General features: G+C 49.1%; 3 protein-coding genes, 4 non-coding genes and 1 pseudogene across 7 annotated transcripts; 6 read left to right on the top strand and 2 right to left on the bottom strand.

The window, feature by feature from the left end:
* Positions 1-9222: 9222 nt before the first annotated feature.
* TRNAI-AAU (transfer RNA isoleucine (anticodon AAU)) lies at positions 9223-9296 on the top strand. The gene has a single exon. It is a non-coding gene; the product is annotated as a tRNA-Ile (tRNA).
* A 423-nt stretch (positions 9297-9719) lies between these two features.
* LOC136119484 (U6 spliceosomal RNA) lies at positions 9720-9826 on the bottom strand. Its single transcript, XR_010655485.1, has one exon. It is a non-coding gene; the product is annotated as a U6 spliceosomal RNA (small nuclear RNA).
* A 4445-nt stretch (positions 9827-14271) lies between these two features.
* Positions 14272-33147, top strand: ZNF839 (zinc finger protein 839). Its single transcript, XM_065870967.1, has 9 exons — positions 14272-14574; positions 19461-20345; positions 22822-23055; positions 25177-25269; positions 28086-28226; positions 28383-28512; positions 29312-30089; positions 30837-30901; positions 33125-33147. Exons 1-9 carry the CDS (start codon positions 14272-14274, stop codon positions 33145-33147), a joined length of 2652 nt encoding a protein of 883 aa, XP_065727039.1.
* Positions 33148-34111: 964 nt separating this feature from the next.
* CINP (cyclin dependent kinase 2 interacting protein) lies at positions 34112-44621 on the bottom strand. Its single transcript, XM_065870964.1, has 4 exons — positions 44413-44621; positions 41020-41149; positions 35247-35376; positions 34112-34314 (listed from the first exon to the last, which is right to left on the bottom strand). Exons 1-4 carry the CDS (start codon positions 44619-44621, stop codon positions 34112-34114), a joined length of 672 nt encoding a protein of 223 aa, XP_065727036.1.
* On the top strand, positions 41897-42012 carry LOC136119666 (U5 spliceosomal RNA). The gene has a single exon (XR_010655634.1). It is a non-coding gene; the product is annotated as a U5 spliceosomal RNA (small nuclear RNA).
* Positions 44622-62893: 18272 nt separating the features above from the next.
* Positions 62894-139495, top strand: TECPR2 (tectonin beta-propeller repeat containing 2). Its single transcript, XM_065871905.1, has 19 exons — positions 62894-63112; positions 70009-70137; positions 70507-70638; positions 74739-74896; positions 82326-82638; positions 84983-85115; positions 88028-88333; positions 89252-90225; positions 92244-92427; positions 94528-94701; positions 98039-98219; positions 99415-99556; positions 103280-103520; positions 104196-104285; positions 105844-106077; positions 114110-114258; positions 138371-138512; positions 138874-139023; positions 139344-139495. The coding sequence occupies exons 1-19, from the start codon at positions 62894-62896 to the stop codon at positions 139493-139495; spliced, it is 4203 nt and encodes a 1400-aa protein (XP_065727977.1).
* On the top strand, positions 81128-81469 carry LOC136119322 (mitochondrial import inner membrane translocase subunit TIM14 pseudogene; annotated as a pseudogene).
* LOC136119633 (small nucleolar RNA SNORA70) lies at positions 100797-100931 on the top strand. The gene has a single exon (XR_010655606.1). It is a non-coding gene; the product is annotated as a small nucleolar RNA SNORA70 (small nucleolar RNA).
* Positions 139496-141127: the final 1632 nt, after the last annotated feature.

Genomic DNA, 141127 nt, shown 5'->3' with positions numbered 1-141127 from the left:
CACTACCAAATGCAAAATAGATAGCTAGCGGGAAGCAGCTGCATAGCACAGGGTGATCAGCTCAGTACTTTGCAACCACCTAGAGGAGTGGGATAAGGAGGGTGGGATGGAGACGCAGAGGGAGGGGATATGGGGATATACATATGCATATAGCTGATTCACTTTGTTATACAGCAGAAACTAACACAACATTGTAAAGCAATTATACTCCAATAAAGATGTTAAAGGAAAAAAGAAAAAAAAATAAAGCTAATCATGAGGAAATTATCAGACAAATCCAAATTGTGGGACATTCTGCAAAACACATGGCCTGGATTCTGGAAAGATGTTGCCATCAAAGACACAAAAGGCAAGACACTGTGCCAGCTAAAGGACACCAAAAAGATATGGCAACAAAGTGCAATTTGTGATTTTTGACTGGGATCCTGGAAAAAATAAAAACACCTGTAATGGATATTATTGGGATAACTGGGAAAATGTGAGATATAGACTGCATATTCCATAACAGCATTGTATCAACATGTTATTTGTACTGTGATTATGTAGGAGAATGTTCTTCTTAGGGGATACTTGCTGAATTATTAGTGGTGAAATGTAATGACATCTACAACTACTCTCAAAAGGTTCCGCGAAAATAAATACACAATTGAGAGAGACAGAAAGAAAATGCCAGAGCACAGGTGAGATGGCACACAAACATAAGGCAAAATGGTGCACCTAGGTGAAGCGTGTATAAATATGCAGCGTACTCTTCTTGCAACCTTTCTGTAGATTCGAAATTTTTCAAAATAAATAGTTGGGAAGGAAAAAAGGAATACCGTAAAAAATATGTGTATATAAGTCCACACTTTATGCTGGTATATGCCATATACCAACTACCAACTGACAATTAGAATGCAATGCAAATTAAACATTATAACTGCACCTCACATAATTTAATCTTTTCACAGCAAGAGAGGTCGGAATTTTTCTGCACCTCTGGCTCACAAGCGTAAATGACAATTATATCTGTAAAGTAATGTAAAAAAAAAGAAGACCATTCTAGTTGTTACACTTGGATTGTCCATAATCCACAAATCGAAGCACAGGTAAATGTCTTACCCCTACCTCATTTCACAACTTCCCAGTACACTCTTTCACTAAAAAGTTGCTTCAAAATTTCTATAAGGAAGTTCCGATAAAAACACTACTGCTTGACCCAAAAATAATAATAAAAGAAAATATACACAGCCCAGCTTTCCTCTCAATTGTCCACTAAAACAATGTCAATAAAAGGCAGGTAGCCACACAGTAACCGCTCACTACATTACTGCCGAATGTTCAAGAAAAGAATCTCGGGTTCAATCCAGCCTTTTAAAAAATTTAAAAAAAATTTTTTTTTTCAGTCATCTCCCCAAACTCTAACATAACCTTGCATCAAAATAAGTCTCATCTGGACTCGGGTCGGCGCTGTGGGACCCCTCACGGCCCCCAGAGCAGCCCCGAACCCCTCGGGCTACCCCAGCAGGCTGGGGTTTCGAACAGCCCAGGGAGGTTTGGGGTCCCCACCCTCGGTGCCTCCCACCGCCCTCTGAGCGGCTGCGGAAGCCGGCCCCCGTCCCGCCGCCACTCTCCGTCTCGTCCCGCCCCTCCCCAGCCCCACTCAACTCTTCATCATGGATGCGGAAGCCGGCGACAACCCCTTGCCGATAGAGGAAGGAGAAGAAAGGGACAGAAAGGGTGGCCCTTGGCTTCCACTCCTTTGAGGCAGGGTCCCGAACTAGGACCTCCACGGTGGTCCCTAGATGGAGAGCGTTAGGATCCGGCCGCCATGTTGTATTCCTGTCACCCTAGCAACCGTCTGGCCATGAACTCCTCGAGGCCGTTAGCCCGCGCGTGCGCAAAACGCCCTGTCCGCGCCCGCCAGGCCTACGTGTACGCGTGCGCACTGCGGCCCGCCTCCTCCCTCTAGTTGCTAAGCAATCCCCGGCAGCTTCAGGCAGTTCCCTGCCTAAATTATTGTGTAGACGGCCTTCCCCGGGATCGCTCACCGCAGCGGTCCTGAGAATTTAGCGATTTGGGACCTAATGCCTGGACAACAGCCTTGAGCTTTAACTGGGCTGGGACACACTAAATAATTGTCAGTTGATACCTGTTCTTTGCAGGTATTGTTCTCATCTTACTATTGAACATCCACTAACTTTAATATAAAATAGGTAATACATTCACATGATTCAAGATTCAAAAATAACAAAAACAGAGCCAACAAAGTGGAAATCCTCCCTCCCACCCCTCTGTCCGAAGTTCCTCTCCCCATAGGGTAGATCTCCCCAAAGATCTCATGTTATATGAGATCTTTTATTCTTTTATTCCCTTTTTCTTACACCAACGGTAGCATAGTATAGACTCTGCTCTGTTTTGTTTTTTTACTTGACCCTTTAACTTGGAGATTTTCCCCTACCAGTACCCAAAGAGCTTTATTATTTTATTTAATGGCTATACTAGTTCATGGTTGTACCATCCCTTATTTAACTTGTCCCCTACTGATGGTCATCTAGATTGCTTCTTTTTTTTAAATTTATTAATTTAAATTTCATTTATCTTTGGCTGTGTTGGGTCTTTGTTGCTGCGCACAGGCTTTCTCTAGTTGCGGACAGTGGGGGCTACTCTTCCTTGTGGTGCACGGGCTTCTCATTGCAGTGGCTTCTCTGGTTGCGGAGCATGGGCTCTAGGCGCACGGGCTTTAGTAGATGTGGCATCCAGGCTCAGTAGTTGTGGCTCGCTGGCTTAGCTGCTCCGTGGCATGTGGGATCCTCCCTGACCAGGGCTCGAACCCGTATCCCCGGCATTGGCAGGCAGACTCTTAACCATTGCGCCACCAGGGGAGCCCTAGGTTGTTTTTAATAGCCTGATCTTTCAAACACTGCTGCAGTGACCAGCTCTGAATATGCAACATTTCCTATACGTTTACATGTACCCATAGGAGAAATTCCTAAAGTGGAGCTGCTGAGTCAATGCATATCTACCTTGATTTTTTTTTTTACTTCTTGTGAGTCAAGGGCTTCCCTGGTGGCGCAGTGGATAAGAATCTGCCCGCCAGTGCAGGGCACACGGGTTCAATCCCTGGTCCGGGAAGATCCCACATGCTGTGGAGCAACTAAGCCATGCTCCACAACTACTGAGCTTGTGCTCTGGAGCCAGCAAGCCACAACTACTGAGCCCGTGTGCCACAACTACTAAAGCTCGCGTGCCTAGGGCCCGTGCTCCACAACAAGGGAAGCCACCAGAATGAGAAGCCCATGCACTGCAACTAAGAGTAGCCCCCGCTCGCCGCAACTAGAGAAAGCCTGCGTGCAGCAACGAAGACCCAACACAGCCAAAAATAAATAAGTAAAAATAAAAATTATAAAAAAAAAAGGTGAGTCAAAATTCACATAATGTAGAATCAACCATTTTGAAGTGTGACATTTAGTACATCCACAATGTTGTGGAACGATCACCTTTATCTAGCTCCAAAACACTTTCATCACCCCAAAATGAAACCCTACACCCATTAATCAGTCTCAAAAACATGATGCTGAGTGAAAGAAGCCAGACACTAAAGGCCACCCTATTGCATGATTTCATTTACAGGATATTCCCAGACTAGACAAATCCATAGAGACAGAAAGTAGATTAATGGCTGCCAGGGGCTGGGGGAATGGGTGTGAATGCTAACAGGTACGGGGTTTCTTTTTGTGGTGTTGACAATGTTCTGGAATTAGATAGTGGTGATAGTTGCACAACTTTGTAAGTCTACTAAAAGCCGCTGAATTGTACATATCAAATAGTTAGAATGGTATGTTATGTGAATTTTATCAAGTAAATTGAAAAAAACAAAGGGTGGTTATTGCTGGTATTATTATTGTTGATGGTACTATCTTTGTTGGCTCTGAAAAGCCACATCTAATCTCTCCAGATCACTGGAATTTGACTTCTCTCTTCTTACCTCCTTGTGGTCTTTCCCCTTATGTGGGGACTTGTCTTCAAGTCACATTTATCTTTCTCTCACTGTCTCTTTCATGTTCCTTTCTGCCACCCAGGTAGGTTCTAAGCTCCTTGGGCAGCCCACCCACCTGTCTTTCATCTCTTCTGGAGGCAGAGCCAGTTTCTGGATATTCATTGAATACTTGTTAAACAGGCGAATGCAGTTAGCAGGTGAGCCCCTGCCTCATCGATTCCAATGTGCATTTTCTGTTCACCTTCACTGTGGACAAGTAGTAGTGAAATCCTAAAGAAGACCAGGTGGGTCCTGATTCTGAGGAGGTGTTAGAGCAAGGCGCCCCCTGTAAGTAGACGCAGCGTTGGTGTGCCTCCCCAGGTGAGCAGGGGCTAGTGGACTTCAGCCCTCAAGGGCCACGCAGACTGTACCCTGGTCCACAACCTGCACTTCGTACCTGGAGGCCCTGGGAGAGGGAGCGTGGAAGGGCCTCCGGAACGGAAGATCAAAGGATACAAACAGGGACCTTAGCAGGAAGACAAAAAGGGAATTGGTGCGAGATTTTGCCCAGAGCAGTGGTTTTCAATCTTTAGCCTCCACCGAAATCACCTGCCTTCAGGTGACTCTGGATTCTGCAGGGCCCCACACCCAAAGCTTCTGAGTCTGTCATTCTGGGGTGGGGTTTGAAATTTCCCGTCTCTAACAGAATCCCAGGTGACGCTGCTGCTAAACTTTTTTTTTTTTTTTTGCCGCACTGAGTGGCTTGCGAGATCTTAGTTCCTCGACCAGGGATTGAACCTGGGCCGCGGCAGTGAAAGCGCTAAGTCCTAATCCCTGGACCACCAAGGAATTCCCAGCCTTATTCTTTCTTTAATTCTAAATAGACTAGGAAATGTTACTTCGAAAAGCAATTGCTGAAGAAGGTCTCTCCCTATAGTTTATAGACAGAGGGGTCAGCCTCCTCGGGTTTCAGCTGTGTGGCCTGGTTAGTCTGCTTCCTTAGACCACTCATGCCCTAAATGACAAAAGAAAGTGGCAGATGAGAAATAACAGGCTGTGAGCTCCTCCAGGGAGGGCCCCGCCCTGAGCCCCTTGCCCGCCCAGCGCACACAGTGCCAGCAGCCAGGCATATATTACGTGCTCAAAAGATGCTTGTGAAATGGAGCCAGCCTGCATCCTAGGAGCTCTGCTTTTAAAACTCTGCCTGAACACTACCTAATTATAGCCACTTGCACTTTTGACTCATTCTAAAACTGTTCCTCAGACAGTTCATCCTGTATCCTAGCATTAGCTTCTCCCTAATTCCCAATGTCAAGAGATTCAGCCATTAGGCTATGATTAGCAGACAATCTGTTTCTGCTGAGCATCTTAATTACGTTCAGACCAGGAAATGGGCAGAAGTTAGAAAGAAAAATTAGGAAGGACAGAAATTTCAAACATGTTAACCTTGGTAAGGTGGGTAAAATGCAAATCTACCTACAGATATTAGAAATTAGATTCATTTTAGAAAATAATAGGGGGTTCCCTGGTGGCCTACTGGTTAGGATTCTGGGCTTTCACTGATGAGGCCCGGGTTCAATCCCTGGTCGGGGAACTGAGATCCCCCAAGCCACGCCACACAGCCAAAATAATAGTAATAATAATAATAAATGTATCTCAGAGGAAACTAAGCATGAGCCAGAATATGAAATAAGAGCAAGGAGAACATTAGACGTTCAAATTAACACGAAGAATCGTGGTTAACCAAACACTATGAATGAGATTGTGGTCTAGTGTGGATGCAAAAGAGGCCCAATGTCAGGCTAGAATCAACCCAGAAGGTCTGACCTCTGAAGAATGGTGTTCCAGAAAAAGAAAAGAGAGCATATGAAGTGAAGGAGACGCTCAAGTCTCCTTCAGGAGTATTCTTCATCAGAAATGTTGCCAGGATGAAAGGACATGTTTCCAACTTGAAAAGTCCCATGGGATGCTCAGCACAATGAATTTCACATTCATTCGACAGATACTTATTGAATACGTGCTACGTGCCTGGCACTGTTGTAGGAAGTTGGGATCCATGCATGGAGGCAGAGATCAGACTGATGCTTCTACAAGCGGAGGGACATCAAAGATGCCAGCAAAGCACCAGAAGCTGGGGAAGCGGCATGGACCAGATTCTACCCCAAGGACACCTTGATCTTTGGACTTCTGGCCTCCAAAACTGTGAGAGAATAATTCTGTTGTTTAATTCACCCAGTTCGTGGTATTTTACTATAGTAGCTCTAGGAAACGACTACAGTGTGCCTTTATTTTCATACCAAAGGATCCAACTTATAAGCAGAATGACAAGTTTTATAAGTTGAATTTAAAGCAAATGACTATTTAAAATCCAAGGTAGCGGCATGAGCCAAAGTCCCACCCTCAGACATTTGAAAACCCGAGTAATAATACTCAATACCGTTTAATTCTGATCGTGTATGTTTGCGTTTTCCTAACTCACAGAATGAAAATTAGGGCTTGTTTGTCTTGGAAGTCCTGTAAGATGGAGTGAGGATAGCTGGACCAGTTCAGAGACTTTTGGAGAATAGCGGTGGGTAAAGGCCCAGCCCTCCGTCAGCACCGGGCTCCGAGGAGCCCGGGCGCCCAGGTGCGGAGCTGGCTACGTAGATCTAGGGTGCCCCCTGCCGTCTATATTCAGTCACTGTGTCTCCCCAACCTCGGGTCTTGGCCTTGGAATATAGACTTGGCCAGGAGCGCCCGGCCTACTCAGGACACGCGGCTGGAACACCAGGAAGGAGGGTGATGGTGGCAGAGGGAGTGGGGGAAAGGAGCTGGTTAGGTGGGGACTTTCAAACGGCTGTTACTGTGGCTGCGGGATGGACGGATACGGTACAGGATGCCCAGTTGAAGTTGAATTCCTGATCAACAACTAACAAGTATGTCCCAAATATTGCATGGGACATACTTACTATGCTAAATTAGTTGCTAAATCTGGCAACCCTATCGGGGCTGGGCCAGAAGGGGAAGGTGTGAACAGAATAAAATAACTTTATCTGACTTGCTTTTTTGTTGTTGTTTTTGATGTGGACCATTTTAAAAGTCTTTATTGAATTTGTTACAATATTGCTTTTGTTTTATGTTTTGCTTTTTGGCCCCAAGGCATGTGGGATCTTAGCTCCCTGAACCTGCACCCACTGCACTGGACGGTGAAGTCTTAACCACTGGACCACCAGGGGAAGTCCCTATCTGACCTTGCTTTAAAGTGTAAGATAATTTTGGAATTAGCTATTTCATCCATTTTGTAACTGAGCACAACCCTATGGGGCCTTCCCGGAACAGACCCCTCCCCCATATCTTCTGCTCCAGCCCCTCACCTGGCCTTTAAAAATGCTTTGCTGAAACCCATCCCATCGGGGAGTTGGGGTATTTTGAGCACTCACACTCCTGAATTCCTTGCTTGGTGCCCTACAGTAAACGCTGCACTTTCCTTCACCACAACTGGGGGTCAGTAGATGGGCTTCACAGTGAAGGGGCGAGGGGACCCAAGTTTGGTTCGGTAACAATCTGATTCCTATTTATTAAACACATATTATTGCAGACAGAGTGCTAGGCTCTGGGCATTCAGCTGTAAACAAAATGGACAGGATGGCTGCCGTCACGGGCAGCTCACTCTACCGCCTTGGCCGACATTTATCTGTCCCAGTCAAGTGTCCCAGTCTCCAGGAACCTGCTCAGTCCTCCACCACCAGCACAGTTTACTTACAGCACAGCACCTAAACCTCTCCACTCACTCTAACACCTGTCTTTGCTAAACTGAGCTCGTGAGGACAGGATTCGGCCTGTTTTGCTCACAGCTGATTCCCTGGGGTTAGGGCATTGCCAGGGTGAACGAGTATGTCTTGACCGAGGGGCTCTTTGTCCGCACTTGGTTCTCCAGCCTTCCTGGTGGTGGGGTGAGCTACTTCACATCTTTTCAGTTAAATCTCTTCTGTTAAGATTAGCTAGAGTCTGCTTCTGCTGCTCGCAACAGGGAACCTTGATGAGACATCTGCCGTGGGAGATGGTTACAGTTTTTTGGAGTAATCAGACCAGAGCCGTGGACAGTGTGAAAAGCTGGTGTTTCTCTCCTGTACTTCTGGAGCGTCTGCCCCAGCAGCACAGGCGGCTAGGGCCTCTCAGAGACCAAGAGACCCCTGGGACATACAGGTGGGGGAATGGACATCTTTGAGTTTTGTCTTTACAGCATTTTTTCTCCTTTTTTTTTTTTTGCATACAGACCCTATCCCTTTGCAGTGGCTGTCATATTGCCCATTCTGCCCCTATTTTATGATTTATTCATGTGCTGTATAGCAAGAGAGGACAAAATGACAACAATTTCCAGACATTCCAGAAGGAGGGGGAAGGAAGAACTATGCCTTACCTACTTGAAGCAACACTGGGGAACCATTATAAAATGACATTTTCAATTACTGAACGATATGCTTATAATAGAATATTAAGTACAAAAAGCAACATAAAAATTATATTCTCAGGGTTTCCCTGGTGGCGCAGTGGTTGCGAGTCCGCCTGCCGAGGAAGGGCACACGGGTTCGTTCCCCGATCCCACATGCCGCGAAGCGGCTGGCCCCGTGAGCCATGGCCGCTGAGCCTGCACGTCCGGAGCCTGTGCTCCGCAACGGGAGAGTCCACGACAGAGAGAAGCCCGCGTACCGCAAAAAAAAAAAAGATTATATTCTTTTTAACAAGGTTGAATTGAATCATATATATATATATAATTAAAAAAAAATTTTTTTTTAATACACCGTACAGTGAAAAAAGATTGGCCAGAAGGATGCCAAGTCTCCAGTAGCCGTTGTTTCGGGGCGGTGGGGAATTCGGTGGTTCTTTTGTCCTTTATCATCTGGTTTTCTGCATTTTCCAAGCTGTATTTAGCCTCGCCAAATGCTCTTGATACACGAAGTTTCCATGCTGCAAGGATTCTCAGAGATGAATAAAAATTGCACCGAGTTGCAATATTGGAAAATCCTGCTCCCGAGTTAAGTTTTAAGATCAGCTTGCATTTCCCCTGCGAAAGCCTCCGATTCGCTGTAAGAAGTCACTTCCCTTCTCCTTAAAGGCCCCGGGTCTCTGTTGTTTCATCTGGCCAATGGGGATGACGACAGCCCTCCGCGGGAGCCGGCTGGGAGTCAGCACGGCTGACTCCGCCTAGAGGCGCTTGGCCAGCTCACGGCCTGGAGCAGGCGGAGAAATGTCATAAGTATGCCGGCGGCGTTGGTGCGCTCAGTGGCCGGTTAGCTCAGTTGGTTAGAGCGTGGTGCTAATAACGCCAAGGTCGCGGGTTCGATCCCCGTACGGGCCACAGGTGCCGGTTTCCTTTTCCCTCCCCCACGTTATGGGATTGTTTTACAACTGTATCTGGCTTTGAAAAATATGCCTTTTGAGTGCTGTGAGCCGCGTGCAAACAGGAGGGAGTCGCGGAATCATTCTGGACTCGGCCCGGAAGTTGGGGCAGGCTACCGGGTGGGGAGGGAGGGCAGGATCCCGCGCGGGCTCGGGCTTTGACTAGTTACCCCAAGTCCCCGCGCGTTGCAAGCCTGCAGCCCACTTTGGGTCCTTTTTTAGGATGCTCTCAGTTGCCACCGCCGGTTGCTACCTAATGCAGAACTTCTGAGGGTCCTCGTGGGGAGACCTCAGTTTTCTGGAGTTCTTAGAATTGAAAATCCAGGGTTGGAATTCATTCATTCCACACATCTTTTTTTTTTTTTTGCTGTTGTTTTGTTTTTTGAATATGGAACGCTTCAAGAATTTGAGTGTCATCCTTGCGCGAGGGCCATGCTAATCTTCTCCGTATCCTTCCTATTTTAGTATATGTGCTGCCAAAGAGAGCACCATTCCACACATGTTAATGGAGAGCCTACTGCATGCCCGGCACCCTAGTCTAGGCAGGGAGCAGTAAATGAGAGACACAAATTCCAACCCACATGCAGACAGTGACCAGCCAATGACTGCCATGTTTTTAGTGAGGCCCTTCTGGTTGTGGAAGTGTAAGCAGATTGGGCAGGTGGGAGAAAGAGAACCAGGCATGGCTTTCTTGACATGAGAGAAGCCCTTTCAGGCCTAAGTCATTTTGTAATCTAAGCCTGGCCACAATGCTTGCCCTTGAACAGGTCTCAGTAACAACGATCTTAAGGGAACGAAAGAACAAACTGTTATTGGGCTAGAGAAGTAACAATACCAAAGATAATAAATCAGTTGTAAAGACTCCTAGTTCTGTTTCAGTGGTAAAGATTAGCCGGAAGCACTTTCTTGAGCTGTTTTGCAGAATTTAAACTTTCTTCACCAGATCTACTGGAACCTAAAGATTCATGATGTTGACCTTTTCTGACCCTCGTGATTTCAATCAACAACTCTGCCCCAATTCTAGGCTGAATTCTCCTCTGCTCAAGCCCCTTCATGAATATGCATATACCACCCAGGACCCTTCATGAATATGCATATACAACCCAGGACCCTTCATGAATATACATATACCACCCAAGCCCCTTCCGCAATTTTGCTGTTTGGATTGACACCGCTTTGGGAGAGCTCCCTGGTGTTCTCCTTACTCTCTGCAAGTAATACATCCTTCCTTCTCTCAATTTTTGGCTTGGTTGTCTTTTGGCTCCACACCCACCAAGAGGCGAACCCAGTTTTGGGGTAACAGAAGCATCTGGAAACCCGGAAACCCCGGTAAGTGCCCTCTCCACCCATCCCCTCCCCTGTTAAGATAATACTATATAAGCCCCACATTCTAACTGCCTCTTGGAGTCACATTTTTCTGTGAATTCCTGTAGGTACATGAATAAAAATACATTATTAAAAAGAGACTCCCCCTCTTGCTGTTTTTTTGTTTTTCAGAGAGCTCTTAGACTTCACGTTTCTTCCTCCTGGTTCTGCATTATGTAGCCAGAGGGTCAGCTGGATGAATTTCTCACTCGTAGTCCAAGTCAGGCATTTTTAGTTTAACCAAGTCTAGCTTTTTAGGGTGAATGCCATATTATATCAGGGTCCAACTGTAACCGAAAGTGGGGTCTGGCTGCTCGCTGCTCAAAAGCCAATAAAGAGGCAAGGTTGGTGGAAAGGAAAGTTTGCTTTATTTCAGACGCCGACAGTGAGGGGAAGGCGGGTGGCGGGGAGTGAGGCTGGACTCCTGTCCAAAGGCCAACTCCCCACCACTGACAGCCAGTGGGCAAGAGCTTTTATAGACAGGGAGGGGGCTACATGCAGAAACGGCACAGTCAGCCGTGACAGTCATCTTGCAGCTGGTCGTGAGGTGGTCTCATCAGCCTCATCTTGATTGTTTCAGGTACAGTTAATCTTCAGGTCCAGGGTCGGTTTGTTCCCATTTCTTTGAGGCCAATTCTCGGAGTTGTGGCAGCTTATGTCATGGCTACGGTCTGGTCATCATGGAGCTACTTTCTTCCACCTGGTGGGGATTTCAGTACCTACAAGACAGCTCCCAGGATACGGCTCAGAATACTATGTATAGCCCTTGAGGAGGAACTAAAGCTCCTTGACTTTGCTTTCTGACTAAACTATTATTGTTTTGTCCTGTTTGACTGTTTTCCTTTCATTCTTTTCTCAAATAGTTCTTAAGCTCTGACTTAAATCTGTAACGGCTCAAGGCTTAAAGCCACAGACCACAGGCTTAAAGCCGTTGGCGAGTGCTCAGTGTGTACTAAAAGTGCCCATTAATTGCCAGCTATGGGACCGTTGTTATTATGAACAGTTAGAAGGAGAACCTAGGGCTGCTGACCTCTAGAATAGACACCTGTACACTGGTTGCATTTCACACCTTGGATGTGTGTTACAGGCACCCTGTTAGATGCGGGGACCTTGCAGAGCAGGAGCCAGCCGAGGTTGCTGCCCTCAGAGCCCGTACTTTCCTAAACAAGGGCTTGAAGGGGTCCGGAATACACCTCTGTGGCATAAAAATTATTTTGAGCAGAAGCCATTTGAGTTCCTGAAAAGCCTCATCTGCCTAAAGTAGAGCCTTCCAAAAGAACTCAGAGGAATTCAATTGTCATAAATCCCCAGGAAACAATCAGGCAAGACTGACTTTTATCACTGGAGAGGAGAAGCTGGCATCACCTAGACAGGCATTGTCTTAAAACTATCTTATCTCCCATCTACTCTAGGTAAGAGCCTATTTATCTTTCCTAAGTTGTTTTTTGTCCAGTAAGTGCCCTCTCCACCCATCCCCTCCCCTGTTAAGATAATACTATATAAGCCCCACATTCTAACTGCCTCTTGGAGTCACATTTTTCTGTGAATTCCTGTAGGTACATGAATAAAAATACATTATTAAAATGGTCTTTTTTCATGTTAATCTGTCTTTTGTCAGTTTAATTCACACTCCCCCAGAGACTGAACCTAAGAGGACAGAGGAAAAGTTTTTCCTCCCTTCCAGGCTCAAAAAGATAAATGGGATACTGTGTTCTAGATGAGGGGCAGTTCTTGGCTTAGGGATCAGAGAGGATCTTTCTGACATCTGAGGATGGAAGGATGAAAAGATCTTTCTTTCAAAAGTTTAAAAAAAAAAAGAAGAAAGAAAGAAAGGAAGGAAGAAAAGAAAAGAAAAGAGAAAGACAGACAGAAAGAAAGAAAACAAAAGGATTAAGAAATTGAAACAGGGACTTCCCTGGTGGTCCAGGGGCTAAGACTCTGCGCTCCAAATGCAGGGGGCTCCCGGTTCGATCCCTGGTAGGGGAAACAGATCCCACTTGCTGCAACTTAAAGATCCCGCATGCCTCAAGGAAGATCCTGCACGCTGCAACAAAGATCGTAGATCCTGAGTGCCGCAACTAAGACCCGGCGCAGCCAAATACATAAATATTGAGGGGAAAAAAAAAAAAAAGAAAGAAAGAAATTGAAACAAATTCCACAAATCTAATCTCCCCTCTGGCCAATCCTTAGTGAGGCTACTAATGATAGACACTGCAGGGAGCATAGAGAACGCAAGAGTATTGACTATGATGACGATGCGATGGTGGTCCTGTGGAGAGAAAAATGATCAGCAAGTTCACTGGAAACTTCTCAGACACCAGCCTGGCCCCCAGCTGCCCCCACCATGAGCATCATGGCATTCATCATATCATACAGCAAATGCTGGTTTTGTCTTCCTTCTTCCAGCCTAGACTGTATACAGAGGGCAGCGATGATGACTCACCCAACAAGCGCTTAGTGTTTGTTGACCAATGGCTCTACTGCCCCCTTGAGACAGGTGCAGCACTAGCGGCTACAAGACAAGCGGAATCAGGACAGTAAAAGGAGGGGAGATTGGGAAAGGATGGGCCGAAGAAGTGGGGGCGGTAGAGCTGCGGACTGAGCTGTGAAGAGGGGTGGGGCTGTTCATTCGCTCGTTTGTTCATGCATTCATATTCGTCCATCATTCATTGCCTGAGCGTGCACCGCTGGACACTGAATGAGTAAAACTACACCCTCGAGGTGCGCCCCGCCTGGGTGAGTGGGTAGGGAGGAGGGGGCCGGCATGGAAACAATTTCGGGGTTGGGGAGCACACTTGTTAAAAATGCACACTTTGAGGGACTTCCCTGGTGGCGCAGTGGTTAAGAATACTCCTGCCAAGGCAGGGGACACGGGCTCCAGCTCTGGTCCGGGAAGATCCCACATGCCGCGGAGCAACTAAGCCCGTGCGCCACAACTACTGAGGCCGCGAGCCGCAACTACTGAAGTCCGTGCGCCTAGAGCTCGTGCTCTGAAGAGAAGCCACCGCAATGAGAAGCCCGCGCACGGCAACGAAGAACAGCCCCCCACACACCACAACTAGAGAAAGCCTGCGTGCGGCAAAGACCCAACACAGTCAAAACTAAATAAATAAAATAAAATAAATTTATATATAAAAATTCACACTTTGAACCACCTCTCGGCTATATTAAATCGGAAGGTCTGGAGGTGGGGCCTAGGAGTCTAGGTCCAGGCAGGGTCTTCACGTGACGTTGAGAACATTTGGCCAGGGTGATGTTAGGGCCGGGGCTCTGGAACCTCGAGGACCTTTGCCTGAGAGTTCCCGGACAGCTCCTGGAGGAGGTGATATGTGAACGATAAATACGTCTACGACAAGCCATAAGAAAATTCGGCCGGGTCCTGTTGTTGGTGAAGCGGTGGCAGAACCGGCCCGGCTCACGCCCCGCCTACCGATCTGCTCGGTCAGGTGCATTCGCCTTCCGAGGTGTCTTGGCCTGCGGGGCACTCGTAGCTGCCCCCTTTCCCAGGTGACGCACATTTGAGCGGTCGGCGCTCAGTGACTGGGGTTCGAGTCCCCGCGTCGGCCGTTATGGCGGACGCGGAGCCTGAGGCTGAGGACGGCAGTGAGGATGGCGGCGGCGGCGACGGCGGCGGCGGCCGGGCTCCCGCAGGCCAGAGAGGCAGCGCCGCGCGCGTGGCCCCGCTGGGCCCCGAGCAGCTGCGGCGGGTCCTGGAGCAGGTGACGAAGGCGCAGCCACCCGCGAAGCCGCCGCCGCCGCCCTTCGTGCTGCAGGACGCGGCGCGGCGGCTGCGGGACGCGGCCCAGCAGGCCGCCCTGCAGCGGGGCCCCGGGGCCGAGCCCCCGCGCCCGCGGCGCCTGCTACCGCCGCAGGTGAGGCGCCGGGAGGGACCTCCGGGGAAACTGAGGCCCGGAGTGGGACGAGGTCTCGCGGCGGGCGGGCCGGAGCCCGCGCCCGCGCTTCCCCTCTTAGGCCTTAGAGCTGCCCAGCCCGAGAGACCGGTGTCCGCCCGCGTTACAATTCAGGGCGTCCCCACACTCAGCTCCACGGGGACCGCAGGCCACCCGCACCTGTCACCGCCCCAGCGTTTTCAACTCCTCCCCCGCTCCGGGCTCTCGGAGCCTGTGCCCATGGCGGCCCCCGCCCGGGACCCAGCCCTGCTCGGGGCTCCTCCGTGCCGCCTGGCTCCTCTCGCAGGCCTTCGTCCGTTCATTCCGCCTTGATCGCTCACGGTGTTCCGGGCCCTGCCCGAGGCGCAGCGTCAACCACAGCCCTGAAGGATGTGAGGCGTGTTGTGGGCCCGACACGGGGGCTGCTGGAGAGTGAGCAGTCCTTAGGCCTGACACCGGAGTGGAGACCAGAATGGGTTAGAAGGACATTAAGAGGAGAATTTTCCATGTGGAAGGTGCTGCAAGTGGCACGGACGAGACTCGGGACAGAATTAAGTACATTACAGTAACTTGGTGCAGGGCTTGTGGCAGTGCCTGTGTTTGTAACCCCAGTTACAAATGGCCCAGCACGTGCCCGACATTCGCTTAATGAGTGAGACACGTGAAAGCACTCTGTGTACTAGCCAACATCCCTTCTCAGCGGCGCTGTTTTCCCGTCACACAGCTCTTGGCTGCTAGGGAAGCTGGATCTAGAACGTGGTCTTCCGAGCCCAGAGGGTCCGGTGTAGCACCTGAAGCCTGAGGTCCTTCCCATTACGTGTAAAGTCATCCCCTTTCAGCACTGGGCTTCTAAAGGACAATGCTTCTCACTTCAAAATTGCCATAGATTTTTCTTCCACTAGAATAAATAGGTAGAGAATAGAATCAGCAATCTTCACGGGGTTTCACTTACGGTTTTTTTTTTTTTTTTTGCGGTACGCGGGCCTCTCACTGTTGTGGCCTCTCCCATTGCGGAGCACAGGCTCCGGACGCGCAGGCCTAGTGGCCATGGCTCACGGGCCCGGCCGCTTCACGGCATGTGGGATCCCCCCGGACCCGGGGCACGAACCCGCGTCCCCTGCATCGGCAGACGGACTCTCAACCACTGCGCCACCAGGGAAGCCCCGGTTTTGTTTTTGACTGAGTGATTTTGACAGTTTAGGGTCATACCCAGTTGGTCATCAAGACTGGAAAGGTTGTCTCACTAAAGTTTGGGAAGACAAGTATGACTCTGCTCAAATGCCATACTTCTTAGAGGTGTGACCTTGGGTAGCGCGACCTCTTTGGGCTTTAGTTTCCTTATTTGTAGGAGGTTTGGCTCCTTGGGTGAGCTTTCCAGCTCGTACTCTGCTGTTGAAACAGGTGCCTCTCACATAAGCCCTGACAGCAGGTCTGTGGAGTCAGAAGGGTGCCAGTGGCTCATTTGCTGGCCTCTGCTCCGTGCCTGGCACTGGGCTGAGCCGCTTGGTTCTCAGCAGCCACACGGAAGTGCTTTTATCTGCGTTTTACAGATGAAGAACTAGCTCAGAGGGGTTGAGTGATTTTTGCCCGGGGTCCCCTAGGTGTGGCTACTCTCCAGGGCCTGTTGAATGTGGCTACAGCTTTTTGGGTTTGGTAGCTTAGGAAAGAGTCCAAAAATGACGTATTCCAGAAGATGAAAGCAAACTTAGGTAGCATGGTCGTGTTCGGTAGCTAATCTAGTTGGAATGCTATAAATTCTACCTGCATTCACGACGATGTAATTTTGCAGTCTGTTCAGCTAATATTCTTTGCCCACCCGCCCCCCCCCCCCCACAAGCTGTGCCATGGAGGCCACAAAAACAAATCAGATGTGTACCTTGCCCCTAGGGAGGTTATGATGTTACCAGGCAGGTAAAACATGACTCAGGGTAACTTCTGATCGAGGCCAGAAAGCTAGAGGTACGATAAAGAACTAAATGCATTGAGAGAAAGGGAGAGGTTATTTCTGGCTGAGGGGATCAGAAGAGGTGGCATCTGAACTAGATCTGCAGGGTGGGTCCAAGTTGAAAATACAGGAGAGGAGAGGCAGTGCTGGAGGTGGGGCAGGTGTGCCTTTGGAGATCCCAGGCCTTGTGGTTCTCTGTCGGGGGTGGTGTGGATTAGAAGGCACAGACCAAGTGGACACACTCCCACAGGTCAGCCCCTATCCCTCCCATCCTTCCCATTCCTGCCCCACAGAAACATTTCCAGTTTCCTACCACACAACGTGCCCTTTTTCATGCATCCCTGCATTCACACGTTTTTCCTTACACCTAGGATAGGTGTTCCATCTGGGAAAAATTCTACTCAGCTTTCAAGGCCCCCCGCAGAGGTCACCGCTTCTGGGAAGCCTACCAGGCCTGAACTGTTCTGCCCCTCTTACTGCACCTGTTGCACCTTGGTGTTGCTTTCCTATCGGTGTTCCTTAGGAAACCTAGTCTGCCTTCAGAATCATCAGTGGAGCTTTGAAAGTACAGATTTTGAGGCAGGATATCCTGAGTCAGCAAGTTTGTAGGTGACTGAGGTGGGGCAGGGGAAACACCCCCTCCCCAAGGGTGAGGCTGGGACTTAACTTTTGTTTGTGTATTGGCACCCAGAGATACTTAGTAAAACTTTGTTGAATGAAATAGACATATAACAAAGTATCAAGTATAGTACCCACTTGGTAAACTGGTCTGGAAAGCAGATGAAAGAATTAGACCAGCTTGGCCACTTGTGGTAATTCTAAAACAATAGGATTTGGCCTGGGGGGGTGGGCGTTCTATCTGTCTGTCTTTAATGGCATTATCTGGTAATACCCCAAGAGCTTAGAGACACATTCGAAGTGATTGGTAGTAAAGTGAAACAAATGTGATTCTTAAAAGGTGTGCAAGTAAATCTAGCTGTCATTGGATTCACAGCAGCCCAGGACCAGCTCTGTACCCTTCCTCAAAAACCAATATGTTGACTTGTCTCTGCTGTTTGTAGTAAGTGTATAACATGCACTCAGACAGATACACTCCAGCTTGATTTCAGCGAGGGTTTCCATTCTGTCCTGTGTGATATTTTTATTGACCCTCTACTTGGTAGAGGGTTGAGTCCAAAGAGGGCCTGTTGGTGACCCCAAATTGGTGGTTCTCAACTGGGGGCAGTTTTGCCCCACGGGGGGCGTTTGGCGCTGTCTGGAGACATTTTTGATTGTCACAGCTTGGGGAGTGCTACTGGCATCTGGTGGGTAGAGGCTGGGATGGTGCTCAACAGTGCACAGCACACCTGCCCCGACACACTTGTCCGAAATGTCAGTTGTGCTGCAGTTGAGAAAGCCGCTCTGGGTGATGAGGTTTGTCTGTCTTTTCTCCCTGGAGAAAGATGCTCATTGTTTCTGCTTGGTGAGGGCAGGAGCCTTGTTTTGCTGCCCTCGTCGGAGCCCATGACAGCATTTAGTCTCCGTAAAGCGCTGTGTCGGGCACCCGGTCACTGCTCAGTATTTGTGGAACCTTGTTGGCAGCAGCCCTCCCCTTTGGTGGGCGTTTTGCTGTTACAGACAGTGCTGCCTTGAACCTCCCAGACATACATCTTTGTGCCTGTGCCGGTGTTTCTTCTGGGATCCAAGAAGCAGGATTGCTGGGGATCAAAAAGCACATGCGGGGCTTCCCTGATGGCGCAGTGGTTGAGAGTCCGCTTGCTGATGCAGGGGACGCGGGTTCGTGCCCCGGTCCTGGAGGATCCCACATGCCGTGGAGCAGCTGGGCCCGTGAGCCGTGGCCGCTGAGCCTGTGCGGCCGGAGCCTGTGCTCCGCAACGGGAGAGGCCACAGCAGTGAGAGGCCCGCGTATCGCAAAAAAACAAACAAAAAAAAAGCACATGCATTTAAAACTTCATTAGATGTCAAAAAAAAAAGTTGGTGAAGAAATGCAGCCCCGCTCCTAGGTGTGTGCCCTGGAGGAACTCACACGTGTATACACACACATACCTCACAGCGCAGAGCAGACCAGAGAGCGCAGGGTTGGTGACCACCTGTCCTCTGACAGGAGACCATTGTTCCCACGCTGCAGAGCAAATGAACGCCTGAGAGCTGCACACCTCAGTATGGATGAATTTCACAAACAAGATAGGGAGGAGAAAGCCCCAACAAGATACCGGAGATGATATTCACTTACCTAAGCTTAAAAACACATCAAAACGGAACTGCATATCTTTAGGGATATCTACAAGTGTAATATAAAGAATGCGTGAGAATGGCAAAGAGCAGATTCAGGACAGGGTGAAGAAAAAGGCATGCGGGTTGGGGGCATAGCAGAGGGCTTTCCCCGGGTAGTAATGTTGCATGTTGTAAGGTAGGTGGTAGCGACCTGAATCACATAGTTCTTTATGGCTTTTTTGGTTTCCAGAATTTCACTGAAAACTTTTAAAAAAGAGGCCACATATTGAATTGAGTCCAATTTAGAGTAGTAAGAACTCCAAGTTAATACACATATGGTAAAACTATAAAGAAGGATATTCATGAGCTTATTAGTGGATCATGACTGGTATTTTTTTTTTTTAAAGTGATGTAGAGTAGATGCTATCAGAAGGCCTTTATGTAGGAATGGTAAGTGCATGAACGTTCTATTTTGTTTATATATGCAAATGTTTCTGTAAGCACGAGGGGTGTGACGTAAAATAGATGACTGTGGACTGGGCAGAAGGGTTGAGAAACACCACTGTAAACACTACAGATACATTATATAGACTCTTTTCTATGTAAGATGTATAAGTTAGAAAAAAATCTCAACAGTGGATTTAAGATGAGAGTAAAATTGTAGAAATGTTGATAAGCATAGTCCTTCTTTTCTCTTTCTGTGTTTAAGCAATTGGAAGCCATCTGTGTCAAGGTTACATCTGGAGAGACGAAAGGTCAGGAAAAGCCGATGCCTGCACTGGCCACCATCCAGCCCAAGACAGCCAGGCCGAGCCAGCCGCTGGGGAGACACTGCAGCGCGCTGGGGCTCAGCGTCGCCAGCTCTCAGCTGCTCGGGGCACAGCCCCTCCTGAGCACCGGGCCACAGCCGTGTTTCCTGAGTCACTCACCTCAACCTCCTGTTCAGGTGTTCGTCCAGAGGCCACTGCTCGCCCTCCGACCAGACCCTGCGAAGAGAGTCTTGGCCTCTGAGGCCCTGAGTGGACAAGGCACCACGTTGTCCCCTCTGTCAGCCTCTGACCCGCCAGCAGGAACATCTGTTTCGTCCAGTCCAGCAAATTTATTTATTTCCACCTCGCAAACAAAATGCACCAAGAAACTAAAAAAATCTTTAAAAGTGAAAACACGTTCTGGACGGATATCTCGACCTCCCAAGTATAAAGCTAAAGATTATAAATTCATAAAAACAGAGGATTTGGCCGGCGGTCACCCCTCAGACTCTGACGACTATTCAGAACTGAGCGTGGAGGAAGATGAAGACCACAGCGGAAGGCAGGTGCTCTTTGATTTATCGAGCTGCTCTCTGAGGCCCAAAACTTTTAAGTGTCAGACCTGTGAAAAGTCATATATAGGAAAGGGGGGGCTTGCCCGGCACTTTAAACTGAATCCAGGCCATGGCCACCTGGAGCCTGAGACGTTGCTGTCTAAGAAAGCCAATGGGAGCGTGATCCTGGGCCCCACGGAGGGCAGGACCACCAGCCTGGCATCTCGGGAGCTGTCCACGCCAGCTCTTCTAAGTGAGGAAGGGGCCCGCTCAGCACGGGGTGGCCTGCAGGTAACGTTTCTGTCTGGTGATAGCGTCCTGATTCCTGCCCATCCTTTTTTTTTTTTTAATCTTTTTTTGGCCACGCCACACGGCATGTGGGATCTTAGTTCCCCGACCAGGGATCGAACCCACGCCCTCTGTATTGGCAGCATGGAGCCTTAACCACTGGACCGCCAAGGAAGTCCCCTGCCCATCATCCTTAAATTAACTTTACATTGTCTGCACTGCTGCCAGATAATCGAGGAGAAGTGTGTCTTCCGTCCAGTGCCGACGGTTTACTGACGGGCACGCAGGCATCAGTCCTGTAGATCCGGTCAGTAAAGCTAATCGCAAGCACTCTCGGCTCATGCTGACGTGACTGTGGGCCTGGGAAAGGTCCAGGTGGGGGGCGCCAGTCCACAGGGCTGCTGCCTGGGGCGTCCGCAGTAAGACGTTTGCTTGCCGTGTTCTCTCCTTGCTTTGCCCCTTCCGAAACTCAATCAGACAAAGCAGATACGAGTCACCATGAGTTTGCATCACCACGTCAACGTTTATTTACTGAAATTTTAACTTACCCAACATGTGTGGTGAGCATTTGTGTGCCGTGTACAGTAGGTCAGTTATTTAAAAAACAGCAGGTGGATCACTTAACAAGTGGCAGGCCTCTGTGGTCGCCCTCATCCCACTTTGTCTTAAGCTTCCTTCCTTTTCCTTTGACTTGTGTTAGCTGTTGTTCGTTTTTTGTAGTTTTCAGACGTTAAATAGAGAAACCGGTGTTGGAATTGATGTGACTACTTGATGGGAGTTTGTGACTTTAGGGACCTGGAAGCTGTTGAAAATGCATGTTTGCCTGCTTGTGGCGACCTCATTCCCAGCAGCGGACGGGGTTCCTGCGGGAGGGCTGAGGCCGGCGGCTGCTTCCGCTTTCACATCCGCTCCTTGGGGCCTGAACAGACACCTCCTGGGCCCAGGAGATCTGTACTGAGTGAGGCCTAGTGGTAGAACCATGGGACAGCCCTGTGTTAGGATTCAAAAATATTGTCTCACCTTGCAGCCTCAGTAATAATAGTAATAACAGTAATACCGTTTATTGCATGCCTGCTTTGGGCAGGAACATCACATACGTTTTCTCATCCTGTGAGAGCCCTAAAGGCAGGTGCAGGAGTCCCTACTGGAGACGAGGCGCATGGGGCTCAGAGGGGATGACGGGCTCCCCGTCGAGGCACGCCTAGGACTCTGTCCAGGCTGGGGTTAGACCCAGGTCTTTTGACCTCAAAGCCTGTACTCTAGGCCCGGCTGCCTCTGCTAGGAGGTCCTACGCATCTCACAGCTGGCAAGAGCCCGACTTTCGAGAGACCTCTAACTTTTCTTAAGTTGTAGTAGGACCAGCATGCCCATGTAGTTTGTCACCCAAACCCGGACATTCTGAGAATGAAAGGGGCACTATTAATCATTCCAAGGGACAGCAGGCACAGCCAGGACTGCCTCCGACAAACTGGACGACCAGGCCGGCTGGCACCTTCCATTTCCTTCAATAATGAAATCTTACACCACAGCAAAAGCAGCTTCTGGATATCTGACTTCTGGAATTGAGGCACCTAGCCTTGCTCCAGACGGCTTTGAGGCCGTGGGGTCCCAGAGCGGCTCCCTCCAACCAGAACTATGTCTCGTCTCCTCTCCTGAGTCGGCCATGGATGGCCACGTGGCGCTTAAAGCCACAGGCAGACCTGGCGTTCCTCCTGAGGCTCCATTTTAATGAAGATTTGGAGGGAAAATTCTTTAAGAGGACACACTTTGTGCTACCTTTCCTTGTATTTAACCTTCCACCAGTCCTGGGAGATGTAGGTGTATTATTCCTATCTTCAGAGGAGGAGGGAATTGGCACAGAATGAGGAAATAGCTAGATAGTGTTAGATCCCGATTCTTTTCACAAAGCTGCGCAAATCCATGGAGACAGAAAGTAGATTAGTGGCTGCTGGGTCTGGGGGGAGGGAGGAATGTGTGATAATGTGTAGGGTTTCTTTGGGGGATGACGAAACTGTTCTGGGATTAGATAGTGGTGATGGTTACACAAGCTTGTGAATATCCTAAAATCCACCTAATTGTGTATTTCCAAAGGATGAACTTGATGGTATTTGAAATATATCCAATAAAAAATAATTTAAAAAATCTAAAAGTCATGGGTAAATTATGAATTAACAAAATTCAGGTTCATTTTTAAGATGGTAGTGACATCAGAAAAGTCTTTGGTTTCATTTTGGGCAACACCCCAGGGTTAGGGTTTGTCAGCCCTGACCTGCAGGGTAGTATTCGTCTGGTGTCTTAAAGGGATACTTGGTTTACCTGTAAGATGCATTGATTATAGTTAATGTGTCTTAATTATGCAAAGAAGAAGAATTTAGCAAGTTCCTTGCTTTTGACTTGACATTTTTCTGCTTTAAGGTTTTCATCATGGTGTATAAAGCATGATTATTTTATTTTTGTTTGGGTGTGCAACCCTATCTAGAATGGTCAGTCTGTAGACGTTGAAGAGGCGCTGGTGTCTGAACCAAAAAATGGAAGTTTTTCAGCCCTTTTGGGATCAGAGAGACACCCCGGACGTAGAAGAAGCGGCTACTCCGTGGCCCTCCCAGAGCCCAGCGCAGCCGTCCTGGAGCAGAGTGGAGCGGTTGGCCCGCAGGTGGGCGTTGGGGCAGCGTGTGCACAGGGCCCGGCAAGGAGCAGAGCCAGGCTCCTGGAGGTGCGTCGCTCTTAGAACCCTGTTCTTGAAACCTGTGTCTCTGGCATGGCACGTGGCAGTTCACTATTAGGTTTCTGAATTTAGAAGTAAAATACCCAGTTTAGGTCAACTAAGCAGTTCACCTGATGTGTAATTAGATGAAGTGTGTAATAGATTCAAAGACAGCATTATCTGAAATGACTCCTAGGTGTACCTGTTTGAAATGACCAGAGGGCCTTAAGCATAGAGCTGCTTGCCTTTTTCAGTTTTAGAATTATTATAAGCTGTGTTTTCATGGAAGCAGTTTAGAAAACAACAGAAATGGTTTTCTATTTTTTTGTAAAAAGTTTCAAGGTATAAAAGCATGTTTCAGGTTTTGAACTCTAGAATCTCCATTCCACCCCCTTGAAAGTAAGTGTATCGAATTTAGTTGGATTGGCTTAGAAAAGCGGAAACCCAGACTTACCCGAATTGTCTTTGACTAGGATGTATTTATTTGCCTGCTAATGGCTGGATGAGTATCTTAAAGAAAAGAAGTGAAAAACAGCAAGAGAGAGCACGAGATAAGCTAGTGAGACAACTGGCCCCAGAAAGAGTGGCTTGCTGTCAGCAGCCCCGCCTCCCAGCTCCGACCACGGGCTTCCCGCAGGCACCGCAGCGGCGCAGCCGCTGTGCCTCGGTTCACTGAGTCCCTGACCGTAGTAGCTCCACTTAGGTGAGAAACCTGAACCTCACAGGGGCTGTTAACTTGTACCCGGTCACCTCGCAGGTCAGTGGCGGATCCAGAATGTGGATCTGAGACCAGTGAGGTGACCCTAACACGTCACCGTGACTCGCAGTGCCACACCTTTCATACTGAGAGTCGAGGACTGCTCCCGACAGCATCTTACAGATGGGAGTCTCCCCAGAAACGGGCATTCATTTATACAGGAACTGGGTGTCCGTCCAGTAACGGGCCCTGTCCTGGCTGGGCGGGGACGCTGTGCAAGGGGAGAGGTGGCGGCCAGAGCAGTCAGTGGCAGCACGGCCAGGTGCGCGTGGCTGGGAAGCGGGGAACCGAGGAGGTGCCCTCTCTGCTGCTGTGATGCGCGTCCTGGACGTCCGGACGTGGGCCAGGCCGCAGAGGGGCCATGCCCCACACGCCCACCTTCTCACGCCTCCTGAGTGCTGGAAACCAGCTGGTCGTTTTGCTCTAAGGGCTCTTGAAAGTCACGATTAGACATTTTTATCTTGCAAATGAAAAGGTTTTCCTTTTGCTTTTTGACTGTTTTATGACCATCTGTGGCTTCCTCTGAACCCCTGCCAGTTTGCAGCTCCCAATTGATGGCCCTTCCTAAGCCCTGAGCCCGTGACCTCCCTGAGCCTTGTATGACTGTTTCTAGGACTTGTCGGTTTCGCCCTGACATTCTTGCCTCCCTGGGTGATCTCACTCATCCTCCTGCTTTCTCAAACTACCTTCCATCTGCTGACTCTCACGCCTGTACTTCTGTCCAGACCGCTCCCGAGCTTCAGAGCTGATTTCAGGCATCCCCACCTGCTGTCCTGTAGAGCCCTCCACATCCTGCCGGAGCCCACAGTCTGGCTTCCTGCCCCACCCCCTATTATCAGGGGGCTGCCTGGGTGCTCAGCTGGGTGCCCAGAGGCACCCGTGACTCCTCTTTTCCCCCTTCACTCACCCCTCCCCCATCCTGAGGACTGAGGATGGTGCCCTCCCTGCATCCTCTCCCCCCCTCCCCCCCTCCTCGTCTGTCCTGCCTGTACGTGTGCTTTGGTGGTGGTCTCCTGGCGGCGGGCTGCCCCGGGATTTGCTTGCATTTTCGTCTCGGGCACTAGTTGGTGAGCCCTGGAGAGCAGGAAGCACATTTCCCCACCGCTGTGTCCTTCTCCAGGGCCTGGCACCCACCACTCATTCAGTGCTGTCACGCGGGAGCCAGACTCTGAACCCGCCGTTGACCATGGGGCTTTGTCAGCGGGTGAGCAAGTGCGATACTTAACAAGGCAGAACATTTACAGTTGAGAGGCGCGTAATCACTGAGAATTTAGGGAACTCTCTGCCTTCTGTGTTCTTTGCTACCACAACTCGTTGGCTGCTGGGAAATTCTTTCCATACTGTCAAAGATGTCAAACGCTTTCTTCTGGTAGTTTCTCCGCCAGTGTGACCGGGAGGATCTAGTGGAGTTGGCTCTGCCTCTGCTGGCTCAGGTCGTGACCGTGTCTGAATTTCTTCTGATGAAGGTGAGTCTCCTTAGTGTTTCTAAGTGATTGAGGGGATGATTTGAAGTTATTTAGAAAGGCATCCTTCATATTTACTTAGAAGGAGCCAGGCCCTTGGAAATCCTCTCCCTCCCCCAGGACAGAGCTAAAGTGAGCCTGCCGGTCCTGCCGGATGCCCAGCACACGGCTCTCAGGCAGGCCGCTCGTGGACCCGTGACTGTTTTCACTTTGTGTGGGAGGAGCGACAGTCACCTTTCTCCTGGCTCCCACCCACCTGCCAGCCTCCTCCACTGCAGCTCTGCCCCCGATGAGCCCGCTCTGAGGTGCGGCTTCACCGCCGGCACCCACGCTCCCTGGAGGCGCCCCGAGGAGCAGAGGCCTGGCCCTCCCTGGCCTGCAGGCCCTGGAATGTGCCCGTTTTCGTCCTCAGGGCCTTTCTGCCTTCCCATACCGCTCCCCTGGCCACCATCCTCTTGTGGCCCTCATCTGGGGTGGTTTGTTTCCTGGGCCGCTTCTCCCAGGCCCATTCTGGTGCCCCGCCGAGCACAATGCTGGGCACACATAGGCTCTCGCTGGGGAGCGAAGGCAGTGCCTGTGTTCATGGCTGCTGAGGGCTGAGGAACTTGAGTCCTTCCCTCTTTCAGATTTCTCTCTGTATTTTCCATTTCATTGCCTTGGGTTTAAACATTTTTTTTGTCATCTTTATCTTCACTAAGGTTGAAAAAGGTCATCTAGCAAAACCTTTCTTCCCAGCTGTGTACAAGGAATTTGAAGAGTTGCATAAAATGGTTAAGAAAATGTGTCAAGATTACCTCCATAGCTCTGGTCCCTGTTCTCTGGAAATAAACAACAGTAAGGTAACAAGCTCACAAGACAGACTCGCTCTTATAGCCAAAAGAAGGCTGTCCATTAAAAAGGAGGATGTTTATTTTTGTGGTGACATCTTCCCAGTCAGCTTCTTCTAGCTTTTTCTACTGTCAAGTGCAGGGTTTTTTTCTTAATATAAAAGCGATACATGCTTTTTTCAGAAAACTCGGAAATGCAGATAAGCTAAAAGAAAATTGCAAACACCCATAATCCTCCCACTCACCAATGATCACAGTGAATAGACTGTGTCTTTCTTCGGTGTGTAGGTGTTTGCAAAGGGCTGAGTTACACAGGGACAAGTAGTTATTTTTTGTGGTTGTGTCGACAGAATTCTCATTTCAATGTCATTGCCTTTTGCTATATTGGGTCCTTGACAAAAATATGTCATGAACTAATGAGGATTTACTTGTCTCGGATCAAACCCTTTTCGGGGCAGAGTGTGGCCCGTGGTCAGGTCACCCAGGGGCCTCTCACTGTGTCCGGCACGGAGATTCAGGTCTGCGCCTCCACCGAGCAGCTCACTGACTCCCGGCAAGTCCCTGCACCCTCCACCCCTCTGCCAAAGGGCAGCACTGAGCTCACGGGCTTTTCCGGCTCTCACGTGCCGGGGCTGTAATAGTCTGGTTTCGCCAGACTGTTGAACAACACGGATGGGCTTGGAGGGCATTATGCTGAGGGAGGTAAGTCAGAGGAAGACAAGTGCGGTATAGCATCAATTATATGCGGGATCTAAGAAATACAACCAGCTAGTGAATACAGGTACGTAAGGAAGTAGGTCAGAAGGTAAATAAGTGGTGTCAGGTTTACTAAAAAATCACTCACACAACGATGAAGACTGCTTAGGCCATGGTGACTTTGACTGCTCCTAACATGTGGCTACACTGACGATGGAGCTGCCTGTCTGTGATTGGAAAGGTGAGTGTTTTCTCAGTACAGAGCAGTTAGTTGCTTCTGTAGCAAGAAGTCTTAATCTACAGTGTAATATAATACATGGGTTTTTTGGGTTTTGTTTTTTGGGGTTCTTTTGGCCATGATCATTAGTTTTATACAAATTCAATATTTAATATAACCTAATAAGCTCTTGTGTTTTATTTTCTTACATCATATATTTTTAAAATGCAGTGGATTCTTTGCTAGGCCTCCCATAGATGCCCCAGTTGGCAGTGGTCACCTACGTGTTTCTAAACCGTGGGTTAAGCCGGTGTGGGTACCACCCTGTTACGGAGCAGACAGGACGTGCACGGACGCTGTGCATGTCCACTGGGACCCTTTGTGGGCAGTTCGGGATGTGACGCAGCCTCTTTGGAGCGAACACAGTGGCTCTGTTGGTAGGGGACACTGTCAGGTTGTTGGGCACTAAGCTTGCCAACCCCTGTTCTCTAGCTTAACCTTGACCTGCTACCCTTCCTTCCTTCCCCACCCCTTGCCTGCTCTGTGGTGTTCTCTTTATGCTGTCCAGGTATCAGTGATGATGGCTGTTGGTTATTACCTTAACATCCAGTGCTTTACGTAGGTTTTGCGTAGGGAGTCTAACCTAATCTTTACAAAGTCCCTTCAGGGCAACTGTGGTCTCCCTCATAAGATAAGGAGACTTAGCAGGTAGGTGGCTGCCAAGGTCACCCAGGTTCTGGGCAGAGGTGCTGGGGTCCAGCTCTGGCTCTCAAACCCACATCTTTTCCATCAACTGGGAAACGAGATCTGGTCCCAGAATAGGCAGGATTATCTTTCTGAAGATACCAGTGAGAATTCAGAAAAGGAGGAATAATGGGCAAGAAAGTTACCATGGTGTCAGAGTAACACGATGAAGCTTGTGACGACACTTTATCTTCATTTTTCCCACTGTTTAGGTGGCACCTTGCCGTACAAAGGGACTTCATAGATTGAAACTCAGCCCTTTGTTCTAAAGTGTTGACATGATTCCGAATCTTGTGTTTTGAGTGGAGCGTCTCTATGGGCCCCTTTCTGCTCAGGTTGCCGAGTCCTTAGGAATCACAGAAGAATTCCTGAGGAAAAAAGAAATACACACGGACTGCACTCCTCCCAAGCGCAACAGCCGAGAGGACGACCCGGAGGACCTGGCGGGTGCTGGCCCGCAGAAGAGGGAGAATGAGGTGGGCGTGGCCGTGAGGGGCACCCGGCTACTGTCTGCTCCACATTGCACTGTTGGGGTTGGATCTCTTCAACTCACAACACTGTTTTCCAGGAAGAAAAGGTGCAAGGTGGCCTGTTTCTCCCTAGTCTTAGCTGGTTGCATCTTCTCTTCCTAGACCGCAGAGGACAGGCTGGCTTTGGTGAAAAGGACCAGAAGAGAAACTGTGCCCCAGGACACCACAGAGTATTCTGCCGACAGTGGAGGCCTGCAGAGGCTGGCCTCTTGTGCCCCAGCTGCCAGTGCGGGTAAAAGACTCTTTGCGGGGTGCACCCTGGGGCTCAGAGGCCTGCTGCTCGGGTGGGTGCCCCTATGGCCACATCTCAGAGAACCCTCTGGTTTCTCGAGTTTTACCCCAACCTCCCAGTGTTCTGTGGTTCCATGTTTATTCCCTAAGAGTCTTGGGGTCTTTGGGGTTTTCTTGGGTCCTTTCTTGAAACGAGGACCTGCCTCGTGGTACTGAGTCGGTTGTACCTGGCGGGGGTCCCAAGAAGTTAGGCAGACCTGAGACCAGAGACAGGTCCCAAGGACACACCAAGTCCACGGCTTGGCTTTCGTGAGACTTGGCTCTAAGTGCCAGCTGAGGGTTAACGTTCAAAAATGGGACGTGTTCCGGCTTTACTTCGCCAGAACTGATCAATGAGACAGCTCTAACGTACGGCAGGCATGCTGAGAATGGTTATATAACTTTCTAAAATCTTATCAGGGCCGCCTGATACCTCGCCTGATCCTAAAGTCTCTAATTTGAAGAGGCATTCTCCCTTCTAGAACTTATTACTTAATTCTTCCGGAGGGGAGGGCAGATTTATTTATTGAGAACCATGAAAACCCTCTGGCACCTGCTTGGAACACAGCTCCTCTCCCCTAACTAGTCTGCGTTTCCTCTTTTAAGTTCATCCATTCTTGGAAGCTACCAAGTAACAAGGAGGGTTTATGTTTTCATTTTTGGGGAAGAAAATTACTTTGGACTAGCTTGTTTTGCATAGTGAGTACAATGACCGGCCATAGCAGCACACAAATGATTGTCTGTTTTTTCCAACCGTCTAGGTTTTGCCCCTGGAGTAAGTGGGGGCGCGTCTCGCCTACCTGAAGACAGTCCCACGATGCTGGTTTCTGAGCTCGACCGCAGCACAGCACAGGCGGGCCGGCAGCTGAAAGCATTTGCTGGCTCAGCCGCCGGGAGTGGCTCTGCAGACCCTGCTCTCTTGTTTCGAGAAGCCCGTGGGCTGGGGGTTTATACTCCGTTAGGAGAACCAGGGTCTCTGGCCCAGGAACACTCGCCAGAGCGGGATGCTGGGGACGGCCAGGGAAGCCGGACTCTCTGCGGCACCTCGATGGCCCTGCTGCCTGGCCGGCCTGGAAATGCAGAGGCGGGAAGCCTCCTCGAGGTGCACGGCTCCCACCTGAGCAGCCTGCGGTCCGGCCCTGGTGAGGTCCTGCTTCTGGAGGCCGCGGCCCCGCCGCAGGAGAAAGCATGGTCCGTGGACGTCATGCCAGCTGGCTATGCCTACGGCACCACGTCCGAGCCGGGGCCTCAACCCAGCCGGGGTGGATTGCTGGGTCCTGAAGGGGGCCTCACAGGCCACGCGGGGGACTTGGACCAGTCGCCCTGTGGGACCGAGACACACGCTGACCGGAGGGAGCTAGAGGGCATCACTGCCGTCAGGGAAGCCATGGCTTTCGAAAATGCCAGTGGGGGCCCCACGTTGCCGTCCCAGCGACAGGAGCAGACATTTATCCAGACTTCTGATGGGCGTATCTTGTCCCATCCAGGCTCCATAGTGTCTGGGGAGGGGGACATTGTCATAGTGACCGACACAGAGGGGCCTGCCCTGCAGCCGGGCCCCTCGGAAGGGGTTCCTCTGGAAACCATGGAGATGGAGCCCTCTCAGTGAAATGGAGCCAGAACCGCAGTCCTAGATTTGTATGTATTTTACCTGGAGGTCTACTTCAAGGAATGTTTATTTTTCTAATGTGAATACTGATACAAGTGAACATTTTATTTATAAAGAATAATGTCTTTCTACCCCACTGTCTACCTTTTTCTACACCTTTCTCATTGTAATAATGGCAGATGTTACCTGATGACAAATTCCCGATACATCTAACTCCTAGGAGCTTCTGACCACTATTACAGTTAATACCACTACACTGTTTCTTGAATCTCCCCTGCTCCCCAGTTCCAAAAAACTACGCCCCCTTTCTCTTCGGTGATACGCTGCTCTTTCACCAGACTTGGTCCATACTAGAAGCTTCTTTTGGGCTCAATAAAAAAATAAATACGTAAGCTTGCCATCTGGGCAGCATTTTATTGGGAAGTAGGAAAGGAAGTTGTTTCTACTGACACTTTATGGATGAGGAACGTGAGGCATAGGGATGGGACCCCCAGTCCTTTGATGTCCCACGTGTAAAGTCACTTATCAAGATCTCTCTTTTTTTGGAATGTTTTCCTTGGCTCTATTACAGGGAGAGAAAGGGAGGGCCATTTGCCCACACGCAGACGACAGCATCAAGAGGGCACAGCTGTCCTCTGCCCCCACTGGCAGAGACTGTCAGCAGAGGCCCTGGGCAGGCGGAGCTGCGGGTTGTGGGCCGCACCCTCTGGTGCTGTGCTCCCGTCAGGCCCGCTGTGGAGGGGTGGGCTTTATTCTTCGGGGGCCACATTGCCTACAGCCCTCTCAAGTGACTGGGGGCGTCTTCTTGTCCTCTAACTTGATATCAAAGCGGGTCCAACAGGAACAGAAGGGTGGGCATCCCTGCAGGATGGAATGAGTAAACCACAGCTGCTCAGGAGAGTCGGGCTCGAGGGTCAGGCCGTGGCACTGCTGCCGAGAGCTCAGCTTCTCTGTACACTGGTGCCCAATCGAATCTCAGAGACAGAGTTTTGGGTGAAGTAGAAAAGGACAGCTTTATTACTGTGCCAGACAGAGGGGGACACAGTGGGCTCCTGCCTTGGAAAAACTATGTGTCCCAGCCCGGGAGGATCTGATAAGGAGCTTTATAACAATATCTCCCAAGGGCGGGGTTGCTGACAAGATGAGGGGCCGCGGGGTCTCAGGCGCGGGCCTCCTAGCCTTGATGAGCTTCTCAAGGCCTTGCTGAGCTTCTCGGGTCCCCGTGATCTCGCCTCCTAGCCTTGGCCGCTCCTCCCTTGATTAGCAGCTGTTCGAACCTGCCCTTTGGCACTCAGGGGAGGTCATGGAGGCTGGAGTCTTGCCTACAAGAAACGGGGGACAAGAAGGCCTCCATGCTCGGAAGCCCCACAGGGCCCCGCTCGGTTTCAGCACATCCTGTGGACTCGGGCACTTCTCGGGAACCCAGAGCCGCGCGAAACCGCTGGGGGTCCAGTCCTGGGGGGCTGGAGCGTGGGGGTTAGGACTTCAACACACGAACCTGGGGGGACGTATCCAGAGCATGGCACCTCTCAAGTAAAAATGTGAGCCGGTGGGCATTCAGGGAGTTGAGTGGCTCTGCTCCAGAGGTGGTCCAGACCGAGGTCGCTTCCGCACCTAGGGTGGCCCTCTTCCCAGAGGTCTCAGAAGGCTCGCTGGCCCGTGTGTCTGCTCCATCCCTCGGAGAGAGGAGCCTGTGAGGGTCACGATCTGGGAGATGCACACAAGGCCTCTGCTCACATCTCATTGGTCCTTGGCCACACCTTGCTGCAAAAAAGGCTCTGAAACCTCCTCCTAAACTGGTAGCCATAGCCAGGTAACACTTAAATGAAGCAGAGAATCAACACCAAAGGAGGTTGCCCCTAGGGGCAGGGCCAAACGCCTGCCCCTAGAGTGGTTAAAATTGCTTCGGGTCAGTCTGGAGAGGTGGTAGTAGCAGCTCTGATAAACCTCAGCAGCTTGAAACAACAAAGGGGTGTGTGTCTCCTGCTCACAAGTCGTGTCACTCAGAGGTCGGTGGGGGACCCAGCAGGGGCAGCCACATCTCAAGCACTGCTGGTGGCGCCAGGAGCTTCGGGAGAGGTTAGACTCACCGCGAGAGGCACTTCAGTGGCCACATGGTCCCACCCAAGCCCAAGGGCACTGAAGTGCAGGCTTTCCACGGGCCGGGAAGGCAGGAGTCTGGGAATATTTGGTGAATAGCCTGAGTGGTTGATCAACAGAAGTCACATTATCACTGTTGTTCACAGCTGTGCTGTGTTCGGTACCTTGTGATTACTTTCATGGTTTGTCTAAGCTTTTGTGTTTCCCGGAAAGAGAGAGAGAGGGAATTTTTTTTAGTTTTCATTAAATGTACTTATCGTGAATTCATCTTGAACTGCTGCCCCAACCCAGTTCTGTTTTTGTGGGTTCTACCCGTTAATATCTCTTTACTGTCTATTTCGCAAGATTCCCAGAGGCAGAGGAGATATCTGGTGATCAATCCACTATGCTTAGAAGTCCAATATGGGTTCTCCAATGGCTTCATTGTTCCTTTCAGATAGAAATTGTCCTATAGTTGTGTAATGACTTTGGAACTCAGCAAACTCAACGGCCGAGAGCTCTTCCATCAATCTGATGCCTCTTCCGCTGTGTGAGGGACCCCTGGGCTAATGCCACTGGACACCTGGCTTCACTTGTTTGTCCTTTGCCGTGAAACGGAGCAGGACCCTGTGGGACTCCCGGGCACAAGTCCTTCCATGTCACCGATTTCTTGTTTGTAGGAGATTGGTTTCATTCAGCTTCCATGGCCTTCCCTGAGTTCCAAAGGGCAGGTTCAAACAGCCGCTAATCGGGGAACAGAGGGGATGCAGAGACAAGAGGAGTAGTCAAGAAACAATAGTGCAGCCTTAGGGCAGGGTCCTGGTTCCTCCTCAAGGGCAGGAAGCAGGGGGCAGGGTGCCACTTTTGCCGAACGCTGACCCGGCAGTTTCCAGACTGCAGGACATCTGACAGGATGCTTTTCTGATGGTTAGATTTTAATAAATACTGCAAAGGAAAGAGCAATTCTAAGACATGTTGCCTTTAAATGCTTTGGCTATGCCAACTTACACAGTGAGATATCCTTTCGCTCAAAATACATTCCCGTGATATATAAAGTCTTTTATTTTGGGAATGTTTTCTTTCTTTGCCTGGGATGCTAGAAGTTCAGTTTCATGAAGCTACATCCTGTATCACACAGCATGAAGTTTCTTAGATTTCTGTTTCTGGGGAGCAGTGGCAGGACTGACCCTGGATATCTGGTTGTAAATATTGCCAAACTATAGGATTTATGCCCGGAGAATGACATGGAAGACACTTCACTTGGCCTGTCACAGCCTCAGTACAAAAATAGGGGTCATTTTTTGTAGCCAGTTTTCATTTCCATGATGCTGGTCTTTGCTCAGTGACTCTATGGTACTTTAAAGATTAGTTGTGATTACAAAACTAATACGGTCCCACAGTTTAAACAATACGCAAAAATGTTAAACCAGGGATTTTCTAAATAAATGTAATCTATGTAAAATACACCTAATTTACAAAAACAAGATCACTTAGTCATTCTGTTGAGGAACTCATTTATTTCGGGCAGAAGTCCTCATAGTGACACATTCACAGTAGGTGCAGATGACGCTGAGTGGTGGACGGCAGGCAGCAGCGATAACCGCAGAGAGCTGGTGAAATGATCAGGTCTGGAAGATCCTAAGGTCAGTGGGTGGCTGAGCCAGAGCACATGTGAGATCCCAGGTTGCGACAGGGGCTGTGACCCCGGCGTAAGGCAGGGGCCGTGATTGGGGTGAGGCAGGGGCCATAATCCCGGGGTGCGGCAGGGGCGTGATCGGCGTGCGGCACGGGGCCCACCCGAAAGACAGTCCGCCGTGGGAGCTGCAGAAGCTGAGGTCCAGAGCCCGGAGGAGCGCGGAGCCACGCTGGGAGGTCACAGCGCTCGGTGCCCGGTTTCAAGCAGCATGCTTTCCAGAAGCAGCCTGCTGTCGCCCTCCACGTAGGGCTGGTGCAGCCACATGGACAGGTAGCTCAGGGCCAGGTCACGGTCGGCCGTGTGCGCCAGCTGCTCCACGACGGTGCGCTTCAGGCGGAGCTCCCGGCCATACATGTCGGAGAGCTTGCGGGAGACCTCGTCTGAAAGGAACGCGAGCCGTCCTTGAACAGTGGCATTCAAGGGGGTACCCTCGACTAGGGACGACCCGCCACTTTTTTTTTTTGGCCACGCTGCGCAGCTTGCGGGACCTTAATTCCCAGACCAGGGATGGAACCCGCACCCTCTGAAGTGAAAGCACTGAGTCTTAACCACTGGACAGCCAGGGACTTTGCAAAGCTCCTCCTTAAAAGCTAGAGTCAGCGACAGCACAAGAGGAAGAAGGGCTCCAGCCAGTGCAGATTAGAATCAGATAACAGGGTAAATAAGTGTCATGAAATTAAAAAGTACCTGTTACCTTTCCACTCGACTCTTAGGAACTGGCAATCATTATACACAGCAAACTGACCTCAAACTGACCATGTTCAATAAACACATTACGTGAGGTGATTTTCTCCCTTATTTAAGTCTCAAAGCAACATCAGATAGCTTAGTCCTTCTTTTAAACTAATAAAGCAAAAAAAACAGCCCTTACCTCACAGCTTATTTATGTAATGGAGTTTGTTTTCCCAGCGGTCCTCTTCCATGGGGCGGGCTGAAGTGACCCCCACCCCCCCGCCATGTACTTTTTAAATAAAACAAAACAAAAAGCAAAAACCCATCCTTCCTGAAAAACAAAAACGAGATTTCTGCCTCTACAGAGGAGGCAAAGTGCATTCTACCCGTTGGCCTTAAAGGGCTAATAATGGCAACTTGCTTCATGGGTCTCTAATTACATTTAATATTCTTTGCTGATTAGTAGGTAATTAAAGGCAAGAAGAAACACTCCTCTAAGATGTCCTCATCTCCTTCCTTCCCAATGGATCCTCTTCAATTGAATTTCAAAGCCTGTCAGCTTCTTAGAGGGCCAGATCTAAATGACACCAAATGCTCTCATAACCTACCCTTGAAAATCAACGCAGGAAGAACTACTTACAAAAATAGGCTGTGGGCCACGTGTGGAACAGGGGGGGCCGTTTTCTCTCCTCCCCGTAATGGTAATCTTCTAGCTCACAAATCCCCTTGGTAGTGGAAGACAGCTTTTCCATTTTCATCTGTATTTTGGTCTGAAAAGATATTAATTTAGAATATGAGATTATTATTTGAAATCCTGTCTTAGATTCAGTAACTCTAAGATTTCAAAGCTAAGAAATGTAAGTCTGTTGAGATCGTAAGTCCAGTGATCCAACACCATTAACTCCATGTACAGCAAATTTCCAGGGAGAAGGAGACTGACAGTTGCTACGATTTCACTAATTTGGATTACTTCAGTAATAAAGCCCACATATCCAGTGCTGGAGAAGAGGAAGCTTGCTGGGTCCCGCTTCATTAAGATTTCCGAACATCACTAATTTTTTAGCACCAAAGACCTGGAGGGGTGGCAAGGCAGGCTCTCGCTTTTATGGAATGAGAGGAGAAGAGGCATTAAATGATCTCATTTCTGACTCTTTTTTTAAAAATTAATTAATTAATTAATCTTTGGCTGCGTTGGGTCTTCGTTGCTACGCGCGGGGGCTACTCTTCATTGCCGTGTGCGGACTGCTCATTGCAGTGGCTTCTCTTGTTGTGTAGCATAGGATCTAGGTGCACCGGCTCTGTAGTTGTGGCTCGCGGGCTCTAGAGCGCAGGCTCAGTAGTTGTGGCGCACGGGCTTAGTTGCTCCGCGGCATGTGGGATCTTCCTGGACACCAGGGATCAAACCCGTGTCCCCTGCCTTGGCAGGCGGATTCTTAACCACTGCACCAACCAGGGAAGTCCCTCATTTCTGACTCTTATGAACTGCCTTTGAGTTTAATGCCAAAAGCTCGGCCTCTGTGCACCGGTGTCGCGTCAAATCTTGGAGACAGAATTTTGGGTGAAGCAGAAAAGAATAGCTTTATTGCTTTGCCAGGCAAAGGGGGACACAGCGGGCTCCTGCCCTGAAAAACTATGTGTCCCCAACCCGGGAGGATCTGATGAGGGGTTTTATAGCAACAGTTCAAGGGTGGGGTTGCTGATAAGATTCGAGTGTGTGTGGGGCCTGCACTCCTTTAATCTGGTCTCACCGATGGTCCTCTCCTCATCTTTTTTTTTTTTTTTTTCGGTACGCGGGCCTCTCACTGTTGTGGCCTCTCCCGCTGCGGAGCACAGTCTCCGGACGCGCAGGCTCAGCGGCCACGGCTCACGGGCCCAGCCGCTCCGCGGCATGTGGGATCTTCCCGGACCGGGGCACGAACCCGTGTCCCCTGCATCGGCAGGCGGACTCCCAACCGCTGCGCCACCAGGGAAGCCCCTCTCCTAATCTTGATGAGCTTCTCGGGTCCCTTTAATCTCGCCTCAGGTGGTTTCTTGCTGCTCTTGCTTTGCTCAGCAACTGTCTGAACCTGCCCTTTGGAACTCAGGGAAGGTCATGGAGGCTGGAGTCTTGTCTACAGACAAAAATCGGGGGACGGAAAGGCTTCCGTGCCCAGGAGCCCCACAGGGTCCTGCTCTGTTTCCAGTTTACTGAAGCCTCTTTGAGGCTTGTTTCCTTGTTTATAAAACGGTACTAACGAAAGGCAGCCCTACACACTTGACACAGGAAGGAAGCGGTGAGGACGTGACGTGGACGGTGCCTCAGTGCACGCCAGGCTCCATGCTGCACAAAGTGGCGCTTCCACGGGGTGTCGGGGGACTAAGTGAGTACTTGGGGAGCACCTGGTCAGAGCTACGTAAGGGTTTGTTAAGTAAGACAAATGGGTGAAGTAACAGAGATTCCAGATAGCAGTAGCATGGGTCTACTAAGACCACAAGTCTAGGTCCTAAGTATGGAGTTAGCTTTATGTACACAGGGGGTACAAGCAAAGATATATAAATCGTCAAAATCTTAATTCCTTGCACTTAGTCCTTCAACCACCCTCCAATTACATCTGAAGAGGCATATGCACTAAATGTAGCGAACATTTAGTCCTTTTAAAGGACTAGACTCCTTTCCCCAAATCTTTCCAGGTTCGATATGTCACTTGACCCAACCCCAAGAGGCAGGACTCATCATTTCCGTACCACAGGTGGGAAAATTCTCTAGGTTGCTGAGCTAGGGAAGGACGAGGCCAGGACTTGATAACACGCTTTCCGACCCCAAGTCTCTTGACACCCAATCCTGAGCTCTCTCCTCTGTGTCCTGCCGCAGCTCCACCTAATGCTAAGAAAAGCTGATAAAGGTCAGGAGAGCCAAGAAAATCCTGGAGGCTTGACACCACCGGGCCAGAGGTGCCAGCCGCATTCTGGGGCTCATTCATCAATGATGATACCAAAGTCTCACGCACGTGCAGCCCTAAAGTGACAGCAGCTGGACACGCTCTCAGCTCCACGTCCCCTCCCAAAGCCAACAGCCCACACCTCGAGATGTTCGTCCAGCTTAGGGACAAGGGTGCCTCCACCCTCTACCAATTTCAGATTCAAGACAAAGTCAAGTTCGGGAAACCATTCTCTCTAAAGGATGGAGGAAAATAGGAAAAATAATATCAATATCCTTAAGGATCAACATTGGTTTTGAACCTAAGAATGAGAACTAATTCTCAAATCACTTTATTTTACTTTATATTTTGGCCGCGCTGTACGGCTTGCGGGATCTTAGTTCCCTGACCAGGGATCGAACCCAGACCCCCGGCAGTGCAAGTGCAGAGTCTTAACCATTGGACTGCCAGGAAAGTCCCTCAAACCACTTTAAAATAGAATAAATTCACTGGAGCAGAACTTTGGGGCCTGACAACTAGCACCCGTGGTCAGCGCAGGCTTTGTCTGAAGACCTTGGGAACTCAGGTCACTATGGGCACGCAGTCACCTAAAACCTTGCAGCCACGTTCAGCTGCCTGCCAGGCCACACCCCTCACCCTGGACCCGTGCTGTGGGTAGAGGGACCAGGGACAGGACGTGTCACCTGTTACTGCTCAGTCCATCAAGCCGCTGGCTGGATGTTCTGGACCTTGACTCTACCTCCTAACATCCTCCCAGGCCAACCCCCCTCCGTGCGGGTCAGTGGGACTGAGGAAGGGGTCCCGTGGTACCAGACAGCCACTTAACAATGGGGAGAACCAAGGATGGACAAGTAAAACCAGTCAGTCATTCCTGACATGCCTGAAATGGAGGGCAAAATACCTCTTCCCCCTCGTCCCGCGCAGGCGCTCTTCCCTAATGAGGTGTGCATAGGTACAGTTATAAATGAGGACTTGTGAACTAAAGAAAGCCAAATGGCATTTAGAAACAAAATCCTTCCCAGGGTTTTCACATTTTATAAAAGTCACATTAGTATATGTCAAAAGTATTTCTCATTTTAACCCAGTTTGGGGATTCTGTGAAATGTTTTTTTTTTTTTTTTTGCGGTACACGGGCCTCTCACTGTTGTGGCCGCTCCCTTTGCAGAGCACAGGCTCCAGACGCGCAGGCTCAGCGGCCATGGCTCACGGGCCCAGCCGTTCCGCGTCATGTGGGATCTTCCCGGACTGGGGCACGAACCCGTATCCCCTGCATCGGCAGGTGGACTCCCAACCACTGCGCCACCAGGGAAGCCCTCTGTGAAGTGTTTTATGCCAGAAAGGAAGATGGAAGGTCAAGGATGAAGAGGTTCTGGTGGGAGTGTTGCCACATCTAACAACAAATGACCGAGCCCAGCATCGTGTGTTTAACTTTGTTGGCTATTTAAAGTATTTCAGTATACACAGGGAACTATATTTAATATCCCGTAATAAACCACAATGGAAAAGGATATGAGAAAGAATATGTATTTATATGTCTAACTGAATCACTTTGCTGTACACCAGAAACACAACATTGGAAATCAACCATACTTCAGTGAAACAACAACAAAAACTGACAATTAAAAGCTAAGTGTGGGACTTCCCTGGTGGCGCAGTTGTTAAGAATCTGCCTGCCAATGCAGGGGACATGCGTTCGAGCCCTGGTCCAGAAAGATCCCACATGCCACGGAGCAACTAAGCCTGTGTGCCACAACTATTGAGCCTGCGCTCTAGAGCCCACGAGCCACAACTACTGAGCCCGCGTGCCACAACTACTGAAGCCCGCGCGCCTAGAGCCCGTGCTCTGCAACAAGAGAAGCCACTGCAATGAGAGGCCCACGCACCACAAGGAAGAGCAGCCCCCGCTCGCCGCAACTAGAGAAAGCCCGTGCACAGCAACAAAGACCCAAAGCAGCCAAAAATAAATAAATAAATAAATAAATTAAAAAGAAAGCTAAGTGTGACCAGGAAATAAATAAAATATTTCAATATAGGAACTTAGCCATTCAGTTTCTTCTCTTTCAAACAATATGTGTGCCCATGCTTGGTCCAAACAGAACCACATGCCATAATCACATGGGTTAATTTGGGGAAAAAACATACATGTGGTCAGTTTTCAATTGGGTCATTCTGGAAATTTCGATTGATTACTCTGCCTGTGTTAATTCTCTACTGGTCCAGAAGTCTAGGTCTAGAACCAACTACTGGAGACACAGCTGTGAACCTGGAGATAAAACAAAGAAAACACCAAGCTCACACACCTTATCCTCCAGGCTTCCTGTGAGTGGGGCTTAAAACAAAGTGACTGATGACCCAGGCCTGTCTTGTTCCTGCTTGAGCACCAGGTGGAGAGCCTGGGCAGGGGGGGCAAGTGTTTCTTATCACAGCACAACCCACAGGCAGCATCACAAAACAGACGGGACAACTACAAAAACCTAATCATTTATTTAGAGGAGACAAATAGCCCCATACAGGGCAAGATATCTTGAAGACAATATTGCATTTCAAGCAAAGAAAAGGCTAAATCACCAAAATGTTCTCAATGCACTATTTATTTTTCTCATTTTAATGTTTCAGAAACCATTACATCTTACAGTGGATGTGATGTTTAAAAGGGCAGTGCTTCTTTCCTGAAAAACTCTTAAACCTATAGTCTGCCTCATAATACGTGGCACCCTAACTTTGAATAAGTGGTATCTTGAAGAGATACAATTATATTTGACATATTCTGTTTAAAAAGGCAAGGAAGCATGTAAAGCATTAGAAACATTTCCATCAAGAAACGTTAAACTATACAGACTTTCTATGTTTGTGGGAAGCTTTAGTTAGTTAGTTCAAAGATGTGCAAAACCTCATCCCTGTGTCTGGCTGAGATGAGGTGTTTCGTGCACGTGTGGCGGCCAGCCTGGTGGGTACTGACATCCAGACTTTAAACAAACATATAAGAGCATCTCTTATGTGCGAGATCAAGGCTCACAGGCCCAATCCAGCTTAAAGCCTATTTCTGTGTGTCCCTTGAGCTAAGAATGGGTTTTACATTTTTAAGTGGTTGAAAAAAAAAAATCAAAAGCAGAATATTTTGTGACACGTGAAAATTATCTGAAATGCAAAGTTCAGCATCCATAAATAGAGTTTTATGGGAACACAGCCGCACCCACTCGCCTCTGTACTGTTGACGAGTAGAGGTCAGAGTGCCTGCAGGGTCCCCAAAGCCTGACACACTTCCTGTGGAGCCTGGGAGTGGGTGAAATTGCCCTGGCAACGTGCAGAACCAGAACCAAGGTCTAGGACAGCCTCTTGGGAAACAAGATTTATGGGACACGTAGAGCGAGAGAGACCAATGGAGGAGGTTGAGGAAGGAAAAACGAAAGCTTGGTGAAGGAAAGCACGACCAACCACGTGGAATGCTGCAAGGTGCTTGTGCAAACGCGACACCCGAGGATCCCTGCACCTTACCAAAGCATCCAGGGTGGTCTGCAGCCCCTCGCACAGCATCTCGAGCTCCCTGCTGTATTCTGGGTGCTCCTTTTCTGCATTTTCATCAGAAGCCAGGCTGCTGCTCTCTAATCCTATCGTGTCTTTGCTCCTGGACAAGATGGAAAAGAGTGGGAACAAAGTACACTCCACAGGCTCGCTTCATTTCGTTGTGATGACCCCTCGAAAACTCAATATCCATGTACTGACGTCATCATCGACTTTTTCCACTGGCGTCATTTCACGTCATCACGTTTACATGTTATTTATATACACAACGAATATGTCCATCCGCTACTCAATTCTGCCCTAGAACAAGTCAATTCAATCCAGCCCTGTGGCATCCTCAGGGGGTAAGACACGGATCATTTCCTCAGAGTCCACCAGCTAGGAATGCGTTTTGTAAACGGAAGGCTGTGACCCACAGCACCTGAAATAAATCTAGTGGGGCCACAATCAACAATTAAGGAACAAAATTAGGGACTTCCCTGGTGGTTCAGTGGTTAAAACTCTGCGCTTCCACTGCAGGGGACAAGGGTTGGATCCCTGGTTGGGGAACTAAGATCCCACAGGCCGTGCGGCATGGCCAAAAAAAAAAAAGAAATTTAAGGAAAAAAATTAAACATTAGAATAGAAAATATCAGAGAGCATCTTATGCAGTAAGGTAAGAACTGTTTCATAGAACTGGCTAAGCAGGAAAAGGCGGCAGAGGGCCGACGTGTGTGATATGTTTGAAAGAACTGGAAAGAGCCAGGGGCCCAGGCCAGAAAGTTAAGACTCTAGACTCTGGCCAGTAGACAAAGATATACAAATATATAATTACAACTTTGAGAAATTAAAACTACACATATATAGATCCATACTCATGTTTCTCTTCAGATCATATAAATCTTTCGCATTTTACTAAAGATTCTCGTGGGTAGGAACAAGCTTGAGTCTTGCTTAAATTTTTTGAGGCCTTGCATAAGCAAAGCTCATTAAAAAAAACCGAAAACATATATATAGGAAAGTGCAAGAACAGTAAAGCAAATCTTCCAATTAGAATTGGCAACTGTCAACAGTTTTTTTCCATAACCCGTCTTTTTTTTTTTAACATCTTTATTGGAGTATAATTGCTTTACAATGGTGTGTTAGTTTCTGCTTTACAACAAAGTGAATCAGTTATACATATACATATGTTCCCATATCTCTTCCCTCTTGCGTCTCCCTCCCTCCCACCCTCCCTATCCCACCCCTCTAGGTGGTCACAAACCACCTAGCTGATCTCCCTGTGCCATGCGGCTGCTTCCCACTAGCTATCCACCCTACGTTTGGTAGTGTATATATGTCCACGCCACTCTCTCACTTTGTCACAGCTTACCCTTCCCCCTCCCCATATCCTCAAGTCCATGCTCTAGTAGGTCTGTGTCTTTATTCCCGTCCTACCCCTAGGCTCTTCATGACATTTTTTTTTCTTAGATTCCATGTATGTGTTAGCATACAGTATTTGTCTTTCTCTTTCTGACTTACTTCACTCTGTATGACAGTCTCTAGGTCCATCCACCTCACTACAATTAACTCAATTTCGTTTCTTTTTATGGCTGAGTAATATTCCATTGTATATATGTGCCACATCTTCTTTATCCATTCATCTGTCAGTGGACACTTAGGTTTCTTCCATGTCCTGGCTATTGTAAACAGAGCTGCAACGAACACTGTGGTACATGACTCTTTTTGAATTATGGTTTTCTCAGGGTATATGCCCAGTAGTGGGATTGCTGGGTCATATGGTAGTTCTATTTGTAGTTTCTTAAGGAACCTCCATACTGTTCTCCGTAGTGGCTGTATCGATTTACATTCCTGCCAACAGTGCAAGAGGGTTCCTTTTTCTCCACACCCTCTCCAGCATTTATTGTTTCTAGATTTTTTGGTGATGGCCATTCTGACCGGTGTGAGATGATACCTCATTGTAGTTTTGATTTGCATTTCTCTAATGACTGAGGATGTTGAGCATCCTTTCATGTGTTTGTTGGCAATCTGTACTCCTGTGTCTTTTTAGAAGAACTTGCTAAGGGAAAACATGCTCTTGTGTGTCTCCTCTGCTCTGAATACCCCTCTCTACTTCTGACACCTGGTCATCAAAGGGAGGGGGGCGCTTCTCCACACCAAGCAATTCTCAGGTTCTCCAGACACCAGCTGGGTGTCTTACAGTGTAACTCAGTCCTGATACTATCTATCAGAGACAGCATCAGATCCCACAGGTTAAGGGCTCTGTCCCACAAGACTGCCCCCGTCTTAACTTCAGACACCAATCACAAGTTCAGGTTGTTACCTGTGCTTAGGACGGAGCAGCTGTCAATTGGAAGTTCCCACGACCCCCTCCTTGGGTTCAATTAATTTGCTAGACCAGCTCACAGGACTCAGGAAAACAGTTTACTTTCTAGACTACTGGTTTATTACAAAGGATATTAAAGGATACCAATATCCTTTATTCGTATCCTTTATTCATATACCTGTAGACAAGAGGTACTCAAGGCAAGGTCTGGAAGGTTGAGCAAAGGAGCTCCTGTCCCTGAGGAGTCTGGGGTACATTTCCCTTCAGGCACATGGAAGTGCTCTGGTTCCCCAACCCAGAAGCTCTCCAAACCCCCGTCCTTTTAGGTTTTTAACGGAGGCTTCGTTATGAAGGCATGATTGATTAAGTGATTGGCCATCGGTGATTAATTCAACTTCTAGCCCTTCTCACCTCCCTAGAGGTGAGGTAAGGGGGTGGGGTTGATAGTGCCAACTCTAGTCACGTGGTTACTGCCTCCCTCCTTAGGGTTTTCCAGGAGCCCCCTCATTAACACGAACTCAGGTGTGGTAGAAAGGGGTTTGTTATGATAACAGGAGACTCCTTTCCCCTTTACCACTCTGGAGGTAGTACCGGAACTGGAGAACGAAAGAACAAATCTCAGCATAACTAAAGATTCTCCCATTGCTCACATCCCTAAGGAAATTATAAGGGTTTTAAGAGCCGTGTGTCAGGAAGGGACAAAGGCGAAACATATATATTTTTTACTATAAATCACAATACCACAGAAATAAAATGCAGCATTATGAAGTGATACTTCTTCCTAGAAGATACCAGTGTCATGAATTGAGTCTGTATCCGTCCAATCCATTTTTATAATTTTATATACAGATGTAACCATGAACAATTTGTAGTATAATTTTGCATTTAAAATGTACACACACAGTTCATAGTTGCATGCATTATTTTATCACTTGCTTTTTTGCTTTATATAATTTATCCATGTTCCTAGAGACTACCCTTCCCATTCTAAAAGACTGCCATGAAATTTCTGCCCAATCATTAAGGGTGAAGCACACAGAGCGCACTTTGTAGGTACTTACAATAAACTGACTTTCAGGTTGGCAATATTATTTGCAGTAGCAAAACCTCCATCATTGAGGGTTTCCCATTTCAGGATTAAATTATGCCAATCGGCTGCATTGTCCTTAATTTTCCTCGCACTGACAGATAAGACAGGTTTTCTGGGCGTTGCACTTCCAAGAGTCTCTGCTGATAGGGAGCAAAAGAAACATAATATTATGAAATTCATGATCACGGTTGGGGGGAAAACCCAAACTGTTCTAATTTGCAACAGTAACACTATCGGCAACACTACATCCACTGAACAAAACACGTAGTGGAAACGAAGACGTGTGGATGAATGTGAAAGTCCCTGCAACAAGACAAAACAGAATTGTTTTTACGTTTTTAGGTCTCACCAGATATACAAATCCTCTCGAAGCTTAACGGCTCCACAAAGTTTTACCCCGAACACTCTGACCACTTTCAAAGGTTGGGAAGGAGGTGGAACTGTGGCTTTCCGCCGTGAGGCTCCGATGCCCCTGCCTTACCGCGCCCGTTCTCCAGTCTCTGGAACTTTGATACCTGACGTTTGCTCAGAGCTTTGTGGGTCACCAGAGCTCATCACTCCAACACACTGACAAGCTGAACCCCAGAGATGCGGTGATGATCTCCACGCTAGGAATGAAGGAGGAGGTCCAAAGTCCTTCAGGACCTGGCTACTTCTCTGCGTCAACACTCACCTCACCCCCGACCTTGAAGCCCCTCGATCTCTAGCTAAAGTCAACTACTGGCAGCTCTTGAAAAGTCCTTTGCATGTGCAGTTCTCTCTGCTAGAAAGCTCTTTTCTTCCTCGGGCTAATGCTGCCCATACCCCAGGATTCACCCAGATCCCAGCTCCTGTGGGAAGCAACACCCAGACCACTCAGGCTCTTTGGGCCCTCCCAGCCCTCCTGTGCCCTCTCTTCTTCTCTACTTAGAATCCTTCAAAGGCGTCTCATGGCCCACAGGATAAGGTCCAAATTCTGAGAGAGGCCCCTTAAGGAATCCAGGACACACAATGGCAGTATAGTTTGGAGTCTAGACTCTGAAGACCAGAATGACAGGGTTTGAATCCCAGCTCTGTCACTGCCAGTTGTACAATCTTGGGTTAAGTTAGTTAACCTCTCAGAGCCTCAAAGCGCCTATCTGTAAAATGGGGATAAAATATATCTACTACAAAGAGTTGATGTGAAGATCAGATAATATATATGAAGCTAGGAGTTCCTTGGCAGTTCAGTGGGTAGGACTCCACGCTTCCACTGCAGGGGGCGTGGGTTCGAACCTTGGTCGGGAAACTAAGATCCCACACGCCACATAGCGCGGCCAAAAAAACCCCCAAATAAAACATATACATATATGTAAAGCTGTGAGGGTGTGAGGGCCTGGCACATGGCAAATATCCAGCATAGGATGTATTACCACAAGGGCCTCTCCAACGTGTTTTTCCCACTACCACCAAGCAGTAAATTCAATTCTGACGCTATCTATCTGGAGACGGCATCAGATTCCACAAGTTGATGACTCAGTCCTGTAAGACTCCTCCCCCGCCTCCACTTTAGACACCTGTCTCAAGTCCAGGTTGTCACCTGTGCTCCTGACCTACCAGCTATAGGTCGGAGGTTCCAAAGACCCCCCTCCCTAGGGTTTGATTAATTTGCTAGAGTGGCTCACAGAAAACTCAGGAAAACATTTTACTTACTAGATTACTAGAAAGAGCCAGATGGAAGAGATGCATAGGGTAATGTACCTGGGCAGGGGTACAGAGCTGACAAGCTCTCTCCAAGTGCCACTCTCCCTGCGTCTCCACCTGTTCACCAACCTGGAAGCTCTCACAACCCTTTGCTTTTGTTTTTTTATGGAGGCTTCATTACATGGGCAGGATTGATTAAATGACTGACCATTGGTGACTGATTTAACCTCCAGCCTCTCTTGCCTTGTTGGAGATGGGGCTTTGGTGGGGTGGGACTGAAAGTTCCAACTCTCTAATCACATGGTTGGTTCCCCTGACAACCAGCCCCATCCTTAGGTTACCTAGGAGCTCCATTTTTAAATATCATATTGATTTTTCATTCACTCTTTACTTATACAACTAACCAATATTCGCCAAGTGTCTACATTATGCCAGCTGTGGGGGCTGAAGTGACTAAGTTAGATAGACCAGGACCATTTTCATGGAACTTACTTTCCAAAGATGAGGTGGATAACAGACAATTAGATGATCGTCAGTTTAGATCCTAAGTGCCACAAAATAAAACAGGGTCTTGGGTTAGCATGAACCCCGAGACGTTGTCATTTAGGCTGAAACCTGAATGATGAGAAGTCAACAGCAGAGGCCCTAAGGTGAGAATGAGCTTGGTGAGTGTGAAAAAAGAACAAGACCAGTGTGGCTAGAATGAAATGGAGAGAGAGGAGACAGACAGCTAGAAACTTATAGTCCAAGATAATAAGTTTGGGTTTATTCCAAGTCAATGGAAAGCAAGCAGTAAGCTTTGAGTTGGGAAGTGACATGATCTGATGTAGGTTTTTAGAGAGTCACTTCCACAAAGAAGTCCTCCTAGATCCACAGGTTGGGTAAGGACTCACTGCACTATATATCTGGAACACGCTGTACTTCATTCAGCTTCATTCATGAAACTCACCAGTGTAGTGTATTTGCGTGTTTAATGTCTAGTACATTCCTTGATAGACTGTTAAGTTCCACCAGAGTAGGGACTAAGACTGTCTTGGTCCCTCTCATAATCTCAGCACGTAGTAGGTGCTGACTAGAATGTGTTAAACGGAAGAAAAGCTCTTACCACCTGTACTATAATCTTCTAAGGGTTTCCCTCCCCCAGTAGGGGCTCCTTGCGGGCGAGGACCACGTGTGATTCATCGTGTCTGACCCATACCCAGCACATATTTAGGAACCAAAACCAATATTCTGACTTCAAGAAACTCACAGTCTAGCTGGGAAAGATCAGCTATCAATCACAGGGCAGGGCAGTAGCATAGTGACTACTTTACTTATCCCCTCCGAGCCTCGACTCCCCACCTGTTGACGTTACTTCATGGGATCGCTATGCGCCTCAAACGAGCTGATCCACTGAAAGTACTTAGAACACGACTTGGCGCACAGTGAGTGCTCACTGAATGATAGCTTTTATTACAAGCAGAAAGCTCTGTAGCCGGGAATTCTGAGGGGAGTTCAGGGAAAGTGCTCCGCTGGTGCTAATTTATAACGACAATTACAATTTGAGTGTCAGGATCTGCTAACACTCCTTTGCATCATCTCGTTCTACACATGAAAAAATCGAGGCTCGGCAAAACTGACTCCCGGGCCGACCGCAGAGCCTGATCGGGGCCAGCGGGCTGGGCTGGGGCAAGGGACGGACCGCCATTCAGCCCGAAGATCAAACTATAACAATGGTACCCTCCCTGCCTGGGGGAACTTGCCCTTCTCACGCACCTTCCATGCTGGCTGCAGAGATCCCAGGAAAGAGCCCGGAGCCCCGCCCACGCACGCCGGAAGTCCGTCTACGTCACTTCCGTCCCGCCCCACCGCCTCCTGAGGCTCTGCCGCTCTAGCCGCCGGCGGAGCCAGCTGCCGCTCGTCGGTGCCGGCCCCGTTGCCCAGGGAACGGGCTCCCGGCAGTCCCCGCGGCTCGGAGTTCATCCCCGCCTCCTCCGGCCCGGCCGGGCCGAAGAGTCCGGAGGGGCTGCAGCGGGAGGTGAGTCCCGCGACGCCGCCCGCGACGCCGCCCGCCCCACCGCCCGGCCCCGCGCCCCTCCCTCGGCCTTCCCGCCGCCGCTCACGCAGCCCCTGGGCCACTCTCCCTCGCCTCAGGGTCTCATTGCCCGTTTCCCTCCCTTTCCCGGACTCCGTCTCGCCCGTGCCGGACGGCCGAGGCCGAATGCCGTGGCACACGAAGCGCCGGGCTGCCTGCCTGGCAGAAGCTGTCAGTCCGCCGAGGGAGTGGTCGTCGCCCACCTCTCCTGGGCGCCGCGGCTCGGCCGACGCCTCCCGCGGGCCCTCCGCGCCACGCGACCCGGCTCGCTCGCCCCTCCCCTTCCGCGCTTTCCCTCCCCTGTGCCGCACCCTGGCATCCCCTTTGCGCCGCGGGCCCGAGGCGCCGAGCTCCGTGGTCTTAAGATTGACGCTGCGTCTTATCCCCCGACCCTCTCAGTCCCCGTCCGTTCATCCGCCCACCAGCGCCTGGCACCACGCCTTGGCATGTACCCAGTAGGTGCTCGGTAAGTGTTCGTTAAATGGATAAATGAACGGCTCGTCTCCCAGTCCTGCCTTAAGGCCTCAGAGGCAGAATAGTGAGTGCAGGTTGAAGAGTGGGGTACCCTCGAGTCAGACCCGGCTCACAGCGCTACCCCTTCCTAGCTGTGTGCTCAGGGCAAGTGATGTGTCACTAAACTTCAGGTTCATCATCAGTAAAGTAGGGATGGTAATAGTTTCTAGCTCTGGCTTGGTGGAAGGATTAAATGGGTCAGTGCGTGTGAATCGCTCAGCACCGTGCCTGGCACGCGGTCCATTTCAATAAAGGCTAGCCCCTGCTCTCCTTACCCACATACCCTACTTCCTTTTCTCTTCCCTTCCCTTTGTTCTTCCTCACTTTGTCGCTGAGATTCAGGAATTTTATTCTGTTCTGTTGCTAACATTTGTAGGCAGAACGTGGGGTATCAGCATGGATGCACCTTTGCCTTATCTGCTGGAGTGATCAGTTGCCCTTGGGGTTAACTTCCTCCTTGTAGCCAAGGTCTTGAGAACTTTAAGGAAAGGAGTTCTGGAAATCCCCAAACCCAGATCCCAGCATGGGCAGAATCTGGGAATAAAGCCACTGTAGCCCTTGTGGTCACCAGTGACTCCTGCAGGGAGCTACAAGGCATTTTGTACTTTCTCTCACCCAGCTACAATGTACCTTGACAAAGTTCTGACCTTGCTTTTTTTTTTTCCCCAACATCTCTTGTTGGTTCATTCAGCAGATAGTTATTTGGGGCCTGTTGTATGCCAGCCACATACCAGCTTTTAGGGATGCTGCGGTGGACCAGACAGACCCAGTCCCTGCCCTCAGAGCACTTTCAGACTTGAGAACCAGCAGGCATAGATACAGGGGATGCTCTATTTGAGTTTTCAGGACTGGCTTGGAGACTGGTGGTGGGATAAGGAAAGTCCTCTTCTGAAGGAGTGACCAGTAAGTAGCTTTTGTTAGGTTTAAGTTATTTTGTTGTCACATTGTCTTTTTCAATAGAAGATTGGCTCCTCCTGGATTTGTTTTCAGTTTTCTCTTAGAGAAATTACACTTCAAGTTTGAGGAAGGTCTCATTTCATATTAGCTTCTATGTAGTTTGAGCAAAACGGCTCCTGGAACTTAATGAGGAAAAAGGGAAGGAAACAGGCGTCAGGCAGAGCAGTTGATTAAACTTAGAATAAGTGAAGATCAGATGAGGAAACAGTTACACACATAATGAAGACAAGCTTCGGAGTCAAGCATAGAGAGATTTCTAGATACAGTGGAGCTCAAGGAGCTTGAATCCAGAGGGGGTAGTTGATGGCTCTGTGAACTGCTGAGGTGGAAGTGAGCTGTTGTTGCAAGTGTGTGTCAATTTTAAATGAACGTATTCTTTGGATCCAGACATAAGAGACCAGTGAATTTTTGCATAATCATGGACGTAACTGAGGTAGGGTGGCTTTCTGTTTCCTTCTGTCAGACTTGGGGAATTCTGGCACAGTGTTTTGAGGGAGGTGAATTCAGCAGATATGTGTTGAGCGTTGATCGTACCACACTCCCTATTGGTCTTTTGAAGCGCTGCAAATTTGTGGATGAACAGGACGTAGATGAAGACTAGAAAGAAGCCATTGAGGAAGATAGAGAACAGATCATGATGGTGCCCTGTGATAACTGCCCTCATAGCGTTCCGTGAAAGAGGGAGGCTGAAGGCTTCCTGTGGAGAACTTGTTCTTACAAGATGTGTATGGGGGACGGGGAAGGAATGAAAGGGACTTTGCAAAGACACACGGGTCATGGTGTGTTCAGGGACTGTGGTGGGAAGCTCACTGTGGCTGCAGCGTGGAGTATGTGGAGGGAAGAGTGGCCTGAGGTGAAGCTGGATGCGGACCGGTTTGTTGAACTGCTCAGCTTCATGCTGTCATCAGGCTTTAGATCCTGAGCACTGGCTAGCCAGCGGGCTTGGGATCAGAAAAGTGACAGAACCTCATCTGGAAGATAAATGACTGCCTCCATCTCATTATGTTCAGCCATAAGATTTTAACATTTAAAAGAACAGTGGACGTTGTAGCCAGACTTTAAAAACAGACTGTATGGGAGGGAGACGCAAGAGGGAGGAGGTATGGGGACATACGTATATGTATAGCTGATTCACTTTGTTGTACAGCAGAAACTAAAACACCATTGTAAAGCAATTATACTCCAATAAAGATGTTAAAAAAAAAAAAAGACCCTGCAACAGGGAGTGACTGTCACTTCCTAGAGATTTTGGAGAGAACCCTTGAACCATTAGAGCTGTCAGGGTGCTCTGGCAACTTCCGATCGTTGTACTAAGTGGATGATTTAGACTATGTGTTATTAGTCCTAGCTCCAGTTTTTAAAAACTGCCCATCAGGCATTTGGGTGCTATCAGTCAGCGTGAAGGTCAGCTCCCACCTTCCAGGTGTATGGGATTGTGGTGTTAATGGGGGAGAGAATTATCCTGCCTCAAAGAAGAATGTTTTGATGTTTTATATTTTTAATGGAAATATTCAGAACCAGGGAAGCATTATTGATTTTAAAGATTGGATTGAGAATATTCTTTTGCAGTAAGACCTGAAGTTAACATTTTACTTATTCATTCAACAAATCTTTACTGAACATCTACTCTGTGCCAAAGACATCGTTAACGTACGAGGCTTTTCATTGGTAAACAAGAGAGGGTGTATGTTGCTAACATTCTCACGAGAGAGATGATCATTGAACTGCTTATCAAATAAAGTAATTAAAGGTTGTGATGAGAATTATGAAGGACATAAACAAGATGATATGTTAGAAGGAGGAGGGGACTGATGGATACTGTGCGTGATCTGATCAGGGAAGGCCTTTCTGAAGCCTGGTGTGTGGAGAGAGATGAACGATCCATCGTAGGGGGAGTAGTCAGTTCTGAAGCCTGAGGAGGGCAGAGTGGACCAGTGGAGCTAGAGCTTGGGGGATGAGTGGAGAGAGGTGGAGATGTGATGGGGGAGCCAGGAAGGGGTCAGACCACACAGCCTGTAGGCCACAGAAGGGTATTCGCTTATTCTCAGAGCACTGGGGAACCACTGTAGAATGTTGAATAGGGTGAGTGGTATGAGATCCACCCATTTCTCTTTCAAAGAACTTTTTTTTAGACGCTTTTTTTCAGAGCAGTTTTAGGTTCACAGCAAAACTGAGGGGAAGCTACAGAGATTTCCCGTTTGCTCCCTGCCCCACCCGCGTGCATAGCCTCCCCCTTTATCAGCATCTCCCACCGGAGTGGGGCGTTTGTTACAGCTGATGAACCTGCAGTGATACAGCGTGATCACCCAGAGTCCATCGTTCACCTTAGGGTTGGTGGTGTGCGCTCTGTAGGATTGGGCCAATGTATAGTGACACGTATCCATCTTTATGGTGTCGGTATTTTTATTGCCCTAAAATTCCTCTGTGCTCTGCCTACTTATCCCTTCCCCTCCCCCACACAAACCCTGGCAACCACTGATCTTTTTACTGTTCCATAGCTTTACCTTTTCCAGAAGGTTCCAGAGTTGAAACTATACAGCATGCAGCCTTTTCAGATTGCCTTCTTTCACTTAGCAATGTGCCCTTCAAGTTCCTCCGTGTCTTTTCATGGTTTGAGAGCCCATTTCTTTGTAGTGCTGAATAATATTCTAGTGCCTGGATGTACCAAAGTTTATTTATTCATTCACTTACTAATGTGCTAGTTGCTTCCAGATTTTTATTTACAATTATGAATAAAGATGTTGTAAACATTCTGGTGAAGGTTTTGTGTGGGCATAAGTTTTGAACTCGTTTAGATAAGTACCAAGGGCTGCAACTGCTGGATCATATGGTAAGATTATGTTTAGTTTTGTAAGAAACCTTCAAATTGTCTTCCTAAGCGGCTGTACCATTTTGCATCCCCACCAGCAATGAATGAGAGTTCCTGTTGCTCCACATTCTCACCAGCATTTGGTGTTGTCAGTGTTCCAGATTTTGGCCATTCTACTAGGTGTGTGATGGTATCTCGTTTTAATTTGCATTCTCCTGATATATGATGTGGAGCATCTTTTCATAGACTTATTTGACATCTGTATGTCTTCTTTGGTGAGGTGTTTATTAAGATCTTTGGCCTGTATTTTTTTTTTTTTTTTTTTTTTTTTTTTGCAGTACGCGGTCCTCTCACTGTTGTGGCCTCTCCCGTTGCGGAGCACGGGCTCCGGACGCGCAGGCTCAGCGGCCATGGCTTACGGGCCTAGCCACTCCGCAGCATGTGGGATCTTCCCGGGCTGGGGCACGAACCCGTGTCCCCTGCATCAGCAGGTGGACTCTCAACCACTGCACCACCACCAGGGAAGCCCTGGCCTGTATGTTAATTGGGTTGTTGAGTTTTAAAAGTTCTTTGTATATTTTGGATAACAGCCCTTTATCAGATAGGTACGTTTTGCAGTTTTTCTCCTAATGTGTGGCTTGGCTCCTCCTTCATTTGGCATTGTCTTTTGTAAAGCAGAAGTTTTAAATTTTAATGAAGTCTAGCTTATCGGTTACTTCTTTCATGAATCATGCCTTTGGTGATACTATTTAAAATGTCATCACCATACCCAAGGTCATCTAGGTTTTCTCCTGTATTGCCTTCTAGAAGTTTTATAGCTTTTGTGCTGTACATTTAGGTCTGTGATCCTTTTTTGGGGGCTGCGTTTGGTCTTCGTTGCTGCGCGCGGGCTTTCTCTAGTTTCCGAGTGGGGCCTACTCTTCATTGCGGCGCTTGGGATTCTCATTGTGGTGGCTTCTCTTGTTGTGGAGGACGGGCTCTAGGCACGCGGGCTTCAGTAGTTGTGGCTCACGGGCTTAGTTACTCCGTGGCATGTGGGATCTTCCCGGACCAGGGATGGAGCCCATGTCCCCTGCATTGGCTGGTGGATTCTTAACCACTGTGCCACCAGGGAAGCCCCTGTGATCCATTTTGAGTTAATTTTTGTGAAAAGTCTATGCCTATATTCACTTTTTTACATGTGGATGTCCAGTTGTTCTAGCACCATTTATTGAAAAGGCTGTCTTTGCTCCATTGTATTGCCTTTGCTCCATTGTCAGAGATCAGCTGGCTGTATTTATGTGGGTCTATATCTGGGCTTTCTCTTCTGTTCTGTTGATCCATTTGTTCTTTTGCCAGTATCACTATCTTGATAACTGATGCTTTATAATAAGTTTTGCAGTTTGGTCTTATCAGTCCTCTAACTTTTTCTCCTTCAATATTGTGTTGGCTATTTTGGGTCTTTTGTCTTTCTATACAAACTTTAGAATTATTTTGTTGGTATCCACAAAATAACTTATTGGGATTACACTGAATCTGTACATCCAGTTGGGAAGAATTGACATCTTAACAATATTGAATTTTCTTATCTGTGAACATGGGATATCTCTCTATTTATTTAGTTGTTCTTTGATTTTGTTCATGTGAGTTTTATACTTTTCCTTGTATAGCTCTTTACATATTTTGTTAGATTTATACCTAAGTGTTTTGTTTGGGGGGATGCAAATGTAAATGATACTGTGTTTTTAATTTAAAATTCCACTTGTTCATAGCTGGTATATAGGGAAGTGATTGACTTTTGTATATTAATCTTGTATCCTGAAACCTTGCTATAATTGCCTATTAGTTTCAGGAGTTTTTTTATTAATTCTTTCAGATTTTCCACATAGATGAAAAAGTCATCCACAAACATAGTTTTATTTCTTCCTTCCTAATCTGTATACCTTTTATTTCCTTGTCTTATTGCATTAGCTAGAACTTCCAGTAAATGTTGAAAAGGAGTGGTGAGAGGGGGACATCCTTGCTTTGTACCTGATCTCAGTTGGGGAAGCTTTTTTTTTTTTAATTTATTTACTTATTTATTTTTGGCTGCATTGGGTCTTCGTTGCTGCGCGCGGGCTTTCTCTAGTTGCGTTGACTGGGGGCTACTCTTCGTTTCAGTGCGCGGGCTTCTCATTGCGGTGCCTTCTCGTTGCGGAGCACGGGTTCTAGGCGCATGGGCTTCAGTATTTGTGGCACATGGGCTCTAGAACGCAGGCTCAGCAGTTTTGGCGCACGGGCTTAGTTGCTCTGCGGCATGTGGGATCTTCCTGGACCAAGGCTTGAACCCGTGTCCCCTGCATTGGCAGGTGGATTCTTAACCACTGCGCCACCAGGGAAGCCCAGTTGGGGAAGCTCTGGGTTTCTCAACATTAAGTGTAATGTTAGTTGTTAGGTTTTTTGTGTAGATATTCCTTATCAGGTTGAGGAAGTTCCCCTCTGTTTCTGGTTTACTGAAGTTTTTGTCATGAATGCATGTTGGAGAGCTGATTCTTCTTTTTTTTGTTTGTTTTGTTTTTTTGGGGTTTTTTGGTGTGTTTTTTTGGGGTAATAGCTTCATTGAGATTTTACATACCATATATATTAACCATTCAAGGTGTACAATTCAGTGTTGTTTAGTATATTCACAGAGTTATGCAACAATCAGTTTTAGGACATACCATCCTAAAAAGAAACACCATGTCCTTTAGCAGTCATGCCCACCCCCACTCTCTTCTCTCGGCTTCAGGCAGTCATTGCTGTGCTTTCTGTCTGTAGATTTGCTTATTCTGGCCATTTGCTATTTCATATAAATGGAATCATGCAAATGTGTGGTCCTTCGTGTCTGGCTTCTTTCACTTAGCATAATGTTTTCAAGGTTCATCATATTGTAGCATATATCAGTACTTCATTCCTTTTTATTGCTGAATAATAGTTACGTGGATATACAATGTTTTGTTTATCCATTCATCAGTTGATGACAGTTGGGTTGTTTTACTTTTTGGCTTTTATGAATAGTAATATGAAATTCTGTATACAAGTTTTTGTGTAGACATACGTTTTCATTTCTCTTAGGTATATAACTAGGAGTAGAATTGCTGGGTCATATGGTAACTGTATGTTTAACCTTTTGAGGAACTGCCAGTGACTGCCGCATTTTATTTTCTACCATCAATGTATGAGGGTTCCAGCAATGTTCCAACAATGTATGTGTTTCTCCACATCCTTGTTAACACTTATCTGTCTTTTTGATTATAGCCATCCTAGTGAGTGTGAAGTGATATCTTGTGGTTTTGTTTTGCATTTTCCCTGATGATTAATGATACTGAGCATCTTTTCATGTGCTTATTGGCCATTTGTATGTCTTCCGAGGAGAAATGTCTATTCAGATCTGCTGCCCACTTAAAAATTACCTTTTGGGCTTCCCTGGTGGCGCAGTGGTTGAGAGTGTGCCTGCCGATGCAGGGGACATGGGTTCGTGCCCTGGTCTGGGAAGATCCCACATGCCGCAGAGCGGCTGGGCCCATGAGCCATGGCCGCTGAGCCTGCGCGTCCAGAGCCTGTGCTCCGCAATGGGAGAGGCCACAACAGTGAGAGGCCCGCGTACCGCAAAAAAAAAAAAACAACAAAACAACAACAACAAAAAACCTTTTAATTATTAAGTTTTAAGCATTTCTCATATATTCTGGATACAAGTCCTTTGTCAGATGTATGATTAACAAGTATTTTCTCTCATTCTGTGGGTTGTCTTTTTACTTTTCTTGATGATGTCCTTCAGAGCACAAAAGTTTTTAATTTTGTTGAAGTCAGAGAGCTTATTCTGACTGCTCTGTATGAATCCGGATTCCAGGGACAGGTGTAGAAGCAGGAGAGCAGTTGTTACAAGAACAATGCCGTGGTCCACATGAGAGGTGTACTGGATTTGTCTCAGGCATGGCCACAGAGTTGGTGAGAAGAGGCCGGCTGTGAGGTAGGTTAGGACATAGAGCTGATGGAACAAGGTGAGGGATTACTGTAGGGGTGAGGGAGAGGGAGAAATCATGGATGAATGCTAGGGTTTCAGCTTAAATAATTTTGATCCAAAATTTGATTATGCTGTCTGTTACCTGTTACAGAATTATGATAGTTTTTAATGGAGTTTGGCCAGCGAGTCCTGCACTCCCTTCTTACACATTTGAAATTGCTTTTGATTGTATGATCACTGATTGTGCCAAGGAGATGGTTCCAGAGACTCTGACCTTCCATATTATCCTCTAATACTGCCTACGCCATTTCAAATAAACATATTTTCTAAGTGAGACTAGTGTGCCTGCTTTACAAGTGCAGTTCCAAGGCAAGTCCTCTGCCCCCTTCTAACCAGACTGCAACCTCAAAGCCCCTTCTGTGTAGAGATTATGGAACTCTCAGTGAATAGTATCAGTTCAAGGGAATGAGTTTTTGAAATCTAAATGTCATAATTTGACAGGGCTACTTTGAGAAAAAAGACTTTTTTTTTTTTTTCTTTTTTCTTTGCGGTACGTGGGCCTCTCACTGTTGTGGCCTCTCCCGTCGCGGAGCACAGGCTCCGGACACGCAGGCTCAGCGGCCATGGCTTATGGGCCCAGCCGCTCCGCGGCATGTGGGATCTTCCCGGACTGGGGCACGAACCCGTGTCCCCTGCATCGGCAGGCGGACTCTCAACCACTGTGCCACCAGGGAAGCCCCAGGAAAAAGACTTTTAAAGGAGGAATTAATATCCGCTGACATTTGTGAAGTGCTTCGTACCTCTGCTTGCTTCCTAGGAGATCTCATCAGCTAAAGTGGAAATTAAAACACTTTGAGAAAATCTTGGTTTATGAATATAGCATGTTCTCTTGGTTTATGACTATAGCGTGTTCTCTGCAGTTTTTTTATATGGTCACTAAAAATCTTATTCTAGGGAAGTATTTAATGACATGGCAAATGCTCATGATTTATTAAGTGAAAAACCCTGTGTGTGTTTACACACATGTAGCTATACCCTATCTATATATGTAACATGTCTCTACGATGGGATTATGAGTGGCATTTATTTCATTCTCTGTACTTTTCTATATTGCTACGTTTTTGATAGCGAACATTTATAACTTTTATAACAATAAAATTTTATTTTAAAAACATCACGTAAATTATGGTACATCAGTGTTTGTGTGCACACACCCATCAAGGAAATACATCTTTTCCTGCTCCTGTGATGCCCTTCTGCTTGAAGGTGGAGAGGAGCTGTTGAAATGAGAACATTTCTCGCCTGTAAAGTAGAGATAACAGTGGTGCCAGCCTCCTGAGGTTTTTTGTGAGGATTTAATGAGTTCGTGTGCTAAAACAGTTTCCGTTAAGTAATAGTGTTTACTGTTACCACTGTTGCTACTTTCATTGTTATTTTGCCTTTAGCGTCCTCCTTAAAATGATCTACGTGCTTTCCCAAGGTGTCTGATTGTGGCTGTCCTCGCTTGTGTTTGCCTGATAGCCGTTTCATTTTCATTTGATTTCGGGGTCATGTGGGTTTTGCCCACCCCTCTGGAGTACTTGTACAAACCAAAGATTGGGGAGCATGGATATCTTTTAGCCAAGGCAGTCTTGACCTTACAAAGTTGTAAATTTATGAAGTATGCTGCTGTATGGACAGATCAACATTCACCGTCAAAATTTCACTTAAAATTATATGACCCTGGGCAAATTTCTGAACCTTCCAGAGCTTCACCTTCTGCTAAAAGAGGGTTTATTAATGTTCTTAACCATCACAGAGGGACTTATTACTGTTTACTTACCTCTAGGAAAGGTGTTTGTGAGTTACCCTGCCTGCTTCACTGTGTGTTTCGTCTATCATGACTGTCAAATGAAATAGGAGTCTGAAAATGACCTAGAGGATGTTTATTCCAGCGTTGAACTGGGGCCATATTGGAGAAAAGATGAAATTCCGTTTCTTTTCCATTCTTGAACTCACTCCTTCCTTGCAGATTTTCCTTTTTTATAACTCATTCATTTATTCAATAAATACTTAGTGTGGGACTTCCCTGGTGGCGCAGTGGTTGAGAGTCCGCCTGCCAATGTAGGGGACACGGGTTCGAGCCCTGGTCCAGGAGGATTCCATATGCTGTGGAGCAACTAGGCCCATCCCATGCGCCACAGCTGCTGAGCCTGTGCTCTAGAACCCACGAGCCACAACTACTGAAGCCCGCACACCTAGAGCCCGTGCTCCACAACAAAAGAAGCCACCGCAGTGAGAAGCCCACACACTGCAATGAAGAGTAGCCCCTGCTCGCTGCAGTTAGAGAAAGACCGCACACAGCAATGAAGTCCCAATGCAGCCGAAAATACATAAATAAATAAAACAAATAAATTTATAAAAAAATTAATTAATTAATACCTAGTGCCTCCAATGTGCCTGACCCTTTTCTAGGTTCCAGGGGCTACAGGGGTAAATGAGGTGGATGTGGCCTCTGCTCTTGGGCTTACAGACCAGTGGTGGAGGGGACCAGGCAGAGATGGCCATCAACAGGAGAGGAAGAGGATGTGTGGAGAAAGAGAAGCAGGGGGTGGGGATGTGATAGAGAGTCCTTTGGAAAGGGCTGAGGACTTGAAGGGCAACGGCCTAGATTCAGGTCTTGCCCGTGTGGTCTTGAGCAAGTCTTGTGACCCTCTGGCCCTCAGTAGCTTATGTAAAAGTTGTTTTTTTTATTAGAATATAATTGCTTTACAACGTTGTGTTAGTTTCTGCTGTACGCTGAAGTGAATCAGCTATATGTATACATGTATCCCCTCCCTCTTGGACCTCCCTCCCACCCATCCAGGTCATCACAGAGCACCGAGCTGAGCTTCCTGTGCTTTATGGCAAGTTCCCACTAGCTGTCTGTTTTATGCTTGTTAGTGTATTTATGTCAATTCTAACCTCCCAGTTCGTCCCACCCACCCCTTCCCCTCCTGTGTCCACATGTCCATTCTCTACGTCTCTGTTCCTGCCCTGCAAATAGGTTCATCTGTACCATTTTTCTAGTTTCCACATATATGTGTTAATAAACAATATTTGTTTTTCTCTTTCTGGCTTACTTCACTCTGTATAACAGACTCTAGGTCCATCCACATCTCTACAAATGACCCAGCTTCATTCCTTTTTATGGCTGAGTGATACTCCATTGTATGTGTGTGCCACATCTTCTTTATCCATTCATCTGTCTGTGGACATTTAGGTTGTTTCCATATCCTGGCTATTGTAAACAGTGCTGCAATGAACCAGTTGGGGTACGTGTGTCCTTTTGAGTTATGGTTTTCTCAGGGTATATGCTCAGTAGTGGGATTGCTGGGTCATATGGTAGTTCTATTTCTAGTTTTTTAGGGAATCTCCATACTGTTCTCCACAGTGGCTGTATCAATTTACATTCCCGCCAACAGTGCAAGAGGGTTCCCTTTGCTCCACACCCTCTCCAGCATTTATTGTTTGTAGACTTTTAAAAAATAAATTTATTTATTTTTGGCTGAGTTGGGTCTTTGCTGCTGCCCACGGGCTTTCTCTGGTTGCGGCGAGCGGGGCTGCTCTTTGTTGCGGTGCACGGGCTTCTCGTTGTGGTGGCTTCTCTTGTGGAGCACGGGCTCTAGGTGCGCGGGCTTCAGTAGTTGTGGCTTGCAGGCTCTAGGGCGCAGGCTCAGTAGTTGTGGCGCATGGGCTTAGTTGCTCTGCAGCATGTGAGGTCTTCCTGGACCAAGGATCGAACCCGTGTCCCCTGCGTTGGCAGGAGGACTCTTAACCACTGTGCCACCAGGGAAGCCCTGTAGGTTTTTTGATGACGGCCATTCTGACCGGTGTGAGGTGATACCTCATTGTAGTTTTTGTTTGTTTGGTTTTTTTTGGCTGAGTTGGGTCTTCGTTGCTGCAAAGGGGCTTTCTCTAGTTGCTGAGCGGGGGCTACTCTTTGTTGTGGTGCGCAGGCTTCTCATCGCAGTGGTTTCTCTTGCTGTGGAGCATGGGCTCAAGGCACACCGGCGCAGTAGTTGCAGTGCATGGGCTCTAGGGCATGCAGGCTTCAGTAGTTGTGGTGCATGGGCTCTAGAGTGCAGTGCTCAACCAAGCACATGGGCTTAGTTGCTCCGTGGCATGTGGAATCTTCCAGGACAGGGATCGAGCCTGTGTCCCCTGCATTGGGAGGCGGATTCTTAGCCACTGTGCCACCAGGGAAGTCCCCTCATTGTAGTTCTGATTTGCATTTCACTAATAATTAGTGACGTTGAGCATCCTTTCATGTGCCCCTTGGCCATCTGTATGTCCTCCTTGGAGAGATGTCTGTTTAGTTCTGCCCATTTTTCAATTGGGTTGGTTGTTTTTTTGATATTGAGCTCCATGAGCTGTTTGTCTATTTTGGAGATTAATCCTTTGTCTGTTCCTTTGTTTGCAAATATTTTCTCCCATTCTGAGCGTTTTCTTTTCGTCTTGTTTATGGTTTCCTTTGCTGGGCAAAAGCTTTTAAATTTAATTAAGTCCCATTTCATTTGTTTATTTTTGTTTTTATTTCCTTTACTCTAGGAGGTGGATCAAAAAAGATCTTGCTGTGGTTTATGTCAAAGTGTGTTTTTCCTATGTTTTCCTCTAAGAGTTTTATCGTGTCTGGTCTTACATTTAGGTCTTTAATCCATTTGGAGTTTATTTTTGTGTGTGGTGTTAGGTAGTGTTCTAATTTCATTCTTTTACATGTAGCTGTGCAGTTTTCCCAGCACACTTATTGAAGAGGCTGTCTTTTCTCCACTGTATGTTCTTGCCTCCTTTGTCCTAAATTAGGTGACCATATGTTCGTGGGTTTATCTCTGGGCTTTCTATCCTGTACCATTGATCAATATTTCTGTTTTTGTGCCAGTACCATACTTGTCCTGATTACTGTAGCTTTGTAGTATAGTTTGAAGTTGGAGAGCCTGATTCCTCCAGCTCTGCTTTTCTTTCTCAAGATTGCTTTCCTCTTCGGGGTCTTTTTTGTTTCCATACAAATGGTAAAATTTTTTGTTCTAATTCTGTGAAGAATGCCATTGGTAATTTGATAGGGATTGCACTGAATCTGTAGATTGCTTTGGGTAGTATAGTCGTTATCACAATATTGATTCTTCCAATCCAAGAACATGGTGTTTACGTCATCTTTGATTTCTTTCATCAGTGTTTTATAGTTTTCTGAGTACAGGTCTTTTGTCTCCTCAGGTAGGTTTATTCCCAGGTATATTATTCTTTTTGTTGTGATGGTAAATGGGATTCTTCCCTCAATTTCTCTTTCTGATCTTTCACTGTTAGTGCGTAGGAATGAAAGAGATTTCTGAGCATTAATTTTGTATCCTGCAACCTTACCAGATTCATTGATTAGTTCTAGTAGTTTTCTGGTGTCATCTTTAGGATTTTCTATGTATAGTCTCATGTCATCTGCAGACAGTGACAGTTTTACTTCTTTTCCAATTTGTATTCCTTTTATTTCTTTTTCTTCTCTGATTGCCGTGGCTGGGACTTCCAAAACCTTGTAAAAGTTTGTAGGGTAAGGATTAAATGGGTGAATGAACACTTTAAAGTATAACACGCTGTGTGATGATATATAACATGCTTCCCTTTATTGAGGGAAGCTTTGAATCCAAATTTTCAAGAGGTGTGGGTGTCAGTGCAGAACAGATAGGAGGTGTTGTGTAGCTGATGTTCTGAGTGCTGTGGAAGCTGTGGCTATCCAGCCGGGGGACATGTTTCTCCACCACCTCGACACAGTGAGCTTATTCCTACGTCTGGATCGGTCCACTGTTCTTCTAGTACAGTGTCTTTACTGTTTCTTTTCCACACACTTTTTTTTTTGGCCATGCAGCTTGCGGGATCGTAGTTCCCTGACCAGGGATCAAATCCGTGCACCGTGCAGTGGAAGTGCGGATTGCCAGGGAATTCCTCTTCTCCACATTCTGTCCTTCCTGGTGGGCATCAGAATTTTGGATGTTTCCGGTGAAGCTTTCTCCACTCTCTAGTCCACACTGCTCTCTCCCTCTTCTCATTGAGACCCACAGATTAGCACCTAATCACATCTGGTTTTATGTCTCTTCACAGTTTCTTTTGCCTCCCTAACTAGATCATAAGCTACTTGAGATTAAGAACTGTTTTTAATATTTTTTCCACCCCTTCCCCTCCATAGCATTTATCACAATATAAATTACAGGGGCCAGCACATATTGAAGTGAGTTTTGAATTAAAATGCTCAAAAGTGATCTTAATGGCACTTGGTTACTTTCTCTGTTTAATTCAGCTCTGACTATAATTCATACCCACCTGAAAGTTCCTCGTTCCCACTATTATACCTGACTTCTCTTTGCATGACTAGATGTTGAAAGCATTATAATGCCTTGTTCTTCAGCCCCCAGGTTTCCCTAGATGCCAGTTAAAATTCCTGTCCTGCTTGAAGATCATCTGTGGAAACGTTGGCCATGGCATCCGTATCAGAGTCTGTCACATTCAGAGAGTTCTGCCCTTTGTACTATCTCCTCAATGCCATTCCCACAAAGATCCAGAAGGGGTTCCGCTCCATAGTGGTCTACCTCACGGCCCTGGACGCCAACGGGGACTACATTGCCGTGGGCAGTAGCATTGGCATGCTCTACCTGTACTGCCGGCACTTGAATCAGATGAAGAAGTACAACTTTGAGGTGAGTCTTGCTTGTCCTCACCTGAGCATGTGTGAGCCCAGGCTAATGTTTAACATGCTTGTGAGTTCCAGGATGGGGTAATTTACTTCTGATTTGCTAGAATATGGCCTGAGTGCCCTTCCCAAACAATACTTTATGACCTTTTTTTTTTTTTTTTTGCGGTACGCGGGCCTCTCACTGCCGTGGCCTCTCCCTTTGTGGAGCACAGGCTCCGGACGCGCAGGCTCAGCGGCCATGGCTCACGGGCCCAGCCGCTCCGCGGCATGTGGGATCTTCCCAGACCGGGTCACGACCTCGTGTCCCCTGCGTCGGCAGGTGGACTCTCAACCACTGCGCCACCAGGGAAGCCCCGACCATTTTTAATTGAGGTGGAGTACAGCTAAAAATGTTGATGTTTTAACTTTTTTTCCTGCCTCCAAAAATCCAGTTACTTTAAAAGAGAACATTATAGTGTTTAACACTTAATAGAAAACTTTGAAAGTAGCCATGTTTTTCTAAGTGTTCTGTTTTGTTTTCTTGTTTTTGGCTGCACCATGCGATATACAGGATCTTAGTTCATCGACCAGGGATCGAACCTGGTCCCCCTACAGTGGGAGCATGGACTCTTAGCCACTGGACCACCAGGGAAGTCCCTCCAAGTGTTTTCTAAGTGTTTTGTTTTTCAAAATACCTTACCTGACTTACTCAAATAATCACTAGCTATTCTGGTGAAATTATTGTGAGAAAAGGATCAGGATCAACTTTGGCTAGCTGCCAGAACACGTACATCTTAACTGAGGTCACTTCTGTAGAACACTGCAACTGGGGTCCTGACCGACCTCTGTTCTGTGTTGGTTGGCTCAGGCATCTCTGTGTATTGTAGTTACTGGGGAGGTGGACCGAATTCACCCGCTGAGTTGGTATCTGTGATTTATGAGTGCTCAGGTTTTGTGAGAGACTCAAGGGTGACTGAGTTGTGGCTCCTGCCTCACAGCCTCATGGGGTTCTGCTCTGCCTGTGGTTAGTAGACTTTTACAGCCTAAGACAAGGCTTTTGTGTTTAAGAGAAGTATTTACAAATATCTATATTTTAATCAATATTCAACCTAAAGTTTAACTTAAAAAGTTAGTTTTTGTTAAGCCTCTATACTCAATTTAAAATAACACAAATGGTTAGCATGTATATAGCACTTACTATGTGCCAGGCATTATTGTGAACCTTTACATATATTAACTCATTTCATCCTCACAAGACTCTGTGAGGTAGATGATGTTTTCTCATCCCCATTTACCAGGGCGACAACTGAGGTACAGAGAGGTCGAGTGACTTGTGAGGTGGTTAGGAAGTGGTGGCACCGTTGTCTGAACTTGGGCAGACTGGCTCTAGAGTTTACATTTGTATTTTTTGTATGAAAATGAAAACTATTGCTATTTCTTTTCTTTATTTAATAGCTCATGGATTTGACTGCTCAAATTCCCCAGACGTTTAAAACCATTACATAGTTAATCTTTAAAACTATGGTTATGGATAATATATCAGATCTCTCAAATACTTCAGCACTTAACAAAAAAGACTTATGAATCCAGCAGTGAACCCCTAACAGGATAGACCAAAGAAACCCATGCCCAGACATATCCTAATCAGACTTCTAAAAACTAAAGACAAAGAGGAATCTTAAAAGTAGCCGGAGAATGACACGTTACCTGTAAGGGACAATGCTTTGAATTCCCGAAAATTTCTCATCAGGAACTGTGGAGGATAGAAGACAGTGGTACAACATTTATAAAGTGTTGAAAGAAAATAATGGTCAGCTCAGAATTTTTACCCAAGAAAAATATCTATTAGGAAAGAAGGTGAGATAAAAATATTCTCAGATGAAGGAAAACTAGGGGGATTCATTGCCAGCAGACCTGCTCTAAGTAATTGTTTCAGGAAGTTCTTTAGGCAAACGAGAAATGATACCAGAAGGAAACTTGGAACATCAGTAATGAAGGAAGAATAATAGTAAATACAGTAGACTGTTTCTCTCCTCTTGAGTTCTTTAAAATATACTTGACAGCAAAAATTATAACACTGATCGAGTTTTCAGTGTGTATACATGTAGTAATATATAAGATAGCTATAACGTAAGAGGGGAGAGTAAGGGACCTATATGGTAGTAAGGTTTCTACATTCTTTTTTAAAATATATATATAATTTAATTTATTTATTTATTGATGGTTGTGTTGGGTCTTCATTGCTGTGCACGGGCTTTATCTAGTTGCAGTGAGCGGGGGCTACTCTTCGTTGTGGTGCGTGGGCTTCTCATCGCCGTGGCTTCTCTTGTTGTGGAGCATGGGCTCTAGGTGCATAGGCTTCAGTAGTTGTGGCACGTGGGCTCAGTAGTTGTGGCTTGCGGGCTCTAGAGCACAGACTCAGTAGTTGTGGCTCACGGGCCTAGTTGCTCTGCGGCATATGGGATCTTCCCAGACCGGGGTTCGAACCCGTGTTCCTTGCATTAGCAGACAGATTCTCAACCACTGCGCCACCAGGGAAGCCCATCTGTCATATTTTTTATCTCTCCTTTGCCGCACAGAGCTGTCGTCTGGTTCAGTAATTTTCTTTCATCTGTGACTGGGCTGCTGTTTAGTCTACCCCTGAGATTTTACATTCTTTGGATTCTTTTTCATTTCTGTTATTTCTGATAATAGTTTGGTCTTATGTTTCAACTTCTTTTTACATTTCTTTAACATTTTTAAGCATATTTCTTTTTCATTACTGAAGCATAGTTGATTTATAATGTTTCAGGTGTATAGCAAAGTGATTCAGTTATATATTCTTTTTCAGATTCTTTTCCATCATGGGTTATTACAATATTGAATATAGTTCCCTGTGTTATACAGTAGGTCTTTGTTGTTTATTTTATGTATAGTAGTGTGTATCTGTTAATTCCCAATCTTTCCCTCCCCATAAGCATATTTCTTTTATGTTCTGGGTCTCCTCACTCTACATGAAATGCTTGAGTCAGGATGAGGAGTTGTCCAATTCTGTTATTGCTTTCTTTAGTTGATTTTTCTTGAGGGGACCTATTTCCCTGTGGTCTTGTCTAATTGTGAGGTATGTGGCTGATCCTAATATGTGGGAGTGCTGAGGGGCCTGGGTTGAGACTGTTCCACAGATGGGGTTGATGGTCACTCTGCCAGCCGCCTTGGAGTGCTACAAACACGGAAGCGTGTCAGGTGAAGTGCCTGGCATGAAGGTTCTTTTCAGTGGGAAGGGAGAATAAATTCAAACTCTGGTGCTGGATGCGACAGCTTTGTGATTACAGAATCTTTTTTATTCACTCCAGTCAATGCCTGAGATAAGACAAAGGTCCTTGTCAGCTTCATTTCCCAGCAAATTGATTTTTCCCTAGTTTACACTTTCACTGAGAGTTAGGTCTTCAGGGATTCTGGTTTTAGCAGGGGATGTCAGTTCCAGCTCCCCACGTCACCTGGCCTGAAGCCTTGTCCTCATTAACCGTCCTCACCTCAGAACATCAAGGGTCTAGGTGTTGGCCAGATTGCCCTATGTAGCCTGTAGCTTCAGGGCTGGCTTCTGTTCTAGTTTGACAGCATTCTTTTTGTTTTCGGCTCTTGTAGATTTTCTTTACTTTTCTAGAGATCAGCTATGCGTTTAAAAGAATGTTTTATGTATCTTATTCAACATTTCTAGGTGTCTGGAGAGGAATGCTTTTTCAGAGTAGCTAGAGTGTTATACTGTGAGAAGTTGAAACTTCATATTTTGTTTCTGTCTGAAGTATAGTTAGATATTGATAATCTGATTCTTCGGATGTTTTGGTTCTTAAGTCAAGAACCAAATCTATTTAATAATCATATTAAATAACCTTAAGTCAAGTTTAGTGCATTGGTTTATTAAAAAGCACGTGTACAAGCATTGCATATAGACATTCAGGCTTCCAGCCCATCTGAGCAATGATTTTGAAACCATTCATTCAGGAAAATTACACAACCGTTTTGATTTTGTGCTATGACGTGGCAAGATCTCCAATAAGTGATTTTGATTCCTGTTGTAGTAGCGGTTTTTATAATTACAAATTCCCAGGGAAAATATTCTCTTTTTAACATTCTGTTGCCATGTCAGATGATACACATCTAAAGCATGTTATGTTACTTTCTTCTCTCAAAGCAGAGGTGGAACCATCACTCACATTCCTGCACTCCTTTCATTCTCCTTCTTTCCCACAGCCGACCACACCTTCCATCTCCACGGCCATGGATCTGCTCAGAAGGCATAGGGCAGCGAGGCAGAGCAGGGCCTCTGTAGGGTCACACTTGGGTGTGAGTCCTGACTATTGATTCTCTCTAGCTTTGTGACCTGAGACAAATCGCTTCACCTTTGTAAAATGAGGATAACTCCAGCACCTGCCCTCTTGGTGGTTTGAGGACCCCAGGAGATAATGCCTGTGAAGCGCTGAACAGGTTGCCCAGCACAGGACACGCGCGACTGACAGAGCGTCCTTTACAGAGAGAGTCAATGTGCTCTGTTCATCACTGCCGCCCTCCTTCTGACCGGGTCTTCATACTCTTCTTTCCTCGTCAGGGTTTACTGCCCTTGCACCTGTTCAGTTTGCCACTTCCCTTGACTGGGCGCATACTACCTCCACCTGAACTATCACAGGAGGCTCCCAGCTGGTCCTCCTGCCTGCCTGGTCCCACGCCTTCCTCCTTCCATCCTGTTCCTAATGGGGTTACCAGAAACACCTCTGACTGATGCACCTGCAAAAGCAGGCATCTTCAAGGGTCCCCCTTTTCCTTCCTGTAGCTTAAGATCCAGGTCCCTTACCCTGTATCACGACGTGGCACCAAGTGTATTTATAGCCCATGAGCATACGCTGCAAGCTGTAAAGTGGCAGGTGAAAGTGAGCTCAGTCGCTGCCACCCCCACTCGTGGGGGGCAGCTCTTCATGTGCACGTCTCATTGCTACAGCTCAGCTGTGAGAGGGCGGGCCTGCGCCCTACTGTGTATTACCACAGCAGCTGACTCAGTACCCTGAATGCAGAGATTGATTACCATCTAAATTACTGCATCAGGGATCAAAATGGCTTATGGAAGATCTTGCCATATGTCTTAGCGAGGTCGAAATGGTTGTGTAATTTTTCTGAATGAGTGGTTTCAAAATGAAAAATGATCATTCAGATGCTCTGGAAGCCCGAATATCTGTATTCAGTGCTTGACATGTGCTTGTTAATAAACCAATGTATTAAGCTTGAGTTAGTGTTATTTAATGTGATTATTGATATGAGAACCAAAACACGCCAGGAATCAGTTTATAAAGCACTCTCAAATGTATTGTCTCACTGATCCTCAAGCAAGCCTGTGTGGCAGGTACACACCATGGACTATAGTCGGTGGATGACTTGTCCACGTTGAGAGAGAAGAAAGGAGAGCTTGCGTCTGGGATAGCTCTTCTGACTCCAGACTCCAGTTTTGAGGGGAACTACCTCTCCTATCCGAGTTCCTTAGTACTCTCTTGATAAGAGCTCAGTGTATTCATACTTGATTGAACAGTATTTCCTTTTTCATAAATGCAGTTTAAAAATTTTGTCATTTCAGGGACTTCTTTGGTGGTCCAGTGGTTAAGACTCTGCACTTCCAGTGCAGGGGATACAGGTTCAAATCCTGGTTGGGGAACTAAGATCCCACATGCTGTGTGGCACAGCCAGAAAATAACACAAAAACAATTGTCATTTCAAAGATAAAAAACCTAGAAAGAAAAAGAGATTAATTATCTTTCTGAATTGTATACATTTTCAATCAGGAATATATATAGGCTGCAGTCCAGTGAGGTTTTCCATTCCATTGGTAGGTAACGTTTCATAGTCTGAAAGCTGGCCTGGTGACAGGCCCATTTGTTTTGGTTTTTTGTTTGTTTTTTTTAACATCTTTATTGGAGTATAATTGCTTTACAACTTTGTGTTAGTTTCTGCTGTATAACAAAGTGAATCAGCTATGTGTACACATATATCCCCATATCCCCTCCCTCTTGCGTCTCCCTCCCACCCTCCCTATCCCACCCCTCTAGAGGAACACAAGGCACCGAGCTGATCTGCCTGTGCTATGCGGCTGCTTCCTACTAGCTATCTATTTTACATTTGGTAGTGTATATATGTCCATGCCACTTCGTCCCAGCTTACCCTTCCCCCTCCCTGTGTCCTCAAGTCCATTCTCTACGTCTGCGTCTTTATTCCTGTCCTGCCCCTAGGTTCTTCAGAACCTTTTTTTTTTTTTAGATTCCATACATATGTGTTAGCATATGGTATTTGTTTTTCTCTTTCTCACTTACTTCACTCTGCATGACAGACTCAAGGTTCATCTACCTCACTACAGATAACTCAATTTCGTTTATTTTTATGGCTGAGTAATATTCCATTGTATATACGTGCCGCATCTTGTTTGCATCTTTTTTTTAATTTGTTTATTTTTGGCTGCATTGGGTCTTTGCTGTGCTCTGGCTTTCTCTGGTTGTGGCGAGCAAGGGTTGCTCTTCATTGCGGTGCGCGGGCTTCTCATTGTGGTGGCTTCTCTTGTTGTGGAACATGGGCTCTAGGCGCATGGGCTTCAGTAGTTGTGGCATATGGGCTCAGTAGTTGTGGCTCACAGGCTCAGTAGTTGTGGCGCATGGGCTTAGTTGCTCTGCGGCATGTGGGATCTTCCCGGACCAGAGCTTGAACCCGTGTCCCCTGCACTGGCAGGCGGATTCTTAACCACTGCGCCACCAGGGAAGCCCGTGCCACGTCTTCTTTATCCATTCATCTATTGATGGACATTTAGGTTGCTTCCATGTCCTGGCTATTGTAAATAGTGCTGCAATGAACATTGTGGTACATGACTCTTTGAATTATGGCCCATTTGTTTTTGAATGTTTCCTCTTTCAGGGGAAAACGGAATCCATCACGGTGGTGAAACTGCTGAGCTGTTTTGATGACCTGGTGGCTGCAGGCACAGCCTCTGGGAGGGTTGCAGTCTTTCAACTTGTATCCTCGTTGCCAGGAAGAAATAGACAGGTAAGTACTAATCATTTTAGCATTTCTTAACTTCTTGGCAAATTCCTCATGTCTTTTAAAATGAGGAGTCCTCATCTGCCAAGAAAATACTTGCTCAGAAAAGCCTCACTCTGTGCTCTTTATAATCAGATGACATTTTTGTTCTTGGTAGGACACTTGGCAAAAAGCATTTATGGGTAATTTTGCTTAATATTCTCTGGCTCTTCTCTGTCAGTTTTAAAGGTGGACCCTTGTGCAGGTTTTTGCATGGAAACAACTTGGGAACACCAGCTTTTCCATAAACAGGAGGGATTGCGTACCACCTTGTTCACATCTCACAGTGTTTATCCTTGTCTTTTTCTTGTGTGTATTTTCATCGTTTATTCATAGCTTCGGAGATTTGACGTCACTGGTATTCACAAGAATAGCATAACAGCTCTGGCTTGGAGCCCCAATGGGATGAAATTGTTCTCTGGAGATGACAAAGGGAAAATTGTCTATTCTTCTCTGGATCTAGATCAGGTAAAATTATTTTCAGAAATATTGGTTGTCTTATATTTGGAGAAGTTGGTCAACTTGAATTTTTGATTATTGTCCCTTTTTAAAAATTTTATTTATTTATTTTTTGTCTGCCGTGCCAGTTGGCTTGTGGAATCTCAGTTCCCCAACCAGGGATTGAACCCAGGCCACAGCAGTGAAAGTGTGGAATCCTAACCTCTAGGGCACCAGGAACTCCCCATTGTCCCTTTCTAATCTCAACTGTTGTTTGTAACATTTTCTTTCAAGGGCTTTTCTAATGCTTTATAAGCTTCTACTTCTGTATCTAAAGAATTGGCCTTTGTTTCTTCTGGAACATACACTTTTTTTATTGTCCTGTTTTCTATTGCTACCAGTTAGAAAAGTGGCCACTATCAAACGTATTTCCTTGGAGAGTTTGTAGGAGGATGTGAAGCGTTTCACAGTTATGACTATTGTCGACTGAAAAAAAAAAAAAAAGCACAACCTAAAAGTCGAGAATTTTTATTCCACAGACTTACTGAGGACTTAAGCCCGACAGGCAGTCTCTCACATGACTCTGAGGGACTGCTCCAAAGTGATAAGGGAAGAGCCAGGATATATAGGAGTTTTGCACAAACCAGGTAGTTGAACATCAAGATTTCTGCTAATTAAAGAAAAAACAAACATCTCAAGTTAATGACTTTAGCGCTTTTCTATGTATGGGAAGATGCCAGAGTCTGGGCTCACTGAAATCATTCCTTTGATATACACCTTAACTGTCTAGGGCCAGTAAGTATCCTGTTCTTTTCCGTCTTGAACCCCTTCAGCTGCACTGTTGGGGGAGGCTGCAGTGGCTGATAGCTGCAACATCCTTTGTTCATCTGTATGGCGGGCAGCATTCTTTGTCCACACTGTGGACAGAGGTCAGTGCTTCCAGTGGGTGGTGAGCTCACCCCCAGCCAAGCTCTGGTTGTGTGGGATAGAGTGGTGGGAAAGGAGGAGGGTTGGTGGCAGCAGGGAACCTAGCCCCACCCTCGTATTTGTCATTTTATTTAAGCCTCACGACAGAGCCCTAAGCTGTGTGTGCTGATCTTCAGTCAGTAGATAAGAAACCCAGGCTCCAAGGGATCCAGTCATGAGCTGATGCCTGGCAGAGCTCAACTTCAAACCTAGGGTGTGCTCCCATCGCGCGTGTGGCTTTATGCCTGCCTGTGCTTTGTTTTGTCATACCTCTGCTCAGTTAGAATGAACCCCTTGGTGGCACGGTCCTTTCGTTTTCTTATTTGTAGCCATCATTCCTAGTGCGTCTAGGAATTCAGCAATTACTAGCTGGATGACTTTTAGTCCCTCTGATCCAAGACTGACCTGTCTTCTACGAATATGCTCTAGCAGTAGTTCTCAAACATTTTTGTCCCAAGACCCCTTTACACTTTACACTCTTAAAAAGAGGATTCCAAAGAGGTTTTGTTTGTATGGGTTTTATATCTACTGAGTGTACTATGTTAGAAATTAAAACTGAGAAATTAAAAAATTTTTATTAATTTTATTTTGAAATAATGAACTTATTATATGTTAACATAAATAACATACTTTTGTGAAAATAACTATTTTCAAAACTACTGCTGAGAATTCCCTGGTGGTCCAGTGGTTAGGACTCTGCACTCTTACTACCGAGGGCCTGGGTTCAGTCCCTCGTTGGGGAACTAAGATCCCACAAGCCGTACAGCGCGGCTGAAAAAAAAACAAAGCAAAACAAAACTTCTACTGCTGTTTGCAAGAGTAGCATGGGTTTACATTTTTGCAAATCTCTTTAATGTCTGCCTTAATAGAAGACAGCTGGATTCTGCATTTAGTCTGTCAGAATACATTGTTTTGGTTAGAGTATGTAAAGAAAATCTGGCCTCACACAGACATGTAGTGGTAAACAGGAGGAGTATTTTAATAGCCCTTCCAGAGAATTGTGGACATTCTTTAGCTACATCCCCAAATTGACTAATGGTAGTTTCTTTAAAGGTTGGTTACAACATGGAATCTGAAAGCATATAGATGAATTTTTCTCACTCTGTTACAGTGAAATCTATTGGTCTGTCTTGCACTTAGGATGGCTCCTTGACCCACGTGTGATTTTGTAACATCTTGCATTGATCACTTGGAAAATACTGACCTACTGAGTGATGCACATCTTCCAAATGTTGAAACATTTAATTATATAATATCAAAGAAAGCACCTTTGTTAATATTGCCATCATTCTGATGAGAAAAGTCTTTAGCTGTTGGGAATCTGTCAGGTTCACAAGGGTGGATACAAGTTTTCAAATTCTAATCTTCACTTGTAAACTTGCATTTTGTTATCAGCAACAAATACTGTCACTTATTTTCCCTGAATTGACAGGCTTACTTTGTTCTTTCTGAGAAAATGCCTGCCAAATACCCAAGTTTGAATAATTATAGTATTTCAAGTAAAAATGTATTTTGTGAAAAAAAGCAGCTGGTTGAGCTCACAGCTCATACAACCGCACAAGTGCTTCCTCCTTGAGAGAACCGAAGTCCTTCAGCATCAGCGGAGGGCTGCGTGCGTGCCCTGTTTTGTCACACAGAATACAAAGATAGGCGTACGCAAGGGTCAAGATGAGATGGAATTATCATTTCCCTGCGTCAAAGACCTTCTGAAGTGAAATTCATGTTTTTGCTACAAGTGCACAGTGGCTAAGGGCACCGTGGCAGCTACCGGATTTTGGTGCCCTGCTCATCTTGGGCCCGTTTGAGCTTTCAGTAGCTCTACCAACCATCAGTACAAACCACAGCTTGGTGGAAAAGGCAGATAAAACCTAGTATTATAATGAGAATGGTTTTGATCTCGCCTAGGGACCCTCAGGGACTGTGGACCACACTTTGAGAACTGCTACTCTCCAGGAAAACATTTTGTTAAGGTTTTAAGGGTCCCCATATTTGTACTTGCCTGCTGTCACTCCCCCAGCCTGAGTTGCACAGAGGGGACCCTGCTCATGCGTGATGTCAGGAAATGGAGAGAAAAATCACATGCAGAAAGCACTGTCCTTAGCATGCTGATCATTTTTTTCCCAGCTTTATTGAGGTTCTGATCATTGTTTTTTGGAGACACAGGTATTTCATGAGATTTGCAAAAAAGACGTGTGTTTTTGCACAATACGGTACAATAAATTTAATTCCATTACAAGCTAAGTCAAAAATTGAAAAGCTACAGTCTGCATAACGGCAAAGGTGGGAGGGAAATCTGGCTTGATGTCCTTGATGTTTGCGGGGTAGTGGGGATTTCCCTGTCTTGATTGTGCTGGTGGTTACATAACTGAATGCACTGGTCAAAATGCATAGAATTGTATATCTAAAAAGAGTGAATTTTACTGTATGTAAATCTTGCCAATGGATCTGATTGCTGCTCCCTCTTTCCCTGCAAAGGTCTGTCACATTGCATCAGTATTTCTAAACAATTAAAGAAACGGGTTCAGGAGAAGAGTGGCTTATAGCAGCAGATATTTGACACCAAGAAATATAGTTTGTGTTAGCAGTAAAATGCCTTCTAGAACTTTACTTTGTTCTTCAATATGCTTATTACCATTTTAATTTCTTTCTAACCTGTTTCTTCTGACCCTTTCAGTAGGCAAGGATATAATGTCCCCACGATTGCTTTGAACCCTTTGTGGAGGAGGAGTGCGATATGGACTTTGACCGTTGTCACAGTAACATTATAGAAAGCTCCACTGTGTTCTGTTGGAATTAATAATACACATGGTGCAACATATTTCTGCTGAATCGTTATGGATTCTTCTTTGAACCGTGTACTGAGAACATTTTTTAAAAATTATACAGAATTTGTAAATGTTTCTTGGCCAACTTGATGTAGCCTGATATAGATGGTAACCCTGACTGTTTTCTCATTAGTGAGGACTTTTGCAAATAATTTCATTGCAGTGGGTTGACATTGAATCCGGTGAGAATTAAAGCATTCGTTTTAAGGTAGACATTGACCAAAGTCAATGTCAGGCACAGGAGGGACGTGGGCCAGTCCTCTCAGACTGACGTGGGGTCACTGTAGCCTGCTGCGCTGCGTGCCTCACCTGTGAGCCTCACCTGGCATCTCTCCGCAGGGCATCTGTCACTCCCACCTGGTACTGGAGGAGCCGGCTTCCATCGTGCAACTGGACTACAGCCAGAAGGTGCTGCTGGTCTCGACTTTACAGAGAAGTCTGCTTTTCTACACCGAGGAGAAGTCTGTCAGGCAAATTGGAACACAGCCAAGGAAAAGGTGAGCATCACTGGTGTCGAGGCTCGTGGTGACGCGGCTCCAGGCAGGTCCCCAGCCTGCCCGCCACATGTGGCTGCTGCAGTCTACTCCCTGCGGGCCCCCTCCTCCACAGCCTGGGTAAGAGGTCAGGGGTCAGGCTCAGGGTCGGGTGGGAGCTCGCCCCTCACTCCCTCCGCGTGCCGCGCCATCGTGAAAACGGAATGGCCTCGGCAGGGGAGGTGCTACCAGTTGTGTCACCTGCTGTAGAGCCGAGTGGGGGGCGCAGAAAGAGTTCATTCACATGGGCTGTAGCCCGGCCTGGGGCCGGGAGGCGTCCTGAGGGAGGGGCCGGGTCTGGAAGGGGTCAGGACTCCTGGCCGGGAGAGGGCCCCTCCCTTGACCTGCTCCCTGGACGAACAGCGGCGAGCAGGGTCGGTCCAGTCCCAGCCTGCCCGGGGGAGAGGCGGAGGGGCAGGACGGCATGTGGGCCGGGGGCACGCGGGGGCCTGGGTGGCGTGGTGCTGGAGAGTGGGTAGGAGGTGGGCGGGCGTCAGTGAGGGCCAGCTGGTGGTGCTGGGGGTGCCAGCCTCCGGTCCTCTCAGCGTCTGTTGTGCTGTGTCCCGGGCTTTGCAGCAGCACAGTGCAAGTTTATTCTTTTTCTGCGTGGCGGTCCATGGCTATTAAAAGACACTCGTGCTTCCCCTTTGGCTTCTACTTTGCACGCTGAATACCCCCCTAATTCCACCAACAGTCTGGTGTCTCTGTAACAGTGATCTCCCTGTCGGCCCCGGAACGCTCAGCAGAATCTGTAGCTGGGCTTAGTGGTGTGCAGAACTTGGTCGTGACTTTCCCTCTGCCAGGGTCCCACTCTTCTGCTTGCCGTCTCGTCCTGGCTTGTCTGTCAGTGTCTTACTGCCTTGTGTCTTTTTGGAAGGAAGGTGGAGTGTAAAAAGAGATTTAAAAACCAATTACTTCCACGTGGATCGTATACCCGACAGTCTTTCTCTTCAAACCTGGCCTTGTAACCTCCTGTGTGAAACCTGAGCAACTTTGCGTGAACCTCTCCTGGTGCGTTTGTGTGGCCAAGTCTTCCGGCAGCTTGCATTAGAAGAATACCCTTGCCAGGCACCGTTTCAGGATATAGAAACAGGCAAACGGGTCCCGTTTCTCCTAGGGAGCTGTATTAGAGAGGTGAGGGATGGTAGAATGCACGGACACGTTTTTAACCTCTGTGTCCTGAAGGCTTGTGTTTGTCGTGTGCTGTGTTAGGCTGTGGTTAGAAAAGGACGTCGGCCATGTCTGCCTCCTGGAAGTGGTGCCCCATGCAACAGTGTCCCTCTGGGTGGCACACGGTGGGACAGCGGTGAGCCAGGGGACGGGCCTCTGCCCTCAAGTAAGATAAAGGTCTAAGCTGCGGTCAGTGCTATAGAGGCAACATCAGGGTGGGGTGTCGGCTGGGGGCAGGGCCTCTCTTAGAATGGTCAGGAAAGGCCTCTGGGTAAGAAATCTGTGGGCTGAAGCCTAAAGCGTGGGAAGAGCGTTCTGGTCTCAGGGGACAGCAGATACCAAGGCCCTGGATCGGGCCAGGGCCTAGAGCATTCGAGGAGCCAGGAGGGGGCTGGGGTGGCTGCAGAGCAGTGGGCCGGGTGCTGAAAAGGAGGGCCTGAGCCTGCGTGAGGCGAGGGATGCTGTCAACCTCGTTATTCTAGGTGAGATGGAAAGCCAGTGGGGGGCTTCAGGCAGGAGAAGGACTATCTGGGCTACCCTGGATCTGCCTGGAGACTTAGTTGGAGACGGTCAGGCAGGGAACAGTGAGAAGGCTGCTGCAGGAGCCCAGGAGTAGCACGGAGGCCTCGCCTAGGTACCGGGTATGGAGAGGAGAGGGGAGGGGGATGGAGGGTAATGGGGTGAATCAGATGTAGGGGAAAACGGAGAGAAAGGAACAATAAGAAAGGGTTTCTGTGCCCTTGGCTAAAGCAACTAGACAGATGGTGAAGCCATTTAACTGAGATGGGAAGACCAGGGTTAAGGTCTAGGCTTCAGGAATTCTGTCTTGGGGCTGTTGCATCTGAGATGCCTGTTAGGTAACTAAGCAGGAATCACAGTCCAGCGTAACATACACAGGTTGGAAACTCAGGGAAGGGGTTTTGGCCAGAAATGAAAGTGAGGTCATCAGATGCAGGTGACATTGAGACCCCTAGCCTTGGATGAGGTCACCCAGGGAGAGTGTTTATTCATTCAACATTGGAAAATCCTTACTAAGTCTCTGCTGTGTGCCAGGCGCCCTTCTCAGTCTGGGGAGACAGCTGTGAACAAGGGGGACAAGAGCTCTGATCCTAAGGAGCTCATGTCCTGTGAGGGAGACAGACATTAAATGTGTTCTAGAATGTTCAGTAGTAATAAATGGGTATGGAGCTAGCGAGGATGCCTGCCTTAGCGGGTGTGTGTTTAGGGCAGGCAGGCGGGTGGAGCCTGAGCAGATTCCTGAGGGTGGATGGGAGGGGCGGCAGAAGCCCTGCCTGTACGAAGGGTCTAGGAGCACAGACCAGGCGCTGGGGGCAGGGGTGCTGGGGGCGGCCCATCCTGTGGGCCCTGCTCAGGGGCTGCTTTATGCCACTGCCATCAAGAGTCATGAGCGGCCTTGACCCGGGGAGTCAGTCCTGCTGCTGCGTGAGGGGGGTGAGGGCTGCTGCTCAGGGAGGCTGGCGGGGGCTCCCGGGCGATTCAGGTGAGAGCAGGGCCTCATGCCAGGCTGGGGTGGTGGGGCCGCTTTGAAGGCAGAGCCAACGGGTGTGTTGGCTCGGGGGTGTGAGAGAGACGATCCCTTGGAGATGGTGGCCTGAGCACTTGGCTAGGCGGGGCTGCCGGCTACTGGTGTCGAGAAGGCTGGCGGAGGAGCCACGGCCGATCTCAGGAAGCAGGTGGGGCCGCAGCTGTGCACGCGGGGGAGCCCGTTAGCCGATAGACAGTGTTCAAAGCTCTGGGACGGAGGAGCTCACCTGGGGAGTGAGTGTCACTAGGGAACGGGGAGGCCTCGCATTCTGGGGCACTCCATTGCTTCCGTGTCAGAGAGAGCTGTGTCGGAGCCGCTGATCGGCCCGAGAGGTGGGCTGAGCCGGGCCTTTGTCTCTGGCAACATGGCGGCCACACGTGCCCACGCTCGTGGGGCACAGGCCGTGGCATTGGAAGGGCGGAGGGAGGGGGAGTGGGCAGTGAGTGTAGGCAGGACTCTTTCTGTGTAGATGGGAACGCAGAACTAGCGGGTGCCTGGAGGGGACCGTGCGGGCTGGCGAGACGTTGGGCGGCTGCTGTGGGCCAGCGGGGAAGCCGGGCTCGGGGACAGGCGCAGGGAGTGCCGGAAGACAAGGTCGTCCTCTCCTGACCCAGTCTGCGAACCTCCTCAGGTTGACTGAACAGCGTGTATGTTTCTCCTAGAAAAATCTCGAAGTCCCCAGCCATCCCCCGACGTGTGTTCCGTCTCAGTTCTCCTCTGTGTGTATGCTGGCGCCCTCCCCGTGCCTATCGCTGTGTCCTGCAGTCCAGTCGGGAGGACTGTCCTGGGTCGGCAGTGCCTGCGTGTTGCAGTCCAGGCCGGGTGTGGGGTGTGGAGCCTGCGCCCCCGCCAGAGCCACATCGTGCCCGTCTGGTGGCCTTTGGGCCTTTGGCTGTGGAGACAATTGTCCCGGCTTTGACTCGTTCTCCCGTTTCAGGCTCTCTGTCTGTCTCAGCATTATTATACATAAGTTAGAAAACACCGTTTGCTGGTTAGAATTTGATCACCGGCAGCACTTCTTTCATATTAATGTGGCTCATAAAGGGAATTAAGGTGTCTTGTAAAGTCATCAGTGGTTTTTCTAGAAATCAGCTCCACCAAAATTAAGAAACTAAGTTAATGTGTTTATGATTTTAGAACCCTGCAGTGCTTAGACCTTAGAAGTGGGAGTTTTGTGTCTGATTCAGAATGACATCAGCAAGTGCTGCAGAATCACCCTGCAGGCGGGTGGTGGCCGAGTCTGGGGTAGAGGACAGTTTGCACCCGGCTGCAGCTGGTTATCCCCAACTTAACTGCCTTCTCCCAACCCGCTCCCGACACATTTCCGCAGCGCCTCAGAGGCAGCCCCACACCAGGCCCCCACTCAGCCGGCCCTTCCCTGGAGTGCCCGTTCCCCTTTCTCAGTCTGGTCATTGTCCACTCAGTAACTGAGGTGTAGTCTTTGATGCCCAGGTCAGAACGTGTCCCCCTTGTCTATAGTCCTCGAGCAGCCCTCTGAGCTTCAGAGATGGCACCTCGCAGACGTACGTCTGCTGCAGGGCGTTGTAAGACAGGGCCAAGACCTTCCTTTTATGCATCTTTCACGTTGCCTGCAGCGCATAGTCTCTTACATGGTTCAGGAGCTCACTAAATGTTTGTTAAAATGAACGCTTTAGTCACCTAAGGTGAAGTGACAGGAGCTTTTTTTAAAAATTTTTATTTATTTATTTATTTTTGGCTGCATTGGGTCTTCATTGCTGCACGCGTGCTTTCTCTAGTTGCGGCGAGCGGGGGCTACTCTTCGTTGCGGTGCGCGGGCTTCTTGTTGTGGCTTCTCTTGTTGCAGAGCACAGGCTCTAGAGCACAGGCTCAGTAGTTGTGGCACACGGGCTCAGTAGTTGTGGCACACGGGCTCAGTAGTTGTGGCACACGAGCTCAGTAGTTGTGGCTCACGGGCTCAGTAGTTGTGGCACACGGGCTCAGTAGTTGTGGCACACAGGCTCAGTAGTTGTGGCTCACGGGCTCTAGAGTGCAGGCTCAGTAGTTGTGGCACACAGGCTTAGTTGCTTCACGGTGTGTGGGGTCTTCCAGAGCTCGAACCCATGTCTCCTGCGTTGGCAGGTGGATTCTTAACCATTGCGCCACCAGGGAAGCCCCCAAACTGAAACTCTTAATATTTGAATTCTGGTGGACGTCTGAGATTTGGCAAAGATGTGGAGCAATGAGAACTCATAGATTGCTGATGAGAGTATAGGCTGGTGTAAACACATTGGAAAAAGTTTGAAGTTGTCTTCCAAACTTGAATCTGCTTTTACTCAACAGCCCAGCAGTTACCCAGCAATCCAACAGTTCCACTTCTGAAGGATCCTTGACAAACTCTTAGACCTGTATACTAAGAGGTTATTTGCAGAAATGCTCATAATGAGCACTGTTCAAAACGAAGAAGTGGAAATAATTCAAATGCCCTTCAACAAGAGGGAGAATAAATTGTGGAACACTTTATAGCAGTGGAAATGAATAAGCTATAGCTTTTTTTTTTATCAACAAGGATAAATCTTAGAAATATTATGTTAAGTTGAAAGCAAGTTGCAAAAGGATGCAAATAGCATCGTACTGTTTTTTTTTTTTTTTTGGTACGTGAGCCTCTCACTGTCGTGGCCTCTCCCGTTGCGGAGCACAGGCTCCGGACGCGCAGGCTCAGCGGCCATGGCTCATGAGCCCAGCCGCTCCGCGGCATGTGGGATCTTCCTGGACCGGGGCATGAACCCGAGTCCCCTGCATCGGCAGGTGGACTCCCAACCACTGCGCCACCAGGGAAGCCCCGTACTATTATTTTTATACAAATGGAAGGCAAACAATACTAAATTTATGTGGTGTTTAGGAGTACGTAGGTATGTGGTTAAACTATCGATAAACGCAAGGGAATAATGAACACAAAATTCAGGGCTCACACATGGGGAACGGAGTGGGCAGGGACTCTTGGAGCCAGAGAGCATCAGCGATGTGACTACCGATTTATTTCCAAAGTTGAGGGATAGGTTCCTGGGTGTATATTTCATTATTAGGCTTCAAAGCATATATATTCTTTTGTTTGTGTTAGATATTTCATGATACTAAAAATAGAAGAAAAAAAACCCAAGCCGGAGGATCAGAATGGAGATTGGTCCCTGTGATGAGTTTAAGAGAAATTCTGAAAGTGCTGCCCCAATTCTGGACATAAAGCTCATTCACTGGGATGTTGGGATGAGCACAGCAGTCAGATGTTAGAAGGAACAGAATTTCAGAGCAGGGAGAGGATGGTCAGTCTGGGTCTGTCACCTCTGCCTCCGTTTCCTCTTCTCTGAAACGGGAGTCTTGATACTTGCCTCACAGGGCTGTGTTGAGGGTTAAAGGAGAGTGGAGATAAAGCACTGTGTGCAGGGTAGAGGCATAGAGTTGGTGGGGTGGGATGAGCCGCGCTACAGGTGGGGCCGGGGAGCCGAGCGGGAGCCACGGCCAGTACAGTGGTAGCGGTTGGACTGACCATTGCTGCTGCGGGATTTGCAGGGGGTTATGCTTTGCAAGCCATGAAGCACATGGAGCCTCAAGTAAAATAAGTTGTTCAAAGTCTACCGAAATCCGCCTTTAGTGGTGGCTATTACAGAGGTGGGTTTGAACCCAAAATGACAAAACGGGAAGCATCATTAATACTAGGTGTAAGCCCTACTACCAATAAGGGAAGCATAAGAGATGCTCATCTATGAATTATGCTTTTAAATCACGCAGACAAGGGAGGATCTCCTTATATAGCGGCCAAAATCAATGAAGCTAAAGATTTACTAGAAGGCCAAACTAACAAGTGAAGTAAATGTATGATAAATGTTAAGTTCTTACTCATTTATGTATATGAGTACCAGCTTTTTATAATAAAACGCCTCAAAGCTACACATTTTAAAAATTAGCATAAGCTAAATCAAAGCCTTGGTATAAATTGGAGGATTTAAAATCAGATTATAGAATATTTGTAGGTTAATACTCAATAATTATGGATAAATGCATGCCATTTGAAGTGTTGTTCATTACTCATTTGTCAAATAATTTGGTACCTATTTCAAGACAAAGTGAACAAGGTAGTCTCTCCCTGAAGGAATCCCCAATCTGATGGGAGACTGATAAAGTGATAATTAAAATACAATGTGATAAATATGATGGAATTAGCACAGGTTGTCATAGTAGGGGCTCATCTCATCGGGACAGAAGGCTGTTCAAGGTACAGAGGACTCCCCCAGTCACTTAGAACCTTGAACTTAAAAGTCAATTTAGCCACAGCTTAACCTAAGAAACTGATCTAGGTACGTACTTATCACTTTGTCAGTGATGAATCTAAGTTGTTTCAGATTTCATACATTAAAAACTATGACAGCATGATTTTAAAAACAAGCCCCGTGCGCAGTAACTGTTGCGCGTGCTTAGCGGGGCGCACGCTTCTGAGGGTGCTGTAGGGGGTGCAAGACAGAGACCGGCTCCTCTGTGGCCTCAGGGTTGGCCAGGCGGTTCAGTTAACCAAAAAATACACTGTAGAAAAGGGTTCGAAAAAGAATCAATCTTGTTTTGGCTTAGTCCAGAAATTCTTGTTAGAGTTAATATCGGGAGTTGACAGCTAGCACTTTAAATCAGTCCATTCTCTTTCTTTCTTTCCTCTTTTTCTTGTAATTTCAGCACTGGGAAATTTGGTGCTTGTTTTATACCAGGACTTTGTAAGCAAAGTGATCTTACCTTGTACGCATCACGGCCTGGGCTCCGGCTGTGGAAGGCTGACATCCATGGGACCGTTCAGGCCACGTTTATCTTAAAAGATGTCTTTGCTGGAGGAGTCAAGCCTTTCGAGCTTTACCCGCGCCTGGAATCCTCTGACAGGGGAAGTTGCAGCTCACCCGAGAAACACCTGGGGCTTGTTTCATGTTTCTTTCAAGAAGGCTGGGTGTTGAGTTGGAATGAATATAGTATTTACCTTCTAGACACCGTCAACCAGGTAAGTAAAGTGATTGTACCACATCTTTGGTGTCTAGAGGCAAGAGAATGTTTATGGACTATTCTGCTTCATTTCTCAGACGATAGAAGGAACAGTGTTGATTCAGATGCTTTGCTTTTTCCACTGGGCCAGTCAAGGAATCCAAATGAAGGTTTGGTTGTTTTTGTAGATTTGAAAAAATATTTGGTTTAAATATTCATAGTCCTGTCCCCTGCTAAGAAAGTGTGCGTGTGTGTGTGTTTTTTTTTTTGCGGCACGTGGGCCTCTCACTGTTGTGGCCTCTCCCGTTGCGGAGCACAGGCTCCGGACACGCAGGCTCAGCGGCCATGGCTCACGGGCCTAGCCGCTCCGCGCCACATGGGATCTTCCCGGACCGGGGCACGAACTTGTGTCCCCTGCATCGGCAGGCGGACTCCCAACCACTGTGCCACCAGGGAAGCCCTGTGTGTGTTTTATTTAAGCACAAAATTAAACTTGTTCTTTATAATTTCTTTGAATCATGTGTTTTCTGACTACCAAATTACTGTGAGCGTAGTAAATGAAAACTCAAACATGACGGAAACAGTAAGATAGGGGCTCATTCCCCAAGGCAGGGCAACACTGAGTTGGGCAGGGGGCTGTTTCTCTAGCTTTCTTGCCACCCTGTTCTTTTACCCTTATTTCTCCTACCCAAATGGAGCCACACTGTTTTGCCGTTTTTCCCCACTTTACTTAATGATGTATTTGGACAACTTTCCAGCGTTATTAAATCGTGGTAGGAAACAGTTTCTGTTTACATCAGGCTGGTAAGAGGTAATTGCCAACAGAGGTGGAATTAGGAATTAAAAACCAAAACTGTGTAGTTTGTTTATCCTTAAGAGCAGAGCTTTTGCTGTTTTGTACGTCATCTCCTCACCCCACCCCCAACCCCATCCTGCTCACGTTCTTCCTTCTTGAAGTCAGCAGGCCTCTAACAGACGCCCTTTTCTTTATAAGCAGCACTTCACTGTAGAAATCAAAGGGTTTTCTTAGTTGTGTGAACAGAAAATGAAATTCGTCTGCAAGGCTTCTTAATGATTGTTATCAGCCATGCCTGGTACTACTGGTTTAGTAGAAAGAAAAACTGACCTTTTTCTTCTTCCTGGGAGATTCTGGTCTGGTTCTACCTATAACCAGGAGTCTCTCGTCTGCCTGGCTTGGTTTCCCTACCTGGAACATGGGGAGGGGACTGGTGAGTTGGGTTAGGGAATCACCAAGATACCTTTTAGCCCTGAGTTTGTTTCTTTTCTTAAGGAACGTTTTGAAAGACATTTTTGTATTCTTCCTCAGATGTAGAGAACACAGCTTTTCTTCTTTTTCTGGGTACTGTTTGAACTTAATGTGCACTTGTTAATTGGCGGGGTCAAGATGTGGTGTAACTGTACATCCGTTCCTCTCTTCTGAGCACTTACCCAGGGCTTTCCCCAGTAGGTATAATTAACTTCATCTTATAGATGGAGAAGAGGAGACAGAGGACCTGGTCATGAGCAGACAGTCTGAACATGGCAACATGATTAAAAGCTTTCAAACTACTGTCAGGATTATTAAGAATTTACAAAGGACTGAGACTCATTTTCTCTTCTATAATGAGCTAGTCTCTTATTATTTGCACTGTTGACTGAGAAGCAAGAATTTTTTTTTAAGTCAGGGATGTCCTGTGTTTTGTTTGCTGTCTGCTTTCAGGTGACGTTAGGGGAATCCTCCCTCCCTCACTTATTCATTCAAAACCAAGGGCTGCAATGCCTACTAGTCTCTCCCACAGGACTCCGCACGGTAGGGGACCTAGACCTGCCAGCACACATTCCAGCCCAGGAGAGACGTGCCAGGTGGGGGTTTGTGTAAAGTGCTGTGAGCTCTGAAGACTCCCGGGCATTGCTGAGGAGGGTGAGCTTGTCAGGGATGCTTCCCAAGGAGGCGGCCTCTGAATCAAGTTGGAACTCTCCCAGTGAGCAAGGGTCAGGAAAAGAATTCAAGCAGAGCGCGTGACGTTGTGGAGGAACAGGGCTGGGGTTTGGACTGGCCAGTTGATGCACCTGAAGCCAGAAGAGGGCGATCAGAGAGCGGGGAGCAAGGCGGGGACCGGTTCAGAGGGTGGCCGAGAGGCAGGGAGAGACTGCTCGCTCAGTCTCATAAATTTACTGGCAGGGCTTGTGACTCAGTCACACATCCGTCAGGTATTACCTGACTTTGATTGAATTTCCCTGAGTTTCAGAATCATGACAACGAAGAGCAGTTGTCTGACTTATTTGGATTGCTACACATGCTTGTACGATTTGAACTATTACTATTGCCTGGTCTTGTGATTTTTTTTTTTTTTTTTGGACAGGCCACAATTGCTGGTTTGGAAGGATCAGGTGATATCGTGTCTGTTTCCTGCACAGAAAATGAAATATTTTTCTTAAAGGGAGACAGGAACATTATAAGAATTTCAAGCAGGCCTGAAGGACTAGCATCAACAGGTTTGTATTTCTTGTAAAATGTTATAAAATTTATTTGTTACAAAATTTATTATAAAATGTATGTAATTACAGTTTGTGATGTATAAAATGTACCCTTTTTTTGCTCGTTAAATGATTGTAGCTTTTTGGAAACGAGGTGTTCAGAGAGTTTCCTTTGATTCTGAAAAGACGGTTTGTGATACTTTTCTTGAAGGTTACCTGCTTTCAGGCTTACCTCAGCCAGGGTCTCACATCTGGTGGAGTTGCTTCTGCAGGTCTGGAGGTCAGGGAGGTTGGGTGAGTAGGAAGGAGAACTCGGCAGCCACCTGACTGATCTCCGTCCGACACTGAGACAGCCTGTGGGATTGATGCATAAGATTTTAGAACATTTCAGTCTGTCACCTGGGACACGTTTTTTTACCTTTAACATAGTTCTTCCTTGTAGCATTGATGATTCTCTGTGCTTTTGACTTTTTTTGGGTAATTCATATTTAAGCCCAGATTCTAATGAGTAAAGAGCCTTACTCTGTGTTGTCGTGCATGCACACGACCATGGTACTTTATGTATCTGTTCCCGGTGGTCGCAACAACAGCTGTGTGGCCCCTGCCCCGCTGCCCCTCCCCGCCTTGTCATCACTGAGTTGTGCCCACCGCCTTCCAGACTCTGCTAAGCACTTAACATTCACGATCTCGTCCAGTCCCCCGAACAGCCCCCTGCGGGAGGGCCCGGTGCCCGAGGTGAGGGCGGTGCCCACAGATGCCAGCGCCTCGTGGGGCCCCTGAAGTTCACTGGGCAGTTGCACCGGCGTCCTGCCCTCACCTTTCCCTAACCGGGCGGCCTTCCTCCCTGGGGCTGGAGCGGCCTTGGCCCTTCCTCGCTCGCTGTGCCCCTGTCCCGACACTGCTGCCTGGGTCTCCCCGACGAGGCCTGCCCTCCTCGGGTGCTGCCCTCTGCACCCCTCCCCCTTATCATTCAAGACTCGTCGGTATCGCCGCACTTTTGATAACTTCTTCCAGTCACCTCAGTTGAGTCAGTCTCTCCTCACTGCGTTCCTGGGGCCCTTTTCCTGCTGCTCCTTGCCTTCAGAGTCATTGCCTTACCACTTACCTTACGAAAGAATAGATTTTTGATTGCAAGGCTCTCGTGACTCACCTTGTGGCCCTAACACAGCACATGGTTTGAAGAAGACCCTAGCATGTTAGTCAGTGGTGTCCTCCTTTCACAGATTAGAAAATTGAGGATTGGGGTAGTACATGACAAGGCCCAAGTCACCGTCCAGATTTCCGCTTCAGCCGCTGTTTCCCCTGCCTCGCCAGGTTAGTCAGGAGGGCCCCCCCTGTGCCATGGCTGTGGGCACGCCACTGCTTCCCTCGGGTCTCTTGGCCACAGGGCCATCCTTAGTGTTTCTACTCTGACCAGTGTCAGCTAATGTCTGAGTGACCTCAAGAGAGGCAGTGGAGATCCTGGGCAGGAAGTGGGGCTCCCTCCCTCCAGCACGGGAGGGAGCAGCCTGCCTGGGACATGGCTATAGCGTTTGTCTTTTAAACGTTAGAATACAAGGTTTGGCTGCTGGGAGAATATAAAAAACAGCCTCACTTTAGCCAGATATTTAGCCTCAAAAAGACAAAAATGAAATACTAGCTGTCACTGTCCTGAATTTATAATCTCCCAAGAGATGGCAAGAAGAGAGTGAATTACCTCTTAAGTCACAGAGGGCAAGTTGGGGCGAACATCATTCCAGGGTCGTAACTTTCATAGAAAGGGAGTGAGCTCTGCTCTTGAGCCTGTGAGCTGGGGGCCTTAACAGTGTCACCAAGTGGCAGTGCCACTTACAGGGGAGAAGTGACCAGGAGCCACGAGGCCAGTAGGCTTCCTGCAGGCGTGAAGATGCTCTGTAACTACACTGCCCACACGTGGCTGCCGAGTACTCGAAATGTGCTGAGTGCAACTGAGGAACTGGATTTTAAGTTTTGTTTCATGTCTATGAATCTGAATTTAAATAGCTACATGGCTGGTGGCTACTGTACTGGACGGTGCAGCTCCAGACCAAGATCTGCCTGTGTAATCTTGTGTGACCTTCTGCAAGTCACTTCCCTGCCCTGCTCGTCCCCACTTGTGGCCCCCGGTCGAGGCTGGAATGCCCACCTGTCTGGGTAAGGGCCGTGTCTCCATGCCTAGAACGCGTCTGGCATGCGCTAGGTACTCGGTAACAGAAGGATGGCTGGATGGATCAGAATGGGCCCCCAGTCCTGTGTTGAGGGTCCTGTGGCTGGAACCTCCTACTGTCGTGTTGAGAGGAGGACGTGTCCATGGAGGTGGGGACAGAGCGCCAGGCCCACCAGCCCACTGCCAGTCCTGCTCTGCTCTCTCTCCTCTTCGCACGTGGACTCCTTTAATGAACTCCTCTGTTTTGAGTTTGCGCTGGTGCGAAATTACCTTTCCCTCCTTGAACTTTGAGAACTTTTCTTGTAGGTACACGTGTGTTTTTCAAAGGTCCCTGGAGGAGTAGTTTTTTGGCTGCGCCACGGGGGCCCCAGCGGGGAAAGCACCGAGTCCTAACCACCGCACCACCAGGGAATTCCCTCTAAGCCCTTTTTTCTTCTTTATTATGATTTTTTTTCTAAGCCCTTTTTTAATAGGCATCTCACCTTTATATATTATTTTGTGAGTTGAAGTGAGAAGTGCTCTACCTTATGAGAGTCCCTTACTTTGAGTTATTCACAAAAGACAGCTGCTGTGAGTTATTTTACTGATTTTGATACATGAACTTCCTGGAGAACAAAAACCATGTGTCGGAACCTGTTGTACAATTCTTTTAGTTTCGCTGGTTTCTCTGAATTTAGCAGGCTGGTATTTAGGGCTGGCAAACCTTAATAAGAGCACTCCATCTTTCCCTCCAGTAACCATGGTAAAACTGACTCTTCTTTCTCAGTGCGCGACGGTCTGGAGCCGTCAGGATGCCCAGAGCAAGTCCATGGGCAGCGTGCGGAGAAGCCGCCGGGGGCCACGCCTTCTGAGACGAGGCTCAGAGGCTCTTCCGTGGCCAGCGAGCCCAGAAGCAGGAGCAGCTCGCTCAACTCCACCGACAGCAGCTCCGGGCCGCAGCCGGCTCCCGAGCTGGGCAGGAGCGGCCAGCTCACCTCGAAGAGGTTCAGTGTGATCAGCTCGGAGGACTTCGACCAAGAGCTCATTGTGAAGCCTCTCAAAGTGAAAAAGAAGAAGAGGAAGAAGAAGACAGGTACCATCCACGGCAGAGCACACACGACCTCCTTCCGCCCCCGTGGGGCCTTTTACCAAACTCTCTGGGAAGGCTGCTGCTTGCTGAGTGAGCACTGCCCGTTCGCTGGAAAGCACAGAAAGCGAATGTCTTCCCTCCTCGAAGGACTTTTACTGTGAAATGCGTATACATTATACACACACATAAAGCATTAAACTGTAATGTAACATACCACCCTGCTTAACAGGTCTGGGTGTTACACTTTTCAATATTTAAGTAAAAATTTCAGTTTATTCGTGTCCATCATTTATTAGACCAGAGAGTCTATAAACCTGTAGGAAGGTCATGGAAATCTTTAGATGGATCAGTTTATGTTTAATGTAGGGTATGTCATCAGATATGGGCTTTTTTTTCTCTTTTCTTTTCTTTTTTTTTTTTAGGCTGCACTGCATGGCTTGCGGGATCGTAGTTCCCCAACCAGGGATTGAACCTGGGCCTTTGGCAGTGGAAGCACCAAGTCCTAAGCACTGGACCGCCAGGGAATTCCCAGATGTGGGATTTTACACTGAGTTTTAAAACATTTTTTACTTCTTGGTGCCTGTTGAGCCTCTCTAGCTAAGATCACTGCGATATTGAAGGAAAATGTTACCAGATCCCTTAGCATTTTAATAATGAAAAGAAATTGGTCTGTGATCCATTTGTTCCTTTGTTTTTCTTAGTTAACGTTTCTTGAAGGAGGCCTCGGAGCCCATCAGTGTGTACAATATTTGCCTCCATTTGAAACATCCCTGCATTGGGGTAATGTGTACTTAAGAGATTTATTCTTCACCATTTAGATATCCTTCATTTTAAATGCTTTTATCTTAAGCCAAAATTTTGTTTTTTAGTTAGTGTTTTACTAGATTCATACCTAATCTTAAACGTTCTTCTTTTAAACAGAAGGTGGAAGCGGGACTACCTGCCCGAGTTCCCTTGAATCGACTCCCTGCTGGGAGTGTCCTGGTGATAGCCCCCAGTCCTTGAACACAGACCTGCTGTCCACGACCTCGAGTTTGGGCAGCATCGTGGATCAGTCCAGCACAGGGTCTCCTGACCAGGAGTGCAGTCTCAGTGGTGAGGCCAACAGTGTCCTGCCAGAATATAGCGACCCCGAAACGTTTAGTGTCTTGGAGGTGCCCTTCCCCGCCCCTGACTCCCTGAATGAAGAAGGTGACGGAAGAACCGAAATCCCACTATGTGACGGCGCAGGCGAGACGCAGCCGCCTAGCGGGGTGTCGAGTTCACCCTGGCATCTGAGGGAGGACGCGGAAGGGAGCGATGACATCGCGGAGCTCGAAGAGGAGCCCTGTCCCGTGAGCGGTGGGCCAAGGAGCACACAGTCACCCTGCCGAGAGCGGGGCAGCTCAGCGGAGGCCCAGGAGGTGGGGGGCATGGAGCCTGCTGAACCCCAGAGCACTTTTCCGGAGGACCCCCTCCAGGGCTCCCCCCTGGTGCCTTCCAGCCTCAGCTGGACTCCCAGTGCTGAGCGGTGGCTTCCAGGGACCAGAGCTGAGGAGCCCAGTGAAGAGCAGGGCTTCCGGAGGCACCTGGGGGCCCCAGGCCACCTCGGCTCGAGTCCCCGGCACGCTGCTGCTGACGACGACACAGGCCAGAAAGCAATGGCTGCTTCCGAATGTGACTTGGGGAGTGCAGGAGGACGACGGCCTCGCCGGGTCTCTGCCTCAGTGGCCAGCGCCCGTGAGCAGCCCTCACGGGACCAGGCGTTGACGTCCAGTGACGAGGAGGACATCTATGCCCACGGGCTGCCCTCTTCATCCTCGGAGACGAGCGTGACAGAGCTGGCAGGGAGCCGCTCCCTGCAGGACCTGCATCCGCCGGGCACAGACGAGCCCGGGCTGCTGAAGTCAGAGGAGGTACGTGCGCTCCTTTCTTAAGGGAAGTCATTGGCGAACTGATTATATTTTTCTGTTTATGCAAAGAAATGATATTCCTACTGTAAAACCTGTATGCCAGAGGTGTTTGGAAGTCTGCCTTTGGGGGATTTCCAGCGCAGGGATCTAGAATGGCTTGGACTCCTGCTGACCTGTCACCCCTGCTCAGTTACCCACTTTACCAACAAAAGCAGCCTCTCCTTGTTGATTCCGGCGGGGCCGGCCCAGCACGGGCAGCTAGTGCTAGTCATCCCAGAGGACGGCTGGATTGGCCTGGGGGCCGCTCCCAGAAACCAGCGGCGAGAGGCCCGTCCACTTGTGGAGGGGAAGGCGCTGCCCCTCAGACAAGCGTCTCGAGGAGCCGTGTCTCCCTGACCTCCAAACAGCGGTGCCAGGGCTCCCCTGCAGGCTGTACAGAAACCAGGTTTCGAGTGTCCAGTTTCCTGGGTCGGGTTCTACCTAGCCTGTGCAATTAAAAGACGATTATTAGCTGTTCTTGGTCATTTTATATAAAAACGTGGCTTTTAAAAAGTGCTTGTTTTCCTTAGCAAGTAATTATTATTTAGATGTATTTGGTTTCAAAACTAACTGTGTATTGCAACCCTTTCTGCTAAGTGGATGTGAGGTGTGGATTGTGCGTGGGAACTTACAGCCACGTGTGCTTTCCCCAGATGTGCCTCTGGATTCTCTGCGTCCTAATGGCGTGTGACACTGGGGCGGCTCTCACCACGTGCCAGCTGCCATGCTAAGAACTTTACAAGTGTAACTCATATACTTCTCGAAGAACAAAACCCACAAACTAGGTGCTCCCGTTTCACAGGAGGAAGTGGAGACTCAGACAGATAAATGGCTTTCACCAGGTCGCCTGGCAAGTGGGGCCAGGGCCCTCTCTCTCGAACCTCTGTGCTGTCTGTCCTACCTCGAAAGTGAAACGTCCTGCTTATTTGTTTTAAGACAGAATGCCCTTTCACTCAGTCTTCCGCGCATTCACCCTTTCGTGAGTGCCTTTGGCTGCCAGACTCTGCGTCGGGCGCTGGGGACGCTGCAGTGCCCGTGACAGGCAGTCGTGGATCTCAAGAGTCCTGGACACGTGTGCAGATCCTCCCAGTTGAGTGGAACTCGGGCGATGGTGATGAGCAAAGTGCAGGAGGGGCGCGGCGCCCACCAACCATGGCAGGAGCCAAGCAGCTGAGCCGAGGGCGTGGACAGTTGGCATTCTAGACCAGAACTTTAGAAAAGTCCTAGGTGAGAGGGCACCTGGTACTTTGAGGACCTCCCCCCAGCCTTCACCGCTCCCCGGCTTGTCCCCCTCCAGAGAGCTGGAAAGCCACATTTTGTTGCGTTGGGGGGTGGGTAAGGCGTGTCCTGGTGAGCCAGGGCCAGATCGAGAGGGGTTGGGTGCCATACTCTGTGAAGCAGTGAACGTCCACGTGTGGGTGATTGTGCAAATACATGGGTTTCTTTTGCAGTTTTGGAAAGCTGTTAAAGTACACACTTTATTTAGCTTTGATTTTTAAAAGAACCCTAACATCTAAACCTTAGTCTACAAGATTCAGTCAGGCAGTGTCTTGGCCAGATTTCCATCAACCACATGATGTGCCATGTGTCCGATGATTGGATCAGCACTTAAAACAATATGGTGAAAGAAACAAAGATAGTGGGAGTGCCATTTCTCCTAACACATCTCTCATGGTTAGCTGTACAAAAAATCAGTTTGCATACAAGTGGGAAGTGAGGTATCCCTGTAGAATAAAACCAGATCCTTTGAATGTAAGCACTAGGTGAGGGAAGAGGTTGTAGTATCTGTGACAGACTGTTTTCCAGGAACGTTATGGGGTCTTTGTAGGGGACAGCCGCTCCCACTTCACAATGTTTCTGTTAGAGCTGGTCGAGAGATAGAGGGCCGACTTAAGTGATTGCACGCTTTTCTTATTGACGACAGTACGACACATGCAGCTGTGTCCTCTGCCGCAGAACTCAGCAGGCTCTGTCCTTGTTAGTTTGCAGAAAGCTGGATGGGTTACTCCGGGCCGGGCTACAGCATTCTCAGCTTGGCGGTCTCCGAGAAGTACATTTGGTGCCTGGACTACAAAGGCGGCCTGTTCTGCAGCGCGTTGCCGGGCGCTGGGCTGCGCTGGCAGAAGTTTGAAGATGCCGTCCAGCAGGTGGCAGTCTCGCCCTCAGGTTCGCCTCCCAGCTCCCTGCTTCTTGCCCCAGGTGTAGAGGCCCGAGCACACAGGAACCAGTCCATTTAGCAGACTTGCCTTTTCCCCGCAGGTTTGAGGGGTTTTCTCCAAAGAACGCGGATTGCTGCATTTGACATCAACTGAAAATACTGTAATTGCAGTTCAGTTTTTGGTTTTTTATTAATTGCAGTGGTAACACATGAACATGTTTTATAAGTTAGACAAATAGCTTCCATTTTTGAGGGTTTTTTTAGAAATATTAACATCCAAATGCCTTATAACAATAAATCTGTTTCTATTTCTTAGTGGTGTTGCTTTAAAACTTATTTATTTATTTATTTTTGGCTACGTCGGGTCTTCGTTGCAGTGCATGGGCTTCTTGCAATGGCTTCTCTTGTTGGGGAGCACAGGCTCTAGGTGCGCGGGCCTCAGTAGTTGTGGCACGTGGGCTCAGTAGTTGTGGCTGGTGCACTCTAGAGCACAGGCTTAGTAGTTGTGGCGCACAGGCTTAGTTGCCCCGCAGCATGTGGGATCTTCCCGGGCCAGGGCTCAAACCCGTGTCCCCTGCACTGGCAGGCAGATTCTGAACCACTGCGCCACCAGGGAAGTCCCTTAGTGTTGCTTTAAAGCAGCTGAACTAATGAAGATGGGCCCGCGGTTGTGTTGGATAAGTTTGGATCGTTTGGTTTCTTTCTTAGAAGTTACTCTGTAATGAGCTATATATATGCTTTGGGTGAATAATCTACTCCCTGACTGCGAAAAGAAAATGCCTTCCTTCCTTCATGCCATGATCAGGCCATTTTCATGAGCTGGAGCAGACACTTCCTGGATGAGGTTCTGCCCCCTCATCTATACAGAATAATTTGCTTGTTTGTCACAATGTTGGCCACTTTACCTATTTGGGGGATGGCGAGTGGAACAGAAGTGTGTATGTGTATCGTAGCTGGTTTACTGTTAGGACGTTGGAATGCAAGGCAGACAACACTGAGCCTGTGACCTCCCCTCGCCCTCTGTGCTTTGAGATGGATTTCCTTTAACTCTCCTGGTCTTTGTCACTACGTAAAATACCAGTTTGTTCAGGGTTGTTTTGTTCTATCTCTTTATCTCTTTGAAAAATATTTTTCCTTAGAGACTAAGATGATAGCCTGTCCCATTAGCTGGCTTTATATAATTATGGGTTTTAATTCTTTTCCTCTCATTTACCTTTGGGTCCATCTCCCCAGCCCTTTATAAACTTTGGTTTTTTCCTGATTATATGAATTACTGTGTGTTTCCAAACGATTCAGTCTCACACTACTCTAGCAGGAGCTCTGTCTCCACCAGGGTTGGTGCTGTGGCTGAGAGGTCCGGCAGGGCCCCATCCAGCGTGGGCACCCTGGGGGCCGCGGGCTTGGCCGCCGCCTCGCTTCCCACACCTCCCTTGGCACCTCGTGCCAGACCCTCTAGTCCAGCCCTCTGTGCTCTTGGTGACTCGGATGGTTTCTTAGACGCCACCTGCATCTCCATAGACCACCTTCCTGTCTGCCCTTCTCCTTCCCTCCCCTTCTTCTATGTATCACAGTCCCTTTCTCATTGAAAAAAGGGACAGCCCAGCTCAAGTGCTTCCTTTCCATCTGCACCTTATCCATTTGGCTGGTCCAGAATTGACCCACTCCCTTTGAATCCCTGTAGGACTTTCAGACTTTCTCAGGACACTAACTGTGCCTCCCGAAGGTCGTTTAGGGCCCTCAACCTGGCACACCTAGCAGTGCTGGTGGTGCCTCTCTGCTGTGTGATGAGTGCCTTTGATGCGTCAGCTCTGTGTGCTGTGTCCTTGATACAGCCTCACCTGCAGCCTTCCTAGCAGCCTGTACGGGGCAGACGATCCCATTTCACAGATGAGGAAATGAGGCTTGGAGACATGAGCCCCAAGCCACACGGTGGGGGTGGGGTGGCAGGGGTTCAGACCTCGGCGCCGCAGGCTCTTTCCCCATTCGGGGTAGAAGCAAAGGGGGGGGTGTTGTAGAAATCTCTCTTCCCCACAGCACCCAGAATGGACTTTTGGGGGTGAAAATTCTCGGTAGTTATTGGACAGTGAATATAATTTTTATTTCCACAGGAGCCCTTCTCTGGAAGATTGAACAGAAATCTAACCGAGCCTTTGCTTGTGGAAAAGTGACCATCAAGGGGAAGCGTCACTGGTACGAAGCTCTGCCCCAGGCGGTGTTTGTGGCCCTGAGCGATGACACGGCCTGGATCATCAGGACAAATGGGGACCTGTACCTACAGACAGGTAGCTGCAGCCGGCGCCCCAGCACCCGTGGGATCTGGTGTGATTGCGCTTTGGTAGCCACGTGCTTAGAGACAGTGACCAAGAAGCTAGAAGTCAATTTAAATGAAAACACTTCTGGAAAGAGAGTATTTGCTGTTGGAATCTATTAGCAGTTTTCTGCTACTGACTCACATTCAACCCAGGACAAATTTAGGGCAGGAATTAATAGAATTATTTAGCGAGGCACAGAAACAGAATCTTATTCTCCGTACAGCTCACCATTGCGTATCCCTTATCCTGCAATATCAGATCTGAAGAGGAAAGAATAACAGAGAAATGGCATTAGAATCATTTTTCCCTTTAACTTATGGCCGGATTTTTTCAGCCAGGTCAAAGCCCTGCTTCTATACGCTTATTTACACATGGGTCAGGAAAAAACAGTGAGAAATAATTTGCTCTAAATAGGAGTTTATCTCATCCTAGGAAACTGCCCTGAGAGGGGGGACCTTTAGCAGCTGGAAGAGACACAGTGGGACTTGTTTTTTAAAAATAAACTGTAATGAGAGTCAGTGTTTACGTACTGTCAGCAAAATGAGATATGGGTTTCCAAAAGCAATGTGATTCACCAGTATCTGGAAACGATTACGGGGCAGGAGCTCTTTTTCGGATGTCAAGAGGCCATAATAGATTTATGTAAATATCAATCTTTTAACCATTTAATATTGCTGATTCCAAGAAAAGGTTTGTTTTTTTTAAAATAGATTTATTTAATTTATTTATTGGCTGCATTGGGTCTTCATTGCTGTGCGCAGGTTTTCTCTAGTTGTGGCGAGTGGGGTCTAGGTTGGGATGTGAGGGCTTCTCATTGTTGCAGAGTACAGGCTCTAGGCGTGCAGGCTTCAGTAGTTGTGGCTCATGGGCTCTAGAGCGCAGGCTCAGTAGTTGCAGCGCACGGGCTTAGTTGCTCCGTGGCATGTGGGATCTTCCCGAACCAGGGCTCGAACCCGTGTCCCCTGTGTTGGCAGGTGGATTCTTAACCACTGCACCGCCAGGGAAGCCCCCCAAGAGAAGGTTTTAATCTCTGTTATGAACTGTCAGCCAGGGATGATTCTCTGAGATTTTTTTTTTTAACATCTTTTATTAGAGTATAATTGCTTTACAATGGTGTGTTAATTTCTGCTTTATTACAGAGTGACTCAGCTATACATATACATACGTCCCCATATCCCCTCCCTCTTGTGTCTCCCTCCCAGCCTCCCTATCCCACCCCTATAGGTGGTCACCAAGCACTGAGCTGATCTCCCTGTGCTATGCGGCTGCTTCCCACTAGCTATCTGTATTACATTTGGTTGTGTATATATGTCCATGCCACTCTCACTTTGTCCCAGCTTACGCTTCCCCCTCCCCACATCCTCAGGTCCATTCTCTATGTCTGCATCTTTATTCCTGTCTTGCCCCTAGGTTCTTCAGAACCTTTTGGTTTTTTTTTTAGATTACATATATATGTGTTAGCATATGGTATTTGTTTTTCTCCATCTGACTTCACTCTGTATGACAATCCCTAGGTCCATCCACCTCACTACAAATAACTCAGTTTAGTTTCTTTTTAAGGCTGAGTAATATTCCATTGTATATATGTGCCACATCTTCTTTATCCATTCATCCAATGATGGACACTTAGGTTGCTTCCATGTCCTGGCTATTGTAAATAGAGCTGCAATGAACATTGTGGTACATGACTGTTTTTGAGTTATGGTTTTCTCAGGGTATATGCCCAGTAGTGGGATTGCTGGGTCATATGGTAGTTCTATTTTTAGTTTTTTAAGGAACCTCCATACTGTTCTCCATAGTGGCTGTATCAATTTGCATTCCCACCAACAGTGCAAGAGGGTTCCCTTTTCTCCACACCCTCTCCAGCATTTATTGTTTGTAGATTTTTTGATGATGGCCATTCTGACTGGTGTGAGGTGATACCTCGTTGTAGTTTTGATTTGCATTTCTCTAATGATTAGTGATGTTGAGCATCCTTTCATGTGTTTGTTGGCAGTCTGTATATCTTTGGAGAAATGTCTGTTTAGGTATTCTGCCCATTTTTGGATTGGGTTGTTTGTTTTTTTGGTATTGAGCTGCATGGGCTGCTTGTAGATTTTGGAGATCAATCCTTTGTCAGTTGCTTCGTTTGCAAATATTCGATTCTCTGAGATTGAAAGCCCTTGAACATCTGGCTCGCTCTCAGATGTGGGAGAGCCGGCATCCTAGCAGCTCCTGCTTGAGCCCAGAGGGCAGCCTGGCCAGCTCTGGGCCACATGCCGGCCCTGGTCTCTCCAGCCTGGTTCCTGTGTCTCCCTTGAAAGTGAAAAATAGCTGGAAAAGCATACGCGTGTCCAACTTCCAGTGGCATCTGAGTTTCGTTCCTGCTGGGGAAACAGGGTGCTTCTGGCCTGGGGCTGAGGAGGGCCTTAGGAGTCACCTGGGCAGTGGTTGCAGACAAGCTCAAACCACCCAGAGCTACTGGCTTAGAGTCTCCAGGGTTGGCCTGAAGGTTTGCAGTGTAAGAAGTCCAGGAGGTGATTCCTACCTAGCTGAGTTTGAGGAAATGCAGCCCAAGGGCTGTGATACCGTAGGGTGCTGTGGTGATGGGGCAGGGAGCATGCTGAGTTCTCGAGCCCTGACTGCAGGCTGAGGCTGCGGAATAATACGGGGCTTTAGGTAGTAACAGCTGTTGTGCCAGCTCCCTTACGAGTGGCCTTGAAGCTCATTAGACAGAGATTGCAAAGAGGCGGGGGAAGAGCCTTGGATGGGGAGTCGGGGACCCTGAGCTCTGGCCCTCACCTTCCATCTAGGAATTTCGGGGTTTTCATTTTAGTAGCGGAAACACCGCGTACCACATACAAAGCAGGCGGAGGGGAACCACCCTGTTGGAGGTGCTCTGCAGAGGATGCCTGGAGCCCTCAGATCCCTGTGGGTCCAGGGGCAGCTGAGGCTCCGAGGGGCGTGGCCACAGAAGACGTCCCTAGGTACTGGCTCCTCTCGGTCTGGGCCCTCCTGGCTCCGGAGCTGGCTGCTCTCCTGCACTGGGCTTTCACGTTCTTTCGGAACATTTTTAGCTACTTTGGGACACCAGAGGATTCAGAATTGTTATTCCTCCAGTTTTCAAAGAGCATCTGAAAACAGTTCAGATGGATATTATATTTAAGCACAATCTATTTTATGTGGACTAGACCTTGAAAAGAGAAAGTACTTATTATGAAAGGATATAGCAAAATACCAAAAAAGAAAAATAAGCAAACAGAATGAAAATGAGGTGTGAAGTCCTGATTGTGTGTCTTTGGGGGCTTCCTGTCCTTCTCCCCGGCAGGTCTCAGCGTGGATCGCCCCTGTGCCAGAGCCGTAAAGGTTGACTGTCCATACCCACTGTCCCAGGTCGCAGCCCGAAACAGCGTGGTGTGGGCCCTGACGGAGCAGAGGGTCCTCCTGTACCGGGAGGGTGTAAGCAGCTTCTGTCCCGAAGGGGAGCGCTGGAAATGTGACATCGTCAGGTATCGGGGGAGGAGCAGGCACATTTTCAGCGTCCTGTCTGTCCCACTGTCTGTTCTTTGTCAACTTGACTCTTCTTAAGGGACCCATGTGAGCCTCTCCTGGGCAGAGCTGGTTCCCTGAAGGTTTCCACGGTCATGGTGTTCTCTGGGATTGCCAGAGCCAGTTTCAGCAGCCTGACCTTGAAGACACTCTGTGCCTCCTCCTGACTGGCAGACTGGACATTGGGTCAGAGCTCAGTTTTAAAAATGTTACTGCCCTCATGTGTAATCTCAAGCCCCACACGGTCACGAGTCTCTCGTGATGGTCTTTCTAGAGAACTGCCCAGTGTCAGATAGTCTCTGTTTAGAGTCTCAGATGACTTAAGGCCAAATAGTTTTCTTTATTATCCTCCTAGTCAGTTGAAGTTAATCTCTGAATTGCAATTTATTTGGTTACTTTCTACCAGTCAAAATTTTAATTAAAGAGTTACTGTCAGATCATTTTGCTGGTGTGAAATTATCAGTAGTCTTTAGAAAAATTAGATTAGGATATTCTCGGTTTGAATTGAGCAACCCAGTAAATATGAGTGAGCACCTGTTGTGAGCACTGAGTGAACGTGACCTTGCCCAGCCCTCGAAGAGCTCCCCATCTGGGGCAACCAACGCCAGTTAGTGTAGATGGTCCCAAGCCGGAGAGGGACGCGCAGCACCGAGGACGCCTCGGCTCCCCCTGCAGAGGTCAGGCAGGCACCGTGCAGAGTGGACCCGCAGCTCAGCCTCGAAGCTGGTGGGGACGTCACCGGCTGGGTGGGAGGAGGGCGTTGCCCGCAGAGTGGGCAGCGTCTGCCAGGCTGCAGCTGCCCAGCACAGCCTGGCACGCTGCGGAGTTTCTGTTCGCTTAATTGGTGAAGGTAGGGGTGGGGAGATGGGCCACTCGGGGCCTGAAACTCCTCATGAGCCTGCTCTCTTCTTCCCTGGGTTAGTTTCCCTTAAGAGCTCCCCCTACTGTCCTGGGCCTTCAGGGATTCTTCAGACACCCCCTCGCTTCGGAACAGTATATATCGCACAGTCGTTTAACTCGAAACTCAAGCTTCCTTCTTCGGAACTTGTCTCTTGTCCCACACTGAGCCCCCCAGGACGCTTGATGCCGGCGTCCTAGGCGCGCTGGGGGCCATGAATGCGGGTGCTGACTCCACGCTCTCTTCCTCGTTTCCAGTGAAAGGCAGGCTTTGGAACCTGTCTGTATCACTCTCGGGGACCAACAGACCCTGTGGGCCCTGGACATCCGAGGACACCTGTGGTTCAGAACTGGCGTCGTTTCCAAGAAGCCCCAAGGGGACGACGACCACTGGTGGCAAGTAGGTGTTGAGCTTTCGGGCCACGTGCCTGGGTGCCTCCCTGAGTCGGGGGCTCTGCTCTCCCTCTTACAGCCCCTCTCTTTTCCCTAGAGATTGGGGGCTTGGAGTAAATAAACGGTGTTCGCTTTTACTATTGGATGAGTTAGACTTTGCTGTATTTGAGCACACTAGAAATATCAGGGCACAACAAGGCTCTCCTGTATTTAATATCCTATGATGAACCATAATGGAAAAGAATATTAAAAGAGAAAGAATGTATACATATGTATACCTGAATCACTTTGCTGTACAGCAGTAACTAACACAGCATTGTAAATCAACTATACTTCAATGTAAAAAAAAAGAATTATCAGGGATTTCATCACAGGACGTAACTTGTGAAGCTCTTTTTGCTTAAATATGTAGGCTTTGTTTATTTATTTTTTAATTTTGGTGTTATTTAGAAATTTGTCATTATATGCCAAATAAATCCATTGATAGCCATTTGAAGACCTAGATAATAATAATGATTAATTCTGGAGGAATGTACTAAGAAGAAGAGAGATTAGACAATAGATGTGAAAAACCCAACCCACAATTAAAATTCACTATCTCTGCTTGTACAAAAGGCCTCGTAAGTAAATGGTATTTCAACGAAGAAAGGGGAATTTTCCTACATGCCCCCAGAAAAGTAAACACTTTGAGAAATAGTAAGGTAGGGGCTTCCCTGGTGGCACAGTGGTTAAGAATCCACCTGCCAATACAGGGGACATGGGTTCGAGCCCTGGCCCGGGAAGATCCCACATGCCGCCGAACAACTAAGCCTGTGCGCCACAACTACTGAGCCTGCGCTCTAGAGCCCGCGAGCCACAACTACTGAGCCTACGCTCTAGAGCCCGCGAGCCACAACTACTGAGCCTGCGCTCTAGAGCCTGCAAGCCACAACTACTGACTGCACGTGTCACAACTACTGAGCCCGTGCACCACAACTACTGAGCCTGCGCTCTAGAGCCCGCGAGCCACAACTACTGAGCCTGCACTCTAGAGCCCGTGACCCACAACTACTGAGCCTGCACTCTAGAGCTTGCGACCCACAACTACTGAAGCCTGCACGCCTAGAGCCTGTGAGCCACAACTACTGAGCCTGCGCTCTAGAGCCCGCGAGCCACAGCTACTGAGCCTGCACGCCTAGAGCCCGTGTTCCACAACAAGAGAAGCCACTGCAGTGAGAAGCCCGCACACCACAACCAAGAGTAGCCCTTTGCAGCCAGTTAAGCCGACTGTGCTCTTTTCCCCATGGGGGCCCGGTGCGCAGTGGCTGCAAACAGCAGCCTCCTCGGTAGTGTGTGCGGCCTGTTGCCTGTGTGGGCTGCCCTAAGGGACCCTGGAGACAGCCCTTTCCAGTGGACATTCATGACTGACGTGCTGTCCCCAATCCAGGCTCCAGACAGGTATGCATGGTGCCTTTGGAAAGCCCCAGGGCACAGTGGCCAGGGTCCACATTGGCCAGGTCATAATGTCCATCCGCACCAAGCTGCAGAACAAGGAGCATGTGATTGAGGCCCTCCACAGGGCCAAGTTCAAGTTCCCTGGCCGCCAGAAGATCCACATCTCCAAGAAGTGGGGATTTACTAAGTTTAATGCAGATGAATTTGAAAACATGGTGGCAGAAAAGTGGCTCATCCCATATGGCTGTGGGGTCAAGTACATCCCTAATCGTGGCCCCCTGGACAAATGGCGGGCCCTGCACTCGTGAGAGGCTTGGCACTGTCCCCTCCCTACCCATGCCCACCAATAAACCCTACTTGCTTGTCAAAAAGGGTAGCCCTGCTCGCCGCAACTAGAGAAAGCCTGCACGCAGCAACGAAGACGCAGTGCAGCCGAAAATAAATAAATAAAATTAACAAAAAGAAATTTTTTTAAAAAAAAAGAAAGAAGTAGTAAGGTATAATCAAGCTAACTTTTGCCCTTTTGGTACCATTCAGTGTAAACGTAGCGCCCGTGGTTCCCCAGCGTGGCAGGGAAGGCTGTGCTGGCATCGGCGGCTGTGGGGTACACAGCAGCTCTTGAGTGTTCTGTCTCCATTGATTGGTTCAGGTGTTATTGTCGCCTTAGACTTGCCTCATCGAGGGCAGGTCTTCCAGTGGCCACTCTCAGGTCTTTCACATGAGGACGTGGAAAAGTAAGTTGTGTTTGCTCTTTGATGAGTATGTGTGTATATACACAGTCTCTAATTTAATATGCCAGGTACTATTTGAAAAGTTATACAATTGATTCAAAAGTATCCTCCCTGCATTTGTAACCATATTATATGGTTTTTTACACACACACACACACACACACACACGTGTAGCGTATGTACTAAATTCTGTCTTTAAGTAACCTAAAGAAAACTAGTTATCATTTTATCATAATATTCAGAACATTGTCTTCAGAGAAATTTGACAGAATCATCTCTGAGGTGTTTGGAAGCAGAGTTATTTTATTTACTATAAGATTGATTTCTCTGTAGCGCTAGAGCCAGCGTTATGTTTGGCTGTTAAACCTTCCTTTTCTTTTTGGTACTTTGCATCCTGCTTGTCTGCCAGTGCTGGGTGCTGGGACTGAGCCTGTCACAGACTTTCTGTGTGGCCTGGCGTCATACAGCCCAAGGAAGGGCAGAGCTCCTGGGCCATCACACGGCAGCGTGGCACTGGTCCCCAGGGACCTGCCCAGCGTCCTGTGGGCTCTGATGGAGTCCGCCTAGCCGGGCTGGCAGGTGCTCTGCTCTTCAAGAGAAGCAGGGCCGCGGGCTCCGCAGCAGGGCCGCGGGGTTGACGTGCTGACACCGTTTGCTTAAGCCTCAGTGCGGGCAGAAGCTCACAGTCAGTGCAGCCCTTTCACAGAAAAGAAGGGCCGCATCGCACATGCACTACGGTGCTGGGTTTTATGACAGTGTCCTTTCTGTGTGTTTTGTTCATTACATGTTAAGTTCCCTATCCTAAGTGGTGTCGCTTTCACCCAGCACTTGGCTGTGCGTGACCTGGGAGTGTGGCCTGCATGGGGCTGTCCTAGGCGTAGGGCAGTGACGTTCTCTGTAACCCAACCCGGCAGGGCAGAAGTACGTGGAAAGTCCCGCAGAGTCAGAGAGCTTTCTAACAGCCGGAGCTGGCCGGCAAGGGAGAGGCTTCCTTAGAGGGCAGCACCCTGGAGAAAGATCTCTTGCAGGAATGTGAGAGAAGCATGTCTCGAATCTGAGCCCGGGTGCACTCTGCACGTCCAGGACAGGTCCTGTCTGTGCTGTCCTTCTGGCCTGATTAGTAACAGGCCCAGTTAGGGCATGAATTGCTTCTTTTTAAGCCCGTATTATGATCCTAAGTATTGTACACTTGTCCATTAGAAATTCCTAAATTTTAAAAACAAAATAATCCTTTCTCACTGATTAGAATAAAAGACTTATAGGGTGCGAGGGGGTGATAATCATAAAAATAATACGTGCTCTTTGTAACAGGTGCATGTAATAGAAAAGTGTATAAAATAAAAGGTGAACATTTTCTTACATCCCTCTGAGTCCACCCCTCAGAAGTAATCACAATCAGCAGTGGGGGGTGTCCTGCCACACTCCTCTCCAGTCCTCACACAAATGTGCACGTGGGTGTCTGGGTGTTTGACGGGTGGGGTCGGGCCCTTACCTGTCAGGCAGCGAGCATACAGAAGGCGCTTGTAGCTGCGCTGAGACAGGGTGTCTGCCCGTCTCCCCTCCAGGCGAGCATCACAGACTATGTGGTGTTTGACCAGTGCAGCTTGTTCCAGACCATAATCCATGCCACGCACTCGGTGGCCACAGCGGCGCAGGTGCCTGTTGAGAAGGTGGCGGATAAACTGCGCATGGCGTTGTGGTCTCAGCAGCTCCAGTGCCAGCCGAGCCTTCTAGGGGTCAACAGCAGCGGCGTCTGGATCTCCTCGGGCAAGAATGAAATCCACGTCTCTAGAGGAAGTCTCATCGGTGGGTGAATCACTTCATTTCCACGCCGGCTTGATAGGCAGCTCCTCTTTAGAGGCAGCATTTAAGGAAAAGCCTTATGATCTCAAGTGGAAAAGATAATTTAGTGCCAGTGGTATGAAGTGTCTGGAATGGAGGCATTCCCTCTGCTTTCTATCAGTTCCCTCCTTTTAGTCGGTCATTCCTACGACTTGGATACCAGTGTCTGGATGGTGTGCGATCAGTTTCCATTAGGAACCGATTAGGCTATAAGAAGAGCACGTGGAGCTCATTTTTATGTTAATAATTGCCAGCTAAATGAAAAAATCCTCCCATTCCTAAAGAGCCTAGTAGAAAAAATTACCACACTGTTGAAAATGCAAGGCTCTGGCCAGATCTGTAAACGTAGGTGTAAATCTACATTTACCCACTGGGGCTTCATTTCTGTGAGTGAACCCTGCTTTGTGAATTTTCTCCAGCTCTTCTCCCCCTGCGTGGCCTCCCCCGACCCTGGGCTGGACGGTGCTCTGCTTGTCGGGCTGGCTTTTGCAGTGCTGGCTTGGGTCTCCTACTTTGAGGACAGTCTAGAACCAGCTGTAAGGGGTTTTGAAGACCAGATGGTCTAGAACTAAAGTTCTGAAGTATGTATGTTTTTTCTTTCTTCTTTCTTTAACATACTCTTCCCATTATTCTTTCTAGGCACTTACTGGAATAATGTTGTTCCCCGGGGGACAGCTTCTGCCACAAAGTGGGCCTTTGTGTTGGCTTCCACTGCTCCCACAAAGGAAGGTTGGTTGGGGAGTGCAGTGCACAGGTTGGCAGCTGAACAGTTAAAACTGTGGTCTGACATGGCCTAGCTGGGGTGGGAGCATGGCCGTGGGGCCCTCAGGGACTGGATGCAGTGGTGTCACAGGCCAGCAGCCCTCGTTGGCTGAGCTGAGGGCCCCCGAAGCTGAATAGGCCTGCCCAGGAGAGAAGGATCTGGTGAGGTGATCTGAGTGGGTATGGAGGCGAGCTGTCCTTCCGAAGGAGGGGAGTGTACAGTGTGACCTCTGAGGCCGGCAGCTGCTGACTTCAGTGACATGTCTCAGGGCCATAGCACAGGGCCAGTAGGCACCAGGCTTCTCTGGGTGCCTGGCCATTTCCCCTGTGAATTCTGTCACCTCCTCACAGGCTGGTTTACAGCCTCTGGCTGGCCTAAGTCCCACTGTCATGCCCCTAGTAGGGCAGACCTCCCAAAGCCCTGACCACAGCTCGGAGTTTGGAGCCAGGAGAGGCAGCGCAGCTACCCCAGGAGATGAGAGCTGGGGCAGTCAGGCGGCCCCAGCGGAGGCCGAAGCCTCCTCCCAGGATCACGCTGAGAGTCAGATGAGAAGATGTCGGGGGTCTCTGCAGTTGGTGAGTTCGAGCTCGTGGTCCCACTAGGATGTGTAGAACTTGGTCAGTACAATAAAATGCTTCCTCGCCAGATCGTTCTGCCCGCAGTTGTGCAATAAGTAAGCTCTGCAAACCATAGGTTCTTTCCCAAGCTTGGCACAAATCATTCGGCAGCAAAACCTGATCTGAGCTGATGGGAGGCTCCTTATTGCCTCCGTCTGTCCTGCAGACTGACTGTGACGTGTTTTGTTGCAGGAACGTTGCTGCACTTCTTGCGGGGTGGGGGTGGGGGTCCTGCCTGGCTCCCAGGCTGTTCCGTAAACGTATGGCATACCCATTACCTTATGTTTTCAAGGTCCAGGGTAATTTTGAATTCCAGACCATAACTAGTCCCAAGTTTTCGATATACTTCAGATAAATATATTCTGACTGAGGTTTTAATTTCCCCCAAGTGTGGTTTGCATTTTAAAGTGAATTAAACCTGAAGGACTCTAAAAACGGGGGAGAGAATGAAAGCATGCAATTTTGAGGTGAGGATGGGAGGAAAAGGCTTTCCAGCTTTCCGGGCCTTTTCCAGCAGCCTCCACCCCGCCAGACCTCCCCTCACCCCGCCCCCAGGACAGGGGAGGGTCCTCGGTGCCGTCCTTCCGAGGCATTGCTGACCTTGCTCCCTCTAGGACACTGGTTAACACACCAAGTTGAACGCTTCCCGGTCCATTATACAACGTCCAAGGTCCGGGCCTCTGAGGCAACGTTGTGGGCCTCCTAAGGTCTCGTTAGTCCAGCTTCCTTTCATTTCTTTAAATGTGTGGGACTTGTTTCCTGTGAACTGGCTGGTCCCGGTGCGTCCACCTGAGTCCTGGCTGCTCCTTCCCCGAGGTGGGGAGTGAGGGTGGGAGCTGGGCAGCCAGCCTCTGAAGGCAAAGGCTGCCCCGAGAGGCTCGCCGGTGACGCCATGACCTCTCCGCAGGAAGCTCCCTGTGGCTCTGCCAGAGCAGCAAGGACCTGTGCCGCGTCAGCGCCCAGCACGCCCAGTCACGCCCGTCCACCGTGCAGCTGCCCCCCGACGCCGAGATGAGGGCCTACGCCGCCTGCCAAGACGCCCTGTGGGCCCTGGACAGCCTCGGCCAGGTGTTCATCCGGACGCTGTCCGCGAGCTGCCCCACGGGCATGCACTGGACAAGGCTGGACCTCTCGCAGCTAGGTATGCCCGCCCCCACCGCCAGGCCCTGCCTTCCAGCCTCATCAGGAGGGGTGTCTCACCTGCTTCCCGGGGCCCTGTGTCCAACTCTCGTGAATTCTTGTAGGTTGCTTGGTCGGTTGCTGGATTTCAGGAGGTCGATTAGCCGCTCTTGCAGGGTAATGGGCCTCTTAAGAATTTTGTGAGGAGCTTTTCTTTCCCACGCTTTACGCGTCCCAGGGTTTTCAGAACCCAGGAGGAGCATGAACTCAGAGAAAGCTGCTGTAAGACACGCTCGAGATGATCCTGTGGAGGCAGCTGCCTCTGCTGGTCTGTCTGAATGTGGCAGTTGCTTTGTGCCCTTTCCGACGCAGCGTCCGCGGCCCGCAGCCTGGAGAGTGCCCAGTTCTCCCTCTGCTGGAGGGGTGTGTGCCGCCTCCTGCTGCCGCCCTTCTCTGAGTCTTCCCGCCTGCCCCGGGGAGCCTTTCCTTGGTTCGGAGATCCTGTGGGCCTGAGCCATCCTCCTTTGGCCCCCAAGCAGAGCAGTTTGGGAGTTTCTGGAGGTAAAAAGGCCAGGGCGAGGTTGGTGTCCTCCTTGCTACAGGATCCTGGGAGCGCTGGGGCCCCTGCCCTTGCCCCCTCTGGGGCAGAAGCAGAGCTCTGCCCGGCACCACCGCTCAAGGAGGCCTCTGTGCTGCAGCGCGTGCCGAGAGAACGGCCTCGAGTGCGGCTTGGCCTCCGGGCTCCGGCGCACAGCTCACGCCTCCCTTCCCGTTCAGCCCAGTCCTCCCATGCTGGCGCACTAGCCAGGGTGTTACAGGCCTCTGAGGCGGCTGGCTGGGTTTCCCTGGGGTTGGTGGCCGTTCTTTCAAGGGCATTGACTGGGCTTCGGTGGGATTGAGTCTCCCTTTCAGAGTGGGAGGGGCCCGGCAGGGCCCCCCTGAGTCCAGGTTGTGCTTTGGCTTCCCCTGCGTGCTGGGGGCAGGGCTGCGGGAGCTGGGAAGGCCAGGCTTTCACAGAGCCACCCTGCCTCTTGCCTGCAGAATCGTCCGCCGTCCCGCCAGGCCTGGCGTGGCTCGCACAGCCCGCAGGTGAGGTGGCTGGGGCTCCCGGCAGAGGCCGGGCGGCGGCGGGAGCAGTGCTCGCCAGGCTGCCTTGAGACCTCAGTCCCCACCTTTCTGATGGTAACGGCATCCCCGCCCCAGAGAGATGGTGCAAGTAAGCATCGTGTGCAAACCAGCCTGTCTCAGGCAGGTGTGACGCCTGAAAGCTGCTGGGGGAGGGGTGGTGCTCGCTCGGGCCTGGCGCCGTGCATGACGGGGGCCGAGTCCAGGAAGCTCTGCCTTGCTTAGTCTTTTTCCTGCCCTGAGCTCTGGATTTTGTTTATCTGGGTTACTGGCCATTGCTGAGAGGGTGGATGAAGACTTCTTTTACCGTATTCTGAACGTCCTGGGAGAGCAAAGCAAGTCCAGAGTTGGTAGGCAGGGGAGGCGTGCAGGGAACAGCAGGAGGGGTGCTGGTCTTCCACGTGCCAGGGTGGGGGGGGGCAGCAAAAGGCAGGTCAGGGCCACCAGCTACTCTGTTGTTTGGCTCTTTCCAGGGATGGTCTGTGTAGCCTGTGGGACAAACCGGTGAATCAAGGTTTCTAAAAAAAGTATTATATTAGGGGATGCAGATTTTGAGTTCCGGTGTGTGCTCCCTGCCAGTGTCCATGGCAGGCTGTCATCTGGCAGCACTCATTGGGGGGTAGTGAACAGAGTGTAGTAACGCAGGTAACGTTAATGCTGCCTTGCTTACTTGCCTGGGGTTACCTGGGGTGCTTCATTGTTCTTTTAAAAGTTGGCCATGGTGGTGCTCACAGCAGTGAAAGGAAGCACAGCCTTTTCAAGACTGTGGTTCTACATGTGAGGATTCTGTTCAGTAGCAAACTTCTGTCTCCCAGATGCCCTTTGTTTGGAGTAGAGTTGACACACGATACTATGTCAGCGTCAGGTATGCAGTATAGCGATTGGATATTTTTATAGATTACACACCACACAGTTATTATTATTGTTTATATTCCCTGTGCTGTATATTACATCTTTGTAATTAATTTACTTTTTACTTTATTTAAATTTAAAAAAAATTTTTTATAAATCTATTCATTCATTTTCGGCTGTGTTGGGTCTTCGTTGCTGTGCGCGGGCTCTCTAGTTGCGGCGAGCAGGGGCTACTCTTCATTGCGGTGTGTGGGCTTCTTATTGCGGTGGCTTCTCTTGTTGCGAAGCATGAGCTCTAGGCGCGCAGGCTTCAGTAGTTGTGGCGTGTGAGCTTCAGTAGTTGTGGCACACAGGCTCAGTAGTTGTGGCTTGCGGGCTCTAGAGCACAGGCTCAGTAGTTGTGGCGCACAGGCTTAGTTGCTCCACAGCATGTGGGATCTTCCCGGACCGGGGCTCGAATCCATGGCCCCTGCATTGGCAGGTGGGTTCTTAACCACTGTGCCACCAGGGAAGTCCTTAATTTGCTTTTTAAATGGTAGTTTGTATCCCTTAATCCCCTTCGTCTGTTTTGCCCCTCCCCCCATTCCTACTCCCCTCTGGTAACCACTAGTTTGTTTTCTGAATCTCTGAGGGTATTTCTGTTTTGTTGTATTTGTTCATTTATTTTGTTTTTTTAGATTCCACATATAAGTGAAACATACAGTATTTGTCTTTCTCTGTCTGACATTTCACTAGGTGTAACACTCTTCAGATCAATCCACTTTGTTGCAGATTTCATTCTTTTTTAAGGCTGAGTAATATTCCAGTGTGTGTGTGTGTGTGTGTGTGTGTGTGTGTGTGTGTGTGTGTGTGTTGATGGACACTTGTGTTGCTTGCATATCTTGCCTATTGTAAATAATGCTGCAGTGAACAGCATGCTGGGGGGCATATATCTTTCCAAATTAGTGTTTTCGTTTTTTTCAGATGAATACCCAAGAGTGGAATTGCTGGATCAGGTGATAGTCCTATTTTTAAGTTTTTGAGGAACCTCCATAATGTTTTCCGTAGTGGCTGCACCAGTTTACATTCCCACCAGCAGGGTTCCCTTTCCTCCACATTCTTGTCAACACTTGTTATTTGTTGTCTTTTTAAATCTTTTTTTTTTTTGGCTGTACCAGGTTTTAGTTGCAGCATGCAGGATCTTTGTTGCCACGTGTGGGACCTTCGTTGTGGCATGCAGGATCTTTAGTTGGTGCAATGCTTGTGGGATCTAGTTCCCTGACCAGGATCGAACCTGGGCCCCCAGCATTGGGAGCTCGGAGTCTTAGCCACTGGACCACCAGGGAAGTCCCTTGTTGTCTTTTTGATGATGGACACGGGGCTTGAACCTGTGTCCCCTGCATTGGCAAGTGGATTCTTAAGCACTGCACCACCAGGGAAGCCCTACGTTCTTCTTTTAAATATTCTTTTCCATTACGGTTTATCACAGGATATTGAATATAGTTCTCTGTGCTGTACAGTAGGACCTTGTTGTCCATCCAGTCTATATATAATAGTTTACATCTGCTAGCCCAACCTCCCACTCCATCCGTCTGTTCTCTACGTCCGTGATTCTGTTTCTGTTTCATAGATAGGTTCGTTTGTGTCATATTTTAGATTCCACGTATAAGTGATATCATATGGTATTTGTCCTTCTCTTTCTGACTTACTTCACTTAGTATGATAATCTCTAGTTGTATCCATGTTGCTGCAAATGGCATTATTTTGTCTTTTTATGGCTGGGTAGTATTCCATTATATATATGTACCGCATCTTCTTTATCCATTCATCTGTCGATGGACATTTAGGTTGTTTCCATGTCTTGGCTATTGTGAATAGTGCTGCTGTGAACATAGAGGTGCATGTGTCTTTTTGAATTATAATTTTGTCCAGATATATGCCCAGAAGTGGGATTGCTGGATCATATGAGCTCTATTTTTAGTTTTCTGAGGAACCTCCATGCTGTTCTCCATAGTGGCTGCACCAACTTACATTCCCACCGGCAGTGTAGGAGGGTTCCCTTTTCTCTACATCCTTTCCAGCATTTGTTATTTGTGGATTTTTTTTTGTAGATTTTTAAAAATCATGGCCATTCTGACTGGTGTGAGGTGGTATCTCATTGTAGTTTTGATTTCCATTTCTTAGATTAAGAGAATTCTTCAAGTAAATGTCTAGCTACTGAACCCAGTTATAGAGACTGAATATGGAATTTTATGATTTATGACAATCCTAGTTTTTGGAAGAAAATTTGCGTCATTTAGCAGATATTTAATATGCTCATAACGTTTGATTTCCCAGTACGCATAACTATGCATATGTCAGGCATTGGAGTGTTTAGCAAACTAATGCAATTTGTAATTGAATACATCTGGTCACAGCATTTAATGAAGAAATACTCAGTGTCAGTTCGTGCCTTTAGATAACAAATAGGCTTATATAGTAATTTATGCAGAAAAGTGTCTTATAAATAGTAAAACACCAAATAAATGCCACCTTTTGTTCTAAAATATATGTTTAAAAAGTAATCCTAGGGCTTCCCTGGTGGCGCAGTGGTTGGGAGTCCGCCTGCCGATGCAGGGGACACGGGTTCGTGCCCCGGTGCGGGAAGATCCCGCATGCTGCGGAGTGGTTGGGCCCGTGAGCCATGGCCGCTGAGCCTGCACATCCGGAGCCTGTGCTCTGCAACGGGAGAGTTCACAACAGTGAGAGGCCCGTGTACCGCAAAAAAAAAAAAAAAAAAAGTAATCCTAAAGGGAAAATGTCTCATCTGTTGAATAAAGTAATTAAAACTTTTTTTTTTAATGGGAGGGAAGAACAAAATAGGGGGAAGACAGGAAAATCGCAGCATGTCTGTGTTAGTCAGACTAATATTGTTATAGTAATGAGTCCCAAATACCAGCCATGTAACACAGTGAAGGTTGCTTTCTGCTCCCACGAAGTTGGCTCTCGACCTGTCAGTCTTTCGATGGTTGTGGTAGTGGTTCCCAGGTGGTGGCTTACTGACCCCCTGCGGTGCTCTGTGGCTCTGCCCCTCTGGTCACTGCGGCAGGGGACAGCTGAAAGGCAAGGCCCTCTTGCCAGCTCTTTTATGGTTCAGTTCAGAAGTGACAGATCCCTTCTGCCCACAGCCCATTGTCCAGAACCAGTGATGGGGCCCCGCTTAACTCCAAGGGACACTGACGAGCCAGGGAGTGCTGGGGAGGCCAGTGTTCTCTGCCACCTGCCCTGACCTCATACACCTGCACCCAGGCAGCCTGGGAGACCCTCTGTGAAGTAGGAGACTACGGAAAAGCCCTCGATTAAACGTTTTCTTCTTTGACCTGTCTCTTCAATTCAGAATAAGCTGATTTATACACTGAAGTGTATATTCTAGCAACCTTTTATGTTTGTTTTAAAAGAACACTTGCCTTGTAATATGAACTCCGTGTTTCACTGGTGGTGGTGTTATTCGCTGCTAATTCTGAGATGCTGACCCAGTGTGTTTTTGTCACCATGTAACTCTCTTCACATGAGCAGCTACCACCTGTAGTTCCTGTTAGGGCAGGTTGACGACTCCAACATAAAATTATTTTTAATTAGCATTTTAAAATTAGAATTTGTTTCTCGGCCGTTTCTGGAATTTACTGCTGAAAGTCCTTTATTTGGATCGCTACAAATCTTTTCATGGGTAATGTTAGAGCTCTAGGATGTCTATTTTAACTCCCTGGTAAGACATTCTATAAAAGATTTAAAAAATACAGCTAATTTCAGTGTAAGAGAAATCATCATCTTCAGGAAATGTGCAAAGGGATACTAAGAATTTTTTCAGTAGTAGTGGGTTGATACTTTTAAGCTAAACACGTGTGACGAGATTTCCCCATAGCAGAATCCGTGCCTGTACGTTTTGGTGTAGACACATGGGCTGTCATCTGATACCGGTGACAACTGTGTGAGGTGGCCAAGAGCAGCACTGCCAGTGAATGTAGCCGCACCGCCTTTTCCCCCTGCTTTACAGTCAAAATGAGTCATCCTCTAACTTAGTCATCAGAAGACAAATGGTTCACCTTGAAAAAACAGGTAAAAGACTTGACAGATGCTTCACAAAAGAAGGTATACAGTTGCCCCCCATAAGCACATTAAAAGATTCTCAACATCACTAGTTACCAGGGAAATGCAAATAAAACCATGATGCCACCTTACACCTGCTAGAATGGCTGACAGAGGTGCCAGAAGTGGACGCTGGTGAGGGTGTGAGCCACCAGCACACACCGCTGGTGGGCGTGTAAAATGGGAAGGCTGGTGGTCTCTTTCCACGTTAAACAGATATCTACCCTGTAGCCCGGAGCTCCACTCTTAGGTGTTATTCAAGAAAAACAGCACATGTTCACAAAAAAATGTCTTCTGCAGGAATGATGATAGCAGCTTTACTCCTAATAGCAAAAAGTGGAAATGGCCCAAATGCCCATCCGCAGGATACGCCAGTAACTGTGGCGTTTACATGCGGCGGACTCATACTCAGCAGTAAAAAGGTGAATGTCATGAACAGAGCGTCACGCTGAGTGGAAGAAGCCAGGCCCAGGGAGTGCACACCTGTGATCCTGTTTTTACAGTCATCTAGACCAGACTGAACAGGTACATGGCGATAGAAATCAGAAGAGCGGCTGCCTTGGGGCAGAGGGGCAGAACTTTCTTGAGGAAGGGGCTTGAGGGAACTTTCTGGGGCAATGAAAACATTCCATAACTTGATAAGCCGTGGGTTACCCAGGCATGTTCATCTGTCAAAAGCGAGGGAACTGGGCTTCCCTGGTGGCGCAGTGATTGAGAGTCCGCCTAACGATGCAGGGGACACGGGTTCGTGCCCCGGTCTGGGAGGATCCCACGTGGCGCGGAGCGGCTGGGCCCGTGAGCCATGGCCGCTGAGCCTGCGCGTCCGGAGCCTGTGCTCCACGACGGGAGAGGCCACAACAGTGAGAGGCTCGTATACCGCAAAAAAAAAAAAAAAAAAAAAAAGTGAGGGAACTGACCGTGTAAGATCTGTGTGTTCACGGGATGTGGGGCCCTGGAGGTCAGAGGTGGCTGGCGGGGAGGGTCAGGCAGGCCTAGGTTCAAGCCGCGGCCTGCCCTTTGCCTCCCGGCTTCTCCACGATCTTTTCCGGGGTCTGCGTCCTGATGGCCTCACACATGAGCTGGGGCAGCAGGAGCCGTGCTGCATCGTTGTCGCGCAGGTCAGTAACTATGGGCTGTTGCTCTTTCTGCCAGATAAACTGTTAATCAAGTTTCTCTTTGAAGACTCCTCCCATTTCCTTTCCTCTTAAAATTGGTTTAATAAACAAGCAGAAATGTAAAAAGAGAAATGAAGATCCTGGGAGGCTTAGTTAGTTAATTTTAATTCTAATTAGGATCAAGATTACCTGAAAGAGGGACTTCCCTGGTGGTCCAGGGGTAAAGAATCCACCTGCCACTGCAGGGGACACGGGTTTGATCCCTGGTTGGGGAACTAAGATCCCACATGCCGCGGGGCAACTAAGCCCGCATGCCACAACTATTGATCTCTCGCGCCTCAGCGAGAGGGCCCGCGTGCCCTGGAGCCTGCACGCCACAGCCAAAGAGAAAACCCACACGCTGCAACTAGAGAGAAGCCCGCGCACCACAGTGAAGATACCGCGTGTTGCCACTAAGATCCTACGCAGCCAAATAAAAAAAGATTACCTAAAAGATGAATTCCCTTGCCCCAAATCCAGAATTTGCTGGTAATAGTCACATATCTGATGAAGCTAATGACGGGGCCCACGCTGAGATATTAATTGCCGGGCTTGGTGGCTCAGGGCACCGTCTGGGTGGCATCTTGATGATTTTGCCCGTTGTGTGCAAGGGCTGCTCTGTGGCGCGGGGCAGGTGCTGGGGCAGCCAGAGGCGTTGGCGACTCCCATGCACTGTAGTGTCCTCAAGCAGCAGGGTTCACCTGCAGAGGCAGCAGCGTCTTTCTTTGAAGGATAAAATCAAAGTTCATAGATCAAATGAAACGTGAGTCATCTCACAGGAGGAATTAACGTGTGTGCTTTTTCTCTCTTTGTCTGTAGGAGCTGTAAAACTGATGAGCCTGGCATGTGGGAATCAGCACGTCTGGGCCTGTGATTCCAGGGGTGGAGTTTACTTCCGCGTGGGTACCCAGCCTCTGAATCCCAGTCTGATGCTTCCAGCCTGGATAATGATTGAACCGCCTGTCCAGGTAAGCAAAAGTTAACTGATACCAACTTGCTCGTCGGTAAGCTGCTCGGGTGCTGGTGTTGGGGAGCGGACCGTGCCTGCTAGGGTGGCCTCCCAGCAACTGGGGGAGGAGGGGCGTGTCAGGGAGCCTGGGGACTAAGGTGTGCCCCAGGTCAACACACGCTCGTTCACTGGCATCCCACACCCGGAATTTGGTATTTGTGAAGTTTAGGGCCGAACAGATTAACGATTATCTGAGCCAATGCTGCTTTTTTTCTTTCTCAAAGTAAAAGTGTTTCATTTCTAACTTTTTACAGAATGAATGTTATTTTTGAAAACATCAAACAATATCCAAAAGTATAGAGAAGAAAGTAAAAGTCATTTTATAATCTTGTCATAGAGATAATGTATTATTATTTTGTGAGTGCCTTTCCTGGTTTGTTGAAGAAATTCTTCTCCTTGTGCGCCCCATCCCCTCCCCCGACCCCAGCCATATTTCAGTTTACCATGTATCCTAAATGTTTTTCCTTTTCTTTTGACTGTTCCACCACTCGAATCAGAAGCGGGAGTGTGATTTTAGTGTACTATTTAGTTACCCTTAAGTACCTGATGGGCCTGGTTGCTATGTTAAGTATATTTCTGCTAAAATTTATAAATGGGGGGCTGTGATTTAGTGAGAGTTATTTGCTCTAACTGTTGCTAGTCCCCACTTTGTGACTTTGTTGGGGAAATAAATGAAGTTGCCATATGCAGAGGTGGCAGTGTGGCAGGAGTGGTTAGTCCTTGAACAAAAAGTGCTCAACGGGGACGAGAAGGAAATCAGGTGTTAGGGCGAATGCCTGTGCTCATGACTGTCTACACTTTGGGCATCATGAACCCTCAGGGATGGGGCAGCTGAGGTCAAGGTGCAGGGCTGGTCATGAGGACCACCAGGCCTGCCCACGGGACACAGGGCCTGTGCTGGGAGACCCTACAGTTGGGCAGGAGTCCGGTCCCGAGTTCTTCGAGGTCATTGGTCAGCGCTCATGGCCACGGGGAGGCTGGCGGCACGTGGGTCTTCCTCCTCACAGGGTCCTGCGAAGAGCGAGTGGAACCGTGTCTGTGAATTAGAAAGCGCTGTGCAGACGCCCGCTCCGCGTTCGTCTGCACACGGAGGTGCGCTGACAGCCACGGTCAGGCGACAGGGCAGGCGTTGTCGCGGGCACTGTGGGCTCTGCTGGTGCGCAGCGAGGGTGAAGGCAAGCTGACCTCTAGCTGGTTTCATTGCTGATGTGAAGCCCCCTCAGACGAGGCGCCCTCTTGTTGCCTGCTCCTGTGGTATGGCGCTGTCAACCTCTGGCGGCTTTATGTTATTTCTTAAAGAGTTGTAATTCACCATTTTACAGCAATACAGCTCAGTGGTTTTTAGTGTATTCGAAAAGTTGTGCAACCATCACTGCTATGCAATTCTAGAACTTCTTCACCACCCCGAAAAGAAGCCCCCTACCCATTGGTAGACACTCCCTTTTCTTCCAGAACCCCTGTCTCCTCAGCCCCTGGCAGCCACTAATCTACTTTGTGTTTCTATGCACTTGCCTATTCTGGATTTTCCTTTTTCATATAAATGGAATCATATAATATGTGGCCTTTTCATCTGCCATCTTTCACTTGGCTTCATGTTTTCAAAGTTCATCCATGTTGTAATGTGTGTCAGTACTTTATTCCTTTTTATGACTGAATAATATTCCATTGTATGCATAGACCACAGTTTGCTTATCCATTCATCAGTTGATTGACATTTGGGTTGTTCCTACTTTTTGGCTACTATGAATAATGCTGCTGTGAACATTCGTGTACAAGACTATGTGGACATGCGTTTTCAATTCTGCTGGGTGTATAACTTTAAGTGGAATTGTGGGGTCATATGGTGATCATATGTTTAACTTCTTAAGGAACCGCCAGACTGTTTGCCACAGTGGCTGCACCATTCTACATTCTACCAGCAATGTATGAGGATTCCAATTTCTCTACATCCTCACTGCAAAATTTCTCTTGCCCAGTTTTTAAATTCTAGCCACCTTAATAGTTGTAAAATAGTATCTCATTGTGGGCTTCTTTTTAAAAACAGGGTAAAAAAGTTTATTGAAACAGGAAAAATTAATTTTTATATTGTGTGGGTTACTGAATGTTCTGATTTATATTAGAACAGACCTGTAGAGAAAGGAAAGCTGATCTGATCCGACTTGGCACTTTTTGTTATAATTCATTTGGTTTTTATGGTTTGTTTGTCTTTTTAAGATTTTTTTGATGTGGACCATTTTTGAAGTCTTTATTGAATTTGTTACAATACTGCTTCTGTTTTATGTTTTGGTTTTTTGGCCACAAGGGATGTGGGATCTTAGGTCCCTGACCAGGGCTCGAACCCACGTCCCCTGCATTGGAAGGAGGATTCTTAACCATTAGACCACCAGGGAAGTCCCTCAATAGGGTTTTAAAAAATTTAGATATAATTGACGTATGACATTGTATTAGTTTCACATGTACAACATAATGATTCAGTATTTGTATATCTTGCAAAATAATCACCACCATACGTCTAGTAAACATCTGTCATGATACGTAGTTACGAATTTTTTTTTCTTGTGATGAGAACTTTGACGATCTCCTCTCTTAGCAGCTTTCAAATATGCAATACAGTATTAACTCTAGTCACCATACTGTACATTACATCCCCATGTCCTTGTGATTTTGATTTGCATTTCCCTAACGACTCATGAGCGTCTTTTCATGTGCTTATTGGTCATTTGTATATCTTATTTGGGGAACTAAAATATTCAAATACTTTGCTCATTTTGTAATTGGGTTGTCTTTTTATTATTGAGCTGTAAGACTTCTTTATATATTCTGGTTACTAGACCCTTTTAAGAATTATGATTTACAAATGTTTTCTCCCATTCTCTGGATTGTCTTTTCACTTTCTTTATGGTGTCCTTTGATGCACAAAAGTTTTTTATTTTGATGAAGTCCATTTTATCTACGTTTTCCTTTAGTTGTTTATGCTTTTGGTGTCACGTCAAGGACTGCGTGAAACTGCGAATTCCTCTTCCCTTTCAACGTTTAGATTCTAGAATAACCTCTAGGAAGCAAAGCTAAAACTGGGGGAAGAAAGCTTTACTTGCAGTGCTCTATTGACTGTGGTGATCTACAGCTTTGACCAGGATAATGGCCGAAATAGAACAAATTCACATGAAAGGGCCTCAAAGCTGTGCTTTGAATAAAGTAGTGATTGCTAAATAGGCTGTTAAACATTAACTATTTCAAGTAGTTCCACTGAATGAGACCACATTTTCTTATTCAGTAGCTTCAGTGCGCTGTAGAAGAAATGCACTTGGCCGTGGAATTTGTAGATAGAGAGTTGGTTCCTGTGGGGACAAAAAACAGGCCTTACTTTTGCACAGGCCCTTTGCTGCGCTTTTCCAAGCCCTGCTGAGGACCAAGTCCTGGGCCAGCCGCTGTCGGCCGGAGCTGCGAGGGAACGCTGTGTCCAGGCAGCGTGTCACATGCTCGGTGGCCTCACACTCAGTGTTTTAGGACAAAGCCTACCTTTAAACTGAATTTCAAATTAACCTTAAAGTTGCAGAGGGTCCTGAGAAGACTAGTCCAGTGGCGGGGTGGGAGTGGGGTGGGTTGAGGCCTTGTTAAAAGATTTAGAAAGGGGCTTCCCTGGTGGCGCAGTGGTTAAGAATCCGCCCGCCAATGCAGGGGACAGGGGTTCGAGCCCTGATCTGGGAAGATCCCACATGCCACGGAGCAACTAAGCCCGTGTGCCACAACTACTGAGCCTGTGCTCTAGAACCCGCCAGCCACAGCTGCTGAGCCCGTGTGCCACAACTACTGAAGCCTGCGCGCCTAGAGCCCGTGCTCTGCAACAGGGGAAGCCACCGCAATGGGAAGCCCACGCACCACAACAAAGAGTAGCCCCTGCTCGCCGCAACTAGAGAAAGCCCACGTGAAGCAACGAAGACCCGATGCAGCCAAAAGTAAATAAATTTATTTAAAAAAAAAAGATTTAGAAAATCAGCACAGTTTGGTTGAATTCAAGTATCAGAATGTAAATGGGATTTCCATGTTTTGATCATAATCGACCTCTTTTTTTTTTTAATTTATTAATTGTTTTTGGCTGCTTCCGGTCTTCGTTGCTATGCACGGGCTTTCTCTAGTTGCGGCGAGTGGGGGGGGCTACTACTCTTCGTTGCAGTGCGCCGGTTTCTCATTGCGGTGGCTTCTCTTGTTGCGGAGCGCGGGCTTCAGTAGTTGTGGCGCACGGGCTTAGTTGCTCCGCGGCATGTGGGATCTTCCCGGACCAGGGCTCGAACCCGTGTCTGCTGCGTTGGCAGGTGGATTCTTCACCACTGCGCCGCCAGGGAAGTCCTCGACCTCTTTCTAGTTTGTTTCATTTCTTCTTGGGCGTGCACATCCTGGTCTACAGGTAGGGTGTATGCAGCTGAAGCAAACAGAAGCGGTAACAGATGCTAAAGGGCACAGCGAAGTGAAGCCACAGGGATCTTCTGAAATGAGCAGCGGTTTCTCACTTTCTTGTCCCTTTCTCTTCTCTGGTAAAACATCCCTCCTGTAGGAGTTTTGGGGTGAAGTTTTAACAAAGTACTCAAAACGAATGACTCAGTTTTCAGACTTGCCAACATTTGGAAGGATTTGGAGAAAATATTTATAGTTATGTTTAGCATCTTTTCTTTGGAGTTTGCTGCTTCAGTGGGAGAATTTTCTGTCCATAGTAGAGGTGTGTGTAAAGCGAGCACAGTTGATGCTGTGATTTCGCTGCACTGGGGGCACTGTATGCCCGAGGGGAAGAGGCTCGTCCAGCTAGCCCCACCCGCACTGGTCCCACCTCTTCCTTCAGAGGACCCCCTCTGCCCTCCCTTTGCCCCCTCCGCCTCCAGAGCAGCCCCTGCTCTTCCCTAGCCCGCCCAGTGTCCTGGCCTCCCCTATGGGAGCCTCCAGCTGACTCTTCCTGTGTGGACTGGCCCATCTGGTCTCCGTGGTCATTTACTCTGCCTGGATTATAGCTTTTCCTGGAAAAGAGAGAAACTAAGAAAACTAAGACTAATATGACTGGTCAGTGGCCAAACGAACACTTAAAAACTTACTTTAAACTCAGCTGCTTTGGGTATTTTTAGCTATATGAACAGAAAAAACCCAAAATAAATATGCAAACGTGGTAACAGGTAATCCCATGAGAATGCCGTGCTCGCAGATGCTGCCAGTGGGCACAGAACTTGATGCTGCTTTACACATCCAGATCTTTAGAGAAGTTCACAGCTAGCGTCAGGAAGGCTTGCGTTGGAGAGGCGTTAGGGCTAGAGAAGGCCCCCACCCCTGCTGGGCCTTCCATTGACTTGTCTCGGGGCACCGGGAGCGCACAGGGCGCGGGGAGAGTGGCTCTCACTCTCTGCTCCCGTCCAGGGCGGCTCTGGGCGACCCTGGATGCTGCTCATACTTCCTCCGCGGCTGGCGTAGGTCACAGACACCGGGGATGGGGATGGCAGAAGGAGCAGGGCACCCACACCCCAAAGCCCAGCTCTGCAGGTCCAACCAGCCCCCTGCTTCTAAGGATTTTGGGGTGTTCTGAAGACTCGTGTTCCCTCCTGACATAAAAGTACAAGACCTTGGGGGTAATTAAACCAGATTCCTCTCACTGCATTTGGGGCACCATGGGTTAAATCCCTCCTCACATCCCAGTGAGCGATACCACACGGAGACACGACACGGCATCCTGGGACAGGGAGCTCAGAGCTCCGCGTGCCAAACATGAGACACAGTTGCATCTGACAGTACCGGTTTTTTAATAAGAGAAAGAGAGCAGCGTTGCTAGTTACATGCTTAGTGTCTAGGAGGTCCCTGCTCCTGAGGATGTTGCCAGGGGTTCATGCTGAGGCCCAAGTTGAGTTCTGCAGGATGCGTGCAGCATGGGCAGCGGCATCCCCTGCACTGTGCTTCCCAGAGGAGGTTTTCTTCCCATGGAGAATAAAAATGTCAGTTACCAAGTATGTCTGATGATTCTGTTTTTGTTTAAAGAAAAATAATGTGCGGGACTTCTGTGGTGGTCCAATGGTTAAGAATCCGCCTTCCAGTGCAGGGGACGTGGGTTTGATCCCTGGTCAGGGAACTAAGATCCCACATGCCGTGGGGCAACTGGGCCTGTGTGCCACAACTGTGGAGCCTGCGGGCCACAACTAGAGAGCCCGTGTGCTGCAACTACAGAGCCCACGTGCTCTGGATCCTGCATGCCGCAACAAAGGGCCTACGCACCACAAGAGAAGATCCCATGTGCCGCAAGTAAGACCCGACACAGCCAAAACTAAGTAAATAAATATTTTTTAAAAATTGTGTGTACACTGAAAAAATCTATAAAGATATACAGCAAAATGACAGCAGTGGTTGTAGCTGTGTGGTGCAGTTGCGCCTGATTGCTTTCTTCCTTTAATTCGCTTCTGTTTTGTGAGTATCTTGCCATGAACTTATGTTACTTACGGAGTAAGTTCATAACTGAATAATCTAATGAGCATCAGAAATGTTCCCAAAGCTCTTTGTTTTTATGCTGTTTGTGACAGTGGAAGCTTGGCTGTGTGCAGTGCAGGCAGCGAGGCTGTGTAGGGGAGTGAGGCGGGGGCGGCAGCTGCCCTTGTAAAGAGTCTGTTTAGCAGATTATTACAAGGACAGTTATCATAATAGTTACGGATGGGGACTTCCCCGGCGGCCCAGGGGTTAAGACTTGGTGCTTTCATTGCCGAGGGCCCAGGTTCAATCCCTGGTTGGGGAGCTAAGATCCTGCAAGCCACGCAGAGCAGCCGAAAAATAAACAAATAAAATGCATAGGCAGGGCATTACAACAGTTGTTACGGCTTTATCCTTTATGTTCTAGAAGCTGGGGCAAGATTGCACACGTTAGGTAGAAAAATGGGAGCCATAAAAAAGACCCAGATCGAGCTTTCAGGGATGGGAGCCATAAAAAAGACCCAGATCGAGCTTTCAGGGATGGGAGCCGTAAAAAAGACCCAGATCGAGCTTTCAGGGATGGGAGCCGTAAAAAAGACCCAGATCGAGCTTTCAGGGATAAAAATTGTAATCCCTGAGATGCAAATCCCCTGGATGAGATCAGCGGCAGTGTAGACATCACAGGAGAAAAGATTGGTGAGCTCGAAGACACAGTGATTAAAAGCTTCCAAACTGAAACAGAGAGAAAAGAGACTGGGAAAAAAATGCAGGGCATGAGTGAGCACAGGACAACTTCACGTGGCCTAATATAAATACAGTCAGAGTTCCAAAGGAGAAGAGAGGGAAAATACTTGAGGAAATATGGCTGAAAATAACCCGAACTTGATGAAATTATTATGTTGAGTGAAGAAGTCAGGTGGAAAAATAATACATATTATAATGATTAATTTACATGAGATTTAGAGAATGCTGACTCATCTGTAGTTCCAGAGAGCAGTGGTTGCTTGGGGACCTGTGAGGGCAGCAGGATTGGAAGGGGTTATGAAGGAGGGGTGCGGGGTGGTGTCAGCAGTGTAGGCATATGGCAACAGGGATCAAATTGTACCCCTTTTTCCTTTTTGGTTGTGCCACGCGGTTTATAGGATCTTAGTTCCCCAACCAGGGATTGGACCCAGGTCCCAGCAGTGAAAATGCGGAGTCCTAACCACTGGACCGCCAGGGAGTTCCCACAAATCGTACGCTTTAAATGTGTGCGTTTTATTTTATGTGAGTCACACCCCTGCAGAGCTGTTTAAAATGTATCAGACAGTAAAAAAGTGTAAAAGAATGCGAGAGTGCGCGGGACTGTGCTGGGCACTGCAGGGGAGCAGGGGTGAGGGAGGCCGCCCCTGGAGGGAGATGAAAGCTCGGTGACCAAAGGCAGAGGGGGCAGTAGGTCAGGGTAGCAGCCAGGAAGGAGACCCAGGTCACCAAGGGTTGCCAGCTCTGGCTCCTGTGGACGATGTAGTCCTTGAACTGGGCCTGGCAGACCCAGTGGGCACTTCCAGTGACCAGCAAGTAATTCATTTGGCCCAGTGTTTCTGAGTAGGGAAAAGGGCTGCTCCGTGGTGCTTTGGGCAGGACAGTTCGTTGTTGGGGTCTATTCTTGGGGACCACCCTCAGCCTGGTGAGACATCAGTTTCTTGTGCCTCTCGGCTCTAAATCCTAGTCGTACCCAGCAAGACCCTCTGGGAGGGTAGGATGCAGGAAGGGCATCGTGTGACAGGAGACTCAAGAGGTCCTCGGGCTCAGGTTCTGGGGGAGTTGGCCCTTGGCCTGGAGAGTTTGCCGTTGACCCCAGGGGCAGTGGGTGTCCCCGACGGCTGGGGCGCGACAGGCTGTAGGCGAGGAAGGCCTGCAGTGAGCCGTGAAACTCTTCGGCCTGGCTCCCTGAATCCAGAGTGCACATCTGTGAGATGCAGTGCTGGGGTGGCAGGTGAGTGGGGACCCTGACGCCGAATGTTTGGGGCACAGGAAGCCAGTGTGTGTTGGGGTCCAGGCCTTCTCTCGGTGACGAGACCGGCTGCCCCCGTTGGCCTGCCAGCTCTGTCGCTGATGCGTCAGGTCTCGCTGACATGGCGGGAAGGTGTGGAGGCATTTCCCCCTCAGCAGCAGGGGACAGTGCTCGGGGACACAGCGGCCCCTGGGGCTCTGCCAGCCAGGACCTTCAGTGTCAGAGTCTGCTCTTTGAAGTCAAAAGAACCTGAACTGGGCTTCCCTGGCGACGCCGTGGTTGAGAGTCTGCCTGCTGATGCAGGGGACACAGGTTCGTGCCCCGGTCCGGGAAGATCCCACATGCCGCAGAGCGGCTGGGCCCGTGAGCCATGACCGCTGAGCCTGCGCGTCCAGAGCCTGTGCTCCGCAACGGGAGAGGCCGCAACAACAGTGAGAGGCCTGCGTACTGGAAAAAAAAGAACCTGAACTAAAAGTTACTTTTTTCCATATGAGACCAAATGACCTTGGGCACGTTGTCCAAACTCACTGGCCCTTCATCTCCTGACCAGTAAAGTGAAGAATCACATCCACCTGGGGACCGGCTGAGGTACTTGCTGAGAATGTCCAGGCCTGGGTCCCTCCCCTGGAGATCAGCTCAGCGGGATGGGGCTCAGGCATCTTGGTTGGTTGGTTCTTATTTTAATCAGAGTCACACACGTAACTATACAGGTTACACGTCAGCTGGTTCTACAGGTGTGCTACAGGAAACGCGTCTGCCCGCCCGTCATCCCCCGTCTGGAGAACTCCTTGCTTTTGGCGTCATCTCCCTGAGTAACTTCGTAGGGAGCTGTGTCTCTATCCTTCTAGCTCTAGAGGTTTTCGGTTGGCTCCTGCTGGAAGGGAAGGGTGCCTGTGCCCCAGCCATGCGCCCGCCTCCCTGCTTCCACCCTCGGGAGCTGCAGTGCTGTGATGGGCACACACGCTTCACCTCGGGAGCTGCAGTGCTGTGATGGGCACACACGCTTCACCTCGGGAGCTGCAGTGCTGTGATGGGCACACACGCTTCACCTCGGGAGCTGCAGTGCTGTGATGGGCACACACGCTTCACCTCGGGAGCTGCAGTGCTGTGATGGGCACACACGCTTCACCTCGGGAGCTGCAGTGCTGTGATGGGCACACACGCTTCACCTCGGGAGCTGCAGTGCTGTGATGGGCACACACGCTCCACCTCGGGAGCTGCAGTGCTGTGATGGGCACACACGCTTCACCTCGGGAGCTGCAGTGCTGTGATGGGCACACACGCTTCACCTCGGGAGCTGCAGTGCTGTGATGGGCACACACGCAACTGCACTCCGTTTGCTTGTCCACACGACTCTCTGTTTCCCCTGGGCTCGATCGTTGTCTTTTTTTCCCACCTGGTTTTCTGTGTTTTACACATTCAACCCCAGGCTCTCCCTGCCAGCTGCGTCCGTTTCCCTTCCGTATACTTGGGTGTGTGGGCTCCATCCCATTCTTGGAGTCATCTGTCCTGGATGCTCTGGCTGGCCCTCTGGCCTGATCACTCTGTCCTCCTGGGCCCCCTTTGCCTTGCTCGTGCTTTGGATCCCTTCTCTCCTGGATCCTGTGTCTTCCTCTGTCTCTTTTTTTTGGTGGAGTTTATCTTCCGGTCGGTTCCTGAGAAGGGTCTGTAGAGGTAACTTTTGGACGCATTGTGTGTCTGAAAGTCTTCGCCCACGTTCATCCTTGACCTTGTATGAGTATAGCAGTCTAGGTTGGAAATAGACTTCCTTTAGAATTTTAAGGTCTTCTTCCGTCATCTCCTGGTGTCCAGTATTGCTGTTGAGAAGTTTGAAGCCATTCTGATACCTGATCCTTGATATTTGACCTGCTTTTTCTCTCTGGAAGTTTGTAAGATCTGTTTGTTCCCAGCGTTCTGAGAGCAGAGAGTGATATGTGCCTGGGGGAGCCTGTTTTATCCTTCGTGCCAGGAGCCCTTTCAGCCTGGAGCTCACGGTGTTTGTTCTGGGATGTGTCCTGTTCCCATGCTGGCAGTCACCTTCTGGCCTCTGCCCCTCCCATTTCTGTGTCCTCTTTCTGGGCGTCCTGCTTTCGTACTGTGGACTTCCTAAAGTGGCCTCTACTTTTCTTACCTTTTCTCTCCTATTTTCCTTCTCTTTATGTTTTTATCTTTCTTCTTTATCCTGCAACCCCTCTGTTGGGTTATTTCTATAAAAATATACACACACACACACACACAAACATACAGGTTTTTGGGGGGGGGGGGGCACACTGTGAGGCTTGTGGGATCTTAGTTCCCTGACCAGGGGTTGAACCCAGGCCCTCGGGAGCGAGAGCATGGAGTCCTAATCACTGGACCGCCAGGGAATTCCTCTGTGATTATATTTTAAATTTCTGGACGCTCCTTTTGCTGTTTCACAGTGGTCGGGTCTTCCCTTGCCCTCAAGGACGTTTTTGAAGTTTCTTCCCATGCGTGGTCTCCGTGTCCCTTGAGTTGCCTGCTTTCTGTCTCTCCGCTGTCTTCTCCACGCAGGGGCTTTCTGTAGACGTTGGTGACCTTGGTGTAAGCGGGGGGCCCACAAGCCTGGCTGGGGCCCCTGAGCGTGCATGACGCGTGCTGGCTGCGGTCTCTGCACGGCGATCGGGCTGTGTGGTTTGCTGGGCGGGGGAGGGGTCCCTGCTCTCAGCTGCTGAGTCCTTTCCTGCTCATTCTCCACTTTCCAGCCTCCAAAGTTGTGTGGCAGTTTTCTCCTCTTGTCATTATCCTTGTGAGATTTGAACTTAAACAACAACAACAAAACCTCTTGCACTCTCGCTGTAGTGTTGTTTCTTTCAGAAGGGACTGCAAGGATAGATGCGTGTGTTCCTTCTGTTATCATTGCCCAGGAGGCTGTGGGCTTTTCAAAGCTCTGCAGGTGATTCGGACACACACCCAGTGCTGAGAGCCATGGTGTCGATCCTGCCTTCCAACTCCGCACTCGTGGTGGTAGGGCTCCTCAGAGGGTGCCCCCCTCCCTCCTGTCCATTTTCCTTTAATCCTCTGAGCATCTCTGAGTGGTGTCGAGGTATCGGTGGAGCTCTCTGTTACCTGAGTCGTTGACGGGCACAGTGGTGCTGCCTGCAGGTGGGGGAGAAGACCTCCAAAAATGGAGTCTAACGCTGTCGGACGGAGCGGCCCCACTTTGAGGGCAATTGGTTTTCTGCCACTTCTTTACTTCTTTCCCCACGTCGCCTTTTTTCCCATGGCTCCATTTGAACACCTGTTGTTTTGAGCGTTCATCCCTTCACGCCCTGTTCCTAAGAAACATTAGCCTTCCCTGGGGTATTTGTCCCTAAACCTTTCTTCTCATTCCGGAAGGCTGTGACCCCCAGTCCAGGGCCGCCAGGGTACGGATGGGCCTCCCCAGCCCTGCAGCAGTCCGCTCACCAGTCTCTTAACACCCGATGACCCAGAGATTGAAACAGACACCCAGGGATCTGTCCCAGCTGACAGGTGTGTGCTAGTACCAGGAAGGGTCTGCATGCGGTCCCAGGGGAGCAAACCATAGGGTCACCTCCAGGGACCTTTCCCTTCCGGGCTTGGCCGCCTGGGCAGCAGCCGGTGAACAGGGCCTCAGCACCGGGCATTCAGTTGAGCAGCTGAATGTGAGAAGCTCTTGGAGGTACTTGCACCCTGGGATAGAGTTTCTGCAGACCCCGTATCACAGCAACGCTGGAGCCCTGCTGCTGACCGCGGGCACAGTCATCCGGGCTGGGGTCCGCTCCCCTGTGGTGAACAGAAGGAGAGATCACGGCCGACCTCACCAGCCCCTGCTCAGGAAGAACGGAACGTAACAGCTGCCCAGGAAACCTGTTTCTGAGTGTTTTTCTTTAGCACATCCCCCTGCAATTAGCAGATGCTGTGTCTTGCTGGATTCAGACCAGATGCGGGGGCCTAGGAGATTGCAGGAGCCGGCGCAGGAATCCCCAGCGGGGAGGTCCTCTGGCTTTGCAGTCGGCCAACTAGAGGAAGAAAGAAGCAGAGGAACTTTGCTCCCATCCAGAGCCCGGCATCTGGTGGCCTCACTCAGCTGGGTCAGCAGTTTTAGCAGTGCAACTCATTCTCCAGGTAAAATCCTATACTTCAGCCAAACGTGTTCCACCAGTACTGGCAGAGCTGCTCCCGTGTACCTGCCCTGGGTGCCTGCCACAGGGGTCCAAGGCAGCTCGCAGAGCGGGGCTCGCAGGCCTCGGGGGAGACCACTGGGCGGCACAGCAGGCCCAGGGCAACCAGAACTGCCATGTCCCAGACTCAGAGCGTGAAAACCTGGTAGGGGAGCCTCGCAGGTCACCTGCTTATCCTCCAGCTGAGGACACAGAGCCCGAGGAGGAGGGGGTCTGCCCCAGGTCACGCGCTGAGTTGAAGGCCAAAGTGTCTGAGAGCCTGCTGGTACTTTAGATACAGGCTGTTAACACCAGTATCCAGGTTTGAAGCTTATGTGAAATGAGAAGGAATAGACCAGAGGCAGCACGAGGATCCCCTACAGGAGAAAACGTGGAAGAACTACAATGACCCGACAGACCTCAGAAAGTGCAGCAAGTCTGGGGCCACGAGCCAGGGACAGCCTGAGGGCTTCCCTACAGAAGCCTCGGGGTGCTCGGTCCAGACCCCACATCCTCAAGGAAAGGCAGAGTTCACCGTGTGTCACAAATGTTAGGTGGATTCAAGGTTCATTAGGACAGAGGGAGCGCACGACTTGGAGGGGAAGGAAGGGGGTCAGGAAAGTGGGACTGGCCACCAGGAGGGGTTAGGGTTTCTCTCCAGAAGGCGTCTTTCGTGGTGTAGTCTGTGCCGCTCTGCAGGCTCTCCGATTCATCCGCCTTGGTGTTCCTGAAACATTCCTGCTGAACTTTATCCAAGGTCACATAAAGTCCATACCAGAAGGATCTGTCTAGATAAACATTACCTTTGGTTGCAAAATTTTCAATTTTTTTTCTTTTCTCCTGGATTTATTCACATTCTCGCTGAGGGAGGGGTGTGTGTGTGTGTGTGTGTGTGTTCCTTGGGACAAAGGTTCAGTCTGCTACAAGTCTGGAGAACTCTGGTCTGAGCCCCAGAGCCAAGGGCAGGACCCTCACTTCTCAGCCTTAGTTTTGTCAGTTTTCTCACCCAGGATATGAGGGGGTTGGGCTTAGCCGGTCTCCTGCATCCTTTCCAGCCCCAAATCGGTTTTGGTGAGCCCTTGATTCAGAAAAGCCAGAGCTTTTTAGTAAGAGGCTGTGTTTTCTCTTGAGCTGGAGTTGCTTGTGCTGCCCTCCCTCTCCTCACGTGGGGTTCCTGAGCCTTGCTGCCCCCCGATATGCCAGTTGCATGAGGGTTTCTTGAGCAGAGGCTCTGTGAGACCAGCCACGCTTGGAGCTCTGCGGGCTGTGAAAATGGAAAAGCGTGACGGATTCCGAGTCTGCCCAGCCCCTAGGGGAGTGGGGTGTGGGGGGCACACTGGGGAAGGCCTGGTGGGATGAGCCTGGATGGGGCCCCTTTGGGCTGGGAGATGGGGCAGGGGGTCCTTCAGGAGGCCAGCGAAGCAGGCGGTTTGTGAGCAGGGAGGGTTTTCGCAGCAGTCTTGCAAAGGGGAATCCAGAGGTGGGGTGCAAAGTCCTGTTTGCTTAGAGCCAAAGCCCAGCGCTGTTGGGCCTGGCCAACCGTGAGGCCAGAAAGGGGATGCTGCTGGGAGAGGGTGCAGGGCTGTGGGGGGTGGGGGTTACCCTGCAGGTAGCAAGGACCGTGGCCAACAGTGCAAGACAGTTAGATGCCCAGCGCAGACTATCCTGCAGCTTCAGGTAGGATGGAGACCAGTTCGGAGGCCCCTGAAGCAACTGAGGCCACACACCACAGGGGCCAAGCTTGCAGTCTTACGAAATTGGGTTAGAAAACCAATGTTAGTGAAAATAGCCGAGGGGGGCTGAACAGCTTCTGGGTTGCACACTTACTGCCTGCCTCAGCTGTCACCAGCGGAGGGCAGGTGACCGGTGACCAGAGCCATCAGCTGTATCTCTCCATTGTCTGTGATTACCAGAGTCATTTATCCTATGAGTGTGTGGTCTTTTTTTTTTTTTATTGGAGTATAGTTGATTTACAAATGCTGGGTTAGTTTCTTCTGTACAGCAAAGTGAATCAGTTATACATATACATATATCCACTCTTGTTTAGATTCTCTTCCCATACAGGCCATTGGAGAGCACTGAGTAGAGTTCCCTGGGCTATGCAGTAGGTTCTCATTAGTTATCTATTTTATATATAGCAGTGTGTACATGTCAACCCCACTCTCCCAATTCATCCCCCCCCCCCCACCCCTGGTAACCACAAGTTTGTTTTCTATATCTGTGAGTCTCTTTCTGTTTTGTAAATAAGTTCATTTGTATCATCTTTTTAGATTCCACATATAAGTGATATCATATGATAGTTGTCTTTCTGTGTCTGACATACTTCACTCAGTATGACAATCTCTAGGTCCATCCATGTTGCTGCAAATGACATTATTTTGTTCTTTTTTTATGGCCGAGTAACATTCCATTGTATATATGTACCACATCTTCTTTATCCATTCCTCTGTCAATGGACATTTAGGTTGCTTCCCATGTCCTGGCTATTATAAATAGTGCTGCAGTGAACACCGGGGTGCATGCATCCTTTCAAATTATGGTTTTCTCCAGATACGCCTAGGAGTGGGATTGCTGGGTCATATGGTAGTTCTGCTTTTAGTTTTCTGAGGACCCTCCATACTGTTCTCCATAGTGGCTGCACCAATTTACATTCCCACCAACAGTGCAAGAGGGTTCCCTTTTCTCCATACCCTCTCGAGCATTTATTGTTTGTAGACTTTTTGATGATGGCCATTCTGACCGGTGTGAGGTGATACCTCATTGTCGTTTTGATTTGCATTTCTCTAATAATTAGTGATTTTGAGCATCTTTTCATGTGCTTTTTGGCCATCTGTATGTGTGGTCTTCAGAGTGTGTGGTCTTACCACAACTAACTTAGTGACTGTAGTCCGAATTCTTGGGGGAATATACGAGATGAGAAGCTTGGAGTCAGAGTTAACAAGTACTGTATGTAACTCAAAAACAAGCTTGTATTGATTCCAGGAAACACGGAACCTGTCACATTTCCAGCTCCTGTTACCTAAACTCAGCTGTATTTTTGCTGCATCTGGCAGCTAAGATGAATCCCTTAACCTGAGAACGGTCACTCTGGGCCCCCAGGCCAGGGCGCACAGCAGCAGAACCTTCGGAGTCCCAGTTTGGGAACAGTCCATCACGTGAAAACTTCACCCCTTAACTTCAACATCATGTCTCGTCAAGATCTCAGTTTATAAATTGTGGAGAGTCTCTCAGTTAATGGGAGAGAGTAATGGTATCTCCTGTAACACTGGTGTTACTTGTTCATAATAAGGAGTAACTGAGTGCTTATCTTTTGAGAACATGGGGTGTTTACAGTCATGAGCAGCCCTTTGATTTGTAAATATCAAAGCAGGTTAGTGGCTGTGATCTGGGTGCTTCCAGAAAGGGGGTGTGGCTCCCTCCCCATCACCTGCACTGCAGCTCATCTTTAAAGGACACTTAAAAATAAGCAGGAATAGGCACACACCCACACACACTCACACACGTGTACACACACACATACTGTCTCACAGACTTTGGAAGCACACCAAGATTATACATAATTTTTTAGCATTTCCAAATGATGTTAAATCTTAAATTCCTTATTTATTCCATTTTACAAATTGCATCCTTCTTTCTTTTTTTCATTTTTATGAAGTTTTGAATATGAATAAACCAAAATTCTAGCCTGCCTGCTTCTTTTTCTTATTGAGATTTTTATTGTGAAAACTGCAGGTTCACTTGCATTTGTAGGAAATAATAGAAACCCTGTGTACCTTTTACCCAGTCTCCCCCAGTGATGACATCTTGCAAAACAATAGTACATTGTCACAACCAAGCCTGTCTACTTTTTGTTTTTTAAAAAATTGTGGTAGGGGCTTCCCTGGTGGTGCAGTGGTTAAGAATCCACCTGCCAACGCAGGGGACACGGGTTCAAGCCCTGGTCCGGGAAGATTCCCACATGCCGTGGAGCAACTAAGCCCGTGCACCACAACTACTGAGCCTGCGCTCTAGAGCCTGTGAGCCACAACTACTGAGCCCGCATGCCACAACTACTGAGCCCACATGCCACAACTACTGAGCCCGCGCACCTAGAGCCCGTGCTCCGCAGTAAGAGAAGCCACCACAGTGAGAAGCCCGCACACCACAACAGAGTAGTCCCCGCTTGCAGCAACTAGAGAAAGTCCAGCACAGCAACGAAGACCCAGTGCAGCCAAAAATAAAAAAGTAAATAAATTTATTTAAAAGAAAAAAAAATTGTGGTAAAATACACATAAAATTTACCATCATTGGCATTCAGTGCATTCACAACGTTGTGTAACTTTTATCACTGTGTGATTGCAGAGCAGTTTCATCATCCCAGAAGGAAGCCCTGCACCCAGTAGCAGTCCCTCTCTGTTCTTCCCACCCCCCAACCCCTGGCAACCACTAATCTGCCTCCTCTCTGTATGGATTTTTCTCTCCTGGATGTTTCATATAAGTGGAGTCATACAATATGTGGCCTTTTGTGATTGGCTTTGTTCACTGAGCATCATTTTTTAAAAAAATATTTATTTATTTATTGGCTGCGTCAGGTCTTAGTTGCGGCACGTGGAATCTTTCGTTGGCTCTCTAGTTGAGAGGCGTGGGCTTAGTTGCCTCACGACATGTGGGATCTTAGTTCCCCAACCAGGGATTGAACCGGCGTCCCCTGTATTGCAAGACATTCTTAACCACTAGACCACCAGGGAAGCCCTGAGCATCTGTTTTTGAGGTTCATCCATGTTGTATCAGTATCAGTACTTCATTCGCTTTTTTTTTTTTTTTTTTTTTTTTTTTGCGGTACGCGGGCCTCTCACTGCTGTGGCCTCTCCCGTTGTGGAGCACAGGCTCCGGACGCGCAGGCTTAGCGGCCATGGCTCACGGGCCCAGCCGCTCTGTGGCATGTGGGATCTTCCCGGACCAGGGCACGAACCCGTGTCCCCTGCATCGGCAGGCGGACACTCAACCACTGCGCCACCAGGGAAGCCCTCTTCATTCCTTTTTATTGCTGAATGCTATTCCATTGTATGGATAGACCACATTTTGTTTACCCACTCATCAGTTGGTGGACACGTGGGTGGTTCCCACTTTTTGGCTGTTGTTAAGAGTATTGTCATGAACATTCGTGTAGCTTCTGTTTGAACATCTGTTCCAATTCCTTAGGTATATATCTAGGAGTGGAATTTCTGGGTCGTATGGTAATTCTGTGTTTAACCTTGGAGGAACTGCCGCACTGTTTTCCACAGCAGCTGCACCATTTGACATCCCCAGCAGCATATATGAGAATTCCTGTTTCTCCATATCCTTACCAATACTTGTTTTCCATTTTCTTTTTTTAGCCATCCTAGTGGGTGTGAAATGATGCCTCGCTGTGGTTTTCATTTATATTTCCCTAATGACTAATGACGTTGAACATCTTTCCATCTGTTTGTTGGCCATGTGTATGTCTTCAGAGAAATGTCCATTCAAGTCCTTTGACCTTTTTAAAGTTCAGTTGTCCTTTTGTTATTGGATTTTATTTTATTTTTGTTGTTGGATTTTTTTTTTTTTTTTTTTTTGCGGTACGCGGGCCTCTCACTGCTGTGGCCTCTCCCGTTGCAGAGCACAGGCTCTGGACACGCAGGCTCAGCGGCCATGGCTCACGGGCCCAGCCACTCTGCGGCATGTGGGATCTTCCAGGACCGGGGCGCAAACCCGTGTCCCCTGCATCGGCAGGCAGACTCTCAACCACTGCGCCACCAGGGAAGCCCTGTTGTTGGATTTTTAAAGAGTTTTTAATTCTGGATACTAGACCTTTATCAGATATATGATTTGGAGATATTTTCTCCTATTCTATGGGTTTTTTCACTTTCTTTATGGTGTCCTTTGATGTACAAAAGTTTTTAATTTTGATGAGGTCCAATTTATCTTTTTTGTTATTGGTGCCATATCTAAGAAACCATTGCCAGATTTAGCTCTTACATTTATTTATTATTTATTTATTTATTTATTGGCTGTGTTTTTGTTTTTCGTTGCTGCGCGTGGGCTTTCTCTAGTTGTGGCGAGTGGGAGCTATTCTTTGTTGCGGTGCGCGGGCTTCTCATTGTGGTGGCTTCTCTTGTTGCAGAGCATGGGCTCTAGGCACTTGGGCTTCAGTAGTTGTGGCATGTGGGCTCAGTAGTTGTGGCTTGTGGTCTCTAGAGCGCAGGCTCAGTAGTTGTGGCTCGTGGGCTTAGTTGCTCTGCGGCATGTGGATCTTCCCGGACCAGGGCTTGAACCCGTGTCCCCTGCGTTGGCAGGCAGATTCTTAACCACCGTGCCACCAGGGAAGCCCTTATATTTATTTTTGATCCATTTCAAGTTAATTTTATATACCATGTGAGTTAAGGGTCCAGCCTCATTCCCTTATGTGTGTGCTGTCCAGTTTTCCTAGCACCATTTGTTGAAGACTACTCTTTTCTCATTGAATGATCTTGGCAACCTTGTCTAAAATTACTTGGCTGTATAGATTTCTTTCTGAACTCTCAATTCTGTTCCACTGATTTATATGTCTATCTTTATGTCAGCGTCACACTGTTTGATTACTGTAGCTTTATAATAGTTCTGAAATCAGAACAGTCTTCCAACTGTGTTTTTTATTTCAGGATTGTTTTGGCTGTTCGGGGTCCCTTGTAATTCCATACGAAGTTTAGGATCAGCTCTTCCATTTCTGTAAGAATACCAACTGGGATTTTGGTAGGGATTTCATTGAAATCTGTAGATCGCTTTGGGTAGTATTGCCTTGTCTACTTCACAGTGTAGAGCACCGTCTTACAGAAGGTAGCGCACAGAAGGAGGGCTTGTTTAGTCACTTCTGGGCTCCAGCCCCGAAGTCTGATGTGGAAGGTCTGGCCCCAAGCCCAGGAATGTGCCAGTTTAACAAGGGCCCCCACGAGTCCCAGGGACTCCAGCGTTTGAGAACCACTCTGGCCTTACCCACCTTCCCTAGGGAGGGGGTCTGGGGTTCAGCAAGAGCGAGTTTCCTAGTTTGAAAATGGCCAGTTCGTGGGCAGGAGCAGTCTTCACAGCTACTTCCTGTTCAGCCCCCTCTTGGCATTTTGGCCTTGCTTGACCTCTGGGAATAAGGTCATTGGAAGGTGTTCCAGTTGACTTTTGTGAAGCAGCATTTCTTGGGCCGAGTTCAGGAGCTCTCGGGGTGACATTTATGGAATCTCCCTGTCTTTTCCATACTGCCTTTTCTCCCAGAGGCCAGGGTGGTGTGCCTGTCTGACCTGCACTGAGTCCTCGATTCGGCTGGGAGGTCCTCTTGTTCATTGCGTCTTGTTTCTTGCCATCAGACCTCGGATACATTTCCAAACCTCTCTCTGTCTGAGCACCTCTGATCTCAGAGCCCTGGGGCCCAGCAGACCTTGCTGGGACCTTGCAGGTGGTGCCCGGCCCTGCCCTGCCCGCTCCAGACTCGGCCCTCCAGGCCGCGCTCCCTCCTGTGCATACGCTCTTGCCCCCGGCACACGCCTCCCTGCCCTTTTCTCCTGGTTCCTTCCTGATCATCCTTCAGTCTCACCTCGCCGACAGCTCCTAGGGCAGCTCTGCCTGACCGCCTGTCTGACCCCAGGTACGTGCTCTCAGAGCACCACGTTCTTCACCGCTGTAGCTCCCCTTACCTGTGGCAGCCTTACACGTCCTCTTGTGACTGTTTGATTAACGACGTGTCTCTCACCAGACTTGAAAATCCAGGAGTCAAGAAGATTGATCCCCAGCACCCAGCACAGTGCCTGGCACGGGGCAGGTGCTCAGCCAAACCCCTGCTGGGTGGTTGGGGTTGGTGGGAGGTCGGTGGAGGCACGAATGGGCGGGTGCGGTGATGGGTAGGCGGGGTGAGCAGTGACAGGTAGGTAGATGATGGCTGAGTGGCTGGCTGGCTGGCTGGCGGGGAAGCACCAGTCAGTGAGTTTCCAGAACCTCCTTCCTCTCCACTTTATCAGACAAACACTCCTTGGGACCTGTTGTTTGACTGTCCTTCAGGACACACAGGTGACTGAGACACCTGGAAAAGACACAGAACATCGCCAGGGCTGGGACCCAGTGTCCCAGAGGATGGTGGCAGCGTGTGGGGCTGGCGGGGGCGCCTGACAACTCTTCTGTGCCGCCTCTCCCCTCCCGGGACAAGACCTTCTCTGAGGAAGAAGTCCTCTGCTCCTCTCCCCACCTCCCACCCCCAGCGACCCCAGGACTTCACCGGCCCCTCCTCCCCTCCTGGAACCTTAACAGCCCGCCTCCCTGCGTCCCTCGCTCTCCCATGAGCTGACTTGTTCAGGTAGGGCCCCAGCAGCCTTGTTCTGCCCGGTGGCCTCTTCTCTTAACCCTTTGCAGTCTGGTTCAACGGCCCCGGCTGTGCCCTCCACCGCCCCTCTGCAGGCTTCCAAGGGCTGCTAATGGGCTCCTGACCTCTGAGTAACACTTGCTACCACTGCCCAGCCCTTCCCGCCGCTTCTTTATTATCCTATTAGTTAAAGTGTTTTCAAAGAGCCCCGCCCCCACCTGCCCACCACCACTGGACGCCAGAGTGACCAGTGGGGCATCTCAAATACCGAGGCCTGGGCCCTCAGGGTGGTTGGCGTGAGCAGCCCGTGCTGAGAATCAGAGTGGGGACAGCGTCTCCTGGGTCCTGCCCAGCGCCCCCAGCCGAGCTGTCTCTCGCCTGGATTATTCCACCGGCTTCCAACACGGGACTCTGCTCCTTCCAGCTTCCCTGAGGGCGGTCCTCGCAGCAGCGGTGTCCGCTCACATCACTCCTCTCTCCACACCTCCCTTAGCACGGAATCTGCTGCCTTCTCGCCTCCCCCTCCTCACTCACCGGCCTCCAGGCTGGCGTGCCCCTGCTGGGGCGGCAGGGTCAAGGACCCCCACCCCCACCCCATTGCCGTGGTGTTCCCCTGGCCCCTCTCTCCCCGTTACATGACGCAGCCCTGGTGTGTTTGCCTGGCCCACCCCCAGTGAAATGGAGGCTCTGTGAGGACAGAGGCGCGTGGTTTGTCTGCAGGGGAGGTTTCCCCGGCACCCAGCATCTGAGGTACTCGGCGTTTGCTGAGCAAATGACCGCGTGGCTTCACGGGAAGGTGTGTGTCCAGGAAGCAGCCGATCCGAGAGCTGCGGGGGTTCCGCAGAACCCAGCCTGGGAAATGGTGCAGAATGACACCCCTCGTAGGATGTGTCCATACGGGTGCCTTGCTCATCCTCGTAATGTGCAGTCAGCAGCGTCCCTGCTTGTATTCCAGCTGCTAATGCTCTCCTGTCCTTTGAGAACTGGCTTATGTCCTTGCCCCTCACGCTGCCTCCCCTGGGAGTGGGGGGCAGCGGCTGCCGCTCATGCCCTGAAAGCCCGCCTAGCTGTACACTTAGGGTTTGTGTTGTTTTTTAAAGGTGTGTGACCCTTCAGTAAAAAGCTATCTTTTTATTGGATGAGAACAAGTGAAGGGCTGGGCTCAGGCACCGTCTCAGAGGGAAGCAGGGAGCCTCGTGTCCATGCCCCCCTCAGCCCGGGCAGGTGTAGCTCCCCCGGCCAGGAGCTGTGTGGGGTTGTGCAGGGTGGGTTGCAGCCTGCCCTGTGCATGAGGGCGTGGGGGGGGAGGGTAGGCCGGCCGAGGCCCCGAGGAGGCAGGGGCGTCACGCCGAGGAGTTCCCGCTGTACTCTGGGCAGTCGGGAGACGTGGCAGCGAGGCAGGCGGGCAGGCAGGAGGGGTCCCACAGTGTCTGGGCAGCCTGGTGACTGGCGGGTGGCAGGCAGGACCGTGCCCAAACCGGGCAGTGGGGCCGGGGGGCCGAGGGGGTCCAGGTTCAGAGCTGTCCAGGAGATGACGGGCGCCCAAGGAGGGAGAGGAGAGAGAAGGGGCGCCGACCCGCCCTGGCCGCCCAGTGGCGGTTCTCCTCCCGACCCTCCTCTTCCTCCGAGGGCTTCTCCCCGCCCGCCGGCTCTTCCCTGCCTCCGCATCACAGTGTCTTCTCTGTCTTCCCACTGCACCACTGCCCGGAAACTTCGTGGCTTCGAGCAGCGCTTTGCTACTCATACCTCTCAGGACTCTGGGGCTGGGATGCGGGCGGAGTCCAGCATGGACGGCTCCTCCCTGCTTCACCACGGCCGGGCCTCTGGGCCCCGCACACCCCTCTCCCCTCCGCGGGGCCTCCGCACCGCAGACTTCTCCATGCCGGCTGAGCTCTGAGAGGAGAAGGTGACGCTGCCTGCTTCTCGAGACCAGGCTCGGCCCTGCCAGCGGGATGCTTCCGCCATGTTGTTTTGGTCAAAGAAGTGAGAGGCCGGATTCCAGGGGAGGGGCACAGACCCCCGTCTCCGTAGAGCGGAAGTCACAGCCGCACCAGCCATGGGAAAGCAGAGAGCGCTTCAGTACCTATGTTCTTGCCTGAAAAGCATTTAGCATGCTCAGCTCAGAGCGCCCATGAGTTCTGATCGCATCTCCCACAGGCGCACAGGGCGTGTCAGCCGCGTCTGTGCCCAGCGTGGAGTGCCGATCGATCGCAGGGCCGTCCATCCGCTCCCCGCAGCCCCTCATCCTCTCTGGAGCGGTGTAGGGGGGGTGGTGCCGGGCCTAGGGCACCCATCCCCGCACGCGAGGCCGAGTGGGCTCACTGGCCGCCTCGCCTGCCGGTTCCTGTTTCCTGCGAAGCTCGTGGCAGCTGTGCGCAGTCGGCCTGGCTCTCGGCCTGGCCCTGTCTGTATGCCAAGCAGAGCAGAAGAGGGGGGCTCGGGGGCATGAGTGGGGAGACCCATGTCCACAGACACCCACCTCGACCCCTCCCCAGGCTGCCCAGCCACCCTTGATCGAGCTCCCGGGCCGGTCCACACACCTTCTCCCCACGGACCCTCTGTCCCAACGCTCTCAATGGCAACTGCATTTTTTGGTGTCTTTTACCTTTATAACTTACAAACTTTAACTTTTCATTTTGAAAAACTTCAGATCAACGGAAAACTTGCAGATTTCAGTAACTCCCATAGCCTCAGGTCCGCCCAGAGTCACCCACTGCCAACACTGGGTCACGTTTGCCTTCTCTCCGAGCATGGAGCTGTGAACAGGGGCTTGTGAGGACCCTCAGGCCAGGCCCCTGGCCACCTCCCCTTCCCCCGTGGCACCTGCCGTCTGTCGCTGCCCGTTAACGCAGCCCGCCCCTCCTGGCCCGGCATCCCACAGGTCTCCCCATGTCCTTTCCTTCTCCTGTCCTGTCTCCAGAGGACGGACACCGCCCTGCCCATCTTTGTTCCCCAGGACATGCAGCACTGAAGAGTTGGGGCTCCCTGCTTGGTGGGAGGTCCCTCAGCCTGGGTCTTCGGGGCGTTTCTATCCCTGTGAGGCTGCGCTCTGGGGACAGGCCTGGTCCCCCCACCCCCTTGCCCGCCGCTCCTGCCGTGCCGGGCTGCCCTGGGCGGTGCGGGAACTGCCCTCCCCAATCATGTGCGCCCACCTCCTTCCCTGAGGAAAGGCCCTTCCTGCTTCCAGCCCGCCGGGGTCGCCCTGGTCAGCGTCCACTCCAGCCCCAGCGACCAGATGCTGTGGGCCCTGGACAGCAGGTGGAACGTGCACGTCCGAGTTGGGATCACCGAGGAGATGCCGGTGGGGACCGACTGGGAGCACGTGCCAGGTAGAGGCGCTGGGTGGGCGTGGCCACTGCGGCCACGCTGGGGCCTGCTTTGCTGCCGAGGCTCTGCTGAGGCAGGAGACAGCAAGCGTCTGCCTCAGTGTTCCCCAGTGTGGGCACCCCGCAAGCAGAGCGCCAGCCCCGTGTCCTTGGGGTTCCTTGTCGGATGACCGTTTCCGGACCGCCCGGGCTCTGGTCCTCGGGTCTTGGGCTCTTGCAGCCTTGCCGGCCCTGCAGACAGGGCGTCCTTTCCCTGGGCTCCCACTCGGTGCCCAGCCAGGGGGAGAGCAGGCTTGCGGGGAGGGTCGGTCCGTCCCTTCCGCGGCCGGGGCTGAGGGCAGACAGATGCTCCGTTTGCCTGCAGGGTTGCAGGCCTGCCAGCTGGCCCTGAGTGCCAGGACCGTGTGGGCCCGCTGCCCCAACGGGGATCTCGCCCGACGGTACGGCGTCACCGACAGAAACCCTGCCGGAGACTACTGGAAGAAGATTCCCGGGCACGTGACGTGTTTCACAGGCAGGTGCCGGGGCGCCGGGGCTCCCGTGGATGGCGTCGGTGGGGCTCTGGCGGGGGGCTGGGGCGGTGCTGCTCCCACGGGGCTGGTTCACCCACACGGGAACCCATCCCAGGGTCACACCTGCCGGGGGCCACGCAGCACCCGGACTCTGCCAGGGTCTCCTGGGAAGAGGACGGGGCACCGGGCTGCCCCCTTGAAGGCCGGGGAAGCCGAGGTGCCGGTCGGGGGGTGCCCGGGGCCCCACCGCTAGGCAGCGCATGTGCAGACGTGGAGCCGGGCTGGGGAGTAACGGGCGTGCGGCTGGCTCTTGTCCCTGCAGTGACCTCGTCAGACGAGCTGTGGGCAGTGGGCCCCGCCGGCTCCCTCCTGCAGCGGCTGACTAGGACTTTCAGCCACTCCCACGGCACCCCGAGCAGCCAGGCCACCGCCCCCCACCCCGAGGACCTGGACGACGAGTGGGAGGTCATCTGAAGGAGCTCTCGGCGGGGAGGCCACCGAGACCCGTGTGGCGGACACGGGCGGCTTTGAGTCACTTGCCCTTGGATGTGCCTCGCCCTCTCTTGTCAGGCACGTCTAGCCAGGTGGGACGCTCCGCTCTTGCTTTCCTCCGTATTTGTTTCCATCTCATTCCAAAACCCACAGCCTTGGCCGAGAGGTCTGGAGCCGTTGCTGTAGCAGCAGTGCCTCTGAACTCCCGCTGAGGCCGTCCCCGAGTGGGACGGTGGCTGCTTCAGTTGCATGCACTGTGGTTACCGCCGTCTGCTGTGGTCACCTTCCCATCACTGACCGCTCCCGGGCCCGTGGAGCCCAAGGTCAGTGCCATCCATCCGCCGAATGTGTTCCTGGGATGGCTTCGTCTCCACCACAGGGTCCCCCCACCTCCTCTCTGAGACGCAGGTCCCAGCGCCCATTCCCTGCTGGCCACACCAGATGGGAAGCCAGCTGTGCCAGGACGAGGACACACGCATAGCGACATGCACACGCCACACACACCCTCCCTGCCCGCTCCCAGGGGGCCGGGCTCGCCTCCAGCAGAACAGTAAAGGCCCAGGGGTGACCCGGAATACGGAAGTGTGCGTGTGCATCCGAGGCAGGTGTGGTGGGACGTGGGAACCGTAGCCATGTTAGTGACACAGGAATGTCTTAGGGTGACACTCAGCCCTGCTGCTGGTGACGTCGCGAAAACCAGAAGCACCTTCAGAGGACGAATCTACTAATTCTTGCCTTTTTTGTTTGTTGTATTACAAACCTACTTGAGATACCTCACTTGAAACCAGATCTTACAAATTGAGACGAGAACTGTACTTTCTGAAACCGGGGGAGGGCCTGATTCCTTCCCCTGGTTTATCCTGAGCCTGCACTGTTCTTAGCTGCAGCTCCAGAGGACGGACACTGCCCTGCGTGTCCTCGATGTGTGGGGCAGCCACGGGACCTGCCTGCTGGCCGCGAGGGGCAGCCAGACATTGTCAGCGGGCACCTGGGTGGGTGCCCGGCGAGGTTGAAACTGGGGCCTGCTGTGGCCACGTCAGACTTCAGTCCATGGGCTCGGCCTGCAGTGCCTACCCTTGTCGCTGGCATCTGAGCTGTAGGACTCTGCAGCCCGGCCAGGCATCCGCCCTGAGCCCGCCACCCCTCCCTCTTGGAGGCAGCCCCGTGGAAGGACTGCAGCCTGGCTGCTTTTTTTAGCCTGCCCTTGGCCCGGGGCCCAGCTACTCAATGCCTGTTTTCTACTAAGCAGGTGTGTCCGGGAGCCCCCAGGCCACAGGTGAAGAGCGATAAGATTTGTTCTCTGACAGGACCCAGCTAGCCGTGAGGATGGAGGTTTTCCAGGTCTAAATGCGGACAAGATGCTGAAATCGCAGACCTTACTTACTACTTCACTTTTATAGAATGCGTTTTTTCAGAAGTCTGGTGACAGCAGAGGGAGCACAGGCGGCTGAGGCTCCTCTTCTGCATATGTTGTGCCTTTTGCCGGGCTCCTCAGATGGCAGAGCTCTCCTGAACCCACGGGACTTTAGTGCAATTAACCCAGTCTAGTTAGTTTGATACTTTTAAACTACTTGTAGCCTCAGTGCTTTGTACAGTTTTCTTTTTTTTTTTGTT

Source organism: Phocoena phocoena, chromosome 2 (assembly GCF_963924675.1).
Source record: "Phocoena phocoena chromosome 2, mPhoPho1.1, whole genome shotgun sequence".
In the NCBI taxonomy this organism is placed as follows: domain Eukaryota; kingdom Metazoa; phylum Chordata; class Mammalia; order Artiodactyla; family Phocoenidae; genus Phocoena; species Phocoena phocoena.
The sequence above is the reverse complement of the archived record's forward strand: the minus strand, read 5'-3'. Positions and strand labels throughout refer to the sequence as shown.

Excerpts from the sequence above, each read along its gene's own strand:
- ZNF839 (XM_065870967.1), top strand. The coding sequence starts at position 14,272 with ATGGCGGACGCGGAGCCTGAGGCTGAGGACGGCAGTGAGGATGGCGGC. Across the intron at positions 25,270-28,085 it reads CTGAATTTCTTCTGATGAAG|GTTGCCGAGTCCTTAGGAAT; the intron begins GTGAGTCTCCTT and ends CTTTCTGCTCAG. Across the intron at positions 28,227-28,382 it reads CGCAGAAGAGGGAGAATGAG|ACCGCAGAGGACAGGCTGGC; the intron begins GTGGGCGTGGCC and ends TTCTCTTCCTAG.
- CINP (XM_065870964.1), bottom strand. The coding sequence starts at position 44,621 with ATGAATTTCATAATATTATGTTTCTTTTGCTCCCTATCAGCAGAGACT. Across the intron at positions 35,377-41,019 it reads AGACCACCCTGGATGCTTTG|ACCAAAATACAGATGAAAAT; the intron begins GTAAGGTGCAGG and ends ATATCTTTTCAG. Across the intron at positions 34,315-35,246 it reads GTGGCCCACAGCCTATTTTT|ACGAGGTCTCCCGCAAGCTC; the intron begins GTAAGTAGTTCT and ends CGTTCCTTTCAG.
- TECPR2 (XM_065871905.1), top strand. The coding sequence starts at position 62,894 with ATGGCATCCGTATCAGAGTCTGTCACATTCAGAGAGTTCTGCCCTTTG. Across the intron at positions 70,138-70,506 it reads TGCCAGGAAGAAATAGACAG|CTTCGGAGATTTGACGTCAC; the intron begins GTAAGTACTAAT and ends GTTTATTCATAG. Across the intron at positions 70,639-74,738 it reads CTTCTCTGGATCTAGATCAG|GGCATCTGTCACTCCCACCT; the intron begins GTAAAATTATTT and ends ATCTCTCCGCAG.